This window comes from Dama dama, chromosome 9 (assembly GCF_033118175.1).
Source record: "Dama dama isolate Ldn47 chromosome 9, ASM3311817v1, whole genome shotgun sequence".
In the NCBI taxonomy this organism is placed as follows: domain Eukaryota; kingdom Metazoa; phylum Chordata; class Mammalia; order Artiodactyla; family Cervidae; genus Dama; species Dama dama.
Window position 1 is genome coordinate 24,716,238 of NC_083689.1, and position 135,010 is coordinate 24,851,247.

Sequence of the window (135,010 nt, forward strand, 5' to 3'; positions counted from 1 at the left end):
AACCTTGAATATTCATTGGAAGGTCTGGTGCTGAAACTGAAGCTCCAACACTTTGGCCACCTAGTGTGAAGAACCAACTCATTAGAGAAGACCCTGATGCTGGGAAAGATTAAGGGCAGGAGGAGAAGGGGATGACAGAGGACAAGATGGTTGGATGGTATTATCAACTCAATGGTCGTAAGTTTGAGCAAACTTCGGGAGATGGTGATGGACAGGGAAATCTGGCGTGCTGCAGCCCATGGGGGCACAAAGAGTCCTGACTTAGCCACGGAACAGCAACAAACAGCCTATTTTTTTACATTACTGAGAGGTGGTGGGTTGCTTACAAACTCAAGGTCAGCCAGTAGAGGGCAGTGCTAGTCAGACTCAGAGATGAGATGGCTCTTCCCTGACATGATCTTGATCTGAAGCCCTGAGCATGGGGATCTGGCCAGAGGTTTGGGTGTCTATGATCAGTCTCGATTCCAGCACTGAATCAGTTCCCTTATCCACAAATGTCCCATCCATTCATCCACCCATGCATCCATGCATCCATCCATCCATCCATCATCTATTCACCCATCCTTTGATCCATCTACCCACCCACTCCATCCATCCATCCACCTCCATCCATCCATCCACCCACCTACCCATCCATCCATCCATTCATCCACCTACCCACCCCACCCATCCACCATCCATTTATTCATCCACCCCCATCCATTCATCCATCTATCTGTCCACTCACCCATCTATCGCCTATCAACTGCTCTTCCATTCATCATCCATCCACCCACCCATCCATCCTCCCATCACCCACCCATTTATTCATGCATTCAATAACATTACTGAGCGCCTATTTTGGCAATGAGCAGAGATGAAAAGCAAAGTCATAACCAAGAGAAGTTTGGGGAGGAATGGTCCAGGCAGATGTCAGAACCAAGTGAAGGGTTAGAATGAACTGATGATGTTTGCATCATCGGGGAACAGAGAGGAGGTGGGTGTGGTTGGAGCACAGTGAGCAAGGAAGGCACTGACAGAAGGTGAGCTTGGCCAGGTCATCAGGGAACATATCAGGCATCACCCTGTGGGAGAATTTATTGAGTGCCTATGGCTATGTGTTCTTCTATTTTCATCCTCTTGACAATGGGTGGGGGTCATCTCCATTTGCTCGTGTCTAAATTTATTTTTTATTGAAGCATAGTTGATTTACAGCGTTGTGCCAATCTCTGCTATATGGCAAAGTGACAGTTATATGCATATATACATTCCTTTTTAAAATATTCTTTTCCATTATGGTTTATCCCAGGAGATTGGATATAGTTCCCTGTGCTATACAGTAGGGCCTTGTTGTTTATTCTAAATGTAAGAGTTTGAATCTACTAACCCCAGACTTCCAGTTTCTCCCTCTCCCTTCCTCCCCTTGGCAACCACAAGTCTGTTCTCTATGTCTGTGAGTCAGTTTCTGTTTTGTAGATAAGTTTATTTGTGCTGTATTTTAGATTCCACATAAAAGTGGTATCATACAGTATTTGTCTTTCTGACTTACTTCACTTATTAGTATCATTATCTGTAGTTGCAGCCATGTTGCTGCAAATGGCATTATTTCATTCTTTTTTATGGCTGAGTAATATTCCATTGTATATATGTACTACACATTCTTTATCCATTCATCTGTCGATGGACATTTAAGTGATTTCCATGTCTTGGTCATTGTGAATAGTGCTGCTATGAACATCGTGGTGCGTATGTCTTTTTTAATTAAAGTTTCTCTGAGTGTATGCTCAGGAGTGAGATTGTGAGATTATATGGTAACTCTATTTTTAGTTTTCTGAGGAACCCATTTGCTGTTGATAGCCAGAGGCTCAGAGAATTGAGGTCAGTTAACCAAACCCTCCCAGGTATTAACTTACCAGATTCTAACCCAGGTCTCATGTTTGCCCGTACTTCTAGCTACCTTTGGACCCAACCAGTCCTTCAACAGCCTCTCTCATCTGCATGTAGCTTCACTGCTCCAACACTCTCTCTGTCCAATATGGTGGATGCTTGGTGTAACTATCAGTCAGCAAGTGTTCTGGTAATGTCACGTAACGGGCTACACCAAAGCTCAGTGGCTTAGATCTTAACTGTCCATGGTCAGCTGGGCTTCGGTAGGTCTAACTTTGGCTCATCTCATCTGGATTTCAAAGTTTGAGTTGGTACAAGTATGTTCCATGCAAGGCATACTGGCAAATGCTTAACCACTGGCTCCTAGGTGGGGTTGGGGTGGTAGCATCCATTTGTTTCCTTCGCCAATGTCTTTTTTATTTTTTTTAAGATTTTTTTTTATATAGATCATTTTCAAAGTCTTTATTGAATGTGTTACAATATTGTTTCTGCTTTATGCTTTAGTTTTTTTGGCGGCAAGGCATGTGAGATCTTAGCTCCCCCAACCAGGGATCAAAACTGCACCCCCTGCATTGGAGGCCTTAAGCACTTAACCACCAGGGAAGTCCTCTCTTTTGGCGATTTCTGTGATGTTAATACTCTCACTGATTTAAAGCTAACATTGTGACATCACTGAGTACAGAGTTGGGGAGAGATATGGAGGGATGGGCCATTATACACTCAGTGCATTCGAGCCACTGTCACAGAATATCTCAGCGACACTTATTTCTCATAGTCCTAGAGGCCGGAAGTCCAAGATCAGGGTGTTGGCAGATTCAGTGTCTGGTGAGGGCCTGATTGGCTACCCTGGTGTCTCAACGGTAAAGAGTCTGCCTGCCAATGCAGGAGACACAGAAGAGACAGGTTTGATCCCTGGATCAGGAAGATCCTCTGGAAGAGGAAATGGCAACCCACTCTAGTATTCTTGCCTGGGAAATCCCATGAACAGAGAAGCCTGGTGATCTATAGTCCATGGGCTCGCAAAGAGTTGGACACAACTGAAGTGCCTTAGCATGCACTGAGATATGTTTAAGAAAAAGTCACTTCTCATGCTGTGTTTCTCCTTTACTCTCACACTACTGACATCAGATGTGTGGGGTTTTTTTCCCACAGCAAGCAGTTCTCCATGACATCGGCTCAGAGGTCTACCATTGCACTCAGTTCTGACACTCTGTATCTGGAGATAGCATCAGATCCCATAGGTTAAGGACTCAGTCCCACAAAACTGTCCCTACCCACATACTGACCAGGGTTCTTGGCCTCCTTAATCAATCAATGTGTTCAGTAGCTCAGTCATGTATGACTCTTTGCGACCCCATAGACTGCAGCATTCCTGGCTTCCCTGTCCTTCACCATCTCCTGGAACTTGCTCAAACTCACATCCACTGAGTCAGTGATGCCATCCAGCCATCTCTTCTCTGTCATCCCCTTCTCTTCCTGCCTTCGATCTTTCCCAGCATCAGAGTCTTTTCTAAAGAGTCGACTTTTGAAAAAAAATAGTCGACTTTTGGCATCAGGTGGCCAAAGTATTGGAGCTTCAGCTTCAGCATCAGTCCTTTCAACAGAAATAAATAGAAATGAATAGAGGTCAGACAAGAAATTCAGGCAAGACTTTATTAGTGGACTTTTCTGGTGGTCCAGTGGTTAAGAATCTGCCTGCCATCGCAGGGGACATCGGTTTGATCCCTGGTCTGGAAAGATTCTGCATGCCGCAGAGCAACTAAGCCTGTGTGCCACAACAGCTGATGCCCCGTAGCCCTAGAGCCTTTGCTGTGCAGCAAGAGAAGCCACAAGGAGAAGACCACAGACTCTAACTAGAGAGTAGCCCCTACTCCTTACAACTGGAGAAAATGCCAAGAAGTAACAAAGACCCAGTGCAACCAAGAATAAATAGATAAATGAAAACAATTTTAAAGGCTTTATTGGGGCGGCTCCCTTGCTGGCTGCAGGAATGAGTGAAAACAAGTAACAGGTTCCCTGGCTTGCTCCCCAACGGAGGTGGCAAGCTTTTTCCTTATCTGGGGTGAGGTGTATGCGAGGGTCGGGCTGGAGGCGGGGCTTAGGCGGTTTGCCCACCCCTCTATGGTGTTGAGTGCAGTACCCTGCTTTTGCGCCCAGCTCTTCAGAAATGGCAGTTGGGTTTTTTGTCTTTGTATTTTTCGGTCCAGAATTTGCCCCAAAGGTGCATTCACACAGTTATTTTTAGTCCCATATAGTTTCTTTGTATTTTGCATCTGGAGGAGAGATGGGTCCAGGTGCAAGTTTTGCAACAAAGGGTCCCAGGTCCCAGACTTGTCTCAAACTCAGATGCCAAACACGAGTCCAGGTTGTCTCCTGTGCTTCCAACCAACTGGCTGGAGAAGTAGGTCGCCAGGACCCTCTTCTCAGGTGTGATTCATTTGTTAGAGCTGCTCACAGAACTCAGGGAGATAGCTTCCTTAAATGTTACTGACTTATTATAAAACAGAGGTCCCTAACTTTTGGGTTCTAATACCTGATGATCTGAGGTGGAGCTGATGTAATAAGGATAAAGATAAAATGCACAATAAATATCATGCATTTGAATCATCTTGGAGCATCCCTTCTTCCGGGGGTCTGTGGGAAAACTGTCTTCCAGGAAATTGGTCCTTTGAGCCATAAAGGGTGGGGACTGCTTTTATCACGGTATGTGATACAGGATGCAGATGAGCCTCCAGATGAAGAGATGCGTAGGGCGAGGTATGTAGGAAGGGACACAGACCTCTCTTGCTGTCTCTCCAAGCCCCTCCACGTGTTCACCAACCAAGAATCTTCTGCACTTCCTTGGCGGTCCAGTGGTTAAGACTCTGCGCTTCCACTACAGAGGGCACAGATTCAATACGTGGTTGGGGAACTAAGATCCTCCAAAAACAAATTTAAAAATTTCTCCCTGAGCCCTGTAGTTTAGAGATTTTTATGGAGGCTTCGTCATCACATAGGCACAATCCATTATTAATTCCATGTCCACCCTTCTCCCCTTCCTGGAGGATGGTGGTGAAGCTGAAAGTTTCAAGTTTCTAATCATGGTGTGATTTTTCTGGTGATCACTTCTAGCCAGAAGCCCACCCAAAGTCATCTCACTAGAATAAAAGATTCTCCAGCCAACCAGGAAATTAAAAGGGACTTAGGAACTCTCACCAGAAACTGGGGGGCAAAGACTCTGTGTGTGTGTGTGTGTGTGTGTGTGTGTGTGTGCACACGCACACGCGTGTGCGTATGTGCACTCAGTCATGTTCGACTCTTTGTGACCCCAGGGCCTATAGCCCATCAAGCGCCTCTGTCCGTGGGATTTCCCAGGCAAGAATACTGGAGTGGGTTGCCATTTCCTTCTCCAGGGAAACTTCACCACGCAGGGATCAAACCCGCATCTCCTGAGGCTCCTGCATTGCAGGCGGATTCTTTACCGCTGAGCCACTAATATGCATTTTTTCCTATTATTTCACAAATATCATTTATATACCATGAAACTTACCGTTTTAAATGTTTAACTTTGGACTTCCTTGGTGGTCTACTGGTTAAGACTCTCTGTTTCCCTTGCAGGGTACACAGGTTCAATCCCTGGTTGGGGAACTTAGAAACTGTGTGCCACGCGGAGCAGCCAAAAATAAATAACTCAGTGAATTTTAGTACATTCACAAGTTATACAACCGTCACTCCATCCAATGGTAGAATAGCTTAATCACCAGAAAACAAAACCTGTGACCTTTATAGTCACCCCTCATTCGCCCAGCCCCCAACAACCTGGACCCACCCTCTGTGGATCTGCCTGTTCTGGACGTTTTGCATCAGTGGGATCACTTCTTGTGTGTCTTTCTGTGTCTGCTTCTCTCACTGACTTTCTCTAGTTAGGGCAAGCGGGGGCTACTCTCTAGTTGTGGTGCTTGGGCTTCTCGTTGCAGTGGCTTCTCTTGTTGCGGAGCATGGGCACTAGGGAGCACGGGCTTCAGTAGTTGCAGCTCCCAGGCTCTAGAGCACAGGCTCAGTGTTGTGGCTCATGGGTTTAGTTGCTCCTCGGCACATGGGATCTTCCTGGGCCAGGAATCAAACCCATGTCCCTTGCATTGGCAGGTGAATTCTTTACTACTGAGCCACCAGAGAAGCCCCTATTGAGTTTTTTTGTTTTTTAAACTATTGAATTGTAAGAGTTCTTTAGTCTTCTAGATAAAGCCTCCTTTCAGCTGTCTCCATGTAAACAGTTTCTCCTGCTTCGTGGGTTGTCTTTTCATGTTTTCAATGGCATTCTTGGAAGCCACAAAAGACTTTCATTCTGATGATGTGACAATTATCTAAATGATGTACATTCTTGGGAATTCCCTGGTGACCTAGTGGTTAGGACTCTGTGCTTTCACTGCCAAGGGCCAGGGTTCAGTCTCTGGTTGGGAAACAGATCCCACAAACCGCAAGGCGTAGCCAAAAAAAATTCTTGTGCCTGTGTTTTGAGGGACAAGTATCCTCATTTCTCTTGGCTATGCACGTGGAAACAGGATCAATGCATCACGGGATAAGTGATTGTTAGATTTAGTCATTGATGCTAAACAATTTTCCAAAGCATTGTAAGGATTTACAATCACATGAGCAGTGGAAGAGAGCTCTGGTACTATCTATCCTTGCCAACACTTGGTTTTGTCAGCAATGTTTGTTCAGTTAATACACACACATAAGGCTATAGTCATGGTGTCTATATGGCATGGAGATAGTTTGCCCTGATCACTCAGAAGGTCAATGGAAAAAAAAAAAAAGGTCAATGGCAGAGCACCAGCCATCTGGCTCAGAGCTAGAAACACCTCTGCTTCTGCTGTTAATGTTCACACTGCTATATTTATTTATTTATTTATTTTACTTTTATTTGCATTTATTTTCTGCGGCATTTATTCCCGGGCCATAAGTTTTTGTTTCTTCAGTTTCTTCTGGGATATCTTTTTCTTCTGTGCAACCTCCTCTTCTGGTTTAGGAACAATCTGTTCTTTTTCAGTAAGGATCATCTCAATGTGGCAGGGAGAGCTCATGTAGGGGTTGATCCGACCGTGAGCTCTGTAAGTCCTGCGCCTCATCTTGGGGGCTTTGTTCACTTGGATGTGCTCAATGACCAGAGAATCTACATCTAAGCCCTTAAGTTCAGCATTACTCTCTGCATTTTTGAGCATGTGTAGTAAAAATTCAGCACTCTTTTTGGGCCACCGACCCTGCGTCCAGCCCCACTGTTTGGCCTGTGCACACCTACCAACTCCACCATTGTAACGACGGAATGGCACACATTGCTTCTTTAAAGTGACATCCTTCAGATACTTGGTGGCTTTTCGGATATGCATACCCTTTATGGCCTGGGCAGTCTCACGAGTGTTCTTAAAGTGAACACGAAGATTTGAACCTCTTGATTTGCATGATTTTGTGGGGTTTTCTGGGTCTAGTGAATAGCGCACCATTTTTAAGGGTCAGCTCAGGCCGCTTACCGGAAAAAGCCACACTGCTATATTTAAAATGGATAACCGGGACTTCCCTGGTGGCTCAGGGGTAAAGAATCCGCCTGCCAATGCAGGAGATGCAGCTTCAATTCTTGGTCTAGGAAGATCCCACATGCCGCAGAGCAGCTAAGCCCATGCACCATAACTACTGAGCCACCCTGCCATGAGCCCACGTTCCACAATGAGAGAAGTCACCACAATGAGAAGCCCACACACTACAACAAAGACTAGCTCCCATTCTCCGAAACTACATAAAAGCCCATGCAACAGTGAAGATCCAGCACAGCCAAAAATAAATAAAATAATTTTTTTAATAATAAAATAATAAAATGGATAACCATCAAGGACCTAGTGTATACCACATGGAACTCTGTTCAATGTTATTTGGTAGCCTGGATGGGAGGGGAGTTTGGGGGAGAATGGATACATGTATATGTATGGCTCAGTCCCTTCTCTGTTCAGTTGAAACTGTCATAACATTGTTAATCAGCGACACCCCAATACAAAATAAAAAGTTTTATATATATATTTGGCTGCACCAGGTCGTAGTTGCAGCATGTGGAATCAAGTTCCCTGACCAGAGTTTGGGAGCATCTAGTTCCCTGCATTGGGAGCTCGGACTCTTAGTCACTGGACCACCAGGAAAATCTCTGCTCCTGCCTTTGAAGGCTCGAGTCCCTGAGGTTGTGTCTGGCTGGTGTCTGGTGAGTGATTAGACATCTCCAAGCCCCAGAGACACCAGTTAGGCTGCCTGGAGCCCCTGGTGGCTGCGGAGGGGATCCCAGCAAAGAGCTCATCATCTTGCATCACCCATGGTACCCATAACCACGGGCACCAGGCAGGTCTGCTGGGAGGACACGGAGAGCGGGTGACTCCTGTCATGACTGCGGTGTGAATTGGGCTGCCAGGGAGGTGATTAAGGGGCCTCGAGGGGCCTGTTCACAGCCGAGGCTCCACTGGGAGCTCAACGATGAGATCCTGAGGTTTGGTTTCACCAGTTGTAACCTGGGATTGTTGTATTCCCTGTTGGTCTCATCTCATGGGGAGAAGAAAAGGCAGCGCTGACAGGAAGAAAAAAAAGAGAAGGAAGGGCAAAGGTGTTAATTATATTGACTTTAATAATGACAATAGGACTTCCCTGGTGGAAGTGTTAAGTCCATGCTTCCACTGCAGGGGGCCCAGGTTCGATCCCTGGTTGGGGAACTAAGATCCTACATGTTGAGCTGTCAAAAAATAAAAACAAAGAGGTTAAGCTCAAGTTGAGATGAGGATACAAGGTCCTGTTTCCTTGGAAACTACTGAATGGAATGTTGTGTCTAGACATCCTTTACTTGAAGCTCTACATCTGGGCTGGAAATCCAGGCTGCTCCTCTGGTCAAAGTGACCTACGGGGGGTTCACAGCCTCCAAGAAAGAGTAAGATGTTGCATTGTCACCAGCAGGACTCAAAATAGTGACAAGAGCCTATAATTTTAGAGACCAATGTGGTCCCGCCCTGTTATTCTCATGTGATTTGTTGTTGTTCAGTGGCTAAGTCATGTCTGAGTCTTTGTGACCCCATGGACTGTAGAACACCAGGCTCTTCTGTCCATGCGATTCTCCGGGCAAGAATACTAGAGTGGGTTACCATTTCCTTCTCCAGGGAATCTTCCTGACCCAGGGACAGAACCAAGGTCTCCTGCATTGCAGGTGGATTCTTTACTGTCTGAGCCACCAGGGAAAACCAGGAAAAAGTGTGGGGAAGAGTAGATCTATGTCGGAGAAACCTGACAAACACACCTCAGCCAGGTGATCAACAACACCCACTGTGACAAGTCGTATGAATGGCACGGACACCGATACCATGTGCTGAGAAGGGCCCTTTGTCTCTATGGTGTCCTCCTTCCTAAAAACTCATCACCTTGGTATATTCATAAGGAAAACACCAGACAAGCCACCATTGAGGGATATTGCAGAAAATTTCCAACAAGCACTCTGTAAAACTGTCAAAGTCATCAAAAGCAAGAATTTCTGAGAAATTGTGTTAGCCAAGAGGTTCTTAAGAGGATGAATGGGACAACTAACTGTCATGTGGTAACCTGAGACAGAAAAAAAAAGGACACAGAATTGGAAAATCCACAGAGACAGAGAGTAGAACCTAGATTAGTGTGTACCAGGGGCTGGGAGAGTGAATGGTTCATGAGGACAGAGTTGCAGCTTGAGAAATTGAGAAAGTTCTGAAAGGAGATGGTGAAGATGTTTTCACAACACTGTGAATGTATTGAGTACAACTGAACCGCTTTAAATGGCTAAAATAGTAAATTTTATATTATGTGTATTTTACCACATTTTTTTAAAGCACATCTGGAAATGCCAGGAGTCCTATATGGTTGACAAGATGGCTTCTGGAAGGTGCCACAAGGTCAAAATAGCAGAAGAGAATTTGCTTTTTTGTGTTTTTCCTTTGTTTTTAATCAGCATGCTCAAACCAACTGGTATAATTTGAGGCCCAAATATGGACACTTTTTTTTTTTTAATTATTTTTTGGCTATACCATGCAGCATGCAGGATCTTAGTTCCCCAACCAGGGATTGAACCCATGCCCCTCACTGGGGAAGCACAGAGTCTTAACCACTTGACCACAAGGGAAGTCCCATACCTGGACACTTGGAAACTTGGTGTTAGTCTTTCAGCCGTGTCCAATTCTTTGTGACCCCACAGACTGTAACCCACCAGGCTCCGCTGTCCGTGGAATTCTCCAGGCAAGAATACTGGAGTACATAGCCGTTCCTTTCTCCAGGGGATCTTACCTACCCAGGGATCAAACCCAGGTCTCCTGCATTGCAGGAAAAGTCTTTACCGTCTGAGCCACCAAGGAAGATAATTCCTAAGAGATGTGTTAGTAAATGGGAGTGTTTCTTTTAATCACAGGCCTCCCCTATTGCATATCCGTTGGGAGTCTCTGGGTGTGAAAATATTGAGAAGTTCCAGGAACAATCCAAGCTCTTGGGCTGCCCTGGAACTCGAGGATGACCCCCAGCTTGAGACCAAGTAAGAACTTGGAAACAGGGAGACCTGGGTGTAGTTAGCAAGACATACTAGGAGTTAGAGCCTCAGAAACCCAAACCCCTGGCCAAGAGAGACAAGCTGGGGTGGGGGGTAGGAAAGGGGGGTGTTTCAGTACCATGGAGAGCGCTGAGCTGCCTAGAGGGAGCCCAGAATCCAGATTCTGCTGAAATGGGGAGAACGTAGCAGTGTAAACCAGGGGGCAGAGGAAGTGCAGCCTCAGACCCCAGGGACTTTGTGGTAGGTGTAGAGTGCCCTGAAAGGGCTCCACCTATTTTACTTAGCGAAAGATGGGGTTTCTGCTTTTCTAAACTCCGCATTTAGCCCTCCATTGCCTTCCTCCTGCCCACAGGCACTTGGAACCCGGTTCGTCACAGCCCTGGTGACTGGCCTGGAGTTAGACAGACCAGGCCAACCACTGACCAGCTCCTTGTGACTCAAGCAAGTCACTGGATCTATTACAGGGAGGGGAACCCCTTCCAGGGCTTGAGAGTGGGCTCTTGTCTAACACGTGGAAATGAATTGTCCAAGGAGACACACGTGCTGACAAAGCAAGAGATTTCATTGGGAAGGGGTGCCCAGGTGGAAAGCAGCAGGGCAAGGGAACCCAGGAGAATTGCTTTCCCACGTGGTTTGCAGTCTTGGGTTTTATGGTGACGGGATTAGTTTCTGGTTTGCCTTTGGCCAATCATTTGGACTCAGGGTCCTTCCTGGTGGCACACACATTGCTCAGCCATGATGGAAGCCAGCGAGAAGGATTCTGGGAGATGGTCAGACCTGTGCGTCTCCTTTTGACCTTTCCCAAACTCTTCTAGGTTTTGGTGGCTTATTAGTTCTGTGTTCTTTACCAGGACCTCCTATCATAAAATAACTCATGCAAATGGTTACTATGGTGCCCGGCCAGGGTGGGCAGTTTCAGTCAGTGTGTTTCCCCTAACAGAATCATCAAGCTTCCATTTTTGTTTTCTCATCTGCAAAATGAGATGTTTATAAAGTATGGTGGAGTAGGAAATGGCAACCCACTCCAGTATTCTTGCCTGGAAAATCCCATGGATAAAGGAGCCTGGCAGGCTATAGTCCATGGGGTCATAAAGAGTCAGACACAACTGAGCATGCACACATGCATAAAGTATGTGTGCAGATAAAAGGTCCTCCCCCTCAAAGATGTCCATGTCTTAGTCCCCAGAACATGTGAACAAGGTCCTACTATATATCACAGGGAACCATATTCAATATCCTGTAATAAACCATAATGAAAAAGAATATGAAAAAGCATATATATATATATATATATATATATAAAAGAAACAGACTCATGGACTTAGAGAATGAACTTATGATGAACTTATGGTAGCAGGGGAGAAAAATGGAGGAAAGAAATAATTAGAGAGTTTGGGATAGACAGACAGGTACACACTGCTATATTTAGAATGGATAACCAACAAGGTCCTACTGTACAGCTTAGGGACCTCTGCTTAATGTTATGTGGCAGCCTGGATGGGAGAGGAGTTTGTAGGGAGAATGGAAACATGTGTATGCATGGCTGAGTCCTTTTTCTGTTCTCCTGAAACTACCACAACATTGTTAATTGGCTATACGCCAATATAAAGTGAAAAGAATACATATATATGTATAACTGTGTCACTTTGTTGTACAGCAGAAATTAACACGTTGTAAATTAACTATACTTCAATAGATTTTTTAAAAAAAACAATTTAGATTATACGTATTAAGACCTCCTATTTTAAGATAACTCATGCAAGTGAGTTATTATGATGCCTGGCCAGGACGGGTGGTTTCCATCAGTGTCTCCCCTAACATACCCGGAGACTGTAAAGTAGGCCTTGAAGAGCTGGCAGTGCCATCATTTCCCTTTGGAGGGAAATTTGGTGAATTCACTGAGATTTCCCAGAGCACCTGGTGACAAGAAGTCATCCTCAGTGTGCCAGTCTTTGCCAAGAAAAAAATATTGCATTTCTGGGTCTTGTCGGACCCCATGGTAAAGACTGTCAGAGGAACTGTCTGTCCAGCTGACTTCAGTTCAAATCGCTGGCTGACAGAACAAGTAACCTATTAAGGGGTGGTTGTTCTAAGCCACTAAGTTTTTGCTTTTTAAAATATTTATTTAGTTGGCTGCACTGAGTCTTCGTTGTGGCATTCAGGATCTAGTTCCCCAACCAGGAATCGAACCCCGGGCCCCCTGCATTGGAATCACAGAGTCTTGGCCACTGGATCAACAGGGAAGTCCCTAAGCTACTAAGTTTTGAGGTGGTTTGTATGTAGCAACGGATAACTGGTGTGCACAGTCAAGACCAGGGTCAGTCAGGAAGGGGTGTATGTGTTGAGAACTCTAGTGGGAGACCCAGGAAACACTCATGGCATAGCATGAGGTATGCATAGTCCTCTTGTTGGGATAGACTCAAATATTTGGGGACAGAAATCTGCTCTTACCTTCCAGGGACAGTGTGTGGTGTGTTTCCTGTAAGTCAGAAAGAGCCCATTATACGCAAGTACATTGTATGTACATGTGTATGTGTGTGTGTGTGTGTGTGTGTGTATGTGTACAAATATGATCTTCTTCTACATACTCCTCAGCATGTGGACTTTTTCTTGCATTGTGTTGTGTCCATTCATCGCCACGAGGACATCTATCTAAAATTACATCTGCTGGATGACCTTCGACTTGGCACACAGACTTGTCATCATCCTCCCCTGCCGAGACAGAGGTGTCCGTGCTCCCAGTCTTGCCAAGAATGAGTTCGCTGACCCCAGGACCAAGCAAACGAGGCATCAGGAATGCAGCAAGAGCATGCTTGGCAGGTTCTATTAATAGATTGGCTGCAAAGCTGGTATTATGATTGTATTTGCTATCACTGCTTTTCTTCTAATTGTGATAAAATGTACATGAATATGGTGGTGGCTGGTGGCTCAGTGGTAAAGAATCTGCCTGGCATGCAGAAGACAAGGTTTCAATCCCAGGGGTTGGGAAGATCCCCTGGAGAAGGGAATGGCAAACCACTCCAGTATTCCTGCCTGGTAAATCCCCTGGAGAGAGGAGCCTGGAGGGCTACAGTCCCTGGGGTTACAAACTGGACACGACTGGTGACTAAAACAACATATACACACAGAAAGGACACAGATTACAAAGTGACCAGTTTAATAAATTTATTTCTAGACAAACCAACTGAGGAACAGAATACCTGATCAGTCTTCCTCAAAGCTTTCAAGGTATCAAAATTCAGGAAAGTCTCAGAGACTGTCACATCCCAGAGGAGACTGGGAGAGAAAAAGGACTTACAGGGAAAACTAGGGAAATTCTAGCAAAGTCTGGACTTTAGTTAATAATAATGTATCTATTTTGATTCTTTAGTTGGGACAAACATATCATACTGTGTAATGTGCTGGAAATAGGAGTCCAGGGGCACTCTGTACCTTCTGTACAGATCGTTTCAACGTTTTTGTCAATCTAAGCTATTCTAAAATCAAGTGAGTACTAAACAGAGATAAGAATATTATTTTCTCAATTTGAACATGCCTGAGTGTATTTTCATGGTCACATATTTGCTTTCTGGGTGTGTCTTGCCATCAGTAGCTAATGAGAGCTGCCAGCCCTGGGAAGGTATGGGTGGTCTGCAGGTGGCTTGCCTTGGACCTGAAGACCACGGTTGTGGTGAGAAAGTCTGCAGCCTTGGGCAGCAATGAGAACTGTGAGGGGAGGAAGGGCCCAGTCACTTAGGAACTGAATCTATCAATAAAGCTATTTTTTTCTTTTTTTTCTTTTCCATTATGGTTTGTCACAAGATATCGAATATAGTTCCCTGTGCTGTACAGTAGGACTTTGTTGTTTATCCACCTTATATATTCTAGGAAGATTCATCTATGTGTGCTCAGTCATATCCAATTCTTTTGTAACCCCATGGACTGTAGGGCCTCCCAGGTGGCGCTAGTGGTAAGAACCTGCCTGTCAATGCAGGAGATATAAGAGACAAGGGTTTGATCCCTGGATTGCGAAGATCCCCTGGTGAAGGGCATGACAACCCACTCCAGTCAGTATTCTTGCTTGGAGAATCCCATGGACAGAGGAGCCTGGCTGTCTTTGCTCCATAGTGTTGCAAAGAGTTGGACATGATTGAAGTGACTTAGCACACACGCACGTGGACTGTAGCCTGCTAGGCTCCTCTGCCCATGGAATTTCCCAGGCAAGAATATTACAGTGGATTGCCATTTCCTTCTCCAGAGTATCTTCCCGACCCAGGGATCAAACCTATGTCTCCTGCTTTGGCAGGTGGATTTTTTACCACTAGCGCCAATATAATAGTTTGCATCTGCTAATCCCAAACTCCCAATCCTTCCCTTCCCCAACCGTCTCCCCCTGGGCAACCACAAGTCCATTCTCTATGTCTGTGAGTCTGTTTCTGTTTTGTAGATAAGCTCATTTGTGTTATATTTTAGATTCCCTGTGTAAGTGGTATCATATTGTATCTGTCTTTCTCTAACTTACTTTGATTTTAGTATGACCTTATCTGGTTTCATCCATGTTGCTGCAAATGGCATTATTTCATTCTTTTTTTGTTGGCTGAGTAATATTCCATTGTATAGCTGTACCATATGTTCTTCATCCATACCTGTCAATGGACATACAGGTTGTTTCCATGTCTTGCCTATTGTGAACAGTGTTACTATGAATATTAGTATTCTCTTCCAATTAAAGTTTTGTCTTTATATATGCCCAGGAATGGGGTTGCTAGATCATATGATAGCCCTCTGTTCTCTGTACCTCTTACATCAGCAAGCTGCACTCCAGTCCTTGCTCTCAGTATCACCTCCGGGATATCCAACCTGCAAAAGAGACCTTGACAAGAGAGAAAGACTCAGGGAAAAGCTAACTGCACAAGGAAGTGATTGATGCCATCACCCCTGAGCACAGATTTGTGGTTTCATCCCCAATGCTCATCTCAGATCTCCTGCCTGCCCTACTCTAGGTCACCTCAGGACGCAGAGGTGACCTGGATAGAGTCCCTGTTTGAGCAGGAATCTGGGGGCACCAGCAGGTCAGAATAATATTAGTGCAGGGTCTCCCCCATGATACTTCCAACATTCAGGGCAGATTATCCTCTGTGGGGGGAGTCCTGGGCACTGTGAGGAGTTGAACAGCATCCCTGGCCCCCACCCATTTGATTCCAGGAGCCCCTCCCGGCCCCAGTTGTGACAACCACAGATTTTTCCCAGACATCATCAAAGAACTGGGTGGGGTGGGGACAGGATGGCCCTGGGTGAGAACAGCTGTGTTGAAACCGCCAGCCTGGCTAGGGGCAAAGCCTCCACATGTCCCATCAGTGCCTGCATTTAGAACTGCCCCTTCACTTCCCTTCCCACCTCCCCCTGCCCTTCAGTGATACTGAGACATCAGTCCCATATAAAAAACCACACCTTCTCAATTTACTGTTTGCTTCCCTCTCTAGAATTAAAACTGTCTACCTGAGATTGGGACTTGAATCCGTGTAACAGGATCTGAACCTATGTGCCAGGGCTTGAACCCAGCCAAAGCCCAACATGGAGCTCAAATTCACCCGGCTGGGACTCAAATCCAGCCAAAACCCACAGTCTTCCAACTGAGATCACACACATGGTTTGAGGACCTAATGAAGCTCGGGTTCTTTATGTCTCATCGCAGAAAGAGTTCAGTGAGAGACAAAGTGATAGGTAAGAAGTGGATTTATTCAGAGAGAAACACACTCCACAGACAGTGTGGGCTGTTCCAGAGGGCAAGTTCAGCCTCACAAGGCACTGTGGTTAGCTTTTATGGGATGGGTGATTTCTCAGGTTAATGAGTGGAAGGATTATTCCAACAATTTGAGGGAAGAGGTGAAGATTTCTAGGAATTGGGCCACAGCCCACTTTTTAGTCTTTGATGGTTGACCATCAAACTCATGGCACCTCTGGGTGTGTCCCTTAGTTTGCTGAGGTGTTACAATGTGTAATGAAGATCAAGGTCTAATCCAAGTTGACTTATCTGCTATCTTGAACCCATTTGATTCTAATCAGTTTATATTGTGTCCTTGGGAAAGGTTGCGCCCTACTGCCCTCCCCTCCTGTTTCAAAATGTGAAATTTTTTTTTAACTAATTAAAATTTTTTTTCACTTATTTATTTATTGGCTGCCCTGGATCTTTGTTGCTGCACACAGTAAGTCTCAGGTTGTGGCGAGCTGGGGCTACTCTTCTTTGTGGCATGAGGGCTTCTCATTGCAGTGGCTTCTCTTGTTGCCAAGCACTGGCTCAGTAAGTAAGTGCGGGCTTCACTGTTTGTGGGGTATGGGCTTAGTGGCTCCATGGTGTGTGGGATCTTCCCATCCAGGGATTGAACCCACATTACCTGCATTGGCAGGCAGATTCCTATCCACTGCGCCAGCAGAGAAGCCCCTAGAACATGAACTGATTGAGAATGGGGGTCCTGTTACATTCCCAGCAACAATCTGCTGTGTATTAGTGAGGTAGAAATTGCTAGGCAGTAAGTGTAGGACTCTGAGACGTAGGTCTTGTTTTCAGTAAACATCTCACTCCATTAGCCTAAAGCTATACCCTTTGTCCCAAATTCCTGAAATGTGTCCTTGGTCTGATAAACTATTAGCACTCAGATCCAGAAAAGGGCAGTAATTAATGTATGTCCCATATGCCTGAGGGAAAAACAACTGGTGATCATTAATCTTAATCCCATAAGGTGGTCCATTGTAAAATGGCCAGGGGGCATGAAAAAGGGTGGTGACTTAAGGATCAAGAGGAACCATAAAGATATTAAATTAATGTGACCTTTAACTGATTGGTTAGAAGTGATGTATTTTAAGGACAGGAGCCAATTAAAAATGTACAGATTAATACTGGTAAACATACAAAAGTGCTATAATCTTCCTCTTCTGGGGGACTCTTTACCACCTCTCAGTGTTTATTCTAAGGTCTTTGTACTTTCTTTCTCTTTAATGAATCCTATTCACTTGCTACCTTGAATGTTTCCATGTCTGTGAAACTCATTCTTCACCTCCATGAACAAGAACTTGGATTCCCATTTCATTAGATACTTGGTAAATACTTGCTGAATAAAGGGGTTGAAGACAAGGATGAATGGATGAATAAATGAAGATTACCATATAGGAAGGTAGAGGAGGGTTCCCTTTCTGGTTCTCAGGGGTTGAGAGATCAAGTAAGAGGTCTGTCCTCAATAGGCTGATTAGCCCCCTCTAGGGTTCCCTGGGACTGAGGGTCTTCCCAGAATTCCAGCACTAAAAGTTGGGTGGTCTGGGGCAAACTGGGGGCGGGGGATTGGCCACCCAACCAAACCATGATAACAATTTCAACTTCAATATTTGGAAGGATTGATGCTGAAGCTGAAGCTGTAATACTTTGGCCACCTGATGCAAAGAGTTGATTCTTTGGAAAAGTCCCTGATGCTGGGAAAAGTTGAGGGCAAGAGGAGAAGGGGGTGACACAGGATGAGATGATTGGATGGCATCACTGACTCAATGGACATGAGTTTGAGCAAACTCAGGGAGATAGTGAAGGAAAGGGAAGCCTGGCAAGCTGCAGTCCATGGGGTCACAAAGAGTCAGATATGACTTAGAGACTGAGCAGCAACAAAGGGTAGGTGAGGGCACACCCTGAACCCAGCCTAGTGTAGGAGAGTCTGAGAAGGTTCCGGAGGAAGTGACAGTAACACAGGAGGGAGGGAGGAGTCTAAGGAAGAAAGCAGCACCGCTGACAGCATGTGCCAATATCCCTGGGCCCAAGGTCATACCTGACTAGGGCTTGCTTTGACATCTATCAGATGGTGGGCGTGGGCACAGGGAGGGGCTAGGGTTTTCAGCTGGTGAGGGTTCTCAGGGCTATCATGTGGCTGGTGCCTGAATCAGGGTCTCAGAGGACCCTGGAGGTCTCTGCAGAAATGGGGTTGGTGACAGCTAAGGGGGAAGGGGAAGAAGCTGAGAGGTAAGGGAGTGGGAAGAGACAGAGATTTTCTGTAGACAACAGCTCTCTCTAGCTATGTCCTGCGGGATGCAAGCTTAAAATAGCTCCTAGTGCAGGGAGCCTGGGAGCCACGGTGACTGGCTCTCCTCTGTGGTGTGGGTAAGGTGGTGGCTCTGGGCATCGTGGGCTGGGAAGAGGGTGCCCAGAGCAGGGACCCTTCTCTGCAGGACCTTGCTGGCTACCCTTAGCTCAAGTCCTCCAGCCCTGTGAGTGGGGGGCTCATCCATTTCTGAGTCCTCCTGCTGGGTCCCCTTACAACACAGACACACAACTTTGGCGGGTGTGTTCCCAGCAACCACGGCATCCATTTTTAAAAGATTTTGGAGGATAAACATACAGACAAGGGCAGAATGGATGCTTTTTTCAAGTCAGTGATTCTGTGTAACTCCCACCCACAGTCCTGACCAAGAACACCCTTGGGGCTCCAGCCTCCATCTGGGGCTCCAGAGGGACCTTCAGAAGCTTCCCTATACCTTCCTGCAGATCCTGTCTCTCCCTCCACGTCCTTGTGAGCAGCACCCGAGAGTGCGGGACTGTGGGGCTGTACTGCTGTTAGGACAGTTGGAATTCCATGTGAGCTCCAGCCAGCCCCCCTGCCAGCGCCCTGTGTACTTCTCTGACCCCAAGACACCTCGCCTGGGGACTTGTAACACTAAAGGCACACACTGTAAGCACAAGCATCGGGCTTCCTGGCTGGCACAGAGCAAGTGCTCAACTGTCATAAGGGTCTGTGAGGGTCTGTGTCAGTGAGGGTTCTCCAGACAAACAGAATCCACTGGGTGTGTATATACACACACATACATACATATATTGTGTTAAGTTGCTCAGTTGTGTCCAACTCTTTGCGACTCTACCAACTGTAGCTTGCCAGGCTCCTCTGTCTATGGGATTCTCCAGGCAAGAATACTAGAATGGTAGCCATTCCCTCCTCCAGGGGATCTTCCCGAGCCAGGGATAGAACTCAGGTCTCCTGCATTGGAGGCAGATTCTTTACCATCTGAGCCACCAGGGAAGCCCCCACATACATATATACATGCATACAAAAATAAATAGGTGTGTACACATATGCAGTATGTATATAGACATATACATCTATAATATATACAATGTAATGCACATACACACATATAAAATAGTTTATGCAGTATATAAACACACATATATACATATAATATATACAATTTGTTGTTGCTCAGTCACTAAGTCACATATGACTCTGCAACTGTATGAACTGCAGCACGCCAGGATTCCCTGTCCTTCACTATCTCCCTGAGTTTGCTCAAACTCATGTCCATTGAGTCAGTGATGCCATCCAACCATCTCATCTTCTGTCACCCGCTTCTCTTCTCCATGTGTATGCATCCACACATACAAAGATATATAGGTGTGTGTATATATACTATATATATATGTGTGTGTGTGTATGCATGCATGTTGTTTAGTCGCTAAGTTGTGTCCAACTCTTTTGAAACCCCAAGGACTGTAGCCTGCCAGGCTCCTCCATCCATGGGATTTCCCAGGAAAGAAAACTGGGAAATTTCTTTCTTCAGGGAATCTTTCCCACCCAGGGACTGAACCCTTGTCTCCTGATGGCAGGCAGATTTTTTTTTACCACTGAGCCACCAGTATGTAGGCATGGTTGCTCAATTGTGTCCGACTCTCTGTGACCCCATGGACTGCAGCCTGCCAGGTGGAAGCCATATACATAGTATATACACATATATACATACAATACCTATACAACATATACATATACAGGTATATAACATACATACACACCTGTACATATATACTGTATATATACAGTATGACAAGGCTGTACATTGTCGCCTTGCTTATTTAACTTCTATGCAGTGTGCATGCATGCGAAGTACCTTCAGCCGTGTTCAACTCTTTGTTGCCCCATGGACTGTAGCCCGCCAGGCTCCTCCATCCATGGGGATTCTCCAGGTAAGAACACTGGAGTGGGTTGCCGTGCCCTCCTCTGGTCTATACAGAGTACATCATGTGAAATGCTGGGCTAGATGAATCACAAGATGGAATCAAGATTGCTGGGAGAAATATCAACAACCTTAGATTTGCAGATGATACCACTCAAATGGCAGAAAATGAGGAGGAACTAAAGAGCCTCTTAGTGAGGGTGAAAGAGGAGAATTAAAAAGTTGACTTGAAAAAAAAAAAAAGTTGACTTGAAACTCAACATTTGGAAAACTAAGATCACAGCATCCAGTCCCACCACTTAATGGCAAATAAATGGGGAAAAAATGGAAGCAGTGACAGACTTCATTTTCTCACTGTAGGCTTCCCAGGTGGCTCAGTGGTAAAGAATCCACCTTCCAGGGCAGGAGACACAGGAGATGCGTATTTGATCACTGAATTGAGAAGATCCCCTGGAGGAGGAAATGGAAACCCACTCCAGTATTCTTGCTGGGAAATCCCATGGAGAGAGGGGCCTGGTGGGCTCTGTCCATGGAGTCGCAAAGAGTTGGACATGACTAAGCACACACATACAAAATCACTGCAGATGGTGACTGCAACCACGAAATTAAAAGATCCTTGCTTCTTGGAAGGATACTATGACAAACCTAGACAGCATATTAAGAAACAGAGACATCACTTTGCCAACAATGGTCCATATAGTCAAAGCTGTTTTTTCCAGTAGTCACCTATGGATGTGAGATTTGGACCATCAAGAAGGCCAAGCACCAAAGAATTGATGCTTTTCAACTGTGGTGCTGAAGACTCTTGAGAGTCCCTCCAGATTGCAAAGACAAACCGGTCAATCCTAAAGGAAATCAGCCCTGAATATTCATTGGAAAGACTGATCCTGAAGCTTAAGCTCTAATACTTTCGCTACCTGACGGGAAAAGAACACTCACTGGAAAAGACCCTGATGCTGCGAAAGATTGAGGGCAAAAAGAAGGGGGTGGCAAAGGATGAGACGGTTAGATAGCATCACTGACTCAATTCACTGACATGAATTTGAGCAAATTTGGGGGGTTAGTAGAGGATACAGGAGCCTGGCGTGCTGCAATCCATGGGGTCACAAAAAGTTGGATACAACTTACCGACTGAACAACAATAGGCTAAATACATGGCATTCTTGTGACCAGAAGCCGGATCTGTGCCGGTCACCTTTAATAAGAAATTATACTTTTATTATGGGGGGGGAGGGTGTTCCTGTCAGCCAAGAGCAGGTTTCGAACCCTTTATCTCAGGCCTCCCGGGGTCTCCCCGGGTTCCCGCTTGGGGCTGGTGGGGGCAGCCGAGGGCAGCCGAGGACGTGCGTGCGTGCGTGCGTGCGTGCGTGGGAGCGGGAGAGCCCACGGGGCGGGCCGGCGGGGGGGGCCGCACGAGGCGCGGCGGGCGGGGCAGCGGGAGCGCACCGCCTCCTCGCGCCCAGGCCCCCCCGCGCGCGCGCCGCGAGTGGTTCAGCCCGGCCCCCGGCTCATTGTGCTCGTCTCACGCCGGCCCAAGATGGCGGCGGCGCTGGAGGCCCCGGGCCTGTGACCACAAAGAGGGAGCCGGGGGCTGGACGGGAGCGCGGTGGCGGCGGCTGAGGCCCAGGCCAGGCCCCCTCCCCTCAGCCTCCCGCCCGCCCTCCTCCGCCCGTCCGCCCCGCCCCCGACGGCGGGGCCCCGCCCCTCCCCCAACCGCCCGACTAGCATGGTGCGGCGGCCGTGCGCGCCGACATGGGGGAGAAGCTGGAGCTGAGGCTCAAGTCGCCCGTGGGGGCCGAGCCCGCCGTCTACCCGTGGCCGCTGCCGGTCTATGTGAGTGCCGCTCCTCTCTTCCCCTAACCCCCTCTCCCCAGACCCCCACCCCCTAGTCCCCGCTGCGCGTGGTGGGCCCACCGAGAAACCGAGCGACTCGAGCCCCCAACCTTCCCTGGGACCCCCCATTCCCGCCCCGCCGGATTCCCGGCGGCCGTTTCCAAGCCCCGCGCGCAGGGTGGGCAGCGGGGAACCCGGGCCGGCCGAGGGCGCAGACTGGGCCGCGGGGACCCTGCGCCTCCGAGGGGCGCCCGAGCCGGGCTGCCGTTGGTCCTGCGGGGCTGGGGACCCCCCGTTCCCCGAGCCTGAACGGCCGGCGGGCTTGCCTTTCCGTACTTTATGATTTGACGTGTGGTGTTTCTCTTTGCTGGTAGTTTATTCTTGGCGCTGTCACCGTGCTCAGCTTTTTTATTTTTGAGGAAACCCTTTCCTCCTCCTTCTTTCCAGTTGTTAATTTTGTAAATTAGGCATTTTATCTCTCTAATTTTGAGTGGCAGGACTGGCTAGAGCTTTGGAAAGGAAGCGTCCTGTTCCCGGATCTTGGGTGGGCTGGCCGGACCCTTGACAAGGGCGCGTCATGTTCCCTAGTTTGAGTGGGTGGGCTGGCCGGACCCTTGGTAAGGAGGCGTCCTGTTCCCTAATTTGAGTGGGTGGGCTGGCCGGACCTTTGGAAAGGAGGCGTCCTGTTCCCTGATCTTGTGTGGCCTTTGGAAAATTGACAGGCCGAACGGAAATTTACACAGGCGTCCGGGTGATTCCAGACATGCAGGGCGCGGGGTGGGCGCCCCGGCTCCTGTCCCCGGTGGCGGCGTGGGTGCGCGTGTCCGTGTCAGAGGGACCGCGCTCCGGCTAGGCAGCGCGCCTTCGGGAGGGAAAGCACAGCGGGCGCGGTGGGCGGGCGCTTTTGGGGCGCCCTTTCGCGCGCTCGGCTTGCGGGGGGACCGGCCTCCACGGGACCCGGCGGGGAAGCCCGCGCGCCCCGCCCCTCGCGCGGGCTCCGTGTGTGTCAGTTTTTGGAAACTGTCGCGGCCAGGGGCGGGGTCGGGACGCTGGGACCGCCCGGGAGCCGACGTTGGCTCCTGGCCCTGGTGCTCCGCGGTTCTCCGAGGTCGGAGGCTTTCCAGCCCGCCGAGCGCACCGGCGCTTTCTATTTTTGCGCTTCCTGCGCCCGGAGGCGCGGCTGAGCCCGGGCTCTGGCTTTTCCGGTTGGGTAGCTCTGTGTCGCCCTGGCGCGCGGCCTGAGCAGTGGGCAGGGCGGGGAGACGACCCAGGGGACGGAAACTGAAAGTGGGGAGAACCTTCAAAACTCCAGTTGATCCACCTGCCTCCCTCTCTGCCCCCGTTACTGCACTCGTCTTGTACCAGTACGTTGGCCGGCACATTTTTCAAAATGTAATTTGTTTATCCTCAGTAGACATGCAGTGTGGTTCACTTGTAGTTAACAGTTCTAGAGTATTTGACAGATCATTGCAGTCAGGCAGCAGAACAATCCCATCAAACCATCTGCTGCCCTTTGGCATCAACTCGTCTCTCGCTTCCTGGCCACCAGTCTCATCTCGATCCCTAAGGTTTTGGCTTTTCTGGAAAGTCAAGTAAATGGAGTCAACGATGTGTAGCTTTTTGACTCTGGCTGCTTTGGCTCAGCAAAATGTATGTGAGATTCATGCCCGTTGTTGAGGGTGTGAGAAGTCACTTCTTTTCCCTGCTATGCAGTTTTGAGACGATCAGGAATAGAGCTGCTAAACAGCCCAGGGCAGGTGAACTTGGATTTTCACCTCACTTGGGAGAACACTCTGGGAGTCAGACTGGGGTCTGTGCTGAATGTCTGTTTAACGACATTCCTGCATCTCGGAAATTGGTATTTTTCCAAAATTGGTATTTTGAGTATCAGGAGAATTTAGAAATCTACTGTGACCCAGCACCGAAGCACCTGAAACTAAGATGAAGGTTCATCTGGAGATGGTCCCGCTGTTGCCATCACCATCAAGGCCACAGAGGCCTGTTCAGTTCAGTTCAGTCGCTCAGTCATGTCCGACTCTTTGCGACCCCATGGATTGCAGCACGCCAGGCCTCCCTGTCCATCACCAACTCCCGGAGTTTACTCAAACTCATGTCCATTGAGTTGGTGATGCTATCCAACCACCTCATCCTCTGTCTTCCCCTTCTCTTCCTGCCTTCAATCTTTCCCAGCTTCAGAGTCTTTTCAAATGAGTCAGCTCTTCGCATCAGGTGTCCAAAGTATTGGAGTTTCAGCTTCAACATCAGTCCTTCCAGTGAATATTCAGGACTCATTTCCTTTAGGGTTGACTGGTTGGATCTCCTTGCAGTCCAAGGGACTCTCAAGAGTCTTCTCCAACTCCACAGTTCAAAAGCATCAATTCTTCAGCGCTCAGCTTTCTTTATAATAAAGTCCAACTGTCACATCCATACATGACTACTGGAAAAACCATAGCCTTGACTAGACAGACCTTTGTTGGCAAAGTAATGTCTCTGCTTTTTTTTTTTTTTTTTAATGTCTCTGCTTTTCAATATGCTGTCTAGGTTGGTCATAACTTTCCTTCCAAAGAGTAAGCGTCTTTTAATTTCATGGCTGTGGTCACCATCTGCAGTGATTTTGGAGCCCCCCAAAATAAAGTCTGCTACTGTTTCCACCGTTTCCCCATCTATTTGCCATGAAGTGATGGGACTGGATGCCGTGATCTTAGTTTTCTGAATGTTAAGCTTTAAGCCAACTTTTTCACTCTCCTCTTTCACTTTCATCAAGAGGCTCTTTAGTTCTTCTTCACTTTCTGCCATAAAGGTGGTGTCATCTGCATATCTGAGGTTATTGATATTTCTCCCAGCAATCTTGATTCCAGCTTGTGCTTCATCCAGCCCAGCGTTTCTCTTGATGTACTCTGCATATAAGTTAAATAAGCTGGGTGACAATATACAGAGGTCTGTAACCTTTGTCAGAAAGACATCGTGTGTGTCCAGGTCCCAGCGGGAGCTGGCTTTCCAGTGGTGGGCGGGTCTGAACTAGAGAGCGTCTTTCCCTTGCTGGCAGGACCTTACTTGGCAGGATTCAGGGTGTGCTGCCTGCCTGGCTGGGCACTCCATCTGAGGTCAGCAGCCATTCCTGGGGTGGCAGTCCCCAAACCAGGCAGTCGGGGGGGCTGTGCCATGGTCAGCAAGTTGCAACCTTCCTAAAGCAGTGCGGTGACATCTGCTCCCCTCCCGTGTCCCCTCTGGGGGATTTTGCTTTCTCACAGGAAGTGAGGGGGCAGAACTTTTATTATAACAGTTCATATTTTGTGATGACTCGATGATGAGTACATTAAGAAAATGGGCCACTTCCAGGAGCATAGCCTTTCCAAAGGTCAGATTACTCATGTGACCACACGTTCAAAAAGACTGAGCTTGCTTGTTCATTGATTCATTCATTCATCCTGCAAGCACCTCCTGGATATCTCCAGTGTTGGAGGGGGAGCGGAGCACAGTACTTATGAACAAGGGTCAGTTGGTGGTCTATAAACCCAGAGGGGCAATGGAGGTGTGGTGCCCTGGGGATGAGGTACTGGAGGGTGGGGCTCAGGGAGGGTGAGTGGCTTCTCGGAAGAGGGGGCACCCACAGGAGGAAGTGCAGACAGCCACATCTTCCACACTCGGAAATGTCCAGCTTCTGAAACGGGCTTTTGTGCAGTTGACAAATAAGAGGGCGTGGTGCAGGGCTAGTTTTGTTCCTTCTGTCGCAGAGTTCCCAGATGTCCACTTGCAGCTTATGGCAGTGTTGCTAAAGCAGGATGGCCTTTCTCTTGGTGGAAAACTAGGTCTCAGCTCAGGAGGGAGCAGGTGCCTGGTGGCCGGGCCAGAGGTTGCGAGGGCGGGCAGTAGTCCTTCCCCTCGGTGACTCACGGAGGCCGTGGGTGTGGAGCAGCCTCGGTGTGACTGTCCCTGCCTGCCTCCGCGAGCGCATGAGTCTCTGATGAATGCTGAGCCGTCATGCCCCAGACTCAGCTGTGAGTAGTAGCTGAGGTGGGCAGCTGGCTGAGCCATCCCTCCCTATGACTCAGAAAATATTTTCTGCTCTGACCTCTGTGTGCGTGAGTGAGTGCTGACTAATGCGAGCTCAGGTGGAAGTCAAGTTAACCCTCTGACGGCTCTCCATGGGTGAGGTGACCACTTTAGAGAGGAAGGCATCATCGGAAAAGCCTGGTACCCCGAATGTGGCTGTCAGCTTCTGTACCCTGGTCCCTGACATCCAGGTGTCCTGGAGTAGGCAGGCTGAGTACTCTGTTCCTGGTGGGAGGAGCCAGCGGCACCAGAACCTGAGGTGTTCACTAGGGAAGAGGTGGTGGAGCTGTGGGCCACCTGCCCCAGTCTTCCTCTGGGAGCCCTGTCCTTTTTTCTTAGTTAAACTTTTTGTTTTGAAATAATCACAGATTCTTGTACAGTTGTAAGAAATGAGACAGAGGCAACGCATGTTCTCTTCTCTCAGTTTCTCCTGATGGTGACATCTTTTGAAGCTGCACACAATGTAATTGTTTCATTGGCCTTGGTTCATCAGGATACAGTGTTCTGGAGTCCCTGCAGGGTGTGACCGGCCGTGTCTGCAGGTGCCTGGGTCCTGGGCTCCGTGCTCGTCTCCTGGGAGACCCCTCTTGCCCCTTTCTGTCTGCCTCTTCTCAGTCCTGGTGCTCTCCCCAGTTTGCGCACCTGTCTCTCCACCGGGGGATAACAGTCCATTCCGTTCTCTTGCTCAGGGCTGTGCCTGGGAGCCTCTTTGGCTCCTTCTCTGTCTCTTCAAGCTGTCCTGCCCTTCCCACCGCCAGGTCTCCTGCCCCCGGCGTCTGTGGCGGTCCCGAGAATGTTCAGAGAGGACATGCCTGAGTCTGTCCGTGTCCGCAGCCTCCCTCATTGCCCGCCTGCCTGACCTCCCCTCCCAACCAACATTTCTCTTTCCTTCCCTGACTCTTTCTCCACCCATGGTCACTGTCTCAGAGCCTAGCCCAGGGGTGATTAGCCCTGAGGCAGTGTTCCTTGGCACCCCTGTGTTGGACAGGGCCCTCTTCCAGCTGAGGCACGGCCCCGTGAGCTGGGTGGGGAGGTCGGAGGCTCCAGCATCATCGTGTGTGACCTTGGATGGAGACACTGTCTCTGATGGGCTTCAGTTTGAATCCCCTGAGTTAATCATGGGGTCCGTGGCTGAGGCACGGAAGGTGCATTAGCGTCATGCAGGGGGATGGGCGGCCCCTGGTAGCGGAATACTACCTCTGGAACTGCTGCTGCTTTGCTCCTCAGGGACAGCAAAGGTCAGCGGGCTTGGGATGGGGACTCCCCAGAAGGATTTCCCCGTTGCATGGCTGTGTAGGACCTGTTCACAGTGGATTATGTTTTCCCTGGTCTGTGAGTGGCTCCCTGTGGTCTGATCTGGGCTCGCCCTGGGACTGAGCCAGGCTCCCACCGAGGGGCGGGGCTGGGCCCACACCTGGTCTGGGTGTAGCCAGGTGAAGTGGCAGGACATGGGAGGAGGGGCCTTGCTGGGTCTTATGGTTTTTGTGTTTTTTAATAACAGCTTTGTCCTAAACTCTGTGCTTTTTGAAAGTCTAGGGAGAGTGAGCCTATAATTTCAAGATACCTTAAAGAGCAAAATTTGAAGTGCCCTTCTTAGTAAATTTATTTAGAACCAAGCTTAAAACTCACCACCAGCAAATCATTTTCATAGCCTGTATGGCAACTGAACTTTTTATTTAATTTTTCAGCACTGCTTTATTATAAGGCATAGGTTGCAAAAGATAACAAGCTATCTGTATTGTAAGCTGAACAGAATGAGAATCATAGAGTAGATTTGCAGCAATGTCTTCTGAGGATAGGAAGAAAAATAGACATTTCAACCATGCCATTAGATTCGAAGTCAGGTTGATGGAAACAAATAGCCCTGGGTCATTCACCTTAAAACCTAAATAAAGAAACAAAACAACTGGCCAACCAGAGGTGGAGAATTGGTATAGAATTTAAAGGCTCAAGAGACAGTTACAGGTTAACCTGGGGTATCCTCTAATGCACATTGATGAAATTTCCTTTATGTATGGTTGGGAAGATCCCCTGGAGGAGGAAATGGCAACCCACTCCAATATTTTTGCCTGGAGAATCCCATGGGCAGAAGAGTCTGACGGGCTACAGTCCATGGGGTTGCAAAAAGTTGGACACAACTGAGCAACTAATACTTTTTTATTTTGTCCAGATAACATTCACACCACACAGCTCACCTACCACAAGTGTACAATTTAGTGGGTTTTACTGTATTGTATTACTGTATTCACAGAGCTTGTGCAACCATCATGTCTAATCCCAGAACATTTCATCCCCTCAAAGGACCTGCATCCCCCCTCCCCAGCCCCTGACCACCAGGAACCCACTCCCTGTGTCTCTGGATTGGCCTGCTCTGCATGTTTCCCATCAGTGGAATCACACCCTGTGTGACCTTCTGTGTCTGCCTTCACTGACCCTTCTCAGGGTCTGCCCACGTGGAAGCGGGTGTTGGTGCTTCTTCCCTTTGCAGTGCCAAGTGATGCTCCTGTGTGTGGAGGGACAAGTTGTGGGTCTTGAGGCCCCTGGAGAGGCACTCATTTGGCCTTGGTCTTGGGGTGGCTGGTACCAGGTGCCCTGGTGGGGCATTGACAGTGATTCCTGCTGGGGGTGGGACACCGCTGGAGCGCTCAGAGCTGGAGTGCTCAAGGTGAGGCTTGCCTGGACTTTCCAGTCCTCGGGCTGGCGGCCATGCGGCCACTGGTTGCTCAGGGATCCTGGGTGAGTCCTTTTGCTAACTGGGCCCCTGGAAGGGCCTCCTGTCCTTCCTGTCCCTTGCCCTCCTTTCCCATCACAGCCTTGGCCTTGGGCTCAGGCGAGGAGAGTTCTGGTGCTGAGCTTTTGGTCATCATCTTCTTTCATCATCCCAGAGTCCCTCCCCGACAGCCCCTCCATGTGGACCCCCACTGGCACGCCTCTGATCTGAAGGCCTGTGGAGCCTGAGAAGTGGCCAGAGCCGAGAGACTGTGAGAGCTTCCGAGTCATTCAGGTGGTCAGGGCAGCCGCTGGAAGCTGGACAGACCCTGCAGCAGCGTTCCGAGGTCGGAGGAGGCATGTTGTCAACCATTCCCTCCTCTCTTTCTGGTGTTAGAGCTTGGGACAGCTTGAGTTCACCTCATCTCAGATGAGACCATGCTCCAGGCCCTGTGTCTTCCCAGGGGCCCCTGCAGGCCCTGCAGGAGGAGGGGCCCTGGACATGTCCTGGCTGCCTGAGGGCCCAGAGAGGGAGCACGGTCCACAGCCGGGCACATTCCTGCCACGTGGTGTGGGCTCTTGCACACAGGTACTCATGGGGCCTTTCATGGTACTTCTTGTTTTGTAACCTCACAGTGGTGACTGGAGTCAGACTTATGGAATCAAATGTTTCTGGTCACTACTGCATCTTCCCCTGGCTCTCAGACTTGTTCTTGCAGGCTGTGCTTCCTTATCGGTTATCTGTGGTGTGTAACGAATCAGCCTGAAATTTAGCAGCTTGAATAATATACACTGGTGACCACTCATGGTGTCTGAGGGCAGGAACTGAGAGCTGGCAGGCCAGGGAATCTGGTCAGGTGCCCACAGGAGACTGCTGCAGATGCTTCATCCAAATGCTGACGGGGCCAGAATTGTGGCTCCCCCACATGCTGCCTGAGACCCCCCAGTCCACGGGGCGAGTTCCCCTCAGAGTGAGTGTCTCAGCCTTGGTGGAGAGGCCCAGACTGTCCCCCTCATTCTGTGGCTGCCCCATGACCCTGTGCACTATCCGTATGAGCTTGTCTCTGAATGGACCCTTCAGGACAGCGTAGTGTTGTCTCTGCTGTCTGTGCTGTAGGGGCCCGGGGATGCCTGCCAGGGCTGTGGGGACTTTACTTCCTGGATGTTGTTGACCTGTGAGCATCCCAGAGACTCAGGATTTTCCTGCTGAGGTTGGGGTGCTTTTAAAAGTATATCACATCTACTCCCAGACATTTTGTTGTTATTAGTTTGTTTTTGCTACCTCACATGACTTGGGGGATCTTAGCTCCCTGACCAGGGATTGAACCCAGGCTCTCAGCAGTGAGAGCGTAGACACCACCAAGGAATTCCCTGTTAATGGCATTATTGAGGTATAATTCCCGCACCATGCAACTCATCTGCCCCGAGCATGCTGTACCCTGGTTTGTGCACTGAGTGCAGTCATCACTACTACTAATTTTAGAACCTTCCATCGCCCCAGGGAGAAACCCCATCTCCATCAACATCCCCCCATCCTCCTGCCCCAGCCCCTGACAAACAGGAACCCACTCTCTGTGTCTGTGGATCAGCCTGTTGTGGACGTTTCCCATCAGTGGAATCACACCCTGTGTGTCCTTCTGTGTCTGCTTCTCTGACTGAGAATCGTGTCCTCAGGGTGCATCCACATGGTCAGGGCTTCTCTCCTTTTCGAGGCCGAATGATGCTCCCATGCATGGAGGGACACATTTGTTTATTCATTCACCTGTCGGTGGTTGTTTGGGTGATTTCCAGTTTGGGGCTGTGGTTTTATGTGCTCACTTCTTTTGGTCAGACACCCAGAGGTGAATTGCTATGTTGAGGGGGGCCTGTTTCACCTTTTGAGGAGCTACCAGCTGCCCCCACCATTCTGACGTTTGCCATGAGGTGTTGGGGCCTGTTGCTCCCACCTGTGGTTCTTCCCCAAGGTGTTGGGTCAGCGGCGGTGATGCTGGGGCTCGGGCACCCCATGCCAGGACTGTCCAGTGTTGGACGGCATGCACTCCACCTCCCACCCCGCCTTGTCTAAGTGATAGGAGTTAGGTAAATGTTTACTGCTCCATCCTTGGTAAGTTGGAGGATATTCATGATAGAAGGTTGATTTTGTCCTTTGCCTTAAAAACTAAGACTTTGGACAAACGGTCACATATTGAAATTCTATTCACAAATGTCCAGAATAGGCAAGTCCATAGAGACAGAGAGTGGATTAGTGTTTTCAGGGGCTAGGGGGAGGCCTGTCTGCTGATGGGGTGAAGGAATGTTCTGTAACTAGACAGAGGTGCTGGTTGCACAACCCTGAGTATACTGACTCCACCACGTTGCACACTCGAAGCGGGGTCTGTTCTGTGTGAGTTATCCCTCAGTAGAGCTGCTGTTAAACACCGATGAGGCTAGGGCCATGAAAGTGGTTCTGGAGCGCTGAGTTGGGTGGGTTCCTGTCCTGCGACCTGCCCTCGTGGCTGTCCTCCATCATGAAGCCGGGAAATGGTGCCCTGGGCTGAGAAGGGCGGTTGCTGCCCCAGGCAGGGCTGGTGGCTCTGGGTCTCTTACCTCACTTCCGGTTTCAGTCCGTGCTTTTCTTGGCCCTCCTCACCGAGGTCGGAGTGAAAGTGGGGTCACGAGTTACAGATGTCCGTGCACGCACCCTCACTTGTATTTTTTTGGCCACACTGCACAACCTGTGGGATTTTGGTTCCCTGACCAGGGATTGAACCCACGCCCCTTGCATTGGAAGCACGGGGTCTTAACCACTGGAAGTCCTCCCTTGGTTTCTGCGAGGTCTCCAGTTCGCTGGGTGCTGAGACTGCAGGGAGAGGCCAGAGTGACCTGTGATGTGCCCGTTGGGAAGAGAGGCTGGGGGGTCACTGCTGTGGCCGGGCACGATGATGGCTGCTCACCCACTCCCGGCAGTGACAGGACCCTTGTTTCTCATTTTACAGACGGAAGCCGAGGCCTGCAGAGGGTCAGGGACTCAGAGCCAGGCCTGTGGCTGCCAGGCTGCAGGAGTGCCCAGGAGAGCCTTGGGAAAGGAGGGTTGGAGGTTGGACTCCAGCCCAGCCCCTTCCCTTCTCTGCTGCCTGCTGGGTACCCCCAAGGCCGGCGTGCCGCTTGTGGCAGTGCCATGGGTGGGGAAACGAAGTGGGAACGCCTGGGGGCTGGAGCGCCTGCCTCCTCTGGCTGCCACTGTCACCAAGGCTGGAGGGACGGCTCTAAACCCTGTCCCATTGTCTTTCAGGACAAACACCACGATGCTGCTCATGAAATCATCGAGACCATCAGGTGAGTGTGGCACCTGCTGGGGTGGGGCCTGGGGGTGGGGCCTCAGGTGGGCCCCCAGCACCTAGCCGTGCACTCTGGCTCTCACCCCAGGCTCCTGGCCCTTGCTTTCAGCCCCCACATGTCAGCCTCCCTGTTCCTCCAACCTGGTCCACCTCAGCGTTGTTACCGTGGCGAACCCAGGGAAACTGTGACTGGGGTCAGGGCTCAGGTGCCTGGGTGTGACCCAGCACAGGGCCTGGTGCTTTGTAAGCTTCCTGTGGGCAGGGGTGGAATCCCCAGTGACAGGTTCCCACAGGCCCCCTCCCCTTCCCCTCATCACTGCTTTCCTCTCCTGTCATGGGGGGTTGGGTTTGGGCCGCTCCTCCCCATGTGAGCCCACCCCTTGTGTGGAGGAGGGCAGGCGCCCGGCAGGCTGGCCTGGGCGGCTCCAGGAGGAAGGCCCCTGCGGTATTTTTGGTGGGTGTCCTCCTCACACTGGACCAGAGCGTTTGCGATGGCCTCTGGAGTGACCACGGCTCGGCGTTCTGTGACCACTCTCTCCTGGCTCTGGCACCTCGCTCGTGCCGTTATATCCTCTCAAATCTGCAGTGGCCAGCTGGCAGTGCTCTGTGGAGGAGGCCTCGTCCTGCCCCTGGCAGCCAAGTGGCTCAGCCTCCTGCGCGCGTCTGCTTCAGTCTCGGGGCCGAGCCGGGCCTCTGTGCAGGATTGTCTGGGAGACTGAGTGAAGTCTTGTGTGCCTCTCACAGGGTGGACCTGACTGGGGTGGTGCTGAGAATGTGGGATCTACATTTTTTAATAGTGTAATCCACAAACCAGTTGGTTGGTGGAGTAGTGCTATGACCGGCTTAGTTTAGTTTATTTTTAAAGAAGACTGCCAGTTAGGGGCTTCCCAGGGGGCTCAGTGTAAAGAATTTACCTGCCAGTGCAGGAGATGAGGGAAATGTGGGTTCAATCCCTGGGTCAGGAAGATATCCTGGAGGAGGAAATGGCACCCCACTCCAGTTTCTTGCCTGAAAAAATATCCCATGGACAGAGGAGACTGGCGGGCTCTAGTTTATGGGATCACAAGAGAGTCGGACATGACAGTGACTGAGCACCCACACTTGTCAGTCAGGAAGTGAGGCCATGTGGTTAGACGAGGGGCTCCTAGTTGGCCAGCCTGGGTTCCCCCCCCCCCCCACCTCCCTTGGGCCGAGCGAGTTCTGGGGGCAGATTGGCCTCCTTACCTGCTTCTTCCTGCAGGGAGGGGGAGTGTCCCTGTGGTGCAGGGCGGTAGGACTGAGTGCAGCTGGCCAGCCAGAACCAGGTTCTCTGGAACCTCTAGGTGGCTGGGTCCTCTCCGGGTCTGGTAGGGCCCGCTCCCCATCCTCAAGTCTACAGGCTATTTCATTCCTTCCCTCTTGTCTCCACAGCTGGCTTTTTCCCACTGGTAAAGATGGCAGCCACCTGTTTAGTTTCTTCTCTTATCTTACTTTTCTTCCTGGAGGATTTCTGACATGCCCAGAGATGGACAGTATATATGACGAGCCCACGTGCCCGTCACCCAGCCTGGCGTTTGTTTTACCTGTGCCGCCATCCACTTTCCTCTTTTTCCACGTGTTTCCTGGGACAGTCAAGGTGTGACTGAAGTACAGGAGGGAGACCACCTGTTTGGAGCGAGCATGCTGGCCAGTGTGGATGTGTGGGTTTCTCCTTGTACCTGTGTGAGAAGGAGTCACCCCTGTTTGCCTGGCCCCCTGTCAGCCCCCTCCCTCCACTCCTGTCCCCAGGCAGCCCAGCCTGTTTTCTGTTGCTGTGGATTACTTTGCATTTTCTAGAATTTTACATTTTTAAAAAGTGTGTCAAAGGCTTTTCTTTCTTATTCCTGAGGAGTGCACCATTGGCGCATCCTTTCACCAGATGACACCAGACAGACACGTTTGGGTTGTTTCTGATTTTTGGCAATTGTAAATAAAGCTGTTGTAAACACTCCATCGAGGTCTTTGTGTGGACGTGTCTACTTTCATTCTGGGTAAATACCTTGGAATGAGGCTGCTGGATTGTGCTTGAAGGAAGGCTGCCCCTTCCAAGCTGCAGGCAGCCGTTCAGGACTGCTCCTGTGGCTCCCACGTTGGCAGGGCATGTTAACAGGGTTGTTTTTGCTGGTCCAGTTTGAGTCCTGTGGTGGTATCATTGTGGTTTTAATGAGAATTTTCTTAATAATTAATGACATTCATTGTCTTTTGCCTGGTTTTAAAAAAACTGGTTGTTTTTTGATTATTGAATTTTGAACATCATTATCATGCGGTTTATCCTTTATTAGGTATGTGTTTTGTGAATATTTTCTTTCAGTCTGTGGCTTGTCTCTTCATGTTCATAAGAGTGTCTTTTAAAGAGCAGATATCTTAAATTCTGATAGAAGTCTAATTTATCAACTTTTTTATAGTTTGCAGTTTTTTGCATGCTGAGATACGTGTGCCTAACTTGAGGTCACAAAGATTTTCTGCCATGGTTTCTGGAAGTTTAATGGTTTAGGTTTTACATTTACATCTTTTTATCCACTCTGAGTGAACTTCTACATGAGGCCTGTTGCTTAGCATGTGGACGTCCCGTAGTTCCAGCAGCATTTGTTGATGAAACTGTCCTCTCTCTCTGGAATTTCCTTGTCACCTTTGTGAAAGATCAGTTGGCGGTGTATGAGGTGCTTTCTTTCTGGAATCTCTTGCAGTGCCACTGACACATGGCTCTGTCCTTTGGGCAGTACCACAGCTTTATGGTAAGCTTTGGAATCATAGGAAGTCCTCCATTTTTATTCTTCTTTTTAAGTTGCTTTGGTTATTTCACCTCCTTTGCATTTCCATGTAAATTTTCGAATCAGCCTGTTGATTTTTGCACAATTTATTAGGGAATTGTATTGAATCTGTAGGTCATTTTGGAGAGATTTGCCATCACACTTGAGTCTTCCAGTCCATGAACATGGTATGGGTCTCCGCTGGCTCAGGCCTTTCAGCTCTTCTCTTGGCAGCGCTCTGGCATTGCAGCATGGAGGTCTTGGACAACCATTTGTTAGATTTATTCCTAACTCATTCATGCTTTTGGCACTACTGTTAAGTGGGATTGTGTGTTAAATTTCATGTGCTGTTTGTCTGTTACTTGTGGGTAAAATACAATTGATATTTGTATGTTAACCATGACCTTGTGTGCAATTCATCAATTCTAGTAGCAGTTTTGTACATTTCCTGGGATTTTCTGTGGAAATAAAAATAATTGTATCACCTATTATTTCTTTTTCTGAGCATTACTGAATTGGCTGGGTCCTTTGAGACTGTTTTGTGATAAAGTGGGAGGAGGTTGCATTCTTATCTTTTCCCTCATCTCTGGGGCAGGGATGTTAGATTTAGTCTTCCACCATGGAGGTGACGTTAGCTGTAGTTCCTCACAGACGCCCAGTACAAGTTTGAGAACATGCTCTACTATTCCTGGCGGCATTTTCCCTAGGTGTGACAGTTGCATCATTGTTAGGTTAAAAAAGAAAGAAAGAAAAAGGCCATAACTTCTACAGTTTAATACTGAAATACTTATGGATGAAAATGTCATGTGTGGTCTCCTTCCAGATAGCATGGAATGGGTGCAGAAAAGTGTTGCTGGTAAGAGCTCTGAGCCCAGCAAGAGGCTTATGGCGTCTGCATGCCTTACCATGGTGAATTGCTGTCTTCCAGGTTTCTTTAATGTAAAGTTACTGTTTTCTCCATTTTTTGGAAAGTTATTTTTTGATTTTGGGCTCTGCTGGGTCTTCATTGCTGTGAGGGCTTTTTTCCTCTAGCTGTGGAGAATGGGGGCTACTCTCCAGTTGCAGTGACAAGCTCATTGCGGTGACTTCTCTTGTTGTGGAGCATGGGCTCTAGGACTCTTGGGCTTCAGTGGTTGCAGCTCCTAATCTGTAGGGCACAGGCTCAGTAGTTGTGACAGATGGGCTCAGTTGCTCAGTGACATGTGGGAGCTTCCTGGATCAGGGATCGAACCTGTGTCTCCTGCAGTGACAGGTGAATTCTTTACCACTGAGCCACCAGGGAAGCTCCTCCTTTCCCCTTTTTAATTAATAAAAATCGTGGGAGAAATCCTTGGAGACTCTGCAGAGACCTGTTTCTTCTTGGACTTTTGCAACTGATTGTAGGATCCAGAAGTGAATCTCACTGCTGAGAACTAGTTACCAGGGCATTTGAAAGGCGCTTCTGTTTTGCCTTCTTCCGCTGCCCCGTTAGTCATTGGAGCTTTTTTGGGAGGAAGGGCTGTTCCCCCTAGGCACTGGTTTCATCCTGTGGGTCCTAGCCCACTTCTGGTGTACCTGCTTTGCTCCTCAGTCATTCCCGTGCTGGCCCGGGGGGCTCTCTGGATTTGTGCCCCAGCCCTTTGACTTGACCCTGCCCGCTCCCAGCACAGCCTCACTATCTGGAACCCCAAGATGCTCCACAGCCATCTTGAGTTTGCTGTGTCCCAGCCCGAGTCGGCCGCTTCCCCAGAGAGCTCTGGTCTCCTCCCCTGGAGAGGAGTTTGTGCTGCTTTTTAGAGATTGAGTTGTTTGTCTTCTTACTTGTAGCGATTCTTAACATATTGTGGCTGTGAGTGTCCAGTGAGATAGGCATAGCTGACTGTGACTTTAATGGCATCTTGATGAAGTTTTTGACTTATCAACTCATTCTTTGATGGCTAGTTGTCTGGGGCATAGCCAGGAACCTTACCTGCAGTCAGGCAGTTAGCCTCCTGTTTTTTGGGGGAAGGTCTGGGGTTTTAGGTTTTACATCCAGGTTTTAAGATCAATTGTGAATTAATCTTTGTGTCTAATGTGGGTTTGTGTTTATGGAGGTCAGGATTCTTTTTTCCCGTTCAGTTTTCAATCCTTCCAGCCTCATTTATTGAAATATTCCTTTCCCCATCACATTGCCTTGGTGCTTTGGTCAAAAATCATTTATTAAAATTTAGTCTAAAAAAAAAAAAAAATTTAGTCCACTTCTGTATTCCATATCCTGTATGCTTGATCTGTCTGTTCACCTCTCTGCCAATACCACACTCATTCTTTTTTTCTGTTGGCTGTGCATGGGCTCTGTTGTTGCAGCATGTGGACTTAGTTGCCCTGTGACGTGTGGGATCTTAGTTCCCTGATCAGGGATCTGACTCTTGCCCCCTGCACTAGGCGAAGTCTTAACCACTGGACCACCAGGAAAATCCCACTGTCACAGTCTTTGTTACTGTAGATTTACAGTACATCTCAAATCAAGGCAGTGTGAATTTTGCAACAGTGCTTTTTAAAAAATATATATATGTATTATTTATTTGGCTGTGCTGAGTCTTACTTGTAACATAAGGGATCTTCGATCTTCATGGTGACATGCAGGATCTTTAGTTTTGGTATGTGGGATCTATTTCCCCAACCAGGGCCGGAACCTCGGCCACCCCAGCATTGGGAGCACAGTCTTAGCCGCTGGACCACCAGGGAAGTCCCAGTGCTGTTATTTTTAAAGACTATTTTGGCTCTTCTAGATTCTCTGCCCTTGTATGTCAGTTTGAGACTTGGTTTGTCTGTTTCTCCAAAAAAGCCTAACTGAACTTTTTTAGAGGAATCACTTTGCAGTTTAGTTTGAGGAGGACGTTTAACAGTATTTAGTCTTATATTTTGCGAGCATTTTTTGTTTGTTTGTGTATTTATTTATGTTGCCTTTAATTTTTGTCAGCAATGTTTTGTTGTTTTCAGTGTAGAAGTCGAGATCATCCCTAAGTATTTATGTTTGAATGTTATTTTAAGTAACATATAAAACTTCTCTTGTTCTAAATTCTTTGTTGCTGGCGTTTGTAAGTACAGTTGACCTGTATCCTGTGACCTTGCTGAACCCACACAAGTTCTGGTAGCTTCTCCATAAACTCTTCAGGTTGGCCCATGTACTGAATTGTGTGGCATCCCTCCGTGAGGAGGGATGGTTTTGCTTCTTTTTTCCCGGCCTTTGTGCTGTTGGTTGGTTTTTCCTGCCGTGTGACACTGTCCGGGTCCTGTGGTAGAAGGCTGGAGGTCCCAGTCCTTCCCTGCCGCTGGGGTGTGGATGCCCTCCCAAGGAAAGCAGATGTGCTGGAGAAGCGCTCGCCAGAGGTAGAGGTCTCTGCTCCAAAGGCCCAAGGGGGTTCAAGAGAGAGAGACTGATGACATGGGGACAGTGACTTGGGTTCCCTTGGGTCTGAGGGAACTGGCACTGCCCAGCCAGCCCCGGGGACTGTGGGTGGGTCTCGCAGAGAGGGGAGCCAGACCCCTGACATGGGAGCTCTGGTCGCCTAGTGGCTAGGGCCAGTGTGTGTGTCAGAGGGTCCCCGGGGTGGGCGGGCACACACGGTGAGAGAACTGCCCCTCCCTGCTTTCCAGCCCTTGGCCTCCTTGGGCCCTTCCTGGTAGAGCCCACAGCGAAGGGACAGCAGCTCCTCCAGCCCTCCCTGCCCCTCCATCAGGTGGAGGGTGGCTCTTTCCACTCCTGTTTCCTAAGAGTTTTTATTGTGAATAAACTGATATCATCATGTGTGTCTTCTGCATGTGTTGAGACAATTGTATGATTTTTTTTTTCTCCTTTATTCCCTCAGTGATGTGAATTACAGTGATTGGTCTTAGAGTGTTAAACAACCTTCCATTCCTGGGATAAACTCCACTGGAATAAGATGTGTTGCTGACTTCAGCCCACTCACATTTCTAGAGGAGTTTTGTGTCTGTGTTTTTGAGGGCTACCAGGTTAACAGCTGCATCTTTACAAGGCTTTGTCCCTGGTTTTGGTGGTATGGCACCGTTGGCCTCCCTAGGCTGAGAAGGGTCACTGTCACTTCTCCAGTGGTTGGCAGAGTTCGCCGGCGAAGCTTTGTGGGTTGGGAGTCTCTTTCTGGGAGAAAGTCACGTCATGTTCTGTGCCAGGTGTTGCCCTGTTGAGGTGTTTGGCTTCTTGTGTCGGTTTTGGTAATTGGCATCTTTTAAGGAATTTGTTCACTTCTCCTAAGTTGTTGAGTTTATTGACATGCCATTTTTCATAATATCCCTTATTTTCCTTTTATTTTCTGTAAGCTCTGTCATGATGACTCCTCTTTCACAATTTTTCTCAAGATTGTATCAGGATCCAGTCAGGGTTACACCTTGGGATTAGCAGGCTCCCCCTCCATCTCTTTTTTCCCATTGCAGTATCTTTTGTTTGTTTGTTTTCATTTTTTTGTGGGGGTGGTCTTAGTCCCCATCCAGGCATTGGACCCTGGCCCTCAACAGTTAAGGCGCCGAGTCCTAACCAATGGACCACCAGAGAAGTCCGGGGGTTGAAGAAACCCTCTTGTTTGTCTTGGGATTAGTTAATTTTTCAAATAATTGTTCCCTTTTGTTTCTGGTCAACGCGTTGCTTTACAGACTCTCTGATTTAAGCTGCTTGGTGTCCTAGACCCTGTAACACGTTAAATCCATTGAGCTGTCAATGGCCAGTGTTGTTTAAACGTGAAGCACCTTCAAACCTGTGTAATTCATAAGGACAGCATCCTTCTAAGGACATGTCGTAAACTTTACAGTGTTTGTTTTGAAGTCACGCCTTCCTCCACTCTCACATTTTGAGTTGAGGAGCCAGAATGTTTTGTTTTTGTATTTGCAGAGTCAACAGTGTTTTAAGAACAGCATTGAGAGTAGAAGATAGAGCACTAATACTGGTTTCCTTTCTGTTTCAGATGGGTCTGTGAAGAAATCCCGGATCTCAAGCTTGCTATGGAGAATTACGTTTTAATTGACTACGATACCAAAAGGTAAGCGGAGTTGTGCCAGGACTGCGTCTCCACCAGGGACGGGCTCCGTGTGTGTGGACACAGCCTAAATTTAGACCTTCCTCGACACTACAGGCTGATGGGAAGTTTCCTTTTAGACTTGGCTATAGCCATCACAGAGTTATTTTGGTAGGAAATGTTTATCAAATATTGGCAGAGGCTGTCGGAGTGAGGACATAATTGGAAAGTGGGATCGGCGTGTGTAAAGCTGGAGTTGCTCTCTCCATGGCAGTGACTGCTGTTGCTGGCCTGGCTTCTCAAGCCTCAGCCCCCAGCTCCAGCCAGGTCTCATATGGTTTTGGCTGCTCCCTGCAGTTTCCTCAGGCACATCCTGGATCTCCTAGAAGAGTCCTGTGGGTGGGGAAGGGTGAGGCTGAGTCTGGAATGCCTGCCTGGAATTTCTTTTTGTTTTTCTTTGAGAGACTCTCCTGCCTCTTTCAGTTCTTGGCAGGCTCGCTTATAGCTTGCAGGCTATGGGCCTAGGTGACTGCTCTTCACAGAGAAGGTGGCCCCAAGGCGCCTGCGGGTCCCCGTGCAGGCCGAGTGGTCTCACTCCTGTGTCTGGAGGACTTGCTGGACTCAGTCAGCCCTAGTCCCTTCCCCTCACTTCCCACCTCCTCCCAGTCTGATAATTGGCACAGGTGGCCGTTACGGGCTCAGGTGGCTGGGTGCAAGTGTCGGCCTGACTCCAGGGTGCAGGCGCCTGTGGACGCTAACCTTGAACATCGGTCGGTCTTGAGATCCACACGGTTCATGTTTCCTAGTGGTCAAGGGCTGAGTGCCTGGCTCGAGCAATGGAGTGTTGAGAGGCGCTTCTGCTCCAAGGTGCTTGTGGGGGGACGGGAGCGGGGGTTTCAGTGCTCTTAAGCAGACTGAAAGGACTCAGGGCTGGGAGAGGAAAGGCGCAGTCTGATGGCGACTCCCCACCCCCCGCAACCCATGTGACCTCAGAGTCCTGCCCCGAGCAGGGGTTTGTGAGGGCGGGGCCCAGGTGCCAGGCACTCGCGCTGTGCCTCCCTGTGTGCGCATTCTCCCAGGAGAAGGTGTGCCAGGGTGTAGTCAGGGGCTCTGACGGGGACGTGGAAGCTGGAACACAAGGAAGGAATCGGGGTCTAGTGCGTGTTCTGTCCCTGAGGACGGCTCCCTAAGACAGGAGTGTCAGCACTTGCCCTGGCCGCCTACTACTGGCCTGTGTTCCCAGGGTTCCTGTTGGGCTGGCACTGGACTGGACTCCTCCCCTGAGCATACAGTTAGCTCCTCCAGAATGGGTTTCCCACCTCATCATGTCAGCCCGCTCCTGGAGTATTAGAGCCACGTGTCCCCTCGCTGTCTGTCTATGTGAGGCTTCACTGGCCTCGCCCATGTCTACTCTTTCCTATTCTCAAGGTCTCTGGCTTTTCAGCTTCTGCTGCTATTCTCAGAGACTGAACATGCCATGTGGTTACGGGTCCGTTTAGATCCCTTTGCTTCTGTTAGAAAAGGAAGTGCACTTAAGCTCTTGGGGTCCATCCAGGGCCCAGGGTCGAGGGGTCTTGATGCAGGTCGGGAGAGGCTGTGGGTGGGTGCCCCCCCAAGTCTCTGCATACATCTCAGGGGTCCCCGGGCTCTTGGTGCTCACTGGGGAGCAGCTGTCTTGCTCCCCAGCATGTGGGTGGCGTTAGGAGACATGCCCCAAGTGACCGCCCCCTCTTCCGTGCAGCACAGACGCCAGGGCAGACCCTTCGTGTGGTGGGCATTGGACTGCCCACTGCCGGCACTGACAAACATGGATGCCCCAGATAACTCTGGGAGAACCTGGGTTGGGGACTCCCATTGAACACTACCCCCTGGTGTGGGGAGAAGCCAGGTCGACGACTCCCTCGCCGGATCTCTGACACGGGCGAGTGTCAGCAGTTCACATTGTTAGGTAAATGGAAGCCACACCTGCAGGAAGGCGGGTGCTAACCCCCTCTGCAGGGTCGGGTGTTGACTATCGTTCCCTCCCACCCGACTGGCAGAGCCGGGAGCCCTCCCTGCCTGCAGTGGCCCTTGGCACCCAGCTGTCCCCCAGCCCTGGGACAGCGGGACTTGCTGCATCTACAGGTGGGGGGTGAGGCCAGCCTTGGGCTGCCAACCTTGGGCTGCCTGCCTTGTTCTGTGAACAGCTGTGAAGCTCATTCCTCACCTGAGCCCTCAGGGCACAGTGAACTGAGGCTCTGCCCCATGGCCTCTGCCCCCTCCCCTGAGGCCTGGTGGCTTGTCCTGAGCCCAGCAGTGACCAGTGCCTTCCCTTGCTTGTTTTAGCTTTGAGAGTATGCAGAGGCTCTGTGACAAGTACAACCGGGCCATCGACAGCATCCACCAGCTGGTAGGTGGCCTTCACCCTCACCTCAGACCTGTCTCATCGTCTCAGCTCCCCGAGCTGTGGTTCAGGCCCCCTCCTTGCCCATCAAGTCATGGTGTGGGGTCTGCAGTGTCCCAGGGTGTGGACCCTATGGCCCGGGGCCAGAACTGTGTTGATGCAGATGGCTGGGGCTAAACTGGCCACATTGCCTGCCAGGCGATCCCGGCCCTTGTGGATGCCCTGAGAGCCATGCTGAGCCAGCCGGTGACAGGGAACCTTCTTGGGGCTTCTCCCCAATGGGTGCTCTGGGCTCCAGGACAGACCAGCTGGTGGGGCACGCCCCCACACATCTGTACACACACACACACTCCATCTACACACATGCACGTAGGTTGGCACCACTGGCATTCACACGCAGGCTCACACACGCTCCTGCACACTCGTGTCCCCACTGGGGTGGGGCAGTGGGCTGGGTGGTGTGGCCCTGCAAACTGTGTGTGTGCCCTGTCACAGTGGAAGGGCACCACACAGCCCATGAAGCTGAACACACGGCCGTCCACGGGGCTCCTGCGGCACATCCTGCAGCAGGTCTACAACCACTCAGTGACCGACCCTGAGAAGCTCAACAACTATGAGCCCTTCTCCCCAGAGGTGTATGGGGAGACCTCCTTCGACCTGGTCGCCCAGATGATCGATGAGATCAAGATGACCGAAGATGACCTGTTCGTGGACCTGGGCAGTGGTAGGTGGGGGCTCTTCCCCCCTACCCCTTCCCCCACTCCTTGTGCTTACAGGATGGCCTCCTCATGAGGAGAGGTTCTGGGGGCTGGGGCCTGGTGGGCGTCCATGGGTGTGCCATGTTGACTGAATGAAGAAGCCACGGGCCAAGTTGTCCTGGTGGGACTGTGCAGGTGACAGGCTGCCCAAGGGGCTCCCTGGCCTGTGGTTGGGCTGCTCCGTCAGGAACCCCAAGCACAGCACTCTGGGGTCTCCACTGCCCCCCATAACCTACTCACAGACCCCAAGGTCCTGTCCCATATGGCGTGGCCTCGACACTCGAGAAGGGCCCTGCAGACGGACAAAGGTGGCTTCTCTGGTGGCATTGTCATTGGCTTAAACTCTTAAGTGTACAATTCATATTCTAATAATTGTGCACATGGTCGAAGGTCATTTCTAGAAAAACCTGTAAAACTCTCCTGTGTGTCAGAAGGCTTATTTCTGAAAACTGCCAGCCTCCTCAGACCCCAGGTCCCCTAGCTTCTCCTGTCCCCCGGGAGGGACCCCATGTCCTCTCGCTGTTTACCCTATGTTTCCAAATAGAGGCTTGTTTCCATCATTGGACTCTATTCTGTTCAAAATGGGAACTCCTGGGGCTCCTGACACTTTAAGTGCACGTGGCCTGAGTTCAAGGAGGGACAGTTTCAGAAGCCTCCTTTGTCTGTGAGCTAAGTGCCCACAGCTCCTGCCGTGTCCTGCGGGCGTGTGCTGTGCGGGGTCTCCCGCCACCACTCTGGGCTGCTCCTGACTCAGGCGGATGGTGGAACATGGTTCATTGGTTGTGGGGGGGCTTCCTCCCAGGGGTCACTGTGCCTGGAAAAGCCGTGTCCGCATGTACACAGTGAATGCCCCGTGGAGCCGTGGACCATGGCAGGTCCCAGTTGGGTGGCCATAGAGCATCTTTGTAATGAAATGGAGCATAGCTGGGGTGGGGGTAGGAGTGGTGCTCAGCCCATGGCCTGGGGCATTTGAACACATTCTGTGACCCCAGAGGGCACTTGGGGACTTTGGCCGAGAGGCCGTGGCCTCTGCCTGATGATCTTGTAGTCATGGCCCCTGTGGCTGGATGTGTCCTGCTGTGCGTCTGACACCTCTCTCTCCCCCCCCACCCCAAGGGGTGGGCCAGGTCGTGCTGCAGGTTGCTGCGGCCACCAACTGCAAACATCATTATGGTGTAGAGAAAGCTGACATCCCAGCCAAGTACGCGGAGGTGAGTGGCTCTGGGCCCCGGGCGCGGCAACATCTGTGTCGCTTTTGTTTCCAGCCTTGGTGTGCAGTGACCTGCAGGATAGCGGGCAGTCTGTGCTGGGGTTAAGGGAAGGTGGGGGAGGGGGTCCCTGCTTCATGTGTCCCTGAAAGACCGTTGCGGCCGTGTCCCCTGGTTCCCCTGGCGCTGGGGGTCAGCTGGCATCACCCTTGTGCCAGCGTCTGCTGGGGGTTGGGGTAGAGGAGGCAGCAAGGTCTGAGGAGTGCGCGTCTGAGTGGTGTTGTCGCCATGGGAAACCGTTTAGAGTTTGTGGTTTGCACGCCTGCCCACTCTGGTTCCCTGCAGTCAGGCTCCTTTGCCGGGAACCCTGGAGCGGGGCGGGCACGGGGAGGACAGGGGCGCCCTCCTGGCCACCGGGTCCCTGACGGGCTGTCTGGTTTGGCTCTTTGCAGACCATGGACCGAGAGTTCAGGAAGTGGATGAAATGGTATGGAAAAAAGCATGCAGAATACACAGTGAGTGCCATCGCTCCATGCCCCCCGGCTAAGGGTGCAGCCCCGCCCTCTGCGCCGCCTCCCCTGACCCGCCGCCCCCTCCTTTCCCTGCCTGGAGCCCCCTCCCCACCACTTTCACTGCCTCCAGGCCACCTGCATCCTCCTTGCTGTGGGTCTTGTAGGCAGTCGACTCCTCCGGCCCTGCACTCTGCCCCACTTCTCTTCCTTGGGCACCCAATGAGGCCTCAGGAGCACTGGCTCTTTCAGGACCACATGTGGGGGTGGTGGGGTGTGGGCTGGCCAAGGGCATCTTTCTCCTGCTTGCCCCCTCCCCGCAGCAGTAAGGCCCCACCAACGAGCTGGCCTGGTGCCGCTGCCCCTGTGCCCCTCTCCCTGCATCCGTCAGCTCGGCCTTCAACGCCGAGGTTCTTTGGGTCTTGCTCCTGGATCCTGATGTTCTGGCTTCTCTCTGCTCCTGCCTGGGGTGTCCAACTCTATGTTCTCAGCTCCAGCACGTTCTGTGCTCAGGGCTTTGTCAGCCACTGCAGGTTTCAGTGGCCTGTGGACATAGGGCTGCCATGCAGCCTCTATCTGCAGGACTGTGGCCGGGGCATCGCAGGGGGAAGGTCCCAAACCGGCTCTTCAGCACACACTTCACTTCCCATCCCAGGTCCCCCAGGGCCCCAAGCTCCACCTGGCTGCGAAGTGGTCTTCCTGGTCCCTCCGAAGGTTCCTAACATTGCTCATGTCTTGCTCTTGAGGGTCCTGGGGGACGGGGGCTGTGGGGCCAGAGCTAGCGTTCCTTGTTGCCTCAGGGAATAGAATGGTGCGTGTGATTCCAGGGGGTGGGGGGCCAGCAGGAGAAGAGGGGGTTTTGGCCCTGGAGCCACCTGACTGGTTCTTTCAGGGATTGCACCCTCAGTATTGATGTGAAAGTCCAGTCTCAGCTCACCTGAATTTAAGATATCTTGTAGGTGGTCCTTGATTGTGCAGTTCATCTCTAGGTCTGTGGTTTCTTTTGGGATAATTCTCGAGGGGTGTGAGGTCTGGTCTAGATTCATCTCTCTCTAAGTGGACGTCCAGCCGTCCCACACCATCTGCAGCAGAGACTGCCCCTCTCTGCTGAGCCATCTCCGTTGTGTCATCAGCATCTATACTCAGTGGGTGCTCTGCTCTGCTCTGTTCCACACTGCCGCGCCCCCCCCCCCCCCCCCCCCAACAACCATGATAGCATCGTGGGAGTCAGCCCAGAGTCCTGTAGTTTCAGGCCTCCAGCCTCATTCTCCTGCCTCGGTGAGGCTCCTTGGGGAGGTGAGCGGTTGACTTTGTCTGTGGTCTGTTAACAGATGATAAGGCCTTTATCTGCAGCCTTGCTGTAGTTGCTGGTGTTACTTCTGGGTGACTGTTGTGGTTGTGGTTGTTGATTGTTTTCATTTTACTCCATAGAATAGAAGATTTAAAGGTTGAGCCAGCCTTCCAGGCCTGAGGTCAACCCCATCTGACCTTGGGAATAGCTCCTTTTTGTTGTGGGTATTTGCAGCCCAGGGGGATACTGGTTTCCTTGTCTTGTGAGTATGACTTTGCCGTCCAGGTGATGCTGACCCCATGTCGCAAGGTCAGCTATCATCCTCTGCTTCTGCCCTGTTTTCCCTGGGCCAGGACTTGCCCATCTGCAGTGTGGGCCCAACTCCCTCCCCTTTCTCTTGGTGGAATTTCTTACAGGTTTCTTCCCCTCAGTGAAAGGTGAGGGGTGTCACCTCTGGCCCCCGTGTCCTCCCACACCTGCAGTTCTCTAGTGTTTGTTGCTCAGGCTGAGGGAAGTTAGTCCAGTTCATTTCTGTTTCCCAAACTTCTTCCTGTCCTGTCCCCAGTCCCACTGGCATGCCGACAAGAGTTCCTGGATGGCTTGCCGGTTTCCTAAGACCTCACAACCTCCTAAAACACAGGGTTTTAAAATTATAAAGTGCTTCCTGCTTCTGATAAGAGGGCCAAATGGTTGAAACATGTGGTGTAAAAGCCTGGTTGACTCAGGCCCCAGAATGCCCCATGGACCCGCAGCGGCCTGCGGTGCTTGATTCACAGCGTGGTTCTAGCTGCTGGCACGATGCCCATGGCTGGAGGCCAAGGTAGGGGTGAGGCTGGTGGGCTGCCTGCCTGGTGGGCACCGCTCCTTCCTCCCTCTCTTGTCGACATCGGGAGGCCATGCAATTCTAGAGGAGGGGGATTGGCGGTTGGTGGTATGTCAGCTGGTGCACTGCGGGGCCCCCTGCGTGGAAAACTTCTTGTTCTCTGCCTCCTGAGGGCCAGGCACTCATCAGGGCCCTGCTCTTAGGCCCCGCAAGGTGGCTGCAAGCAGAACTTGGCTCTGAGGACTCTTAAGTCGTGGCTTTGGCTGCTGTGTCTGGAGCGGCAGCCAGCAGTGCCTCTGGTGTCCAGGCAGCCCTGCTCCAGGAAGGCGTGGTGACAACTCCTGCCCAACTCCTGGACTTGGCGGGAGCTCGCATGCTGGGTCTGGGGAGGTCCTCCTCGAGGTTCTGTGTGGCTTCAAGCAGGCGCCCTGGTCAGCAGGCAGAGTCCTGACTCCATCACTTGATGATAGACAAGGGACAGCAGATACCCCAGCCAACTTGTTTACCTGCGGGCACTGGAGTCTCCTCGTGGGTCCCCTCTTCCTATCAAAGCCCTGAGCCCTCCCTGTGCCCGGCTTCTGCCTGTGTCCCCAGCACCTCAGGATGCCCCCTTTGCCTGAGGATGTCTGAGTGACCATGTACCATTGGTGCCTGGTGGCGGGCCTGGCACAAGCAGGTTTCCTGTGCTAGGGTGGCAGTGAGTTCTCAGAAGTGCTGCTGAAGGAGGTGCCCCCGGCCAGGTGGCAACGTGGACCCCAGTGGGCAAGACTGCCCTCGGGCTGGTGCAGTCAGGCTGGCAGGGGCCTGCTGCTGATGACGGGCCGCCCAGAGCATGAACCCTGCTCTTCTCTGGTGGCTCTAGCACACATCAGCTGCCGAGGGACTGGCTGGCAGTCGGGTGCTGCGTCGGCGCCTGTGGCTGTTCCAGGGCAGGTGGCAGGATGACTGAGTCTGGGGCACCCGTTGCTGGCTCCCACCCTGTGGCTTTGGGTGGGATCTCCCTGGGGGCCTCCCTGGAGGGAGTGCTTTCTGCAGGGGGAGCGTGTGTGCCGTGTGGTGTGGCTTATAGGAGGTGGGGGGTGCGCCCGCCCGTCTGGTTTGTGGCCTGGAGCAGGAGCACACCGGGGGTCTCCCTGGTTGGGGGAAGGGTGGTCATGCGGGGCAGCCCTCATGCCTGTGTGGGGTGGGGCTGTGCGTGTCCCTCCTCCCCGCGCATTCCTCTGCAGCTGGAGGTCTGGGCTAGCTGGGCCAGTCACAGTCCTCAGTGGGGGCAACAGGAAGGCCGTGCTTATCTTCATGTCGCTGTTAACTTGGGCACACAGGCCCCAATGACACAGAGCTGGCCTGGCCAGTCCCTGTCCTCAACCAGTTATGGCCTGCCTGTGCCAAGAGGCCGTAGGTAGCCAGGTGGCCAGGTGGGCAGGACAATGGCTGTTTTCTTGCCCTGAGCATGAGGCCACCGCAGAGCAGTGGTGCTGTGGCTTCAGTGGTTTTTCTTGGGTGGGTGAGCCCCACAGAGAGGAGCCGCATCAGGCTGGGCTTGAGGGAACCCTGGTGAGCCCCACAGAGAGGAGCCGCATCAGGCTTGGCTTAAGGGAACCCGGGACACAGCAGTTGGCTGTCCTTACCGACTGGTGTGTTAGACAGGACAGGGCAAATAGAGGAAGGAGGCTGTGGGTGAGTCCCAGGACCAGGCATGAGCTTTTAGTAAGGTGCGCTGAACTCCCTCAGGCAAGACGTGACAGCATCAGTGACGTGCACGTCCCCGGGGGGACTCACACAGACCCCGTGCCCAGATGAGACGCAACAGCACCAGGGAGGTGTGGTCCCTGGGGGCCTCACACAGACCCCGTGCCCAGGGTTCTTTCTGGGTGCCGGTCATGCCGGTGTTCCTACCTACCCCCAGACTCCAAGAGGACGGGAGGTGTTTCCACGGACGGTGTGGGGATGCTGAGCACCCTCCCCAGGACACAGCCCTGGGCCCTCAACATGAGATTTCTCCTGCACAGCATCACAAGGATTTTGAACTTGAATCGGTGCCCAGCCCCACTGGGCTGTTTGCAGGGAGTGGTGGCAGACTTGGGAGACCCAGAGATGGATGCCCTGGACATGGACAGCCCTCCGCCAGCTCCCGGACCCTTTAGAATGGCTGCCTCTCTTCTGTCCAGCAAGGGTCAGCCCCTCACATGCTGGGGGTTTCTGTGTGCAGGGAGGATGCTGAACAAGCAGCTGCTCTGCCTGGGCGCTGCCCATTGCAAGGCTCTGCTGGGTGCTAGGCCTGCTGGGCGGTGCTGCCCCATTGCTGCCTGGAGGGCCTCCCGGTCACCTGGGGGCATTGGTGGGAATACAGACGAGGGCCTGTCAGCAGTCACCCCCACCTGCTCCCCCAAGGTGTTCTGCCTCTGAACCTGCCTGTTGTGGACGTTTCCCATCAGTGAAATCACATCCTGTGTGTCCTTCTGTGTTTGCCTCTCACTGAACATCATGTTCTCAGGGTCCATCCACATGGTAGCAAGTGTCAGGGCTTCTGAGGGATGCTCCTGGGTGTGGGGAGACATGTGTGTATCTGCTTGTCCATCAAGGGACGCGTGCACTGTCCACACCTGTGCTCCATGGACAGGGGTGTGCAGATGTTCCCATGGGTGGACACCGGGAGTGGGATGATAACATTTTTTGAAGAATCATAAAATCAGATTTCTTGGTTTCTAAAATGTTACAGTTCTGGACAATGAGGTTAACGAGACTTGTGTTGTCTCAGATTCACTTTGACCTCGAGGCAAAATGAGATTAGTCCTCTGAGGGAGACAGTGGTGGGAGCAGTACTGGAAGCATCAGGACGCCCCTGCCACAGGGAGACCGCCCGCAGCAGTGTGGGCGCTGGGCTGCACCCTGGGGCCCTGGTGCTGTCACAGCCCTTGCAGTCCAGCTCTGTCGCACACGGCCACCACCCTGGGGCGCCCCCTGCTGGCCTTGCGTGGACATGGCGTTGGGACCTCCCAGCACCTCCTCCGTGCTCTGGCAGCTGTGTCCACGCGCATGGTCAGCCTGCGGCTGTGACCCTGGCCTCTTTCCACATCCTCCAAGTCAGGGCCTCTGATCATTCCATCTCTTCTTGGGGGGCAGACGGGGGTGGGACACATAGGCAGCGAGACCCCAAGTGATGGTCTGTCCCTCTTATCTCCTTTCAGCTGGAGAGGGGGGACTTCCTCTCGGAGGAGTGGAGAGAACGGATTGCTAACACAAGGTACGGCCGGGGCCTGGGGGTGGGGCCGAGGGGCCGGGCTTGCAGGGGCGATGTGGCTTTCCCTCACCAAGGGTCACACCAGCAGACAGAGCCCCGCCCCGCCGCCCTCCCTGGGCTGGACAGCAGTGTCCAGGCTGCCACCACCACCTGTCCTGAGCTTGCTGGTGGCTCCGCCTCTATGTCTCTTGCGCTGGAGACTGAAGGGCATCCTCCTGGCTGTGTCTGGCCCTGGTCGTGGGGCCGTGTGCTCACACACCTGGTGGCTCCCCAGGCCTCAGTGACCAAGGGGCGAGTGTGTCACACACTCTTGGCTCTGACCGGGGAGGGGGTCACACTGGTTCTCTCTGACCTTGAGCACTCGCCTCTCCCTTCTTTCCACACGTGCTTGTTGCAGGGTGCCCTGAGCCCCGCCATTATCTTCTCGCTCACAGAGGTCTGACCCCATCTTTGATCACAGTGAGGATGTCTCCCCTGAAGCGGGCATGCTATCCCCCTTTTCTCAAGAGAACATGCTGGCTTGAAGTGTCCCCCTCAGTCTGAGTGTGGGGACTCTGTTGCAGCTGCTGTGGGGCCTCTCCTGTGGGGCCCTGCGGCTGTATCTGGACTCCATGGTCCATGGTCATGGCGAGGAAAAGCTGGCTGAGGGGCCTACTCCCCAGCCTTGGCTGCCCACTGTCCACCTGGCCTGGAGCACCTCGAGGCCCCAGGCTCTGCCGGGTCCCCAGATGGCGCCCTTGGCACTCTGCTGCCAGTCGAGGTGTCCCCCCGCAACCCGCTCCTCTGTGCTGAGGGGCCTCACCCCAACTTCCACGGGCCTTGGAGCTGCCTTGTCTCCTTGCGGGTGACCCCAGTCAGAGCGGCCCAGGCTCTGTCCTGGCTCACACCCTCTCCTGGCCAGTCCCCTCAAGACCCTGGCATCCAGCCTTCCCAGGCTATGTCCCTGCTCCCTGTGGAGGCCTCCCAGCCAGCCGGTCTCGTCAGGGTTCTGCCCGTCATAACCTCGCTGTCCCTGCGCTTCTTCCCAAGTAGGGGCTGGGAGAGCTTAGCCCCCAGCTAAGGGCTCCCACTGCCACCCTCACAGCGGTCAGTGTGTCCTAGCCCTGCTCAGGCCCCGTGACTGTCCTTTCGCTGAGATTCAGGAGGAACAGCATGGGGCCGGCAGGCAGCTGACTACTTTGTCACATTGAAACGAGGAGGGAAACCCATGTTGGGGGAGATCCCCCCATGTGGACAGGAGCCGGGGGACAGAGGATGGCCAAGGGGTGGGGGACTCTTGGTCGGGCAGCAGCCCCCAATTGCCTGGTGGGCATCTGCAGGCAGAGCTTCTCAGGCCCTCAGACGCCAGAGAACATTGGAAAAATGGGAAGCCTGGGCCAGGCCCTGCCTTGGAAAAACTGTGCTGGGCCCTCAGGTAGTGGGCTCCCTTCCAAGTGTAGCTCAATGGGTCTGTGCTGCCTTCCTGCCCAGGCGGCCTCACCCATGTGTGCCCAGGTGGCCCAGCTTGTACTGCCCATGCACCATCCTCGGGGACACCTGTGTCGGTGCGGGCCTTCCCCAGGAAGCCAGCAGCCTGCTTGTCATGGGACCTGGCTGCAGGGTCCGTGTTGGTGGCACCCGGGAAAGCCCTCACCCTGTGGGCCCTGAGCCCATGCCCCTCGCGGAGGAGGTGCGGACAGCGCTGCGGTGGAGGCGCTGCAGCTCTGTGCGTGTACACGCAGAACCTGGCACTCAACTGGAGCATTGTTTTGCAGTGTTGTATTTGTGAATAACTTTGCCTTTGGTCCTGAGGTGGATCACCAGCTGAAGGAGCGGTTTGCAAACATGAAGGAAGGTAATGTATCCCTCTCTTTCTGCTCTGCGTGTCTGTTCCGCATCCGTCCTATGTCTGTCCCATGTCTGTCCCGTGTCTGTCCTGCTTGGGCCGTGTAGCAGCGGCCCTGATCACGCATGGTGGGGTCCTGACTAGCATCCTCTGATCCAGCCCCAGTGGGAAGGCCTCGGGGGCGGGAGGGAGGGGTCCCAAGACATCTGTCCTTCTTGCTGTCACCTAGGTTCCAGGCAGGGTGCCTCCCAGCTCAGCATGTGCAGTGAACAGAGTGGACCCCACCACTGCTTAGGCCAGAGCTTGCAGCCGCCTGAGAAAATGGGGTGGGGACCTGGTTAGCAGGGGAGTTGCAGGCTGTCCAGGTCATCTGGGTTTCCCGTGGACAGTGTGTAACTTCTTAGTTCAAGGATGTCCTGGGCACTTAACTGTGTGTCTTATACTGGAACTTGACTAAATGGAAGTTCAGCCTGGGGGCGCTGGGGCTGCCCAGACCAGCCCTGTTGACTTTGCTCAGGCCTTTCTCGTGTCTGGACCCTCGAGGCCTGGCCGCAGCCCCCGGCCACTTCCCCCCTCTCTCTTATTCTCCGTCCCAAGGCCGGGTGAGACCAGATGTGCCCAGGAGGGGAGCTCACCTCTCCAGCTCTGATTCTCAGAATCGCTGTGGGACTGCTGGGCACAGCTTTGGAGGGAGAGGTCATGAGAGCTTGAAAGCTGAGCTTCCATTCTGATTCTGAGTCAGAGTCCATGTAGCCTTTAGGAAGGGTGTGTGCTCCCTGTGCGTGTGAAAGTGTGCAGACTTGGGGCGACATGAGTGGTTTTATGGAGGGAGTGTTGATGGGATCTGGCTGGAAGCTCATGGGGGCTCTTGACAGTCCACACGGAGGCCGAGAGGGAGGTGCCAAGGCTGAGTTCTTGCTTCTGACCCTGGTGACCTCACTGGCCTCCCCTCCCTCCTCTGCCCAACCTCTTCCTCTCCCCTCCCTACCCTTTGGAAACGCTGGGGTGTTGGGTCTTCTTGTGTCCAGAGTTCCTGCCGCAGCCTTTGGCAAACCCGAGCAGGGCTGTCCCCAAGTGGGTGGTCTCTGAGAAGCCTCCAGACTCCTGAAGGTACAGGGAGCAGGGATGCAACTGCATCATGGTCTTGCACTGCTCAGGTGCAGCAGCCCATGGGGCATACCTTCATGGTGCCTAGGGCATCCTGGTGCCTGTGGAGCGTCACACCCATGAGGACTAACGTTCATTCGTGTTCTCGTCACCACCACTGGGTCCCTGGGGAGTTGGGCTCTGGCTCAGGGTGGGAGAGCACGTCTGGCATGTTCAGGAAGTGGGGATGTAAGAGCTTCTCTAGTTGTGACCCAAGACATCAGGAGTCCCCTGTCCTGGAGGAAGGCCTTGCCTGACACGTGCGGGCACCCTGCCCTGCCTCCCCTATCCCCCACGTCCCTGTCCCTGAGGCTCCAGGGAGACCCCCATGTCCTCCTGAGGTCCATGGCTGGGAGAGAAGCAGGGTGGGTCCTCCATGTTTCATCATGAAACATGTCAAGCGGACAGAAGAGTTGAAAGGATCACCCAGCATAGAAGCAGTTTCCAGCTGCCCTCAGCACTGCCGACTGCATGTGTTTGCATGCGTGTGCAGGTGAGCACAAGCCTGAGCATGCAGCAGGGGTCACTCCTGATAGTTTATAGGAGTGAGTGCCTTCCCCCAGCCCCAGGCTCCACCCAGATAAGAGCTTGAATTGCCGTTCTCCCAGCTGGCCCAGGCGTCTGTCTGGCTGTGGGGTCCCGTTCTGTAGCCTTTGGGCCTCGGGGCACAGCCCCTCCATTTGGACGCTGCCCACTGGGCATCCTGAATCATTGTCTTATGGAATGTCCCCCGTGGTGCACTGGTTCCTCATGGTCAGCTTAATCTTGCCCTCTGCACCCCATGTCCTGAGTTCTTGGGTGTCACACATGCTTGGCTCGTGGCCCCTGGTGGGAGTGGGACTGCCTACCAGGCCCTCCTGTCACCTAGGATCTGTGGCCCTGCAGTGACATGCCCACAGAAGTCGTCTCAGCATATCCTGTTGACCCTGAAGACTTGCGTGGGCTTCCTAATTAAAGCATCCTGGAATGTGTGGGCTTTACTCCCTCCTGCTCCCCGGCCCCGCTCTTCAGACGTTCCCACGATGCCTTGGGGAGCCCCGAGACTGGCCACAGTGACTGCGTGCACAGCCAGCTGACTGCTTAAATGTGCACCCAGCTGGCCGGGAACCTGTCATCACCGCCTCCTCATGGGGTGCCAGAGGCCAGGCTGGTGCTGGGGTGCTCTTTGTGCCTGGATAATCAGGAGCATGTGAGCATGTGCAGAGGGGCTCATCCTGACCACTCCATTTTCCTTGTAACATATTTCTTTCACTTTTTTGTGGTAAGTTTATATTTATGTATTTTGGCTGTGTTGAGTGTTTCCTGCTGCGCAGACTTTTCTCTAGTTGTGGCCAGCAGGGGCTGATTTCTAGTTGTGGTTTGCAGGCTTCTCAATGCTTTGTATTCTCTTGTCGCAGAGCACTGGCTCTAGAGCACATGCTCAGTAGTAGTGATGCACGGGCTTAGTTGCTCCGTGGCATTTGGGTTCCTCGTGGACCAGGGATTGAACCCATGTGGCCTGTGTTGACAGGTGGATTCTTAAAAACTGAGCCGTCAGGGAAGCTCCTCTTTGACATTTATTCTTGGTTCTTTATTTCTTACAATGGAAAGTTTCAGTCCTTCTAGTGTTGATGCATTTAGAGACAGTGTGTCATAGGGTGGGGGGAAGCTTTTGTACTCTGAAGGTAACATCACCAGTCACAGTGACCTCTCTGCACAAGGCTTCGAGTCCTGTGGCTCTTCTTTTCTCTGCAGTGATTTGCACGCATGCCAGGACTTTACTGGAAAAACTTTCCTGAGTAGCCGTTTCTGACTTGAACCATTCCTATTATGGCTGTGTGGGGCCAACCCCTAATTCTCCCACAGGTTCTGTCTGTGTGGATCAGGACCCAGTTCTCCTCAGGTTCTGTCAGTGTGAATCAGGGCCCGGTTCTGCTCAAGATCTGTCAGTGTGGATCAGGTCCCGGTTCTCCTCAGGATCTGTCTGTGTGGATCAGGGCCCGGTTCTCCTCAGGATCTGTCTGTGTGGATCAGGGCCCGGTTCTCCTCAGGTTCTGTCTGTGTGAGTCAGGGCCCAGTTCTCCCTCAGGCTCTGTCTGTGAGTGTGGATCGGGGCTGGTTCTGGTCTGGGTCATCAGCATAGTGCAGACACTGTACAGGACCCCAGCTGGCCCACCCCGAGCCCCGGGGCTGTGGGGCCGTAAGCACCTTTACAGGAAGGCACTTGGTGCTCCAGGCCAGGGCACTCAGACGCCGCTTAGTTTGGCTCTCACTGGGAGCGGAGGACTGACTCACAGTGGGTTCTCCCTTCTGGGTTCTGGGGGCTCGTTTTCTGAACACTTTTGCACCCCTCTGCTCTGATGTCATCAGGCTCTTGTTTGCATCGCATGCTGGTTTCCTCAGGGTGGTACTGACCCCTCTCTGTTTTCCAGGTGGCAGAATCGTGTCCTCGAAGCCCTTTGCGCCTCTGAACTTCAGAATAAACAGTAGAAACTTGAGTGGTAAGAACACTTATGTTGCCAGATTCTTAACATGTCTGATTGTCAGCACCTGCAGTGGGTTAAAGCAGGATCCCCGCCAGCAGTGGTGACCTGGGGGCATCCTGGGCCCGGCTCCACTCACTCCATGCAGGATCCCCCGTGTGACAGCCCCTGATGTCCCCAGACATAGCCCCGGGCAGGGCTGTAGGGGTGAGAGTCTTGAGTCCCATGGGAGAGTGACAACGCCCCTTGGGGGCGTGTACAGGGCCTGGGCATCCTTGCAGCCGCCCTGGCTGTCTCATTGGACTCTGAGACTCTTTCAGAGCCCACACTGCAGGCTTGTCCCCACCCTCATCCTCGGCTGAGGGCCTGGGCGAGGGAGGGCCATGGGCACCTCCCGGGCTGGTGGTTGGGATGCCCAGGCGCCCCGTGACCTGTGGGCCCATTGTGCACAGACATTGGCACCATCATGCGCGTCGTGGAGCTGTCGCCGCTAAAAGGCTCCGTGTCGTGGACGGGGAAGCCAGTCTCCTACTACCTGCACACCATCGACCGCACCATAGTGAGTGGTGCCCGAGCGCCCCTGCCCTGCCTCTCAGCTAACCTGGGGGGGCAGAGGTTGTACTCCCACCCCGGGGTCCGGCGCGTTCCCTGGGCACATCACTGCCTGGCGTTGGTGGGTCTGGGATATGGCTTTCATCTTGCAGGGTTTTCCACCGCTAATGAGACTTTTTCTTTTCCATTTTTAGCTTGAAAACTATTTTTCTAGTCTAAAAAATCCAAAACTCAGGGTAAGTTTGTCTGTTTGCCCTTGACTTACAAGCCTGGTTGCTGCTGACCAGGGCCCAAGGGTCCGGTCTGAGGGTCTGGATTTGGGCCTGGGCACCAGGGGCCCCTGGCTGTGACAGCCTTGACTTGAGCAGTTACAACAATTTGGGGGAAAATAGGTTGATAATAGGTTGAAAATAGTTAACATTTTGAAACATTTTGCTGCCCCTTGGTCCCTGTCGGTTTGTCCCTGAACCTTGTGGGATGTGTGTCCCAGCATCCCAGCATCTTTCTCTTTGGAGGCTCAGATGAGCCTGTGAGCCTGGAGGAGCCCCTGCCTGGGTGCCTCCTACCACGCTAGCACCTCAGGTCACAGTGTGGGGACTACCACCCCATCCAAGACAGAACGGCTTTGTGGGCAGCACTGTACTCCCTGCTGGTGCCCCAGGGTGTCCCTCAGCCCTCTTCATGGACAGAGCACCCCCAAGTGGGGAAGCAGCTGTGGGGACCTCAGGGAGGCCAGGCCAGGCCATCCGGCACCTCCTCACTCTGCACCCAGGCTCTGCCTTCAGTAACTTTTCCTTGTGATCTGAAGGCTGCTGGGGTCCTGGCAGAGACAGGGTGTGGGTGTTGTTTTTCCCTGCACCATCATCAAGGGTGCAGATGAGCGGAACCTGGCTGACCACCCCCGGGAGCCTGAGCTCTGGGGCCCCTGGAGGCAGGGGGGTCCCCACGGTGCCTGAGCTTCAGAAGATGCCCCCTGCCTGCCCACCAGGAGGAACAAGAGGCAGCTCGGCGCCGGCAGCAACGGGAGAACAAGAGCAACACAACCACGCCCACCAAGGTGCCCGAGAGCAAGGCAGCTGTGCCCGCGGACACCCCCGTGGTGAGTCCCTACTCTGACCGGGGAGGGAGCCAGGCCGCCCTCAGAGCCCACACCTCTGGCCAGTCCTTCATGCGGGTTTCCACCAGGACTCTGGTGCTGAGGAAGAGAAAGCTGGGACGGCCGCTGTCAAGAAGCCATCTCCCTCCAAGGCCCGGAAGAAGAAGCTGAACAAGAAGGGCCGGAAGATGGCGGGTCGGAAGCGCGGGCGCCCCAAGAAGATGAGTGCCACCAACCCCGAGCGCAAGCCCAAGAAGACCCAGAGCGCACTGGACCTGCTGCACGCCCAGACTGTGTCACGAGCGGCCTCCCCATTGCCGCAGGGTGAGCCCTGCACCCCGTGCTGTGGGATCCCAGGAGTGCCATGGGGTCCTTGGGCAGAAGCTGCTTTGCCAGTGTCGTGTGCATGCTATGTGGGTACGCCCAAGCTCTGAACCTTCCTGAGGGAGGAACCACCTCGGGTCCCCTCGGGCCATTGGTGTGGTCAGCTTGGCCCGGCCATGAGGACCCAGCCATCTGCCTGGGAGCAGGTCCTGGGACCTTGGCTTCCCACGCTCCTGGTCCTGGCAGGAGGCTTGGCTCAGAGTGAGTGGCTAGGTCACGAGCATGTGCGGCTTAGCGTCTGGTGGTTGGGGCTGTGGGAATTGTGTTGAGTCCTGTTGTTGGGGCACTGGGGGCTCTGCAGTGGCCTTCCGGGACCCATTTATGGGATTGTGATCACTGCTGTGTCCCCGCAGATGCGCACAGGCCACCTCACAGCCCATTCTACCAGCTACCTCCCAGCGTGCAGCGGCCTACCCCCGAGCAGCTGCTGCTGGCACCCACCCCGCCCGCCCTGCACAGGCTGCTAGGTGAGCACCAGCCGGGCCCACAGGTCAGGGAGGGCGAGCAGCAGCTGGTCTGCACCCCAGCAGGAACCCCATGCCATGCAGCCGAGCACACCACCTCCACGGCTCGGGCTTATCCTGCCAGGGGACTCCCGGGTTCTGGGATCACCAGGGCCCGTGTGGCGGTCTGAGGCTAAGGTTCTGCCCCAGAGGACACTGGGCCACCCTGGGGGCTGCTGGCATTGAGTGAGTGGGGCCAGGGAGGCAGCTCCACCCCCCAGAGAATGGCCTCCGTGTCCAAGGTGCAGGGATCCCACGGGACCAGACCCCGTTCTGCCAACTTGAGCTTGCACTCATGGGCGAGGGCGGGCTGCGTTGAGATCACTCAGCTCTAGAAGCTGGGTGAAGGAAACCCTTTACAACCTTGGGAGCTATCAGTTTTCTGAACAGCAGTAGCATATGTTTACCAAGAAAAACTGGCAGATTAGCCAACCAAAACCCACACGTGTGGGGAAAAAGGAAACATGGGCTGGTGATGGCCAGGAGCTTCGAGGGACCCCAGGAGGGGGCGACCCCTGGTTAGGGGCAGAGCCCCGGCCCCAAGCCCTGTGGGGCTTCTGTTCATGAACCCCACCCATGCCTTGAGCCTCGGCGGGATCTTTCCTATGTTGACATCCAGTCTGTTCTCTCCTTACAGAGTCCTTCAAGATTCAGTACCTACAGTTCCTGGCATACACGAAGACCCCTCAGTACAAGGCCAACCTGCAGCAGCTGCTGGACCAGGAGAAGGTGCGGCCCCCGTGCTGCCGGCCAAGTCCCCCGGGGCGGGGCACTCATCCCCCACCTCAGGGCCCAATGGCCCCGTGGTTGCCCTGGCCCTGCTGCGATGGCTGAGGCGTCCTCATCTGGGGAAATTGTGCCCCCGTGCTGAGAGGCGTCTAGGGGGCCCTCAGCCTGGGCGTGTCCCCCGCAGCCACAGTCAGGTCCAGCGTGGGCATGGCTCTCTGGAGGGTGGGTGGCATAAGGCCCTGTGATCCTCATAAACAGGACCTCAAGCCACCACTGTGTGGCACCACGTTCTGGGGTGAAGCCCTCACGGGGGTCTGGCCGGTCTGCTTGCGGTTCCCCCATCTCGCCCCCGCCATGGTCCTTGCACTTATCAGCCCTGCCCTGCAGGAGAAGAATGCCCGGTTGCTAGGCGCAGCGCAGCAGCTGTTCGGCCACTGTCAAGCTCAGAAGGAGGAGATCAAGAGGCTCTTCCAGCAGAAACTGGACGAGGTAGACTGGTCCCTGCCCTGACTGCCGGGGGGCCTTGCAGATGACCCCCAGTGCTAAGCTGTGGGCGAGCGGGTGGGCAAGGTGAGGGGGGCGGGACCCCAGCTCAGACAGCTGATATCCAGGTGGACTGTTGCTCTTCCAGTGCTTCTGACTCTGAAAGTTTCCCTCAGGGGACTCCCTGGGGTTCAGTGGTTGACACTTTGCTGTCCAGTGCAGGGGCCACAGTTTTGATCCCTGAGCAGGGAACTAAGATCTCGAATGCCTTGCGGCCAAAAAACCAAAAACATAAAACAGAAAGAATATTGTAACAAGTTCAGTAAAATCTTTAAAAATGGTCCGCGTCAAAGAAAACGAGGGGAAGTCTGCACGTGGCCCCGTGAGTGCCCACCTGGGCCGTGGTGTGTCCTCAGCTGGGAGTGAAGGCGCTGACCTACAACGACCTGATCCAAGCACAGAAGGAGATCTCGGCTCATAACCAGCAATTGAGGGAACAGACAGAGCAGCTGGAGAAGGGCAACCGGGAGCTGAGGAGCCAGAGCCTGAGACTGGTGAGCACTCTGGGCCGGGCGGGACCCCTCTTGCCCCCGTCCACCATCAGGATGCTCGAAGGGCATCTGGCACATCTCAGACTCGGGCTCTGATCTTCACTGCCAGGGCACCCTCAGCCCTTCCCCCACCTACAGCCCAGGGACCCTGAGCCCACATCACCCTGTGTGCTGGGCCTCGCCTGCTGGGAGCGCCCTGTCTCCTCTCCTAGATGTCCCTCACTTGCTCCTGCAGGGTGTCCTTCCTGGGGACCCATCTCCTCAGCCCCGCCTCCAGAAGCAGCTCTGCTCTGTGCTTTGAGGGTGCGGGCTTGGGGTTGGGCAACTCCTGCTCCTCCGTGCCCCAGCTGTGTACACAGGAGCTCCTCCCAATCTCCCACTGCAGGCACACCTGGGTAGGAACCGTCCACCAGAGCCCCTCCCAACCTCCCCCAGCTGTGCATACCTGGGTGGGGGCTGCCCGCCAGGGCTCACAGCCCAATACCCTCCCCACAGCTCAAGGCACGGTGTGAGGAGCTAAAGCTGGACTGGTCCACGCTGTCCCTGGAGAATCTGCTGAAGGAGAAGCAGGCCCTGAAGAGCCAGATCTCAGAGAAGCAGAGGCACTGCCTGGAGCTGCAGGTGAGGCTGGGCTGGGGATTGGAACCTCCTTCATTGCCCCCATCCCCACTCCCTGGCCCACCTGCAGAGACGCCTTCCCCTCGACTGCATCTCCCAGCACCAGATCCTGGGAATTTTTTGAGGGATCTCTGACCACAGAGCACTCACGGTGAACTGGTGTCCACTGAGATCCCTTTGAGGATGCGTCCCGAGCACACACCTCCCCAGAGCAGCTTTCTGCTGAGTCATAGCCCATATGTCACAGAAACGAGGTTTATTGCCCAAGCCTGTGTGTGGTGGGGCCTGCGGGAGGGGTCTCAGGAGGGAACGCTCTGGGTTCTGACCTTCCTCTGTAATTGAAAATCAAGAAGCAGCCTGTTTATTGTGGGGAAAAGCCAAACATGCAGTTCCTTGAGCCCTGGCCCACCCAGGACAGCTGCTATCCTGATGTCTTACCCTGGCAGTCGCCATGGTGGCCACGGAGCCTGGGCTCCTTACCACTTCTGTGCACCTGCGCCCCACTCTGATGCTCTTTCACCTGTCAGCTCTCCAGCCACGTCCCCCTCTCTCTCCTGGATGGTCCTGGCTGGCGGGGTGCTGGGCTTGGGGCTGGACGGGCCTGACTCCCCCCCCACTCATCCCACAGATCAGCATTGTGGAGCTAGAGAAGAGCCAACGGCAGCAGGAGTTGCTGCAGCTCAAGTCCTGTGTGCCGCCTGATGAGGCGCTGACCCTGCACCTTCGTGGAAAGCCAGAGGCCGAGCCTGGCCGGCTGCACTTAGAGCTGGACTGTGCCCGCTTCTCCCTGCCGCCCTTCAGCAGCTTGAGCCCCGAGCTCTCCATGAATGGCCACGCGGCCGGCTATGAGCTCTGCAGCGCACTGGGTCGGCCCTCGCCCAAGCAGAACACCCCCCAGTACCTGGCCTCCCCACTAGATCAGGAAGTCGTGCCCTGCACCCCCAGCCACAGTGGCCGGCCACGACTGGAGAAGCTGTCTGGGCTGGCCCTGCCTGACTACACCAGGCTATCCCCTGCCAAGCTGGTGCTGCGGCGCCATCTGAGCCAGGACCACACGGCCAGCGGCAAGGCAGCTGCCAGTGAGCTGCACCCACGGTGAGTGCAGGCTGGCGTCAGGGGCTTGGAGGCCCCGCGGGTCTTCTGAGCTGGAGATCATCAGTTTGGAAGAGAATCAGGGGTGGGAGGGGGGTTCAGGATGCAGAACACATGTAAATCCATGGCTGATTCATGTCAATATATGGCAGAAACCACTACAATATTGTACAGTAATTAGCCTCCAACTAATAAAAATAATTGAGGAAAAAATAAAAGAAAATGGAAGAGAATTGGGGGTTTGCCAGGCCAGGGCTGTCAGCTCTGAACACAAAGCTGCAGCCGTGGGGGGCTCCCCAAAGAGTGACGGAGGACACGCCTTGTTCTAGAGCCGAGCATGCCAAGGAGAACGGGCTCCCTTACCAGAGCCCTGGCATCACCAACGGCATCAAGCTGAGCCCACAAGACCCCCGACCTTCATCTCCCACGGCTTTACAGATGGGAGAGAAGGGCCCCGAGAAGGTGAGGCTGCTCTCCGAGAGCATCTGTGGCCCTGGGTGAGGAGGGGGTTCTCGAAGGAGGTCCTGCAGGAGGGGGCAGCATGGCCACCCAACTGTACCCTTGCCCTCAGGTGAGGCTGGGAGAGAGCTCAGTCCCTGGGGATGGGAGGAGAGGGTGGTTGAGCAGCAGGGTGGGCCCGCCATGGGTGGAGGCTGCTGACCGGTGGGTCTGGCCAGTTGGGAGAATGGGTTGGGGTGGGGGATGGTTGGAATTCCCGGTGTCCCCGGGGCAGTGCCCGAGGCCACTGTCCTGGTCGGCAGGGTGTGAAGGAGCGTGCCTACGCCAGCAGTGGGGAGGCCATCACCAGCCTGCCCGTCAGCATCCCGCTGAGCACCGTGCAGCCCAGCAAGCTGCCCGTCAGCATCCCTCTGGCCAGCGTGGTGCTGCCCAGCCGCGCCGAGAAGGCGGTGAGTGCAGCCCTTGGCCCAAGCCTGCTGCCCCAGGCCTCGTGTGCATGCACAGGCAGAGCCACAGGCCTGTCCTTTCTCCGCGAGGCCCAGTCACTTTCTGTTCAGTTACTCGCAGTTACACCTTCAGCGTGCTGCAACACCTGAGAAAAAGAGAGCACCGATTCCCAGTAAGGTTTCCAACTTTACCCTTAGATCTGAGTGTGCCTGGTGACAGTGTGAGTGGAGAGAGATTCCTGGTTCTGTAGAAGCTGCCCTGTCCTCCGAGTCCACACTTGCGTTCTCCCTCACACGCATGCACTTGGGAGTTAGACTTTGTGTAGAGGAGGCTGGGCTTTGTGTTTATGGAGGTGTCATTCACACAGAACTCATCCATCTAAGGTGTTCAGCGCAGGGGTCTTCAGTGTGTTCACCAGTCTTGCAGCCAGCTCTGCTTTAGAACATTCTGTGCCCCAAGAGGAAGCCCATCCCCATCTGCATCACCCCTCTACCCCCTCCCCAGCCCCTGATAGTCAGTACCCCACTCTGTCTGTGGTTTGGCCTGTTCAGGACATTTCCCGTCCGTGGAATCACATACTGTGTGTCCTTCTGTGTCTGCCTCTCTCACTGAGCGTCGTGTCCTGAGGGTTCATCCACATGGGAGCGAGTGTCAGGGCTTCTCTCCTTTTTGTGGCTAAGGGATGGTCCAGGTGTGGAGGGACACACGTGTTTATCCTCTGTGGATGGTCATTTGGGTTGTATGCACTTTGGGGCTGTTGTAAATCACACTGCTGTGGACGTGAGTGAGTGAGTATTGTGTGGACAGTTGTTTCTATCTGGCTTCACCTAGGAGTGGAGTTGCTAGATCAGGTCATGACCACCGCCCTCACTGCTGTCCCAGCCGTTTAGAGCTGAGGTCAGACATCTGCACCTCACCTTGTGAAAGCCTTCTGGTGGCTGACTGCCAGGCTCACCTGCGTGGCCGTCGCCCTTCTGGGCTTACTGCCTCGGGCCATGGGGACGTCCTGTGGCGTGTGCCCAGCTGGGTGTGTGCCTGGCTTGGCTGACAGTGTGCGCCTTCTTTTTGCAGAGAAGCACACCCAGCCCTGGGCCACCGGCCCGAGAGTCGTCATCCACGCTGGAGAAGCAGGTGGCTGCTAACACCCATGGTACCGGGGGCAGTGCTTCCGGGAGCAAGAGCCTCGTCCTGGCTCCCACAGGTGAGGGTTCCCAGAGGCCAGGCCTGGCCCCTCCAGCTGCAGGGTCTGAGCCACATCAGGGCGATCCTCAGCTGCACGCACACTGGGGTCCCGCCCGGCTTGTGTCAGACAGCCATGCTCGGCCAGGGCCTGTGCTGGCCCTGTTGGCAGGGTCTGGTCCTCTGGGAGATCTGATGGGGCTTCTGTGTGGGGCCAACTGTGTACTTGGGGGCCTGCCGCCTAGATGGTCCCTGTCGCTGATGTGAAGCAGGCAGCTCCAGCACTCATCTCAACGCCGCTGCTCTTGTGTGGGGCGGTCATCTCTGCTGGCGGTGCCCAGGGTCCACTCAGCATGTGCATGGGCTCCAGGCCCCCGACTGTCGCAGGCCCAGAAGTGGGGAGGAGGGCACAGTGAAGGCCCAGGGGTGCCAAGCAGGCAGAGAGCTGAGCCACCACCTCACGTGTCCTCCGCAGGATATGCATACACCGGCTCGGTGGCCATCAGTGGGGCCCTAGCAGGCAGCCCGACACCCCTCGGCCCTGGAACCGAGCCCCCAGCCCTGGACGAGTCCTCCAGCTCTGGAAGCCTCTTTGCCACCGTGGGGTCCCGCAGCTCCACCCCGCAGCACCCGCCCCTGCTGACGCAGCCACGTGCCTGTGGCTCGGCCTCACCGGCCCCCCAGCTCTCCGCCAGCCCCCGGCTAGGCGCCCTGGGCCCGCTTCCTGACTCTGGCAAAGGGGACCTGCCCTGTGAGGCCAGCTTCTCAGACCCTGAGAGCGAAGCCAAGAGGAGGATCGTCTTCACCATCTCGGCAGGCGCCAGCAGCGCCAAGCAGTCACCTTCCAGCAAACACAGCCCTCTGCCTTCGGGTGCCCGCGGGGACGGTGGCCAGGGCCATGGGCCAGACAGCCGCAAGCGGGGCCGGAGGAAGCGGGCATCAGCAGGGACTCCCAGCCTGAGCTCGAGTGTGTCCCCCAAGCGCCGGGCCTTGCCATCTGTTGCTGGGCTTTTCACGCAGTCTTCAGGGTCCCCCCTGAACCTCAACTCCATGGTGAGGCGGGAGCGGCGTGCTGGGGCTGGGTGGCTGATGCAGGCGCATGCTGGGCCTGCTGGAGCTCATGCATGTGCCCGGCCCTCAGGTCAGCAACATCAACCAGCCCCTGGAGATCACAGCCATCTCGTCCCCTGAGAGCTCCCTAAAGAGCTCACCCGTCCCCTACCAGGACAACGACCAACCACCCGTGCTCAAGAAGGAGAAGCCCCTGAGCCAGACCAATGGCGCCCACTACTCCCCGCTGACCTCGGATGAGGAGCCAGGCTCTGAGGATGAGCCCGGCAGTGCCAGGCGAGTGGGCTCCGGTGAGGGGGGGCAGGTCCTGACTGCAGGTCTTCACGCTGACCTGCAGCTGTGTCCTCTCTCAGGGCACATCTGGGATGGTTTAACTGTGTGAGAAACAGCCCGCAAGGGCCCAAGGCTTTTGAGAGCACCTCGCTGCCTATGTGTGGGGCGAAGCCAAGCCCGAGCCTGCAGCCCACGTGCAGGTGTCACGTGTCGGCGGAGAGGAGAGCGGGCAGCGGGTGGGAGAGCTGGAAGCAGGTGCGCAGGCTCCGGTCCACTCACCTAATGGGGATCAAGGCTTTTTTTCCCTTCTTTTTCCCTTTGACAGTGGCTGTGTTAGGTGTAATTCACATAATATACCACCTGCTTAAAATGTGCAAGCAAGGGTTTCTGATGTATTCTTGGGGTTGTGCAAACATCACCACTCTCAATTTTAGGGCAATTTCATCACCTCAGAAAGACTCCCCAGCCCCTCCCCCAGCCCCTGGCCCCACCATCTACTTCCTGTCTCTGTGGATCTGACTCCTCTAGGACCTCCTGTGAGTGAAATCAGATAGAGTGTGTCTTTCTGTGTCTGCTTCTTACTGAGCATCATGTCCTCAAGGCTCATCCAGGTTGTAGCAGGTGTCAGAACCTCCTTTTTTAAAGCTGCATCATATTCCACGGTGTTGATGGACCACGTTGTGTTTACCCATTATGGATGCTTGGGTTGCTTTGTTTTTAGCTACTGTGAATCATGCTGGTCTGGATGTTGGTATGTGCGGTTTTATTTGAAAGCGTGTTTATTGTTTGTGGCACTAGTGGTAAAGAACCTGTCTCCCAGTGCAGGAGACATAAGAGATATGGGTTCAGTCCCTGGGCTGGGAAGATACCCTGGGGGAGGGCATAGCAACCCACTCCAGTATTCTTGCCAGGAGAATCCCATGGACAGAGGAACTTGGCGGGCTAGTCCATGGGGTCACAAAAAGTTGGACACAACAGTGATTAGCTCACACAGGCCCTAGGTGTGGAATTTGCTGGATCATGTGATGAGTCTGTGCTTAACTTTTAAGGATCCTTCCGACTTCCCACAGCGGCTGCCCCATCTCACTCCTGCCAGCTATGCACGGAGCACCAGTTTCTCCTTGTCCTTGCCCTCATGTGTCATCTTCTGGGTCTGTGTTCCATGCAGCAGCTCTGTCTCTATGGGTGTGTGGTGGTGTCCTCTTGGTTCCGACCTCTTCTCCCCAGGGGCCAGCGGCACTCCATGTCATCTCTTCCTTGGAGAGATGTCACATCACGGCCCATGCGTGATTCGGGTTATGCTGCTAAGTCCTGAGAGCTCTTTATTTGTTCTCACATGTGACCCCTCACCAGGTAGGGGCCTGCAGCTGTGTCCTCCGATCCTCGGTGTGTGGTCACTGTGGTGTTGGTGTCCACTGAGGCACAGGAGTGCTATGTTCTGAACAGGCCCCGTGCACCATGATTTGTGGTGTTTCTTTAGTCGGCTGTTCCCAGTGTTGTCTGAGTTCATTCTTCCACATACAAACATTACATTGTGAAAATACTGGATTATTTTGGGAGTTGTGTCTCTGGAGGTCATGGTCCTTTGGGACAGCCCCTAAGAATCCTTACGTGTGAAGCCACACCATTATGTCACCGGTTGCAACTTGCTGGGGGGGTCATTATGTGCTCAGCACCATGTCATCCCCCTCCGCGGACGACACAGTCTTGTGGCTCAAGAGCCCGTTCCGCTCAGGGCCAGTCCTGCCTGGGGCTCCTGCATGTGTCTGTGTGTTGGGAAGCGGCATTCCTCCTCTGCTGCCGGGGCCCATGCTCAGCCGGTTCCCCCTGCCACAGCCGGCATCGGGGGCCCTGAGGGCAGGTCAGACATCCCTGGCTCACGGCTCGCCTGGGCAATTCAGTGTACACACACAGCACTCTGGTGTGCACGCGGATGGCAAACACTCATCCTCTTTTTCTTTTTCTGGTAGAATTGAGAGAAAAATTGCAACAATCTCCTTAGAAAGCAAGTCTCCACCAAAAACCTTGGAAAATGGTGAGTTCAGTGTCCACAACATTTGAGTCGTTGGCACCCATGCTAGGCTTGCTGCCTGGCCCCTGAGGACCCCACGGGGCTTCCAGAATTGTCCTGGGCTGTGCTGAGTACACCCCTCCCCCGCCCCTTTCCCTGTGATGCGTGGGGCACTCTTGGTGCCACCTGGTTACTCAGGTACATGTAGTCCTCCCTGTCAACACGCCTTTCCTCCTGCTGAGCAGCCCTCTGCCCTCAGCTTCTCTGGCAGCCCCATCCTTGCCAGGCCCTTCTCCAAAGGGCCTTCTTTGTGTGGAGGCACTCTGAGCAGGCGGTGGTCTGAGATCCGCGGCGTCTTACCCAGCCCCACCGCCCAGGCCTCAGCCATTGCCTCTCCCAGCAGGTGGCAGCCTAACGGGAAGGAAGGCACCGCTGGCCAGCGAGCCGGTCAACAGCAGCAAGTGGAAGTCCACCTTCTCGCCCATCTCCGACCTGGGCCTGGCCAAGGCAGCCGACAGCCCGCTGCAGGCTGCCTCCGCTCTGAGCCACAACTCCCTGTTCGCTTTCCGGCCCGGCCTGGAGGAGCCCAGTGCGGCCGATGCCAAGCTGGCCACCCACTCCAGGAAGAGCTTCCCGGGCACACTGCCGGGGGCGGGCGGGCTGAGCCCCAGTAGCCTTCCTGCCAGCAGCTTCGCCCTGGGCGGGGGCCTAGCAGCTGACCTCAGTTTACACAGCTTCAGTGATGGTGCTTCTCTCTCCCACAAGGCCCCCGAGGCAGCTGGCCTGGGTGCCCCCCTGAGCTTCCCTGGCCCACGGGGCAAGGAGGGTGGCGCTGCAGAGTCTGGCCCCTTTGCGAACAAGCGGCAGCTGGACGGACTGGGCCCGAAAGGCGAGGGGGGCCTTCCCACGTGCGGACCCCCAGACAAGGCCTCAACAGCGCATAGCAAGGCCGGCAAGGGTCGCGAACGCGAGCCCGATGTCAAGAACGGCCACAACCTGTTCATGGCCGCCGCCGCCGCACCCCCTGCGGGCCTCCTCAGTGGCCCAGGTCTTGCCCCAGCGGCATCCTCGGCAGGTGGCGCAGCCCCGTCCGTGCAGACCCACCGCCCCTTCCTGGGCACCTTTGCCCCCGGGCCACAGTTCGCGCTGGGCCCTATGTCGCTACAGGCCAACCTGGGCCCGTCTGTGCTGCAGTCCCTGTTCAGCTCCGTGCCCGCCGCCGGCCTGGTTCACGTCTCGACCGCCGCCACCAGACTGACCAACTCGCACGCCATGGGCAGCTTCTCCTCCGGGGTGGCCGGCGGCGCAGTTGGAGGTAGGCAGTGCCCTCCTGGCCACTCGGTCCCACAGGACCCGCTGGGGGACGAGCTGTGGGCCGCACATTGTCTCTGCCGCCCACCCGGACTGTTGGGTTTAACCACCGCTGTTTGCAGGTTCCCTTCCAGGGCCCCCTGAGGGGGGAGAGGCTGTGCCCGCGTGTCCCTTTGGGTCCACTTTGCGCCCGCCACCTCGTTCCTTTTCACGAAACGCAGCCGTGACGGTCGTGTGGGCAGAGCACTCGGGCGTGAGTCGGCTGTGCCGGGCTCTCTGGTCTGACCGTGCCCTCTGATTCTTAGAGGGACTGGCGCCATGACCAGGCTCTCCTTCCTCCCGTGAGCTCACCCGGAAGGTCCGATGCGGCCGGCACTGGGACAGAGCGAGGGGCTGTGGTGCCCGCCGCCCACGTGCATGCAGGGTGGAGCAGAGTGCGGGGAGCCACAGGCTCCCGGCTCGCTTGGCACCAAGGTGGGGTGGGGTGGGGTAGGGTTCCAGGGCCTGGCGGTGGGCCCGCCCACACTCCCACTGCCTGCGCTTCGCTGCACTTGTGCCCGCACGCGGAGCTGCAGCTGCCGTCGCTTCCTCCTCCGCGCGCTGCTCTTGGCTCGGCTGGAGGTGCCCGCCTGTTGAAGCTGAGTTTTTCTCTCCTGTTTGCAGGTGTCTTTAACCACGCGGTGCCTCCCGCCTCCGCCCATCCGTTTGGAGCCAGTTTCGGCAGTGGGGCTGCATGTGGCAGCGCCACGCTGAGCTTAACCCCGCTGCAGGCGGTGGCCAGCCCCCCGGCCTCTTCCTTTCAGGCCCCGTCCTCTGCGGAGCCGAGGCCGCCCCCACCCCCTCCGCACCTGGGCCAGCCCCCTCCGGGGCAGCCCGCCCTCCATGCACCCCCCCATCCTAACACCACCTTGCCTTCTCCCCCTGCGCTGCTCCCAGCTAACTCTGAGCCCGTGCTTCTGCAGAACCTCGCATCCCTCCCTGCTAACCAAGCTTTCTTACCCGCCTCTTCTGCTGCCTCTCTGCCGCCTGCTAACGCCTCTCTGTCCATCAAGCTCGCCTCCCTCCCGCACAAGGTGTCCCGCCCCTCCTTGACGGTGCACCACCAGCCCCTGCCTGGGCTGGCCCTGGCCCAGGCCACGCCCGTGAACCCACAGGCCAGCTCCACGGGGCCGCCCGCCGTGTGGGTTTCCCTTGGCATGCCGCCTCCGTATGCCGCGCGCCTTGCGGGGGTTAAGCCGCAATAAAGACCTTGCTTAGCTAGCAGTTCGTATTCTGTAAGGTAAGGCTAGAGCCCGACTAGGTGGCCGTGCTTCCCTTTGCAGAGAACAGGTGGGCCGGCGGGGCTCCTGGAAGGTCACGGGGCCAAGGCTGTGCTCCCACGACCAGGAGGCTAGGAGGCGTGAAGGCAGAGAGCCAGTGCAGCAAGGGAACCAGGGCATGGCTGGTCCCACTGCCTGCGGCCCCGCACCCTAGGTCTCCCAGGGAGAGCACCAGGAGGAGCAGGACCAAGGTGGTGTCCTCCCTGTTGAGCCCAGCCTAAGCTTGCCACCACCCTGGGCTTGGGTGTGGCCGCTGGGGGCCCGGGCAGCTCCCGTGTGGGGCCATGGGGGCCATGGAGAAGCTCAGCGGTGCCTTTTGTGTGCTCGGGCCTGTCACCCAGTGCTTGAACGCGCCTCATAGGGTTTTAGGAAAACTCTATGCACTTAAGGCCCCTGGTGCACTGCAGGCCTTCAGAGCATGGTCATCTGGTGGGCTCCTTAGCTAAAGGGCCTGCCGTGGGGGCCTAGGGGCGGCAGGGTGAATGTGGCACCAGCCACAGGAAGGAAGGCCTGGTGGGTGGGCAGTGTTCTGTCGTATGACTGAGGCCCGGCCACTCCCAGTGCCGCACCCACATCCCCAGGGTGAGGTCTGGAGCAGAAATGGGGCTTCAGGGCTGGGCTCAGGATCTGCCTATGTCCTCAGCTGTGTGTCGTGTGTTTAAGTGGAAACGAATGGGCAGCTGCTGGAGTCCAACGGCCTCCTGGTCAGGGTCTGCAGACAGCCTTACTTGAGGCCTGGGGCCGGGGCTGTGCCTTGGTAGTTGGAAAAACCCAGAAGGTGAGGCTGCTCAGCGTGCAGCGGCCGCCGGCCATCAGAGGAGCTAGAGAGGGCAGCTGAGCACATGGAGGCCAGGTCAGGCCCATGGTTGACACTGCTTCCCCTGCTGCCTGGGCCAGTCTCCAGGGGCACGTAGGCTTGCCAGGCTGTTCACAGGCCTCTGGGAGCACTGCCCAACAGGGGACCTGGGGACGGGCCTAGGGTGTGGCTCAGGGTCCTACGGCCACCACGTGCGTCGTCTGTCGGTCCGTCTGTCCGTCGGCGGCTCTGGCTCCCGACTTGGGGCAGCGCCGGGCCGTGTGGGCGAGGGGCTAACGCTGTGCCGCCTTTCTTCCCACGCGTGTCCGCAGGTAACTAGGATTTCTACCTCAACCGCGAGACTATGCAAGGGCGGGCTGGGCCGGCGGCGCGGGGCCCCCCACGGGACGGCGAGGACGGATGGAGGCCAGAGAACAGGCTCTACTGTGAATCAGCGCCGCGCAGACCTGCGGAGACGGCTCGCTGGGGCCCAGCTCCAGCCTGTACTGTCCATAGTTTTAGATAAAGTATTTATCGTTTTTTAAAAAGTATAAACAACTTTGACTTATTTTATTCCACCGAAGCCGTAAAGGCAACCTATTGAGAGATGTAGATACTATATGTGAAAGGATCTATGTAAAGACGTCCATCCGCCCGAGGACTGGCCGCTGCGGGGACCGCCAGCCGCCCGGTGCTATCTCGTCGCAGGCCGGCCTCCACGCTCTTGGTGCTGACTCTCGGGGTTGACCAATGCCGACGCCAGGCCCTGTGCCCGCCCTGTTTATCTAACGCTCTTCCTATACCAAAGGCCCCAGCTCCGGGTGGAGGCCCGCCCCGCCTCGCACTGTGAACGGCCTCGCTCGGCTCCTGGGTCCACATCACGCCTTTGGCATAGGAATGGTGGCCGCGCGGCCAGGCTGCAGCGGGGTGCCTCGATGGGGGGACCCGTTTGAGTGGTGCTCGCGAGGAGGGTCTGGAACCCGCCGTGTGACAAGTGCATTTACTTTTGTACGTCTCTGCTCGTCCGGTCCCGTGCCACGGCTGCCCAGGGAGGGTCAGCGCCGCTGGTAGCTGGGGACGGGGGTGGTTAGTCGTGGGTGCCTGGTGTGTCTACAGGGGAGTCACGCTGACGGGTGACAGTATTTTATAGAGATGTGATGAAAATTTATAAATTTCATAGACTTGACTTCATTTATTTTTAGACTGTATGATGAATACACAGTAAACTAAAGAGAAAAAGGAAGAAAGAAAAGTGAGGGGAAACCTTGCTGTTTATTCAAGTGCACAGAGGTGCTGGCCCAGGGCACAGCTGGCCTGCCCACCCACCACCCCGCAGCTGGAGTGACACTCTCCCCCCGCGCTCCCGCCCCCAGCAGCCACAGTAGTGCTGCGGGAGGGATGTGGTGGGGTGGTAGGGCAGGAGGGCTGGTCCCTGAGGCTCCGAGGTGGTGGGTGGGGCTCTGTCCTCTGCACAGCGTCTGTGACTGTGCTGAGTCCTTGGTGCAGCGGTGTTGTCTGTGTGCCTCCCTGGAAGGGCCAATGTTGGCCAAAGGTGCTGGCAGGGGGCCCAGACCCCAAGGTGGGCATTCAGAGCCCTGTCCTCAGTTGCTCACCGCCCCCACCACCAGGTGGCACCCCCCAAGGAGAGCAGGATGTGGGCCTCCACATAGGGATCTAACCTGAGCCTTCCCCAGCCTGGCCACCACCACCCACCCCTGCAGTGTGGGACCCTTTGCTGTCCCCGAGGATCAGTATGGTAGCTGAGCCCCAGCCCGCCTCCTCATTCCTGGGGTGAGTCTGGAGCCAGCCTTTCTGGCAGCTGGAGGCCCCTCGAGATACAGGCCACAGGGTCAGAGCAGGACAGTGTCCCACCTCTGGCCACCTCTGCACTGCTCAGAGCAGCAGTTGAAGCTGGAGATGGAGCCCTCCTCCTGTGACCACCGGCCCTGCCCTGCCTTCTCCACCCCAGGTCGGTGCTCCTGGTGGGTGTGTGATGGTGCTGTCCTGCCCTCTGCCCCCAACCCCTCTTCAAGAGGCTCCCCACCCCCAACAGAAAGCTGCGGGGCTGCCTGAGGAGCCCCATCTGAACAAATGACACTGTACACAAACACTGCATGGCTTGCGGGCCACCATGCCTTGTCTGCCCTCCAAGCTACAGGGACAGACACGTGCACAGGGCCTGCCCCACAGCGGGGCCAGCTTGGCCTCTCCACACCCACCATCCGGCCCCAGCCCCTTGCCTGGGCCTGGGAGCCACTGCCACAGGAAGGAGGGGGCGCCAGGGTGTTGGGCATGGGGAGGAGCCCCGCTGCTGCTGTTGACCCGGGCGCTCCACTCCACTCCAGGAAGTCCGATGGCTACGGTCGCTTTGCTCAGGAAACCCTAACAATGAAGACACCCTCTGGTCAGGGGACACAGCCCTCCATTTAGCTACAAGTCAAATCGTGACCTATTTAAGATTCCCCCATTATTTATCCTGCCCGTCCACTGTAGGACTGTTTGTTCTCACTCACACATCCATCCACGCTCGCTCTGTCACACCTTGGTTTGTAATGCAGATGGGCTTTGCTTTGTTGTTTCGGTAGCCTGTGTTTCAGTTGGGGCGCTAACTCCCCTCGCTTCCCAAGGGAACCCCACTGCACTGCATATCCATCTCTAGACGCTGTAATAAAATACCTGTTTTCACTTGAACCTAGTCTGGCAGCAGTGTTTCTTCCTGGTGATGACACAGCAAGGTCCTGGAGTGCATAGGGCCCAGGGCCGTGCTCACCGTCCCCAGGCAGGGAGGATGGCCGCTCCCAGTAGAGGCCCACCTGCTCCTGAAGACAGGCACCGTGACCGACAGACAAGTTACAACTTCCCCTCACCCGGTCTCAGAGGCCCAGCCCCTGCTCGAGGGCTGACAACTATGACCAGGTCAGGACCACCCAGGGCAGCCTCCTTTTAGCCTTCCTAGACTACTTAGTGACAACTCCACCAACAAACCCTTCCTGAGGTCCTGCTGGCACTCAGACGGGGGCCTGTGAGCGCCAGAAGCCCCGTAGGCTGGGTCCCAGCCCCCCCCTTGCCCTTCGTGGCTCTGGGTTCCAGGTCTCCCCACTCTTGCTCCCAGGCACTTCAACCTTGAACCTGGGGAGGGCCCCACTTCCCTCAGGAGCGGCTGTGCAGATGCAGGATGGGCGCGCGGCAGAGGACACATGTCCCTCTCTGCAGTCACAGCACCACTGGCCCATATGGAAAAGAGGTACCTTTATTTGAACAGAATATACTGGCCACCCCAAAGCCGAGCCTTCCAGCTCTGCCCAGAGGCGTCTGGCCAGGGCCTGCCCCTTCAGCAAGAGAATTCACAGCGGCCCCAGCACGGCCCCACGCCCTTCACAGCTTCAGCTAACTTTATACATTCAGCCTGCCCACCGCAGGAGAGTTGCGCCTGCCAGGCCCTGGGTCAACGGACCCAAAGGGCGGGGCACAGCTCCTGGGAGGGGGCACTGGTGCCCTGGCAGCAGCAGGCGGCACCAAGGTACCAAACCAGTCCAGTGGTTCCCAGTGTGTCTAGAGGACACTTGCTAGGTGGTTTCTCCCAACAAGGCAGCCCCTGCCCACCCTGGGGTGTTTGAAGTCTTTAAACCAAGATACTTCCCACAGCAAATCCACGGTTGGCCAGGAAACCTGGGGCCGGGAGGGCAGAGAGGCCTATCCAGCAACAGGACAGCTGGGGAGCCCCACCCGGCCTCATGCCTTCAGGCTGCTCAGCTGGAACCTGGCCTCCTCTGATATGCCAAACTGTTCCAGGGGGTCCTGCGTGGGTGGACGACAACGTGGGGAGGGCAGTAAGCCTGAGCCCAGGAGGCCCCCACCCCCCACCTGCACCCCCTGCCCCCATGCACACCTTGCCAGTCATCTTCTGGATCTCGTTTCTGTAGAAAATGAGGCTCCTCCGCATGAATTCATAACTAGAAAGGAAAGCTGAGTGAGCCCCTAGGGCCCCGCACTGCCCTAGGCTCCGCCTGGCCCTAGGCTCTGTCAGCACCCCACCTGGCTCGACGCAGCGCAGCCATCCACTCCTGACACTGCTCCTCACTGCAGCACTCGAAGTGGTACTTCCTCTCTGGGTCCTCCAGGAAGCCTGAGAAGGGAGCAGCCCCCATGTGTCCCCGCTCCCTCCCACCCAGGCCTCAACTTCCTTTTCCAGCCCTGGCCTGGGCCCACTGCTTCCAAACAACTGACTGTAGGTTGAATCGTGTCCCCCAAAAAACATACGTTTACATCTTAAAACGTGTATTTCCCAGGACAGGGACTCTATCTGGACGTAGAGTCACTACAGGCCTAGGTAGTTAAGCGGTTAAGCTGAGCTCACACCACAGGAGGGTGAACGTCCAATCCAAAAGAACTGCTGTTAAGAAAAGCCGAACCTAGACCTGACCACACAAGGGAGAAGATCCCAGAAAATGAAGGCAGAGACAGGGAGATGTTTCTACAAGACAGTTCTGCCAACAAACCCTCCAGAAGCTGGGCAGATTCTCCTTCAGAAGGAAGCAACCGCGCTGACATTCTGATGTCAGACTTCTCCCCACCCAGAACTGGAAGGAATACATTATTCCTATTTAAGCCTCCCCGTCTGTGGCACTTTCTTGCAGACTCCCAGAGAAACTAGTAAAAGTTCTATCTTTCCTCCTGCAGACCCCACCCTCTCAAAAGCACCGAGGAGAAAACAGTCCCGGTTCCCCAGCACAAGTCCTGCTCACAGGAGAAATGGAACAGTTGCAGCGAGGCACGCCGGGAGAGAAGTGCTCCCCAACAAGACAAGGGTGGCCGTTCAGGTCACTTCTGTCTAGGTTACCGGGCCCCACGGGAGAAGCCAGCGCGTGAGGCCGCCCGGACACTGCCCTCAGCCTCTAGGGACTTAGGTGGGGCCACGCCGGGGGATGGGGGGGGGGGGGGGGACAACCAGCCTCGTCCCAGACCGCACTCACTGATGGAGAAGCCGCTGGGCTCTTCCTGGGTGACTCTGCAGTGCTCCAGCAGCAGGGCTCCAATGGGCTGCGGGCAGACAGGCGCATGGGGGAGGGACCCCGGGAACCCGCCCGCCCCCTGCCCCGCCCCCGATTCCCAAGCCCGCCCCGCTCCTACACCGGACCTCCACCCCGCCCCGCCCCCGACTCCGAACTCCGAACCTAACCCCCACTGCAGTCCTCCCCAGCACCCTACCTCCGCCTCGTCCGTCCGGAAGTAGAAAAGGAAATTGACGACCAGCTTCACCAGCCGCCGCTTCACCACTGCGAGCACAAGGCGGGATCGCGCGGGTTCAGCACCTGCCCACTCCCGCCCCTTCAGCCGCCCGCCCGTCCGCTCCGGCGTCCCAGATCGCTCACCGCTGCCTTTCTTGGGTCCCCGCATGCCCAACTCGGCTGCCATCTCGGCCGGCTGCCGGGACAACGCCTGCAGCTCCTTCTCGTTATAGCGCATGGCGCCGCCGGTACCCAGAACGCGGAACGCCGGCCGCGCCCTCCCGGCCGCCGTCCCAACGCTTGCAGATGCCGGCGCGAAAAGAGTCCCACGGCGCCGTCCCGGAGGCGCAGCCGGAGCTACTACGCCTGCGCGCTCCCGGGCGCTCAGTCTGTCAATCACCGGCGTGTGGCGGAAGCGTCTCGGGGGCCGTTAAGCCGGAGCGGGAACTTCCTGGGATGAACGGGACTATAGACAAAATGGATGGTGTCATATATGACCACGTAATAACATGAACCCGGGATGGGAACAATAAAGTATTCCCACGACCGGTGGCATCCCCTTACTCAAGCGAACAGGGGCCAGGGGTGGGAGGCGAATCGCAACTACCCTCCCCGCGAGAACTGGCTTTGCGCGAGTGGTACTGACCGAAAGAACGAAGTAATCCGGCACGCACGCGCGCTTCGACTTCCGGCTTGCCCTCCGCTCCCCGCTTTCCTTCAGCCTATAAGCGTTTCGCCCGCGCCATTGGGCGGGCCGGGCATGCGCACACAGGAGGCCCCGCCTTTCCTGTCCCCGGAAATGCTTTCTCAGCTCTCGGCGCGCGTGCGCAGGACGAGGTCATCGCGGTGGCTGCGGCGTCTGAATAGACCAAGGCAGTGTTTGAGCAGCCCGTGGATTTGACGAAATCGTGGGTGAGGATTAGGAGTGGTGCGGGACTAGGGCGGCGGCCCCGGGGGACTCCTTGGAGGGGAGTGGCTGAAGTGCTGGGTTGAGGGCGGCACCAGCTCTCTACATGCCGGGCGCTGGGCCGGCCCAACACCCCCGCCCTCCCACAGGAAGCTCCAACTGCCAAGGCCCGTTGGGTCGGCTCGGGTCGCAACGGACCCGGGGCGCCTTCTCTGAGTCCATTGGTTTGCTGAATTTGTGGTCCGGGGCTCATCTGGTTCCGGTAATGGGTGGGGGTGATGGCACCCGTGGTTCCAGGCCCGCCGAGGAGTGAGGAAGGTCCAGAGGCGGAGCTCTTGGCGCGGGCCCAAGAGCCGGTTAGCTAGGCCCGCTTAGCGAGCGAAGCCCGGAGTTTAAATGACTTCACTTGTCACTCTGGTATCCCGGCCCCTTCTCCCTTCTGCCCTTTGCAGCTGAGTACGACCGACCCGAGCTTGTAAATAGCCTGAGTCGGGTGTAGAAGTGGTCTCTCAGCTTCCTACCGTGACTGCTGAGGTCTCATTTCTGCCTCCCCCTCACCCGCTGCAGCCTCATCCTTCATACCATGGATGTGGTCATAGATCCTGAGCTTTAGTCAGATCGTCAGTCTTATTTTCTAGGACTGAAAATAGCGTTCGCTGCTCAGGCAGGTACAGTGTTGAACTGTGCTGCTTTGTGGGGTACTGTTTTGCTCGCCACCCTCCCCCCAGAGCGCTTTCCTTTTTTCATTCTTCCTATTCGTCTGATTTTCTTTGCTGGTTATTAATTTTTGTCTCAAAGCATCATAATTTCACACGCCTTGTTTTTCAGTCGCGTCTGACTGACCCCATGGGCTGCAACACGTCAGGCTTCCCTGTCCTTCACCATCTCCCAGAGTTTGCTCAAGCTTGTGTCCATTGAATCAGTGATGCCATCCAACCATCCCGTCCTCTGCCTCCCCCTTCTTTCGCGATCCGTCTTTCCAGGCATCAGGGGCTTTTCTGATGAGTCGGCTCTTTGCAAGCCTATTGGTTGTAGTTTCCCACAGGTTGAAACAATGGATGTCTTTTTTTCCTTTCCTGCCTGCAAACTTCGCTCTCAGTGCTGGCATCTTCCTGTTCCACTCAGGACTGGAGCTCCACCTGGCAGCTGAATAGCTGTCCTAGAACCTTGTGTCCAGGCTCCCATGGGCTGGTTTCTCTTTTCAGTCTCACTGTCTCCTCTTTTTTCCATCAGAGCTCTTCAGGTAGGTTTTGAAGAAGTTAACTCATTTGTTCAGTTTGAGCCCTTGCTTTGCTGAAAATGGCTTTATCCATTCTCACAGTTAGAAGTGTGGGTGTAAAGTTCTAGATTGAAAGCCCCTGATGGGAATTGGGAAAAGCCTTGTGCTGCCTTACGTGTTCTGAAGGTTCTCATCTCATCCTGGTTTCTGATCGCTTGTTTCTGATTTTTTTTTCCATCTGCTAGGAACTTTTAGTGCCATAAAACTTCATGGTCTATTTATAGGAGAGTTTTTTATTCTTTTAGGTTGTTTCTTTGATAATACTCTTCATGTTTTTTGTTTCTCTTTTCTAGTTTTTATTTTGTATTTGGACTATGGTTGAGTAACAGTGTGGTGCTTCAGGTGTACAGCGAAGTGAATCAGCTATACATGTATACATACTCATTGTTTTTCACTTTTTTTCCCGTATAGGTCGTTATAGAGCACTGAGCAGAGTTTTCTGTGCGCTGTATACAGTAGGTTCCTATAGGTTATATCTGTATTAAATATAGTAGTGTGGCCATGTTTTGTTTTCAGTTCAAAATTTCTAGCTTCTTGCTTTGTCTCTTGTTACCTTGTTACTTGGCTATTGTTTATTTTTCTATTCTTCATGATAGCTTTGATTCTTACCTTCAGGCACTCACATTCAGTGTGTTGTTAGGCTCATCGCATCTTTGCTTAAAGGGTTTGTCTGGTGTTAACTGGCCATGCTAACCTGTGGCATCCTATTTTAGTTTCGAGCTGTGAAAACATCGCCCATCGTCCAAGAGGATGTTAACATTTTCTGTTGAGCTTTTCACTTAGTTTCCTTTTTCCTCAATACACGCATTTTTTCACGTCTGTTTAGACATCAGTTCTGCATGGAGAGCAGTGCTTCTCTAATGAGCTCAGTGGGCCTGGCAAAGTGCTGGGGTTTGGGGGATGCAGAGCCCCCAAGTGATCTCCCCTGTCCCCTGGACTGGGGACTCTAGCCGGGTCTCCTGCCTGCTGGACACAGGCCAGGTTGCCGGGCGGGGAGGGGGGGGGGGGCGCTGCTGCTCAACGGGCACGCAGTGATCCACCTGGCCTCATCCCAGCCTCTCTGAGATTCCAACAGGTAGGCTGGTGAGTGATTAAGTATCTGTCTGTGTTTGGGTTTCCTGAGTTGGTCAGATTCTCCTTGCAGGCTTTCATGACACCATGGCATGTTCTTCTGGCTGGTGTTGGAGAAGACTCTTGAGAGTCACTTGTACTGCAAGGAGATCCAACCAGTCCATCCTAAAGGAGATCAGTCCTGGGTGTTCATTGGAAAGACTGATGTTGAAGCTGAAACTCTAATACTTTGGCCACCTGATGCAAAGAGCTGACTCAGTTGAAAAGACCCTGATGCAGGGAAAGATTGAGGGCAGGAGGAGAAGGGGACGACAGAGGATGAGATGGTTGGATGGCATCACCGACTCAATGGATATGGGTTTGGGTGGACTCCGGGAGTTGGTGATGGACAGGGAGGCCTGGCGTGCTGCAGTTCATGGGGTCTCAAAGAGTCAGACACGACTGAGCAACTGAACTGAACGAAGGAACTGGCTGTCCCCAAACTGACTGTAACTCTTGGCTCTGTTAGTGTTTTGCCTTTACCAGTTGACGGCTCTGGGTGGCCTTGTGTGTAGTAAAAAGAGTCAGGCCTGGTGATTCTGCAGCCAGCTAGGTCACCCTACTGGTCACCCGACATGATTTTTTCATAAACTCATCAAGTTGTAGGGCAAGTCAGTGGCACAGCTGGCTAGTGCAGCAAACCATCAGTGGCTTACATGACATGAGTTTGCACTGCATCTATAGTCAGAAACTCAACACTAGTCTCACTGGGTTTTATTCCCTCTGGAGGCTTCAGGGGAGCACCGGCTCCTGCTTCTAGAGGCGCCGCATCCCTGGCTCACAGCCAGCAGAGCAGCATCCCCTGTGTCTGCCTCTGATCTTCCCCCTCCCTCTTATAAGGACCCTATGATAACAGTGGGCCCCCCGGGGAATCCAGGGTCGTATCCATCTCAGGGACCTAACTTAATCCCACCTGCAAAGTTCCCTCTGCTGCGTGAGGTGATGTGTCCAGGCACCCCAGGGAGCAGGACAGGTACATCTTTGGGGGTTCACACTCCTGGGCCCCATCCCTGTGAGCTTACCCTAACAGAGTCAAGATACTGTGGGTTTAAACCAGGGGCCTGGGGCCAGCATTGACAGTGAAGAGAATGTAGGATGAGAGAAGGTACCTGAGGTTGGATCTGAACTGAACCTGGAGGAGTATGAGAAACAGTAGGAAAAAGCAGCTGGACAGCTTGACAGTGATGTGGAGGAGAAATCAAGGGCCTGGGAGAGTCTGCCTCAGCCGCAAACGAGCTGTGACTGTCTTGTGTGTTAGGCAGTGGGGGTCGGGGGTGGACAGGTAGCCGGATGTGTTCTTTGTTCCAGCAAATATACTGCTGTATCAGAGAAGTAGAGTTTAGGTTGCGGGAAGGAAGTGTAGACGAGCAGAAAAGGGATTCAGAGGAGGGAGTGAACAGTGTGGGCCTGGGCAGTTTGGGAAGGCTTCTTAGAGGAGATGGGACTAGTTAGTGAGAACTGAGCCTCCTCTTCTCTTGTTACTGTTTTGGGTCCCTGGGCCTTTGCACTCCTCAGTCAAAGAGATCTTCCTCTCCGGTCCACCCCTACTGTCACCTGGAGATGCCTCGTTTCTCCTGTTTTTCCTTCCTCGTTCCCATGTGCCTGGCCCAGCGTGGGCCCTCAGCCACTGGAAGACAGGTGGTGAAGCCAGGGCTGGGGGCGGTGAGAGTGGGGAGGGGTGAGGCCAGACCAGGAGGGTGAGATCTCACACATAGTCTCACCAGCCGCCCCTTGGCCTCCACAGGTTTCTCCCCTGGTCTGACAGAGTGCCCAGGGTCTCACCATGGACTTCCAGCATCGCCCCGGGGGCAAGACTGGGAGCGGGGGCGTGGCCTCCTCCTCCGAGAGCAACCGGGACCGCAGGGAGCGTCTGCGACAACTGGCTCTAGAAACCATTGACATCAATAAGGTGTGCACCCACCTGCCCACCCTGAAGCAGCAGCTCAGTGCCCTCCAGACCACAGTCTCCCCAGGCCTGGGGTTGACCCGCCTGCTTCTCTCCTCTGCCTGCATCCGGCTTGTGCTGCAGCACGAGGAGCCTTGTCCCGGCTGGGGAGATGGAGGATCAACAGTGCACCTTCAGCTCTGCCTCTTCCTAGACCCCACGCTGCCGCCAGTGTGGGGCTGGGGGCTTCCAGGGGACCCCTCTCTGGGGCTTGCTGCAGAGGCGGGCAGTCAGCCCTAGCCCCGTACAGTGGACCCTGTGGGATCCCCGGGGCAGTGGTGCTGGCTTGGGGGCTCCAGCTTGTCCTCCATTCCTGAGCGTCTCCCCACTGCCTGACACATGTGCTTCCTCTGCAGGACCCCTACTTCATGAAGAACCACCTGGGCTCCTATGAGTGCAAGTTGTGCCTGACGCTGCACAACAATGAGGTGCGTCTTTCTCAGGGAGGCATTGGCTTCAGAGCCCTGCTGTGCCCAGCCTCCTAGCGTCCTCCCTGCACGGGCACTGGGACAGCCACCGTGGGTTCTCTGCTTCCACCCATCCGTTTCCCATAGCATCAGCGGCTCCGATATCACAGATGTGCGTCTGCACATGTGGGGATGCCCAGGATGTCCACATGGGGCGCGAGGTCTGGAAGGTGTGGCTTCTGGTTTGAGACTTTAAGCAAGTGTCAGTCTGATGCTTGCTTCCACTGGGCTCCTGCCCTTCGCCATAAGCAGGTCTTCTCTGTCCTTTTCTGTGTGGAGGACACACTTTCTGACCAGTTGGTTCACAGCTCTAGACAGCTGCACTGAGCTGAATAGTCTCAGATGGGAGCATCTCCTTGTGGCTTTGGGGCTCCCCCTTCTCTGTGGGGGACCATCCTGGACACAGGGTCCCTGTGGGTCAGAAAAGCCTCCAGTTGAAAATTGCTGATACACGTGTCTTCTCCCTGGGACATCACTGAGATGGAATCAAAGGGCATGTTTATTCCAGGTGTCCCCACCACTGCCCCGCAGTATCCACTGGCCCCACCCACACCCTGGCAGCTACAAGACTGCTGTGGCCCCCCACCCAAGACTCTCATCATCTCTGGCTTTTGAGCATCTCATCCCCCTGTGTGCAGACCCACTAGAGCTCCTGTGTTCAGTAGCCATCAGGTGCCCGTCAGCGCTGAGCGCTGTGGATGAGGCGGGGACATCAGGCACCACCCCCTCACTGTGTCCTCAATTGCACATTCCTCTCATGTTCCAGGGGAGTTACCTCGCACACACCCAGGGGAAGAAACATCAGACCAACTTGTAAGTACCTGGCACCTCTTCCCGTGCCTGCTGTCATGCTACCTGACTCCTATTTCCCTCATCTCACATCTCCAAGGTCGGCCGGGGATGGGGCGGTCCTGGCGCCTGGGGCTGTGGCCTTGGTGGCCTGTGAGGAGGGGCCTCAACACTGTGTCTGTCCTGCCTGCAGGGCCCGGCGAGCGGCCAAGGAGGCCAAGGAGGCCCCCGCCCAGCCAGCACCGGAGAAGGTCAAGGTGGAAGTGAAGAAGTTTGTGAAGATCGGCCGCCCGGGCTACAAAGGTAACTTGTCGGTGGCCTTGGCGGGCAGTCGCTCACCCATCCCCAGCCTCACCCCCACCTCAGCTTCCATTAGAGGCTTCCTGTCCTGAGGGCAGGGGCCGTAGTGTCTCCTCTGCTCTTTACACTCCTAGCAAAGGTGGGTGAGTGGGTGGGAGGGGACTGCGGGCCCTGGTGTAGTCCATTCCTCTGACCTTAGAACTGGGTGCTGGCACTTTTTACCTGGGGAGAGAGGAAGGGAAAGGGGAGTCTCACCTGGGTCAGCAGCTGCAGAGGATCTGGTTGCTATGGCGGGGGCGGGGGGGGGGGGGGGGCGGGCGGGCGGAGGTGGGGAAGGCAGGCCTCCTGGCAGGTATTCTTGCTGAAGTGGACACACCTTGTGTATGGCTGGCGTCTCAGACAAGACATGGCCTGGGAAGGCCCAGGGGTGGTCCTGCTTGGTGAGCCAGGGTGAGGGTGGCACTACCCTCAGGGAGGCCACCACACACCTTTTGGTTAGTCTGGGTCATCTGGCCTCTTCCTGGGTGTGGCAGGGAGACACTGAGGGCCTGAGGGCGCGTGAAGGGCCCCGGGGCTGTGTGGACAGCAGCCCAAAGCAGCAGAGCTGGAGAGTGATGGGCACCCGGTCCCAGAGGGCCTAGTTGGGGTGTGGGCAGTGGAGGGCCCACCCTCTGCCCCCACCCGCATGCTATCAGCTGGCCTGACATCAGGCATCAGGGAGGGCACAGCCCTCCCACCCTTGGGCCAATGACTGCTAGTTGCCCAGCCAGGTGACCTCCCCCTCCCTGCCAAGCCGGCTCTCCCATTCACGGGTGACATGAGGCCAGTCCTAGGACCCCGTTACTGGACCTGATATCATCCTGTGTTGCAGTAACCAAGCAGAGGGATACAGAGATGGGCCAGCAGAGCCTCCTTTTCCAGGTGAGCAAAGGCCAGGCACCCTTTGTCCTGAGGGGAGGGGCCCTTGAGAGGCAGTGCTGTCACTGGCCATGTCCCCACAGATCGACTACCCCGAGATTGCTGAGGGCATCATGCCCCGACACCGCTTCATGTCTGCCTACGAGCAGAGGATCGAGCCCCCGGACCGGCGCTGGCAGTACCTACTCATGGCCGCTGAGCCCTATGAGACCATTGCCTTCAAGGTAGCTCGCTGGGACCCCGGAGGGTCCTGCAGGGTCTGCTCCATCCAGGCAGCTGGCTCCCGGCCCACTCCAGGTGCCCCCTCTGGGCCCTTGCCTTCTGAGGGGTTGTCAGAAGACGATGCAGAGCGAGGGCAGGGGCTGGGTGTCCACCATGAATCAGAGACCCTGGCGTGGCCCCAGCAGTGAGGTGTCCCTGTTACCAGGCTGTCCCGGGACTCTAACCTCGTCCTATCCTCATATATGTTAACGAGACAGGGTAGATTGCAACTTCCCTGGGTGGCAGGACTGCTAAGCAGCAGAGCAAGAATGTCGGCCGTCACCCCCACATCAGACCCTGTTCCCTCACAGAAGGGCCTCCTGGGCCGGGCCATCTCATGGTCTTGAGGGCCTGTCTCTGCCCCCGTACCCCGCACAGGTGCCAAGCAGGGAAATAGACAAGGCTGAAGGCAAGTTCTGGACTCACTGGAACCGGGAAACCAAGCAAGTGAGTCACTCCGTGTCCACGTAGTTCCCCATCCTTCTCCCAACCCAAGGCCCCTGGGACCCTGCTCAGTTCCTCTTGTCTGTCCAGTTTTTCCTCCAGTTCCACTTCAAGATGGAGAAGCCGCCAGCCCCACCGAGCCTTCCTGCTGGGCCTCCTGGGGTGAAACGGCCCCCACCCCCACTGATGAACGGCCTGCCCCCTCGCCCACCACTACCAGAGTCTCTGCCCCCGCCCCCACCAGGAGGCCTGCCCCTGCCACCCATGCCGCCCAGCGGGCCTGCACCCTCAGGACCCCCAGGCCCTCCTCAGCTGCCCCCACCGGCTCCTGGGGTCCACCCACCGGCACCAGTGGTCCACCCACCAACCTCTGGGGTGCATCCCCCTGCTCCTGGAGTCCATCCTCCAGCTCCTGGGGTCCACCCTCCGGCACCAGTGGTTCACCCACCAGCATCTGGGGTCCACCCCCCAGCTCCAGGGGTCCACCCCCCAGCCCCAGGAGTCCACCCTCCTGCTCCGGGAGTCCACCCTCCAGCCCCAGGGGTCCATCCTCCCCCATCAGCTGGCGTTCACCCCCAGGCACCAGTGGTGCACCCACCAGCTCCTGCAGTTCACCCCCAAGCTCCGGGGGTGCACCCGACTCCTGCAGTTCACCCCCAGGCTCCAGGAGTCCACCCACCAGCTCCCGGGGTCCACCCATCAGCCCCTGGGATCCACCCCCAGCCTCCTGGGGTCCACCCCCCTCCTCCTGGGGTCCATCCTCCGGCCCCTGGGGTCCATCCCCAGCCGCCTGGGGTTCACCCCTCAAATCCTGGGGTGCACCCCCCAACGCCCATGCCCCCAATGCTGAGGCCCCCACTGCCCTCCGAAGGCCCTGGGAACATTCCTCCCCCTCCCCCCACCAACTGAAAAGCCACCCCCATCCTAACAAGTCTGGTTTGGTTTTCCTGGGTTTTGCCCTAAGAGTAGAGTTTTTTTGTACTGGGCTGGGTATCCCCAGAGCTCATTAAAGAGTCTGCTGACCATGAACTGGACTGCTGTGTCAACCTGTGGGCAGTCAGCACCTGCTTGCTGTGGGTGAACACATGTGGCTGCTTTCCACCACCATAGGGGGTGTCAGGGTCCCATCTGAACCCCAGAGGTGGCCCCTGGTGTCTCTGTGCCCTGGAGACCCTTGGGCAAGGACAGACCCTGCGGGCCAGCGGAGTGTGGTGTGGTTCTCTGGGAAGACAGCAGAGCAAAGAAGGCTTCTCACTCCCCTTGGGGGTCTCTGTGGGCCTCAGAGGCAGGGTGAGCAGGCATGTGGGGTCACTGGGGGCCAGACCTGCCTACCCAGTGTGAAGTGTCATCCCCCTTGGGCTGGCACCCAAATCCTGGGGCAGGGGCTCCACACCTCGCCCTCCCACACCCCCAGGTTGTTGATAGTCTGGCTGTCTGGGCCACACACTCCTGCTCACATTCCTGCTCTGGGGAGGGGGAAGATTTGTCAAGGACAGTCTGACAAATGGGTCACAGGCCATACACACCGTATCACTGCCCAGGAGATAGGCAGGCAGGTTGGAACAGAGGGGGCTTTGAGAAGGCCACAGGCCTCCCAGGCTCGCGGCAGGCACCAGCCTTCAAGGTCACATCCCAGGAGGAGATAGGGACCGCCCTGCAGCACAAACAGCCCTGCTCCTCCTTATAAAGTACGGCAGCCCAGCCCCTGGAAGCTCTCAGGATGCTCAGTCCATCTCTCTCTTTGGCCCTGGTGCTGTTGGCCATGGGGGCTCTGCTGAGGCCAGGCACCCCCAGGGAAGAGGTTTCCAGCACCGCGGCCTCGCCCAGGGATCAGGCCACAGGCAGCGGGGCACTCATCTTTCAGCAAGATTGGGACTGGCCGCTCCCCAGTCTCTGGCTGCCAGGCAGCCCTCAGGACCCCCTGTGCCTGGTGACCCTGCATGGGAGGGGCAATGGGAGCAGGGCCCCCCTGCGGGTGGTGGGGGCCCTGAGCGGCTACGAGCAGGCCTTCCTGGAGGCTGTGTGGCGCACCCACTGGGGCCTGAGTGACTTGACCACCTTCGCTGTGTGCCCCACTGGTGATGGACAGCCTGTGCTGCCCCACCTGCAGCAGCTGCAGGCGTGGCTGGGGGAGCCAGGGGGGCAGTGGCTGGTGGTCCTGCACCTGGAGGAAGGTATGTGTTGTGTTGGGGCTGGGGTGGGACGCCAGGCTCTCGTGCCCTCCTCCTAAGACCAGGGGACTGCAGAGCCCCCAGCCCAGACCCATCCCCAGTCTCAGGAAGTGGAGGCTAATGGCCAGAGAGGTGGGTCACTATCTTTGCCTGTCTGGGGCCAGAAGTTCTTCAGCTCCCAGCCACCCCTCTCCCCATGCAGTGCCTGGTGGAGGGGAGTGTGGGGCTAACACCTTGTTCACCTACCTGGGAGCTACACGGTTGGGGGTGGAGGAAGGAGGCAGGTCAGTGCAGCCTAATTGTCCAGCAGAGGAGTGCCTCTCCCTCCACATTGGGTAGCAAGAGGTTCCTGTTCCAAGGGGCCACTGTCCTCAGACCCACTACCAGGAATCCCCCAGGAGCTCTCTAGGCCTAGAGCCCCCAAGGGCTCAGGAGACACAGGTGGCAGCCGCACCGCCCACCCTATCCATCACTTTTAGGCCACTCCTGTCCCAGGGAAGCCAGGAGCCAGCGTCAAACCTCTCCCACCAGGTTCCCCCAGGCTTCGGTTGGGGTGGGGTCTCCCTCCTATGGAGGGGACAGGTTTGGGGGAGGGGCTCGGGCTTCCGTGGCTCAGGTGTCTCCCTTCTTCCCTTGTCCTGGCTGCAGTGACGTGGGAGCCGACACCCTTGCTGAGGTTCCAGGAGCCTCCGCCTGGAGGAGCCAACCCCCCAGAGCTGGCGCTGCTGGTATTGTACCCAGGGCCTGGCCTGGAGGTCACTGTCACCGGCGCTGGGCTACCTAGCGCCCAGGTACCAGGGAGTGGAATGTGGCTCTCTCTGGCCCCCCAGGACCCCCGCCCCCCCCCCCCCTCCGGGCCACAGAGCAAGGGAGGGATTATGGGTTTGGGTTTGTGTTGTTTTTAACTTGGCCTCACAGAAAGGCCACAAGTGTCCAGGCTAGACCTTGAAAGGATGTTAAGGGCAGCAGGCAGAGCAGGGTTGGCATCCATGCTTCCGCCCCTCAACCTGGCTGAACCCCCGTGTCCACCCGCAGAGCCTCTGCCTAACCGCGGACTCAGACTTCCTGGCCTTGGTCGTGGACCGGCCGGAGGGGGCCTGGCGCCGGCCTGGGCTAGCCCTGACCCTGCGGCGCCGTGGAAATGGTAGGCCTTGCCTGGACAGGGACCCGACCGGGTGGCTGCCCTCGACCCGCAGACCCCACCCCACCCCCAGCCGCTGAACTGCACGGCGCACGCGCCTCCCCTCAGGTGCACCCCTGAGCACTGCCCAGCTGCAGGCGCTGTTGTTCGGTGCGGACTCCCGCTGCTTCACACGAAAGACCCCGGCCCTGTTGCTCTTGCTGCCGGCGCGGCCGTCGGCGCCGGCGCAGCCGCCGGCGCCGATGCCCGCACACGGTCGGCTGGACTTGGTGCCCTTCCCGCAGCCCAGGTGCGCGCAGGCCCAGACCTAGGGATGCGGGGAGTGTGGGCGCCGCAGCTTTGCGCCCTCACGACCCCCGACTCTGCTGTCCAGGCCTTCCCCGGAGCCAGAGAAGGCACCGCCCAGCGCCGATCCCTTCCTGGAGACGCTCACGCGCCTAGTGCGCGCGCTGCGGGGACCCCCGGCCCAAGCCTCACCACCACGACTGGCCTTGGACCCGGGCGCACTGGCCGGTTTCCCGCAGGGCCAGGTCAACCTGTCGGACCCCGCGGCCCTGGAGCGCCTGCTGGATGGTGAGGAGCCGCTGCTGTTGCTGCTGCCGCCGACGGCAGCCAACACCGGGGTCCCCGCAACGCCGCAAGGTCCCAAGTCCCCTCTGTGGGCCGCGGGACTAGCGCGCCGGGTGGCTGCCGAGCTTCAGGCGGCGGCCGCCGAGCTGCGCGGCCTCCCGGGGCTGCCTCCCTCCGCCCCCCCGCTGCTGGCGCGCCTGCTGGCACTGTGCCCGGGAAACCCAGATGGCCCCGGCGGCCCGCTGCGCGCGCTGCTGCTGCTCAAGGCGCTGCAGGGCCTGCGCGCTGAGTGGCGCGGGCGGGAGCGGAGCGGCTCCGCACGAGCGCAGCGCAGCGCCGGGGCCGCGGCTGCAGACGGGCCGTGCGCTCTGCGCGAGCTGAGCGTAGACCTGCGGGCCGAGCGCTCCGTGCTCATCCCGGAGACATATCAGGCCAACAACTGCCAGGGCGCCTGCGGCTGGCCTCAGTCAGACCGCAACCCGCGCTACGGCAACCACGTGGTGCTGCTGCTGAAGATGCAGGCCCGCGGCGCCGCCCTGGCGCGCCCGCCCTGCTGTGTGCCCACAGCCTACACCGGCAAGCTCCTCATCAGCCTGTCCGAGGAGCGCATCAGCGCACACCACGTCCCGAACATGGTGGCCACCGAGTGCGGCTGCCGGTGACCTCGCGCCGTGCTCCTTGTGCTGCCCCGGCCCGTATTTATTCTGACCCCGTCATCGCCCCAATAAAGACGGGAAGGCACGCGGTTGGGGTGTCTGTGCATGTTTGGGGACAGGCAGAGGCCTCCTTCCCGCAGTTCTCCCAGTCTTCACCCGCTGCCCCCTTGCCTCTCCGTCCTCCCTCCACCCACCACCCAAAGCTCATCTGCCTCACGCAGGCCCCGGGCAGGTTCTGGGGTCCTGGTGCGAAGGAACAGACGATGAGGGGGCCGCAGCACTTGCTTTATTTAGCTGGAACCGCGGGGCCCTAGAGCAGATATTCAGAAACTCACGCGCACGACCCCAGTCTCGTTCAGTCCCGGCCTTTGCCGGCACGGCGCTTCTGGCGGCCTGGAGGCCGGTCCTCCTTGTCAGGGCGCCGCGGGGAGACCCAGGCCTGCCTCTTCCTATCCTCGGGGGCTCCGGAGTCTCGCCCCCAAGATCGATGGCCCCCCTCGCGGGCCTCCCAGCGTCGCGGTAGGGCTCTGTGGGGCTCCCTGGCACCACGTGGCTTCTCCTCTTTTCGTGGCTTCTCCATTCTTGGCCTCTCCTCCTTGTGTGGCTTCTCCTTCCAGGGCCTCTCCTTCGGAGGCTTCTCCTTCTTCACCCTCTCCTTGGGCCCTCGGCCTGCGAGGGGCGCATGCTCCTCATCAGCAGCTTCTCCAGACTCCCATTCGTCCTTCTCTGCAGCCTCTCCACTCCTAGGAATCTGGACCCTTTCCTCTACCTTCCAGGAGGGCTCGGGCTGCCTCACTAGGGGGGCCCGGGCCTCAGGCTTTGGCTGTTATGCAGACAAGTGCAGGGTGGTGGGATCAGCCACAATTCCATGGCTCAAGCCCCTCCCCGCAGTGAGGAGCCCACTGAGGAAGAGCTTACCAGGAGTGACGCTGGCCCCTTGGGTGACGAGCTTGATGAGACCCACGACTCAGGGACAGGTGCGGGGGCTTCTGCATCCCCAGCCACAGTCTCTGGGAGGGGACAAGAGGGGATGCGAGTCAGCCTGGGGCAAGAGTCGGGAGTGAGAACCACAGCACACCATCCATCCCCTAGAGCCCCCTCTCCTGGGGACAGGCAAGGGGACCCAGCCGTCTCCACCCAGGTTCACTGAGGCTGGGCTAGCTCCCTTCCAGCCCCAGGAAGGGGTTCCAAGTCTCCACTGCTGCTTCTCTTCAAACCTCCCTCATTCAGGGTGTGCCAGGATGCTCCAGTTTCTCCGAGGGCCATGGGAGCACCGAGGCACACAGAAGCCACACTCTGTGAAACGGGGGTGCACATGGCCCTTCCTGGGCATGCGAGGCCCAGGGTGTGGGGTGGTGAGGGCCGGTTCACTGGGGAGGCAGGTGCATCAAGGTCCCTACTGGGGTGGGGGAGGAGGCAGTTCCCTGTAAGGTCTGTTGGAAAGGGGGGTTGGAGGGGTCTCAGAGCCGGTCCTGGATAGAGGGACTCCGACGGGACCATGGGGATGCACAAGGTCCGCTGCCCAGCAAGAAGTGCAGGGGGCCGCCAGGAACCCCTCACAAGATCCAGGGGGCGCGCGAACAGCCTAGGGTTCGGGCGCACAGACCCGCCCCGTGGCGTGTCCGTGCTTCCGGGAAGGAGTAGCCAAGTGTGAGGCTCACCGCGGCACAGCTGAAAGGCGGAGCCCAGCAGCGCCACGAGCGAGGCCAGCACCAGGCACTTGTTGAGCGTCAAGTCTCCCCAGGGCAGCTCCTCGCTCAGGGCCGGGGGCGGCGGCGGCGGCGGCGGCTGCTGGGGCGGTGCGGTCTGCGCCTTCTTCCGTGCGGGGCTCCGGGGGGCTGCAGGAGCAAGTGCTGGCTGGGCTCTAGGGCAGCGAGGGGCAGACCTGCGGCTAAAGTCAGCTCTGCTCTGCCCGGCCGTGCGGCCCTAGGCTGAGAAACTAAGCCCTGCCGGCTTGGCAGCTTCACTGGGATGCAGAGAATTTTCCAGAAGATAATTAGCTGAAGCTTAGTGGCAGCTAAGCTGGTGTTATCATGAATTAGAGACTCACGACCCTTTCAGTTACAGCCAGGAAACCACTCAGCCAGGAGCCCCATGTGGCTATCTTCCTGCTGCCCAGATCCAAGGACCCACCCTCCCCTCCCATGCTGGTCTATACCCATTGCCCCCCACCTCACCCCTGCCTCCTGCAAACCCACTTGCTCCTGCTTTCAGCCTCTCCTTCCCGGTTCCTGAGGTCACTTTGGACACAGGCTCCTTTTCCGTCTTCTTGGGCTTGGTGTCCACACTGCCTGTGGGGCTGCCCTCAGTCACTCCCTCCTGAGAATCCTGTGGGGACATGTGTCATCCTGGGTGTTCCCTCTAATGGAGACCAAGCCTTCCCAGGGGCTGCAGAAACCCATCCTCTTAAGCCAGCACCCCCCCCTACTCCAGGAGCACCTTGGGCTGAAACCCAGAAGGAAGACCACCCTCCCCCGCCCCCCGCTACTCACATGGGACTGGCTGCTGGAGTCAGCCAACCTGGATGTCGCTGTTGGTGAAAAAAGAGAGGAGAGTCAAAGTCGTGGGGACCCCCAGATCCCACTTTTTGTTGGGTCCTGCGGGGTGAGGGGCTGGGGACAGGAGAGCTCCCAGTTTGCAGGTTAAAACATAGACAGACTCAGAGACAGCCTTGCACAAAAGCACACAGCAGGTCACTGGCAAGCCAGGATCCAAACCCTGACCTGTGTGGCCCAGCACCTGTGTTTTCTGGGATCTTTACAACCGCTTCCCCACCCCACCCCCCGGGACACTAATGGGCACAGAGGTTGGAAACAAGGAGCATGGTTTAAGCCAGTTCAGTGTGGAAGTCCAAGTCCTGGTTTCCGAAGGTGGGCCACCTGACTCAGAAGGAGGATGGGGGCATGCGCTTCCTCCCCCAGCACCTTCTCTGGTACCTTGCGCATTGTCCTCCCGGGGCCGGCCAGGACAAGGGTCAGCCAGTGCAGAGAGGTCCTCATCCATTTGGCAGCTGCCCAGGCCTCCATCCAGCTCCTCCAAGGCCCTGGTTGCCATGGGGACGGCTGAGAGCCGCAGGCCCAGAGTCAAGCTAAGGGCAAGAGGGAAGAGGCAGCCTGAGCCCCTGCTATGGGCTTGCCTCTTGGAGAAGGGAGCTCCTTGTCTCTCCATACCACCACCCTGGCTTGTCCCTCTGCCTGGAGCCACCTTCCCTGGTAACTTCACACTTGCTCAGGGCATGGACCGACAGCCCTCCAGCGGGCACTCTCCCTGACATCCCCCCAGGTCTGTCTCGGGACCCCTCTGGATAGGCCAGCCTCTATGGGCTCCAATATCCCTCTGCACACAGCAGAGAATGCTGGAGCCCAGAGCAGGCTGGGTCCTGCCCATGGTCACACAGAGGTGAGCACAGAGCCCAAACCGGAACCCTTGGCCCCAGGGTCAGCTCATGTTCTCTGAGACCAGGACTATTTTTATCCGGTGCCCAAGGCCAGCAGGGCAGGCCGGCTAGGGGCCCAGCCCCTCCTAGGCCTTGCTCCCCTGGGGTCTCCCTCTGGGTCATCCTTACCCCTCATTCCTGGCACCTAGCCTCCTTCCGGACCCCGTGGGTGCTGGCACTCAAGCCCCGGCAGCTAGGACCAGCCTGACTCTGGCCATGACAGGCAGGGGCAGGGGGTACCAGGCCTCCCACCCCCAACCCTGGGGTCCCTGCCTCCTCTATGCTGCCTCTGATCCCATAGGGCAGATGAAGAAACAGGCTGAAGGTGGAGCTGTGGGCCAGAGATTGTGCAGAACTGGAGCCAAACCCCATCTGTTGGATCCCACAGCCCTGTTTTTTGGAATCCCTGGTGTCCCTGGCACCAGTGTCAGTGTGACCCATCCCTGGGCAGAAAGGGGACCCTTTCCTGGGACCAGAGTAGTCGGTGGGGGAGGAGACCTATGGGTGGGGAGTGCCTCTAGGGGTGCGTGGGGGCAGCCACAGGAGTCAGGGACACCCCCGTGGACCTCAGGGGTGCCCTCCCAGGTCCTGGGGACCCCCCCACCTCTTCCCAGGCCTCCTTGTGCCCCTCTTACCCACAGTCGCCACGCTGGGCCTGGTAGACAGCATGGAGCACGGGGAGGGTGGCCCCAGACAGACAGCAGCAGGTGGCTGGAGGCCGTATTGTGGGCCAATCAGCTCCTCGGCCTGCTGTGGAGGGGGAGGAGGGCCGGCCTGAGGTCCCCGCGGGGAGCACACCCTTGCCTCGGAGCAGGGCCAGGCATTGGTGGAGGGGTGCCCCCCCCCCCACCAACATAGAACCATTGCCAGGCCTGCCACAGTGACCCTGGGAGCATTGCTTTCTGTCCCTCAGCCTTGGAAAAGAGGGTCGCGGGGGCTGAGAGCACCCACAAAGCGTGGTTACCTCGCCTTTATAAGCAACTCTTGTGTGCCGGGCTCTGCAGCAGCTAAAGGATCGCAGCCCTGTGGAGTCGGGGGCCATCAGGGAGGGCTTCCTGGAGGAGGATGGCACCATCAAAGGGCATCCAGGCTCTACCCACTGGCTCAGGCCAGGCTCAGCTCAGAGGCCTCGGTTTCCTCATCTGGAAAGTGGGGTCATTTCCTCCTGGCCGGCAATGAGGTGAGAATAAGTTTAAACAACCACTCGAATGTGAGCTGCTTTTTTTTCCCCTTAATTGAAGTATAGTTGGTTTACAGTGTTGTATTAATTTCTGCTGCACACCTGTACAGCAAATTAACTCAGTTATACATAGATAAACTCTTTTCCACACTATTTTTCATTATGGTTTGTCACAGGATATTAAATATAGTTCCCTGTGCTGTACAGTGGGAGCTTGCTGTTTATCCTATATATAATAGTTTGCATCTGCTTATCCCGAACTCTCAATCCTTCCCTCCCCCACTCTCCCTCCCCCTTGGCAACCGCAAGTCTTTTCTCTATGTCTGTGAGTCTGTTTCATAGGTATGTTCATTTGTGTCATATTTTAGATTCCACATATAAGTAATATCATATGGTATCTGTCTTTCTCTTTCTGACTTTGAGTGAGTGATAGTTGCTCAGTCATGCCTGACTCTTTGCAACCACATACTTATTTTGCTTAGTGTGATAATCTCTAGGTCCATCCATGTTACTGCAAATGACATTATTTCATTCTTTATTTTGACTAATATTCCATTGTATATATACCATACTGTGTACGAATATATAATATGTATATGTATATATTGAATGTCATATATATCATATCTTTATCCATTCCTCTGTTAATGAACACTTAGATTGTTTCCATGTCTTGGTTATTGTGAACAGAGCTGCTATGAATACCAGGGTGCATGCATCTTTTTGATTTAGAGTTTTGTCTGGATATATGCCCAGAAGTGGGATTGCTGGATCATATGGGCTTCCTAGGCGTTGGTGATGGACAGCGAAGCCTGGTGTGCTGCAGTCCATGGGGTCGCAAAGAGTCAGACACGACTGAGCGACTAAACTGAACTGAACTAATGGGCTTCCTAAGGAAACCGCCTGCGATGCAGGAAGACCTGGGTTCCATCCCTGGTCGGGAAGATCTCCTGGAGAAGAAAATGGCAACCCACTTCAGTATTCTTGCCCGGAGAATTCTATGGACAGAGGAGCCTGGCAGGCTACAGTCCGTGGGGATGCAAAGAGTTGGACATGACTGTGTGACTAACGCACACACAGCAGCTCTACATCCCACCTGGTCACATTTCCACGTTTGTTTAGTCAATCACTGAACACATACCACTCAGTCCAGCCAATCAGTAAAGGAAACCAACTTTTTCATTGAAAAAATGAATTTATTTATTTATTTTTTGCTCTACTGTGTCTTCATTCCTGTGTTACTGTGTGGGCTTTTCTGTAGTTGCAGTGAGCAGGGGCTACCCTCCTGTTGCAGAGCACAAGCTCTAGGGCACACAGAACTCAGGAGCTGTGGCACATGGGCCCAGAGGTTGAAGGTCCCAGGCTCTAGAGCACCAGGCTCAATAGTTGTGGTGCATGGACTTAGTTGCTGTGCAGCATGTGGAATCTTCCCGGACCAGGGATCGAACCTATGTCCCCTGCATTGGCAGGCAGATTCCCATCCACTCTACCACCAGGGAAGCCCCCATCTTAACCATTTTTAAGTGACACTTGTACATTCACATTCTTGGGCAACCACCCCCACCATCCATCTCCAGAACTTTCTCATCTTCCCAAACTGAAATCCTGCCCTATTTAAGACTAACTCTCTAGCCCCTGGCCCCCACCAACTACTTCTTATTTCTATGGATCTGACTAGGGTTAAAACATACTATTTTGCACATTTTAGAAGACACTTACAAGCGTACATTTCTATTTGTACCTCCCATTCTCCATATACTGTTGTTTTACTTCCAATATGATGTAAATCAATCTCAGGATTTTCCCGGTGGTCCAGTATTTAGATTCCATGCTTCCACTGCAGGGGAGACGAGTTTGATCCCTAGTCAGGGAACTAAGATCCCACATGCTATGTGGCCAAAAAAAACCCAAAACAGTTAGAATAGACTTCATTCCACAATGAAGTACAAAACTTCTGAGGTCCCTACTGGATGCCTCACATATTCAATGAATTAACTGCACCTTTTTAAAAAATAATTATTTTCATTTGGCTGCACTGGGTCTTAGTTGCAGTATGTGGGATCTAGTTCCCTGGCTGGGATCAAACCTGGGCCCCCTGCATTGGGAGCACAGAGACTTAGCCACCAGACCATCAGAGAAATCCTTCTCTCCACCTTTGCCGGCAGATTCTCCAAGCAGTCCCACAATAGACGAGCTTGCAGGGATTGTCCTTTTCCCAGCCTTGTTCTTTGCCTGGCCTCCTGAAGTTTCACTACATGCACATATAGCTGGATATTCAAAGACCTGAGGGCACCCCTGTGAAAATTTAAGAGCAGTTTCTTAAAATAGTTCCCTGTTCTCCAGCACACTACCCTCCAGATTCCAGCCACCTTGACCTCTGTCACCTCCCATCTCTGTTTCCTCAGACTCTGAAAACTCTGTGTTCTGTTTGGGTTTCCCCTCTCTGACCTACAGCCAGGAAATCACCTACAGGCAGAATTCTGGGGCAACTCTAGGGCTCATCCTGTTTGTTTCCCTCCTCTCTCCACTGCCTATTGTATGCTATCTGAAAACCAGTGTTTTATACATTTTGTCCAGTTCCCTAGTTGTTTAGGGTAGAAGGACAATTCCCATAGCAATAACTTACCAATTACATTTCTTTTAAATAGCTGGTCAGGAATCCATTGTGTGGTTATGCCAGAACCTATTTATCCAGTTTTCAGTTCTCCCTTGTATACTTGTTTAACCTATGATGTTACTTAAGCTGGGGCTTTCCAGGTGGTGTAGTGGTAAAGAATCTGCCTGCTAAGGCAGGAGACATGAGTTCAATCCCTGGGTTGGGAAGATCCCCTGGAGTAGGAAATGGCAACCCATTCCAGTATTCCTGCTTGGAGAATTCCATGAACAGAGGAGCTTGGTGGACTGCAGTCCATGGGGTCCCAAAGGGTTGGACATGACTGAGCAACTGTGCCTGCACGTTAATCTTTCATCATGGATTAATTCTGGCACCCCATAGCATGCAGGATCCTCATTCTTTGAGCAGGGATCGAACATGGAGCCCCAACCATTGAACTGCCAGGGAAGTCCCTGCCATAGATTAATTTTGCATGCAACTGGACATCATATCAGTAGAACCACGCTGTGTACACTCTTTTATGTTTGGCTTATTATGTTCAACATTGTGTCTGCGTACTTCACCTATTTTGTTCTCTGTTAGTACTTTGTTCTTTTTCCTTGCTGCACAGTTATACCAGAGAGTTATGTATCCATTTTCTGTTGATAGCTATTTGGATCCTTTTGAGTTTTTGGCTAACATAAATACAGTTACTGTGAACATTCTTGTTCCAGTCTTTGGTGGATGTATTTATGCTTTCCTGTTGGGAACAGTGGTGGAATTGTTGGGTTAAAGGGCATACATATATTAGCTTTAAAATATACAGCCAACATTTTTTAAAGTTTAGGCCACACCCTGCGATGTGTGGGACCTTAGTTCTCAGACCAGGGATGGAACACATGTTCCCTGCAGTGGAAGCATGGAGTCCTAACCACTGGACTGCCAGGGAAGCCCCTGTCAGTGTGGTTTAACTTTACTTTTCCTTTATGACTGAGATAGGGCATCCTGTTGGCCATGTGTATCTCTTCTTTTGTGAAGTGCATATTCACAACTTGTGCCATATTTTAACTGGGTTGTCTTTTTCTTCACAATTTGTAGGAATTTTTGTTTGGTTCTGCTTTATTTTGTGTTTAACTAACTATATTGTGGATATAAATCTTCTGTCCAATATATGTATTACAAATATCTTACCCCAGTTTGTGGCTTGCTTTTTTACTTTCTTCATGGTGGATTCTGGTGGGCAGGAACCAAGTGTATCTCATTCACTTGCCAGGCCTGGGACACAGTAGGCACTCAATAAACGTCAGTTGAACGAGTGAATTGGGCTTCCTTGGTGGTTCAGATGGTAAAGAATCTGCCTACAATGAGGGAAACCGCCAATCAATCCTCGCGTTGGGAAGATCCCTTAGAGGAGGTTATGGCAACCCATTCCAGTATTCTTGCCTGGGAAATCTCATGGACAGACGAGCCTGGCGGGCTACAGCCCATCGGGTCGCAAAGAGTCGTACACGACTCAGCAACTAAGCACAGCACAGAACGAGTGAATGGGTTGAAGTCCTATCCCTGGATCTCAGTTTCTCCACGTGGGCACGTTAATTCCTGTTGTTGTTCACTCACTCAATCTTGTCCAACTCTTTGTGTCCCTATGGACAGCAGTATGCCAAGCTTCCCTGTCCTTCATCATCTCCCAGAGTTTGCTCAGTCACGTCCATTGAGTTGATGATGCCATCCAACCGTTTCATGCTTCATTGCCCTTCTCCTCCTGCCTTCAGTCTTCCTGCCCATATCATATACTCCCCATATCACAGAATTTTGTGACACGTGCAGGACAGACGAGACCGGTCCGCCGCAGAGCGGGATTTGTAGGTTTTCTGACAACTTCAGCTTTTATTTTATTTATTTTTTTTTTCAACTTCAGCTTTTAGAATCAGAAAGGGCGGAGTTAGGTTCTTCTCAAGGAACCTCTTCCAGAAGCTCCACGTGGGCGCCCCGCCCACAGCAGGTCCCGCCCAAACCTGTCACATAGTTGAGGGGCGGGGCAAGAAGGCGCGTATAGAGGGCGTGATAACATTCCGGAACGGGGAAGTAGGCGGAGTTCCGGAGGTCACTGACCTATGAGGGGGAAGAGCGCTGACACGCAGGGGGCGTGACTGAGCCGCCCGGAGGTCGTTGTCTGCTTTTCCATTGGGCGGCCTGGCGTCGTCAGGGAAACGCGGGGTCTAGGAGTGAAGGGGCAGGGCCTATAGGGAGGCGGGGCTTCCGGGGGCGGGCCGCCGGGCCGGGGCTCCCGCCGTCAGCTGACCGGCCGCCATCTTGTCCGCCATTTGCAAGCGGCGCGGCGCGGAGCCGGAGTGGTGGGGAGCGCGGCCTGCCGAGCGGGTCGCTGCCGCCGCCACCCCGCCAGCCGCCGCCGACCTGGCCTGGGAGTCCGCCACGCCGCGGCGGCCGGCAGCACAGCGCTCCGCGGGCGGCAAGCGCGGCCCCTGGGCTCCCTCAGGGCGGTCGGCCGTGGGCCTCCCGGGGCTCGAGCCCGGCGGCGGCCGCCGCGATGGCCCTCAAAATGGTCAAGGGCAGCATCGACCGCATGTTCGACAAGAATCTGCAGGATCTGGTGCGCGGCATCCGCAACCACAAGGAGGACGAGGTGATCCCAACGCGCCGTCCCTGGCCCTCGATCGGACTCTCGCCCTGACTCTGACCCACTCCGACCCGACCCGGTTCCCGGCTCTGCCCCTGACTCCGGCTCCCCGCCCGCCCCCGCGGCCCCGCTCCCGGCTGGAGCCCCGCCTGCTTGCGGCCTCGACCTCTGAACCTCTGCCCGTTCCTTATCCGAGCCTCAGTTTATCCTCTCGGAGTTGGGGGTCCGTCTTCCGCTCCCCGAGGGTGGCCGGAAGAGACTTCTCAGGTCCCCACCCTCGCTAGCGGCGGATCTCCGATCTTGAATGTGTTTCTGTGTCTCTTGTTCAAAATGCAGAGCCCCCTACCCCGCCCCAGGCCTTGGACTCCTTGTTGGGGGACCCTCCTCTTCTGCGGGCCGCCCCCGGAGGAAACCCCTTCTGGGATAAACGCACGTCCAGGTTGCTCCCCGGTGTCTGGTCCGGAATTGGCCTTGCCTCCTGGGCTTGAGTCCCCCGGAAGGTGGGGCCGCCCCTCTTAGCGGGTAAGGGGTGGGGCAGCCGACGTTCTAGGCCAAAATAGGGAAGCGGCTCAGGAGTCCTGGAATAGGGAAGCAGACTTCAATTAGACACCCGAAAGCCAGAGGGGAGAAGGTTTTCCAGAAGTAATGTTGTAACAGTGGGCACCATTTTCTTCCCTCCCGCCACCCCGCAACCTGTGACCTAGATTTAGGAGGAATGGGGATAGTTAGTGACCACCAGACCGCTGGCTTCCGGGGAGGGAGACCCAAACCTGCACTTACACAATGGGAGGCTGGATAAGTCCCCTTTTCCTTGCCTGAGAGTGAGGCTCCCCGATGGAGAGCAGCTGTCGGACAGGTCCCACGACCAGGTGCCACCTGGCCGGCCCTCACGATGGCGCCGGGGAAGCCCAGCAGAGCCGAGAGGAAGGTGCAGGGACGTGAAGGAATTCGCTGGCAGGCACCAAGAGCCCTGGGCGCTGTCCTTGTGCGGAGAGCCTGAGTTCCTGCCTCTATTGAACTTTTTCAGAATGGGTGTGACCTCGCTGAAATGTACTTAGGTTATTTTGGTTCATTTCTGTAGCTCCCACACCTTCCCTTCTTTGGCTACACCTAGGTTTTGCATCATGTTAGACGCTCTGGCCAGTCCCGCTGGTCACAAAAGTGGTGAACTCTTGGTCTGATCTTTAGTTTCTCTTTGAAAGAATAGCTGATCGGCCTGCATTTCAGACCCCAGGGCACGGCAAAGCAAATATGCGGAAAGAGTTTGCGCCCTCAGATTTCTTTTTCTGCCCCGGTTGACCTGATATCCCCCTCTGGGTAGTGGGTGTTATTGAGCAGTGTGTTGTGAGATTCTGATGAGGGGCCGAGGGTCCTTGTTGTGGAGAAATGCATGTTCCAGTTAGGGCGTCTGCTTTTTAGGGTGCAAGCCTGTCATCAGGGGCAGTGCCGTGGGTCGTGCTATATTCATTCACTCGGAATTGGTAGGAACTGATGGCTCGATCCTCAGGCTTGGAGCCCATCATTTGACTTTTTGATGGTTGTGGTGGCTGAGTTCCACGCAGTTGCTGTCCAGGCCTGTGGGTGATTCCCAGAGGATGCGGCTCAGGATTCGAGGGTCCCTCATCGGAACAGCCGTGATCTGGTCGGTCATTACTGGCTCCAGATGTCACTACTGTGCTCCAGAGGAGCGCAGCAGGCAGCTATGGGGTTACTCTTAGCTCCCAAACCACCCCCCATTCCGAGGAAGACTGGGAGCAGTGTAAAAAACTACTGGGAGTAGTTTTCCCTCAAGAGTTTACTTTTTATAATAGATTGTAGCTTAAAACTCCTGTTGTGGCATCATAGAAGTGAGGCTTGGCAGTGACTTTAAAAAAAGCCAGATAGAAAGGCATCATGGTTTAGCATATGATGTTTGTGAGACCCAAGTCCAGGTTCTTGGTCCTCTCTGAGTGACCTGGGGAGAGTTCCCTAGTGTAAAGTGGAATGGATGGCTACCTCCCCATCTTGTTGAGTGCCTATAACACAGGCTTCTGTGAGCTCCCCAAAGAAGAATCCAGAGAGTCCGGACCCATGGCTGAGTAACTGAAACTTTTGCTTCTACTTGTGATACTAAGCGTGTACATGCCTGTGAGTGGGGTTTACCATGGAAAACATGCTTTTTACAGTGAGTCAAAGAAATTTGAAATATGGTGGGCTGATTCCCATCGTTCTGTGGTGCTTGAGTTTCAGTCCTTAATATACAGCACCAGGTCATGTGGGCAGGTGAGGAAAGTTACTTGGGAGTGTCCTTGTTTCTGAAACTTGTGTATAACTAGGAAAAAACATAAATGACTTTCAATGTTGAATCCTTATGAGTACTTTTCATATTTTGTGGAAAACCTTTTCTTTCAGTCTTTTTAAATTATATGCATAATTTCTTGTAATAAGCTCAGTGTTTATGAAAGTGAAAAGGTAAAATACTTCTTCCCAGAAATCAGTTTGAGAGTTTTTTCTCTGTAAATAGAACTTGAGGGAGATCCTGTCTGTTAAGGTTTTGTGCTGGTCTTCTCTGTTATGGTGGCAGCCCTTCCTGACTGCTGTCCACGCCCCTGAAGTGCTCCTGAGGACCAACCTTCTGAGTGTGGTTGCACGTGCCCCCCACATCATTGAAGTGGGTTCCACTTTCTCTGCTCTGTGTCCCAGCTCACTCCATCAGGTGGCCCCTGGCAGTGTCCGTTTTTGTGTGGGGTCTGAGTTTGCGTCTAACTCACTCAACTGAAGTTTCTGAACTTGAAAAATTCAGTCCTAATTGTGTATAGTTGTGTGTATCCTTGGGTTCTGCATTCACCAACTGTGGATTGAAAGTATATTTTTTAGAGAGTTCCAAGAAGCAAGACTTGAATTTGCTGCACACAGGCAACTATTTGAATACACAGCACTTGCATTGGGTCAGGTGTTGAAAGTTATCTCGCAATGAGTTAAAGTGAACGGGAGGATGTGTGTACGTCATGTAGAAGTTCATTTTAAATGAGGGACTGGAGTGTCTGAGGATTCTGGTGTCTTCAGGGGTCTGGAACCAGTCCTCTGCAACACCAAAGGTTAACTGTGGAGTGGTATTTTGAAATTGGGCATAATCTGGGATTAAGACTGAACTGTATGAAGTGCTGTTATTCTAGAGTCTCTGACCTCAGAAATGCAATTTCCTGGGGTTCAGTCCTTGCCAGGGTGTGTGGGACTCCTCGGGCCCTGAGGTCCGTGCAGGGCTGGCGCTCCTTGTCCTAGGGACAGTTACTGACGCATGTGTTGTGTCAGGCGCGGTGCTTTTGGTTATTTCTATGAGACTTTCTATTTTAAAAACTTTGGGGAAGACTAAAGATAGGAAATTTAGTAAAGAAGTTGTTACCTGAGTCAGGGTCTCTCCCCCTTGGCACTGCTGACATCAGGCTGGGTCATCCTTTGAGGGGGGCTGTCCTGGGCAGAGCCCAGGGGTTGAGCAGCATCTCTTGCCCCATCCGTGTGATGCCAGGCCACCCCCAGTCTTGACAATCAGTGTTCCCAGATACGCCCCAGTGTCCTCTAGGCTCGGGATCCCCTGACCATAATTGATAAGGAAAATTTCTCAGGATTCCTTCATGCTGGCTCTTCATCCAGGTGCCCCTTGTCCCCTGTGCCATCCCTGTGCGGTTGGACCCCGTGCTGATGTGAGGTAAGGCGGCCTGGGCCTGCTCCTGCGGCAGTGCTCCGGGAGCCTTTGTGGTTTCCTGAGCGACAGAGGTAACTGGAAGCATCCTGGTTGGGGTGTTCAGTCTCTGCCCCCCGGTTCCTGGCCCCAAGCTGCTGAGTCCCTTGGGGTTTTCAGGGAGATGGGGTATCTTTTGTTCTGATGAGGTGACTGTTGGTGGGACTGGGGCACCAGAAAGGCCAGGCCATGGTTTGAAGCTTGGAACTTTCAGACAGCCCCCTCCAGTCCTCTAGAGAAGGAGGAGGGGCTGCAGGTGGAGTTGACGATGGATCATGTATTTGTGATGAAATCTCCATAAAAATCTCTAAAGTGTGGGGTTCAGGGAGATTCTCGGTTGGTGAAAGCACCTGTGTGTTGGGGCGGGGGGTGGGGGGGGGGACACCACCTGCTGTGAGGACAGAAATCCTTCCTCTGGGCCCCTGCGCCCTGCCCTGCCCCCCTTGCCTCTTTGTCCAGCTGTCCATCTGTTTGCTTTGTTGTGCCCTTACTATGTAATAAGCTGGAAAACATAAGCAAGTGCTTCCCTGAGGCAAGGGGGGTTCTGGGAACCCTGATTTACAGCTGGTTAGTGTGTGCAGTGGGCGCAGACCTGTGGGGTCTGTGCTGGCTCCTGGCAGAGTGTGTCAGAACCCAACTGAATTGTGGGAGCCCATTAGGGTCACGGGGTTGGGGGGGCTGGTGGCGGGAAATGGTCAGTGTATCCTAGGCAGCCCACAGGGTGTGTCTTCCAGATTTGTGCTGTTTTTCTCTAATTCTTATTAGTTGTGCAGAATGTGATGCACCTGCACTGAATTAAACATTGTACAGTTTAAGTATTGTGATAGTAATTGTGCTAAGTTCTCTGCATGTCATTTCCTTGCTTTGCTCAGAGTTTTCTCCCTTATATGTGTGTCCCTGGACAGGCTTGCTTGCTTCTGGTCATCTGCAGCAGCCACTGTCACTCTCTGCCATGGGAAAGGGCCACCATGACTTGTTCATTTCCGTCGCCAACAGGGGTGTGTTGTCTGTCTACACCAGGTTCCTTTATCCACTGGACTGTTGCTGGACATCTGGCTTGTTTCCCACCTGGGGCATTTATGTGCCACCAGGTATAGGAGGGCGGGCCACTGTGGTGGGAGTAGGAGCAGCCTCAGCTTCCCCATGGCTGTGTGCTCGCTGGCCATGTCCTCACGAGCGGTGTCCTCTTGGGCCGTGGCCACCACAGGGCTGCTATGGCTTCTGCTTCAAGCAGCAGCCCTGGGGCCTCCCTGCCTTCCCTCTCCTCTGCGTGGAACCTTTTGCTGACTCCGTGAAGCTGTCTCTTCAGGGTTTGGGCCTCTTTCTGTGCATCTGTCCCCTGACTTGGGGGAGTTTTCAAGGGCACATTCTAGGCCTAGATGCCATGGGTGGCGGCAGCTGTGAGGACCGAGTCTGGGGCGGGGGGGGTGGGTCTGTGTGGCCCCTGGGGATACCCAGTTGCGTGAGGGCTCCAGGAGGTTGAAAGGCTGCAGGTGGCTGAAGGCCAGAATCCCCTTTCAGCACTGTGGATACAAGGACTTAGTCATCTTCGGGGTGGAGGGGCATCCCTGGCCCCTTCATGTGCCAGGAGCCCCTAGTCCTGATGAATATGGATGTCCCAGGTAGGGCCTGGCATCCTCTGGGAGTGAGGTTGCCTCTCTGGGAACCTTGCTCTGGGACCTCGCTGAGAAGAGGGGGTGGGAAGTTGGGAAGTCTGAGGCTTGACTGCGGCCCCTGCAGCTGATCTATGCTGAGTCCTGGGCGTGCGATGGGCACAGGCAAGATGGGTTCGCCCCCCCTTGCTGTCTCCCTAGGTATGGCCTCCCTGGGGGAGTGTCCTTATTGTGGGCCAGCTTGTACATTATCGGAATTCTCTTGTTCTGACACTGACTTGCCCTGCCTACATTTTGGGGTTAAAGTCAATCACTTTAACTTCACACTACTGAAGTGATTGTAGTAGATGGCAGCTGGTTGTTGCTAGCAAGGTAGATGGAATGACAGAGACAGCCCTCTTTGGTCCCCTGTTGTAATGGATGTCCATCTCTGTTGACGACCTCAACCATGGCCAGCAACTCCCCTCTCCCAAGAGTCTGAGGACTGCTGCTTACGGGAACAGGGTGGAGGGGCTCTGGACCCTGAGCCGGGGACCCTGCAGGCAGTCGTGGGTGATGGCAAGACCCGCATATTTATGATGATTCAGAGAGAACCTCTTGGAAATATCAATGGACAAGGCAAGTGAGATGATGTCCTCTAGGAGGTGGACAGATCATCCTGACAATGCTGCTTTACTTGGGTTAGAAGCCATCAAGCCCCAGAGACAGGGAGGAACCTTGAACGCACATGACTAAGTGGAAGAAGCTGTCTGAAAAGTCTCCACACTGTGATTCCAGCTTTGGGACGTTCTGGAAAAGACAGAGCTCTATAGAAGGATCAGTGGTTATCGGGAGGAGGGGATGGGATGGATGGGCGGGGCCAGAGGGGTTTAGGACAGTGACTCTGCTCAGTGATACTGTGACACTGGGTGCCTATCAGTGTACATAAATCTGTCAAGACCCACAGAGTGAACCCTGACACCAGCTATGGATCCTGGGTGATGACGTGTCTGTGTGGGTTCATCGATTGTAGATGCGCACTGCTCGGGAGGCTGTGCATACGTGGGGGTGGGCCAGCTAGGAATCTCTACCTGCTGCTCAGTTCTGCTGTGGATCTAAAACTGCTCTTTAAAAAAAGAAGTCTTTTTAAAAGAGACTTCCTGGTCCAGGTATGTGGGTTTTGAGCCTGCCGACCCATCGGGGTCAAGGGCAGCTTCTTGGGCTGACCCCTCGAGGTCTGACCCCACTCCTCTGGGGATCTTGGGATGTCTTAAGTGACCCAGGGACTCTTCTTAGCAGACAGGGTTGGATGGCTGTTCTATCATAGCTGCCGGGTTCATACCAGGCGTGTGTCCTTTGCTCTGGATGAATTCTGGATTGCGCATCCATCTCAGCATTGTGTGCTCCGTGGTGAAGTGTGGCTGCTCAGAACAGGCTGAGGGGTGAGAATTTCATCATGTTCGCGTCACCAACTTCTGTTTTTGAAACAAGTGTTAAGGACATGTAGCCATGTATGCTTTTGATCTTAAAATAGCTTCTCATTTTTGTTTTGAATACAGACAGACCTTATTTTACTGCTTTCCCCTTGATCATGCTTTCCATGTACTGCGTGTTTCCAAATGGAAGGTCTCTGGTGACCCCACAGTGAGCAAGCATGTTGCCACCATTTTTCCAACAGCATTCCTTCACTTTGTGTTTCTGAGTCACGTTTTGGTAATTCTCATGAATTTTCACAGTTATTATGTGATGGTGATCTGTGGTCAGCAATCTCTGGTGTTACTTTCACAACTGAACCTTGGGGCTCCGCGAACCTCACCCACATAAGACGTGACATGATTGTTTGTGGAAGTGATAACAAAGCAGGTGGAATATTATGTACCTTAGTTGATAAGGGTTTGGGAAAATCAACTCCAACTTTGAAGGAAGTTCTCCTGTGGGTAAAATGCCATCAGACAGCATTGGACATAATGGAGAAACCATCTATGAAAGGAAGAGGCCATTGATTCTGCAGACTTCACTGTAGACTTATTTTAAGAATCTGCCATGACCACCTGGTCCACAGTGTGGAGGCAGGCCCCTCACCAGCAAAAATATGGCTTGCTGGGAATTCCCTGATGGTCCAGTGGTTAGGACTCTGTGCTTTCACTGTTGACGGTCCAGGTTCGATCCCTGGTTAGGGAACTAAGATTCTGCCCCCTCCCCCCAAAAAGATGGCTTGCTGAAGCCTCAGATGATGGTTAGCGTTTTTTGCAATGAAATTTTATTTGACTGCACCAGGTCTTATTTGTGGCACACAGGATCTAGTTCCCTGACCAGGGATTGAACCCTGGCCTTCTGCATTGGGAGCTCAGAATCTGAGCCACTGGACCACCAGTGAAGTCCCACAATAAAGTATTTTTAATTAAGGTGTATACTTGTTTATTTTAGACACAATGCTGTTGCACAGCATTGTGCAACTACAGAATACAGCAGACTACAGAATAGTGTGAATGTAGCTTTTATGTGCACCAGGAGACCACCAGTTTCTGTGACTTGCTTTATTGCGATATTCGTTGTATTGCGATGGTCTGGGACCCTCCCCGACAATACCTCCTACATCTGCTTGTATAATTTACTGGATCTAGATCCTCTGTATACCCTGGCCTTTTTTTTTTTTCCCCCTTTTTGTAAAAAGAAGAAATACTTCATTGTTAGCAATGCTGCGTGTAAATAGGATTACAAAAACTAATATACTGTTTTCTCCCACGTTCCTTACTTTAACTTCGTATATGTAACTTTGTTTTAAATAAATATTTAAACACTCCTGAGTGAAGCAAATCCTTTTAATATTTTACAATCCTTCCCTCCCTGTCCTGCCTTGTAGGAACCCCAAGCCTGTGTACCTGTGTTGTGGCTAAAAATTAGTGTTGAGGAAGGGTATTTCTTCCTTGGGTCAGTCACTTCTGTGGGTTCGGCTATTGCCCCAGGGGTGCTCTAAGGTGCAGGGTCGCTGTCTGGGGGAGGGGGGTGGTTACTCTGCCTCTGTCTCTGAGAGGTGGTCTTGGGTGGGGAGCCCTGAGCCCCGCCTCCCCCACCTCAAGGCTCCCTGCTGGCTCCTCCTCTGGCTGCTCTGAGGACTCTCTCCTTAGTCTCAGTTTTCAGTAGTTTGTCTGTGATGTGTCTGGGTGTGATTTTCCTTTGTTTCGTATTGCTGAGAACTGGCGCTGGGTTTCTTGAAGTTGTCAGTTTATGTCTTTCACCAAATTTGAGTAAACTTGAGCTGTTAGTTTTCCAGCTGTTTTCTCTGTCCTTCCTTCTCTGGGTCTCAGGTGTACGCTTGCTGCACCTTTATTGTACCCTTTTCTGACTCTGCTGTGTTCAAGGCATCCTTCTGGTCCCACTGTCATGCTGCCACCCCTCTCCTCAGCCTCAGCTCCCTCCTAAGTCCCTGCTGTTTCCCTTCCCAGGATTTCCACCTGATGGTTCTGTGTAGCTTTCCTTTCTCTGTGAGATGTCCTCTCTTTATTCATTACGAGTATGTTTTCTTTTTGGCCCTGAAAGCATGGTTACAGTTGCTGAGTTGAAATCTCTGTATGTTGATTCCATCCCCAGAGACATCTCAGGGTTGGTCTTTGCTGACCGTCTTTTGTTTTTCTTCTTGGATATAGGTTATATTTTCCTGTTTCTAATTTTTTTTTTAAGTTAAGCAGTTTTTTTTGTTTTTGTTTTTTAATTTATTTGTGTCTGTGCTGGGTCTTTGTTGCTGCGTGGACTTTTCTTTAGTTGTGGAGAGCGGGTATTGCTCTCTAGTTGTGGTGCTTGGGCTTCTCATTGCGGTGGCTTCCCTTGTGGAGCACGGGCTCTAAGGCGCATGGCCTTCTGTAGCTGTGGCACACAGACTTAGATGACTTGTGGCGTGTGGGATCTTCCCAGACCAGGGATCGAACCTGTCTCCTGCATTGGCAGGCGGAGTCTTTACCACTAAGTCACTCGGGAAGCCCTCCTGTGACCCAGTCATTGTGGATGGTGTGTTGCAGACACTCTGGATTCTGTTGTGTCCTCTGCAGTGTTGGTTACAGGAGGGGGTGTGTTTTAGGGCGGTGACCTTGTCTGGGCTGGAGCTCTGGCTCTGTGTGCCCTGCAGTGGGCTGCAGTGCCGGCTGTTGTGCGGTATTCTGGTGGGGACGGGGTCCTGGGGTCCACGGGGAGGGTTCATGTGAGGCTGTCCTCCCCCCTCCCCGTCTCCCCTCACTTCCCAGCAGCTGCGTTCGCCCAGGATCAAAGCTGGGGCAGGACCCAGTGGTCTCTCATGCTCTGCGCTGCGGGAGAGTCATGTGCAGACAGGGCTGTAGGAGGCTTGGTCTGAGGATGGCTGCGCAGATGTTACCGGGAGCGGACTCTGCCTGGCCTCCCGGCAGCAGAGGTGTCCCTGGGCCGCCTGGCAAATCATGTGCGGAGAACATGGTGTGCTGGCCTTTCACCAGCTGACCAGCATCTGTGTTGAGGTGCCAGTATGTGAGCATATGTGTGTGAGCACCTGTTTGCCCCTGGGCACTGCAGACGGTAAAGCGTCTGCCCCTGGTAGCTCAGACGGTAAAGCGGTTGCCTACAATGCTGGGGGCCCAGGTTCAATCCCTGGGTCCAGAAGATCCCCTGGAGAAGGAAATGGCAACCCACTCCAGTACTCTTGCCTGGAAAATCCCATAGATGGGGGAGCGTGATAGGCTACAGTCCATGGGGTTGCAAAGAGTCGGACACGACTGAGCAACATCAGTTTCACTGCAGAAGCAGATCTGCAGCGCTGTGTGCTCCGCCGGGTTCTCCACGTTTGGGATGGTCTCTTTGCTCTTTCCGTTTTAAATCATTAACTGCCGGTCCAGGGTGCAGAAAGGGGTCATCCATGCACAGGGGTGGGACTGAGGCTCCAGGGGATTAGTAATTGGAAGCCCGTTGGATGGATCTGGTGACTTGTGTTCCATTGTCTCACTCGGTCATGGAATATATATCAGACGCTGGCTGAGGGCACGCGCTGGGGGCGCCTTCCCCAGGAGCCTGTGCTGGAGCCCCCAGAGGTCTGGGGTGACACTGGATGCAGGGTGTGGCCACTGGGGGCAGGGCTACTGTGCTGGCCACCCTGCTATTGGTCAGATCACAGGCTACTCCCACTCTTGGGAAGGCAGGGTGGGCACCAAACTCCCCCACAGCCTGGTAACAACTGGACTCCCATGTTGGCAGGTTTGAGTTCTCTTGCGACTGCCACTGTAACATCTGTGCGTTCTCTGGATGGGAGCCTTATGTCCCATGGGGCACATTCCTTGCTCTGGGCCTCATGTGTCAGTCCAGACTTTGGATTGGTGTTCTAGTATGAGTGCTGGACTAGTGAGGAAACCCAGGAAAATTGAAAACGTGTGTCCGCATAGAGCCCTGCTCCATGGCAGCGTGTGTTGGAACAGTGGGAAGGTGGGAAGGCTCCGAGCTGTGCCCTGTTGGGAGAATGGACACGTGGTGGCCATGGAGCTGAGTGTAGATACACTGCAGCGCCACCGAGGAGGGCGGGGGCTGCACACAGACTCATGATGCGTGCAGGAGAGGCTGCTGGTGGGGCGAACTCAAATGGGGAGCCCTGGGGGAATTTGCAGTGCTGCCTGCCCAGTGGGGCTGGTCTTGGAGGACCTGGGGGTCACAAGGGCTGGAGGCGGACAGCCCCCACCCCCCAGTGGCTCTCATGTGCCCACACTGGATGGCCTGGCTCCAGAGCGAGCAGGGGGCCTGCTTGGACCCTCTCACCCGCATGGGCCACAGACACAAGTCCTTCAGGGGCTGGAAGATGCTGGGGAGCTCATCTGGGGACCGCTTCTGTTCTCCCCCAGGCAGTTCATCACACTGACAGGATTTCTCAGGATAGCAGCCATGTTGTCATACCCACATGGTGTGACTCCTTGCTCTCGTGTATGATGCAGTGGTTTTTAGTACATTCAGAGAGTTCTGTTTAATTCCGGAACATTCCATCACTCCATCCTCATTAGCAGACACATCCCCCGGCCCTGGCAACCAGGAGCTCATTCTTTGTCTCTGGATTTGCCTCTTCTGGACATTTCCCATCAATGGAAGTGCACACTGTGTGTTCTCTGTCTGTCTTAGGTTTCAGCCAGACACTTGAAAGTGAAAGTTGCTCAGTTGTGTCTGACTCTTTGTGACCCCATAGACTATACACAGTCCATGGAATTTTCTAGGCCAGAATACTGGAGTGGGTAGCCTTTCCCTTCTCCAGGGGATCTTCCCAACTCAGGGATCAAACCCAGGTCTCCCACATTGCAGCCGGATTCTTTACCAACTGAGCCACAAGTGAAGCCCAAGAATACTGGAGTGGGTAGCCTGTCCCTTCTCCAGGGGATCTTCCAGACCCAGAAATCGAACTGGGGTCTCTTGCATTGCAGGCGGATTCTTTACCAACTGAGCTATAAGGGAAACCAGACACTCACAGCTCCTCAATTTTTGTTTTTTCATTTTAGGCAAAATATATCTCTCAGTGCATTGATGAAATCAAGCAGGAGCTGAAGCAGGACAATATCGCGGTGAAAGCCAACGCGGTCTGCAAGCTGACCTATGTGAGTGCCGGCCACCTTCTCTGTCAGGCGGGGGGCTGAGACCGCGCGTCTCCTCCTCTGTCTCCTCATCCTCTGGGCCCAGTTAATTGGGGGAGGGGGACTGGGCAGGAGCCTGAGACCCCGGCTCTTATCACCATAGCTGCAGATGTTGGGCTACGATATCAGCTGGGCTGCCTTCAATATCATCGAAGTGATGAGCGCCTCCAAGTTCACGTTCAAGGTGAGGGGACAGCCACTGTGGGTCCTGAACTCTGTGGGTGGGGTCCTGGGGGAGGGAAGGCATGTGTCCTGTGATGAGGCTGGGCTGGGAGGGAACACAGTGGCAAACGCTGGAGACCCATTCCCATCATGCATCTGTCCAGCAAGGTCTTAGCACCATTTACACCATGTTTTCTTTTCCATTTTAAGTAGTGTCAGTGAAATTAAGGTTTGTAGGGGTGGTTATGTGTTTTGTGATACAAATTAAATTGGTAACCTTTCAAAAAAAAAAAAAAAAAAAACCAGGCAGGCACTGATCATCCCCCCAGAGGCCACTGCTGTTCAGTTGTCCTGGTGCTTCTGAGCGTCCTCCGCCTTCATCTCACGGAGCCTACTTGTGCCACTTTGAGACATTGCTTTCCTATTACTTGATATTGTAATAACTGAACATGTCGTCTCCCACTTTAGTAAATGTCCTGGAAAGCAGTCTTCACCACCCGCAGCCCATTTAGGGGCATCCTGTGGTTCTCCCTGGGAGCACACCCTGCAGGCAGCTGAGGCTCTGTTCTCCTCAGGGACCTCGTCATTCATGCTGCCTGCCGGTTTCTCCTTGGGAGGAAACAAGATGCTTGGTTTGCCAAGGTTGGGCCGGTGCCCTGCCCGTGTGTTGGAGTGTCACATGTTTGTGTGTGGGTGTGCCTCCAGGCCACCCCAGCCACAGAGATGGGAGCCCATGGTTATCCCATGTCTGTGAGACTCATTCCATCAGCTGAGCAGGCAGTGAGGATGTGCAGGGCAGTGACAGGCCATGCTGGCCGACTTGACAGCCACTGTGTTCCAAAGGCCATGCACCCCACGGGGTGGGGTAGCCTCTTCCTGGTGGGGGATGGGCTAGCCAGGGCTGCATGGCCCGCTCCCCTTGTACCCGACACCTCTGTTTGTTGCACTCACAGCGAATTGGCTACCTCGCGGCTTCCCAGTGCTTTCACGAAGGGACCGATGTCATCATGCTGACCACCAACCAGATCCGCAAGGTAGGGGCCTCTCACCCCGCCACGGGAGCACGGGGAGAGTGGGGGTTAGTGGGCAGTGGATGGTCTCTGCCCTCCTCGGAAACACCAGTGGTGGGCGGTATGTGTGGCCCTCCTCTTGAGTTCTCTTGGCGTTGGGGGACTGCCCGCAGTCACTCCTTTCAACCCCTGCCCCCTCTAGTGGGGGCACCTGCTGGGGGGTGGCACTTTCTGCCCACTGGGTGCAGGGCATTGGCTGGCGTGTCTCTCCGGCCCTGAGTGGTTTTCAGCTCTGTGGTGAGAGCAGTGAGTGCTCTGCTCTGCCCTGGCCCGAGGACTTAATCAGCTCTTGCTAAGAGTGGTCAGGGGGCCATCAGAGGCACCCTTCCTGGGCAGAACTGCCATGAGCCTATGGCCCTGGGCCCTCAGATGGCTGGGGGAGGCCTGGGGCCCAGGAGGTGGTGTGGTCGCCCTGCAGGGGACAGGTGAGTGGGCTCCCGGGCAGGCACTGTGGGGCAGGCAGGCTCTGGGGGCTGCCCTGAGGCCTCCACACACCGTGAGGTGGCTGCTGCCCATGTCAGGCTCTGCGAGTCACTCTGAGTGGAGGGATGTGCTGTGAGGCCCAGTCTCCACATCCGGGGTTGCAGTGAACTTTTAAGAGCCTGTGTTTTCGTACCATCACCACAGTCTAGAAGGTTAACTCTTCAGACACTTCTGGGTGCACCTTTTACCACATGTGAAGTGTGGGGAGGGTCCCCTCTCTGTGCCACGACAGGGCTTCCATGCAGGTTGGCAGGATCTCAGGCTGGGCATCAGGCAGGGCAGATACGCTTCTTTTGCTGGTTCTCCTGCTCCCTGAGACGTGGGGTTTCAGTGGAGGCTTCTCAACACTTGTGGAGGGGCCTAGAGGAGTCATCTGCGAGTGTCTCCCTGTGGGGGGCCCCTGCTGTGTGCCTTTGGGCGGTCAGGGCCCTGGGTTCTGCAGCTTTGCCATGTTACACACCTGGAGCGAGGGGCAGCCCTCGCCTCTGTCCCCCCAGAGCCATCCCAGCTCTTCTTGGCGACAGAGCGGAACTGGCTGCTCCTCATGAATCCTTGTCCCACATGTCTCCAGACCCAGGGCAGGGCTGGCGGGCACAGCTGGGGCCCAGCAAGGCATGGTCCGCGCACGCCTCTGACCCTTGCATTCCCTTTCCAGGACCTGAGCAGCCCCAGCCAGTACGACACTGGCGTTGCGCTGACTGGCCTATCCTGTTTTGTTACCCCAGATCTTGCCAGAGACCTGGCCAACGACATCATGACCCTGGTGAGTCTGGGAGTGGGCCCTCCCCTGGCCTTTGCTCCCTCATGTGCCAGGATAACCTGGTTGTAAAGTTATGCTGAGGGCACTTGGGCCGGTGGAAACAGCCTGGGTTCCTGGGGTGAGCTGGGACACCTAGTCACCATCTCCCCTTCCATCACCTGGTGAGCCTGACTTTCACCTCACCTCCTCTGGAATGGTCCTGTCGGGAAGGGCAAGGTCTGGCTGGGGGTGATGGTGGGTGTTTGACCCATCAGCTATATTCTTACTGAGGCATGAGTGGCGGTAGCAGTGGTCTCAGCAGGCAGCACGGTCAGGTGGTCTCTGTCCAAGACACTTTTTATTTTCATCTGGGTGCAATCTGTTGTCTAGTGGCTCAGTCCATCTGAAAAGCAGAATTCTCAGCCAGCTTTGATCTCTGGGGTGGGCAGGAACCTTGTTGTGAAATGTGGATATATTCTTAGAAATCGCAGCTCTCGATTCTAGTAAAAATTAATTTAAGAAAAAGAAAAATGAAGCTGGAATTGACTCTAAGAAAAACCACAAAAGAACAAAGACCTCATGGCCCTGAGAAGGTCACCAACACCTCATTCTCCATGATTGGGAGACTCCCCATCTGACCACGTCATAGCCTGTGGGAGGACAGTGCATCCCTCCCGTGAGGGCTCTGCAGACGTAGTCTGTTTGCTGTGTGGGTGCTGCAGTCTTGAAGGCTATGAGTATAGTCAGCTTCTAGGTCTGGGGCCTGTTGTAAATGATGTGTCCATGCATGCTTCCGCCCCTTTGTCCACACCGTGTCCCTGGGCTTCCCAGCGGCCAGGGCTGACTCTGTAGAGACTCTGGGTGACAAAGCCAACAGTACTGACCCTCTGGTCCACGTAAGGAGGTGTGAGGACCCGTCCAGGTGAAGGTGGTCACACGCCCACAGGAGGGGGATAGGGATTTGTCTTGGTGCTGGGTCTGGAGGGCAAGGTAGCTTTCTCAGGCCAGGTTCCCAGGGCCCCAACAGGTGAGGAGTGTGCCCACCTATAGACAAGAGGTCCTTGTAGCCAGAGCACCGTCCTGAAGGCAGGGCAGGAGCTTTGGGGTCCCATGTTGGGGTGCAGAGCAGCGTCCTGCCCTGGGGACAGGCCTCGGCGACCAGAGGAGCTCATTGCCAGGTCTGACAGTGGAAGCGGACCTTGGCCTCCAGAGGGCAGGCTGGGGCTGTGGGCTCAGGGAAGCAGGATTTGATTCTGTCTAAGACACTGTTGTGTGGTCCTGCGCTTGGTGGGGAGGGGGCAGTGGGGTAAATGTGCAGACAGGGCTCAGAGACCAGGAGCCAGTTAAGTTGGAGAGAGGGTTTTCCTTCAGGTGATAGAGGTGAGATGCGGGCAGGTGTGGGAGATGAGCACGGGAGGGTGTGGGAGGTGAGGGGAGGTGGGGGATGAGCAGGGGGTGGGGGCTGGGAGTGAGACAAGGTAGTGGGAGGTGAGCCAGGAGTAGAAGGTGAGATAAGGAGGTGAGGGGTGCAGGGCACAGGGGGGTCAGCAGGGAGACCTATGCCGTCTGCCCCACAGATGTCACACACCAAGCCGTATATCCGGAAGAAGGCGGTGCTGATTATGTACAAGGTGTTCCTGAAGTACCCTGAGTCCCTGCGCCCCGCCTTCCCCCGCCTGAAGGAGAAGCTGGAGGATCCTGACCCTGGTATGTTGATGTGAGGTAGAAAGGGCCCTGTGTGTATCTGAGGGCCTGGTGGAGGGGGGCTAGGTCTTGGGACCCTGTCCTCGATCCTCCTCCCAGGGTACCTCCTCTACTTGCCCACCAGCTTGGAGTCCAGCCTTCTCCAGACCACCATTTCTGTTTCTTTGGTGTGGGATTTAGAAACCAAGCCCTGGGCGCTATTGGTGTTCATTCCTCCTGGGCTGGCGTTGCTTCTGGGCCAGCAGACCCCACACTTGCTCCCTGGGGATGTTGTTTTGTGGGGTGGGTGTCCTATACCTGGAGTGACTGACCCTCTGGGGATACCCCTCGAGGTGGTTGGGGGGAGCCGTGCCCATCGGCCACAGTGCTTGGGGGGGCCACCTGCCTCGGAGGACACCCTGTTACTGATGGGGGCCCTCCCTTCTCAGGAGTCCAGTCAGCAGCAGTCAACGTCATCTGTGAGCTGGCCAGACGCAACCCCAAGAACTACCTTTCCCTTGCCCCGCTCTTTTTCAAGCTCATGACCTCTTCCACCAACAACTGGGTCCTCATTAAGATTATCAAACTGGTAGGTGTTCTCCTGGCTTGCCCCACCCGCTGCCAGAGGGCCCCTGGGTGTCCTTGGTGAGGGCTCCAGGCCACCATCCCATCCCTGCTATGGGTGACCGCCAGCCTCTTCATCCCCTAGTTTGGTGCTCTGACCCCCTTGGAGCCAAGGTTGGGCAAGAAGCTGATCGAGCCTCTCACCAACCTGATCCACAGGTAGGCCTGGGGCGGGTATGGGAGGGCACCCCCAGGAGGGATGGGGGGAGTGGCGAGCAGGCCTGCAGGTCTGCCGTAGCCTGGAGCTGTGTCCCTGGGCGCTCCCTTCCCCAGTCTGCAAACAGCCACAATTAGGTCGGTGGGGAAAGCTGTCCTGCTCAGCTCTGGTGTACAAGGGTTCTCACTGGTTGAGTTGAATAGCCTGAGGTGACCGTGTCCCCACCCAGTACTGGAATGTTGTAGGAAACTTGGGGTGCCTGTGGTTGAATCGTGGGGATGGAGCTTCCAAGTGCCAGGAGATCGTGCTCCTGGGATCCCCTGGGTGGCGGCCAATGGCTCAGGACACTGTTGGCTTTGCTTTTATTTGTGTGTTTATTTGACTGTGAGGGGTGTTAGTTGTGGCACTCAAAGTCTTTAGTTGCAGAATATGAACTCTTGTTCACATGGAACTGCATGTTCCAGCATGCAGGATCTAGTTCCCCAACCAGGGGTCGAACCTGGGCTCCCTATATTGGGAGCATGAAGTCTTAACCACTGGACCACCAGGGAACCCCCGGTTGTTGTTTGAAACAAATCAGCAGTCATTATGAAGTAGCCATGGTTTTCAGAGTATTAATGTGGGGCCCTCCGTCTTGAGACCTGTTTCGTGGCCCAACTCTGGTGGCCCATTCTCTTGACCTTTGGTGGTTTGAACTAGAGAGCATCACTGTGAGAATACCAGAGTGAAATGAACACACCTAGTGCCTGAGTGACCCCTGGACACCCCTGGCGGGTCGTGTGGGTGGCCACTTTGTTCCTCCTGCCAGGTCAGGCCACCTTCCTGTCAGAGTGAAACCAGCTGGTGGGGTTTGGGCTGCTAGAGAGGGGCCTTTGGGGAACTTGGCTTCTTTTCATGGGGTTCACAGAATCAGAAAATGAGTCCTTGGGCTCGGTGTTTTCCTCAAGACAGTTCCCTGGGGGTCTTGTTGGGGTGAACGGGAGGCAGGCAGCCTCCATCTTCTCCGCTCCTCTGTTTCCGTCTCCAGCACGTCCGCCATGTCCCTTCTCTACGAGTGTGTCAACACTGTCATCGCAGGTGAGTGCTGGGGTGACCTGCTCTGGATCAGGGTACTGTCGCCAGCTAGGGGGCTGGTCCCAGGGCCTCACCAAGCAGGTGCAGACACCCCTGGAGTTGAGGCTCTCACCTGAGAAGCTGCCTGGCCTGGCCCTGTGGACCTGTCAGCAACTGGACACTGCTGTGGCCAGAACCTCTGCCGTCTCAGGCTCCAGTGATAAATGCTGCACCCCCACCAGCGAGACCGTCTTCCTGAGCATTCTGGAGCAGGCCTCAGGGTGCTTCCTGTGTGGTTTTGTATAGGAGCTGCAGCCAGGAGGGTCCTTGGAGGGTACCTGCATGCCCTCCTCACACAGTCTCCTAGAGCCCATTAGCTGTGGGTCACTTGTCCTTGAAGCCCAGTTTCCTGTAGGTGGGCAGAGGGAGGTGGTGGCCCAAGGGTGCAGTGTCTCATTGGCTGTCTCTGCCCAGAGCTTGGGCTGCTCCTCAGAGATCCATGAGCAGCTGCAAGTTCAGTGAGGCTCAGGAAGCTGGCCCCGGGCCCATGCTCATGACCACCACATGGGCCATGAGTATCCCCGAGGGTCAGCGATGGTCACAGAGAGGAGGGGCGAGCATGGGACTTGTGAGCTGGGGAGGCTGGCTGGAGAGTGGCCCCTTTGTGTGGGAAGGTCCACAGGGAGGACTGAGGTGGGGTGGGATCGCAGACGGCCCTGGCCCTGGCTGTGGGCAGAGGGAGTGAGGCTGCAGATAGGAGATGGCCTGCTCCATCGCACATCACAGTCCGCAGGTCTCAGGTAGGGTGGCCAGGGACCTCGGGTCCCCGGGGGCTGTGGTCTGCTCCTTGGGCCAGTCACGGGGGCCCTCACCCAATGGTCTGTTTCAGTGCTCATCTCCTTGTCATCCGGCATGCCCAACCACAGCGCCAGCATCCAGGTATGTCCCAGGATTGGGGCTCCCGTCCTGGCCCCAGGTCACAACTGCATGTGGGCATAGATATGACCAGTATTATTCTCTTTGCAGCTCTGCGTTCAGAAATTGAGGATATTGATAGAAGACTCCGATCAGAACTGTGAGTTGCTCGTCTCTCCAGGCTCTGCAGGGCCTGGGGGCGCCACTACACATCTACACAGTGGGCTGGCATCCCAGCGTGTGGCTCAGCCCTTTGCCCATTGAAAGTGTCTTTGAACTCAGCCCTGTGCCTGCATCCATGGGGAGGCAGGACCTGACTGCAGGGAAGGGTGGGGAGGCTGTGGCAGCACAGGTGAGAGGTCAAGGGCACGCCGAGGCCTGGGAGGAGCAGGTCGGGCTTTAGGGGACCTCCCCATGGGCCTGCAGTCTCCCTGGAGGTTAACCAGACAGGCACTCCTGCTGGCGCTCCAGATCTGTTGGTTTTGAGCCGAGGTCACTGAATTCTTCCTGGGAAGGGCCAGGGAGTAACTTGGGTCAACTCTGCAGGTCATGTGGTCTCTGCCAGGGTAGCATAGAAGCTGCCTGGCGGGTGTTGGCAGGCATGTCATGTGCCAGTGATGCTGCCATGGGTACAGGCTGCAGCCGAACCTGACCTGTGGCCCAGTTGGCTGCCCCTGGTGTAGAGAGTCGTGTGTTTGGGGTGCTCGAGGTTGGCAGTGAGGGGGGCCTGGTGCCTGGGAGGCGTGGCCGAAAGTGCCCAGGTGGTTGGGGTGTAGCTGCAGCCCGGCCTCGCCCCCGAACCTCGTGCAGGTGTGACGGCTGCCCGCTGTCTCCGCAGTGAAGTACCTGGGGCTCCTGGCCATGTCCAAGATCCTGAGGACGCACCCCAAGTCTGTGCAGGCACACAAGGACCTCGTGCTGCAGTGCCTGGACGACAAGGATGAGTCCATCCGCCTGCGGGCCCTCGACCTTCTGTACGGAATGGTGCGTGCCTGCCCTGCCGCCCACACTGCCCCCATGCCGGCCTGGCCCTTCCCTCACTATCGCTGCCCCCAGGTGTCTAAGAAGAACCTGATGGAGATCGTCAAGAAGCTGATGACCCATGTCGACAAGGCCGAGGGCACGACCTACCGTGACGAGCTGCTCACCAAGATCATCGACATTTGCAGCCAGTCCAACTACCAGCACATCACCAACTTTGAGTGGTACGGCCTATGGGCTGGCGGGACTGGAGGGAGGGAGGCGGGGTGGAGTTGGAGCTCGCGGGGCCCTTCACAGACCCTGTCCCGCAGGTACATCAGCATCCTTGTGGAACTGACACGGCTGGAGGGCACCCGCCACGGCCACCTCATCGCCGCACAGATGCTGGATGTGGCCATCCGTGTGAAGGCCATCCGCAGGTTCGCCGTGGCACAGATGTCCGCGCTGCTTGACAGTGCCCACCTGGTGGCCAGCAGCCCTCAGCGCAGCGGCATCTGCGAGGTGCTCTACGCGGCTGCCTGGATTTGCGGGGAGTTCTCCGAGTGAGTGGAGGATGGCCGTGGTCTCTTCCTCCAGGTCCCCTCCCTGAGCCCCAGCGCCAGGTGGGGGATCACAGTGGGTGGCAGGAGCCTGGGACACGGAGCTGTTGGGATGGCCACTCACCAACCCTCCCACCCCCCAGACACCTGCAGGAGCCCCAGCAGACACTGGAGGCCATGCTGCGGCCCAAGGTCACCACGCTGCCGGGACACATCCAGGCTGTGTACGTGCAGAACGTGGTCAAGCTGTATGCAGCCATCTTGCAGCAAAAGGAGCAGGCAGCAGATGTGTCCGCAGCCCAGGAGGTCACCCAACTCCTGGTGGAGCGGCTGCCACAGTTCGTGCAGAGTGCGGACCTGGAGGTCCAGGAGCGGGTGAGCACAGCGGCTCCTCCACCTGAGGGCAGTTCAGGAGGGGCCCTTTTGTGGTTCTCCCACTCTTGGCCAGGGGCAGGGTGGGCCAGTTTGGAGCCCCTGTGCTGGGGAGGCCCCCGATGGTCCCACAGGAGGAGCCTGGTGAAGGGCAATGGGGGTGGGAGACGGTGAGAGAATGGGAGACCGTGGAAGGTACGTGGTCAGCCCGAGCGGGCTTCATCAAAGGTGACCACAGATCCTGGTGGGTGCCGACCGGGAGGGTGGAGGAGAGCTGATTCACGAGAGCTTGGGGTGGCATCTGGGCAATGGTAGCCTGGCAGCCTGTTTCATGAGCCCTGTGGTGATGCAGGCCCCAGTGGTCTCTGCGGTCGTGGTGAGGTGTTGGACATGAGCTTGTCTGTTGCCTGAGGGCTATGAGCCCCGGTTGGCTGTGGTCCTGTCCCTGGAGCCGAGGTCGGGGCTGCTGGTTCTTGGAGCGATTGCCTAATGGGGTAGCGTTCCTTCAGCCCCCTTACCCTTCATCTTGTTCAGAACCTGGTTTCTGTCATTGACTCTTTCTGAAGGAGATGGCAGCTGGTCGGTGTCTTTCTGGCTAGACCCCACGGCTAAGTGGTTCCTCATAGAGCCTTCCAGACATCCTCAGCCGGGCTCCATTCAGGAGCAGCTAGGTGTCTATGTGTGCTGTGTGGGCGGTGCCCTGTAGGGGCTGAGTGGCCTTCAGGGCTGGTCCTCTGGGGCTCCTTCCTGACTTCTCTGGGGCCCCTGCAGGCATCCTGCATCTTGCAGCTGGTCAAGCACGTGCAGAAGCTTCAGGCCAAGGATGTGCCAGTGGCAGAGGAAGTGAGCTCCCTCTTTGCTGGGGAGCTGAACCCGGTGGCTCCCAAGGCACAGAAGAAGGTTCCAATCCCCGAAGGGTGAGTGTGCGGCCATCAGAGGACCTGGAGCCAGGTGGCATGAGGGTCCCCCCAGGCTTCTGTCCAGCCAGGAGTGGTGGAGGGGACAGAAGGATGTTCTCTAAGGTCAGGAGACCCACTCGTCCTCACACAGACTGGGTGCGGGGTGCTTGGCTGCTTTTCTGGGGCCCTGCTTTCCCTGACCTGGTGCTGTCCCTGAGAAGGTCAGTAGGCAGTCCTCCCCTGTCAACCTTGGGGGCAGCCAGGCTCCACCGTCCCTGGTCTGTCTGCTGTGCCCACAGCCGCTGCCTGGCCTTCATGTCCTGATCTCCAAGGGGACAGCAGTGTTCAGGGCCGGGCCTGCAAACTAGAGCCACCATGTGACCCCTGTGTCCCACAGCCTGGACCTGGATGCCTGGATTAACGAGCCGCTCTCGGACAGTGAGTCTGAGGATGAGAAGCCCAAGGCCATGTTCCAGGACGAGGAGCAGCGACACACCAAACCACGGGCGCCCGAGGCAGACGAGCAGGAGCTGGCCCGGGTGAGGCAGGGCAGTCGCTCTGGCCTGTGGCCCATGCCCCTCCGGGCAGACCTTGGGTGGGCTTGTTCTCTTGGGCCAGAGCTCCCCAGAGAGCACCGTGGGTCCTGACCGCTGCCCTTCTGGGTGTGGGGCTGGGGATACGTGCGGACTTGGGCATGAGATGTGCCTCGTTCCCTGCTCTCCTCCTCCCCTGCAGGAACCATCCCCTTGCCCCAGCCATGGAGCTCCCGGGTGGTCCCACTGGCTGCCCCTCTCCACCCCTGCCCATGCTGGTTTCTCTCTCTGTTCGCCCAAGGCCAACAGTGAAAGTGGCGAGGGGTCATGTCCCCTAGGTCTGGCTCGTGCAGATGGTCTGGGAGGGTACAGGGCGAGCACGCCGCACACCCACTGATGTGCTCACTGAACCCTGTCCCGCAGCGCCGCGAGGCCCGCAGGCAAGAACAGGCCAACAACCCGTTCTACATCAAGAGTTCCCCGTCCCCCCAGAAGGTGAGGCTGGACTCCTTGTCCTGGAGGAACGGGCCACAGGGCCCCATCTGCTCTCCATCCCTGGGCCATGTGAGGCTGTCATCATGTCCAGGGGCAGGAACACAAGGGGCCCCCAGTAGCAACAAGTGGGGAGCAAGTTCTGCATGGTCGAGGTCAGGCTCCTTTGCCTTAGCAGGAAGCAAGTGAGCACAAGGGACATGGGCTCTTTGCAGGTGCCACCGCCACCATCTGTCCCCCTCCCTCCAGCCAGCAGGCCCATCAGCCGCCTTGGGCTCCCCCAGGGAGATGTGGCTCCACATGTGTCAGGCTTGCTGATGCCGCTTACCAGAGGCAGGAAGCCTTGTGTCTTCTCTGCTTCCAAATCTCTGTGCTTCCAAAGTGTGACTTTCAACTTGAAAAAAATTAAAATGAAAAAGCGGACAAGTCTTGCTCCCGTCCTGTACTCCCTGCACTGACAGCCCCACCCCTCTCCATGGGCCCTGCTCTGCGGCTTCAGCGTCATGCTAGGCCCTCTGCCCTGCATGGTGACCGGCCTCGTTGTCTCCCTACAGCGGTATCAGGACGCGCCGGGTGTGGAGCACATCCCCGTGGTGCAGATCGACCTCTCGGTGCCTTTGAAGGTGCCAGGCAAGTGTCTGTGTGGGGTGAGGGTGTTGCAGACCAGCTTCAGACCTGCCCCCGCTCTGGCTCTGTCCAGCCAGCATCCACCCCTCCCATCGGGTCCCCAGGTCCAGCCCCACACCGCCCTGGGTCCCCTGTCTACACCCCAGTGGTCAGGGCAGGGCCCCCGGGTGGGGGCAGGATGTGGCTCTCAGGCTGTGGGCTGAGCACCCGCGTCCCAGCAGGGATGCCCCTATCGGACCAGTACGTGAAGCTGGAGGAGGAGAGGCGGCACCGGCAACGGCTGGAGAAGGATAAGCGGAAGAAGAAGAAGCGGGAGCGCGAGCGCCGGGGCACGCGGCGTCACAGCTCGCTGCACACGGAGAGCGACGAGGACATCGCGCCCGCCCAGCGCGTGGACATCATCACCGAGGAGATGCCTGAGGTCAGCTGCCCACCCCACCCCGCCCCCGGGGCCCCAGTCAGCTCTGCCCTGTGAGCTATGAGCACCCACCAGCACTTTTGTTACATTAACTGTCCTGATCCCCTGCCCACGCTGAGCGCCAGGCCCCAGATCAGATGTTCTCATGGGTGTGGACCTGCTGGTTTGTCTCTGAGAAGGGAGGTGGGGGCCTGATGGGGTTGGGGGGAGGGTGGGTTGATCCAGACACAGCATTCCTGTCATCCCTCAGAATGCCCTGCCCAGTGACGAGGACGACAAAGATCCCAATGATCCTTACAGGGCCCTGGACATTGACCTGGATAAGTAAGTGCTGGGACCGAGGCCAGCCAACCCGTGGGGCTGGACATGGCCTGCGTTCCCCACATCCTGGCCCCTTTCTCTGTCCTCTCTTGATTGCTCGGCGTGGCCTGGGGTGAGGGTCCCGGCAGCAGAGTGGGCTATTTCCCTGTAGGCCTTATCCCAGGCCACTCATCCTGTGACCACCCCCAGGCCCCTAGCTGATAGCGAGAAGCTGCCCGTCCAGAAACACAGAAACGCTGAGACCTCCAAGTCCCCTGAGAAAGAGGATGTCCCCCTCGTGGAGAAGAAGAGCAAGAAACCTAAGAAGAAGGAGAAGAAGCACAAGGAAAAGGAGCGGGAGAAGAAGAAGAAGGAGGTGGAGAAGGTGAGAGGCCAGGCTCACTTGTCTTGTCAGATGGGGTGGGGCAGGGATATCCTGGGCTGTCAACCTCCCCTCCCCCATGGTGTGCACGTCCTGCACGTGAAGGGCGGGTTCAGCAGAGCCACTGCACACAGGTCATGTTACTTTGCTCCAGAGCAACACGACTCCGCCTGGATATGTGGTCCCGGTAGGTGCCTGGACCCATGGCAAGAGAGCTGAATGCACCACTGGCTCCCAGCGCACTCCGGTCCTGTGGGACATAGTGTCCTGTGCCTGTCAGGGCAGCCATGCCTTCTCAGGGCCCTTCTAGCTGCTCCAGGTAAAGGCCTGTGTTCCTGTGGTTTCAGGGTGAGGACTTGGACTTCTGGCTGTCTACTACGCCACCTGCTGCCACACCAGCCCCGGTAAGAGCCTGGCTGTGACCTGTGCTGACTGCGAGTGCTCCTCAGCTGGACACCAGTACTTTTCAGCCTTGGAGAGCTATGTTTTAGAGGCATTAGGGGACGCCCCCTCATTGGGGGCAGAGGGATGTGGGGTGATCCTCGGGCAGACGAGCCAGGTCTGGGCCAGCTCAGTCCCATGTTCAGGGTCTTGTGCAGGCAGTGGTTTCGTGGTGGTCCCTTATCTCAGAGCCCGGGCCCCCAAAGCCAGGCAGCAGCCTTGGGTAGCGGCTTTGTGTCTGGGGCCAGCCTCATGCCAGGCTGCCTCTCCTGTCTACTGGCCACCAGCACTTGATGGGGAGCCACACATCCTCGTCAGGAGGGAGGCTCATCAGTGCAGGGCATTCCAGGGCAAGGCAGGTCAGGGGGCGCAGGACTCCCCATCCTGGGCCCCAGCTGCCTTTGAAGCTCCGCCCCCCACTCTCCAACCCCGGCGTGGCCCTCTATAGGAAGAGTTGGAGGTGAACACCACAGTCACTGTCCTGAAGGAGGAGCAGGAGGAGCCTCAGGGAGAGGAACAGGACGCCAATGAGGACAGGGAGCAGGACCTGGAGAAGGTGGGGGCATGTGTGCTGGGGCTGGACTGGGGTTGGTGCTCCCGCACTACTGGGGCTCCTAACAGCAGTCTCCTGTTGCCAAGCTCCCTGGGTCCTAATTGCACAGCGCTGTTGGGCTATGGCTCGTCAGAGGAGCGCAGGGCTGACTCAAGCCTGTTGCCGCTCCAGAAACCCTCCAAGCACAAGAAGAAGAAACACAAGAAAGACAAGGAGGAGCGGCTCAAGGACAAGAGGAAGTCCAAGAAGAAGGTGCCGCCAACGGATGAGGAGGCTGCTGAGCCTGTGGAGAATGGCACACTCGATGAGGAGCCCCTGCCGGTGAGGGTCCTCCTAACCCAGCCCGTGTTGGGAGCCACTGGAGTTAAGACTTGTTTAGTCTGGGACATGGGGTCTCCTTGTCTGCTGTTCTCACGCTCCTGACTTTTCCTGAGGGGATCCCCCCTGCAGCCCTCAGCGTCACTCCCAGGTTCTCATTGCCTGGAGCTGACATGTTTCTCTTTTGTCCATAGCCCATGTCCAGTTACACCCTTTTGGCTGAAAATTCTTACATCAAGATGGTAAGCAAAGCTTGGCTTTCAGGTAGGGCCGAGAGTTCTTGGGGCTCAGGGCTTCTTTGTCTGGACATGGGGGGTGCCCACACTCTCCAGGCATGGGATCCCCAGTGGCTCCCCTGCACCACTGACTCTGGGTTCTGCTCTGCAGACGTACGACGTGCAGGGCAGCCTACAGAAGGACAGCCAGGTCACAGTTTCCGTGGTCCTGGAGAACCAGAGCGACAGCTTCCTCAAGAGCATGGAGCTCAATGTGCTAGATTCGCTCAATGCCCGGCTGGCCCGGCCCGAGGGCTCCTCAGTCCACGACGGTGTCCCTGTGCCTTTCCAGCTGCCCCCTGGTGAGTGAGCCTGGCTCACCGGCCTGGGACAGCAGTGCTGGGGACAGACCCTGGGCAGCCTTAAGTCCCTGCCGCCTGCCCAGGTGACGACATCCTGCACCACTCCTCAGGCCCATGTCTTGCCCGCACCAGGTATTTCCAATGAGGCCCAGTTTGTGTTCACCATTCAGAGCATTGTCATGGCCCAGAAGCTCAAGGGGACTCTGTCTTTCATCGCCAAGGTACGGGGGTGGGTGCCCCAAGGGTCAGTCATGCACCCGAGCTCGAAGGCCCTGCCCCGCACCCCCTCGCCCTGCGCCCCCTCACCCTGCACCCCCTCTGCCCCACAGAACGACGAAGGCTCCACCCATGAGAAGCTTGACTTTAAACTGCACTTCACCTGCACCTCGTACCTGGTCACCACGCCATGCTACAGGTGCGCTGCCCTCCCTCCTGCCCCCAGCTCCCCGCTTTCCTACCATCGGGGACTCCAAACAGTCATCTCCACGATGTTCTCTGACCTGAGGAGAGGATGTGCGCGGAGTGTCAGGTGACCAACTCAGGCGCCTCATGCTCAGCACATCACCGGCAGCCCAAACAACAAGCTTGGCATCCCTCCCTGGACTGGACACAGGACTCCAGACCTAGAATATGGGCAGGGCTGAGTCCTCCTGAGGCCCTGCTCCATGGCATGCAGGTGGCCGCCCTCCCCTGTGGGCACACATGCTTGTCCTTCTTGCACGTCTGCATCCTGACCTGTTCACACCAGGACCCCTGTTACATTGCATTGGGGTCCTGTCACCAAATCCAGTCACATGCCCACCGCCTGAGGGTCAGGGCTGAAACTTAGGGGCTTTGGGGACACTGTTCAGGTGTTGACTTCTTACAGGACCGGTGCAGACCCTGAGTCACAGGCCCTCAGAGGAGGCGCCTGCCCCTGGGCGGGGCCCCTTGTTGCCACCCTCTCTCTGTCCTTCCCACAGTGATGCCTTTGCCAAGTTACTGGAGTCTGGGGACCTGAGCATGAGCTCGATCAAGGTGGATGGCATTAGTATGTCCTTCCATAACCTCCTGGCAAAGATCTGTTTTCATCACCGTTTTTCTGGTAAGACTGAACATAACTGATAGACTGCTTGGCTTTCTTCCCGCACACGGGGCTCCCCCACTGCCTGGGGCTGGTCTGGCCTCACACCACCCTCTGTTGCAGTTGTGGAGCGAGTGGACTCCTGCGCCTCCATGTACAGCCGCTCCATCCAGGGCCACCACGTCTGCCTCCTGGTGAAGAAGGTGAGCCTTTGAGGTCTGGCGGGCCTGCCCAGCCTCACCACTGTTCTCCAGGGCAACTGCTGTGCTCTGAGCTCAGCCTGAGATGATTTTGCTGAAGGCTCTGACCCTGTGCTGGTGAGCAGTGTCGGCCTTTCCTTCGCCTGGCCTGCTCCTTCCTCACGCATCTCCTGGAAGAGGTCATGTTTAGTCAGTGTGTTTCTTCTGGCATATTATTGTAGAATTTAAGGAAATCATCTGGGTCTGGGGAGTTCTTTTCTGAAAAGTTTTTATCTATAAGTTCATTTTCTTTTTTTTTTTTCATAACTGCTTTATTCTTTTTTAAAAATTTAATTTTGGTTGCTCCAGGTCTTTGTTGCTGCAAACTTTCTCTAGTTGCAGTGAGCAGGGGCCACTCTCTAGTTTTGGTGCAAGGGCTTCTCATTTCATGGCTTCTCTTGTTGAGCGTGGACTCTAGGCACACGGGTTTAGTTGCCCCTCAGCATGTGGGATCTTCCCAGACCAGGGATGGAATCTGTGTTCTCTGCATTGGCAGATGGATTCTTATCCACTGGACCACCAGGGAAATCCTCAGTTTCTTTCTTTGATACTTTCAGGGCTCCTTGCTTTGTCTGTTTCTTACTGTGTGAGTTTCAATAATTTGTAGTCTTCAAAGAAGTTGTTGGTTTCATCTGGATTATGGAGGTGATGGTGGATTAAGTCATCTGGTTCTTTTCTTTTCCTTTTAGTGTCTGAGGGATCAGTGGTGATAAGCTTTCATTCCTGATATTGGTAATTGTCTCCTCTCCTTTTTGTTGGTTATCTTGGCTAGAAGGCTTATTTATACATTTTTTTTTTTTTCAAGGTACTAAACAAGAACTTTATTTTGTTTTAAAGATGATACATATTTATCATACAAATTGTTTAGAAAATATAAAAGTGAAGTGAAGTCGCTCAGTCGTGTCCGACTCTTTGCGACCCCATGGACTGTAGCATACCAGGCTCCTCTGTCCATGGGATTTTCCAGGCAAGGGTACTGTTATTTATACATTTTGAAGGTCAATTTAGTGACCAATTTTTTTGAAAGGTTGGAGAATTCCTTGGAGGTCCAGTGGTTAGAACTCTGCGCCTCCACTGCCAGGGACCTGGGTTTGATTCCTGATTGGGGAACTGAGATCCCACAAGCAATTGCATTGCAATACATGTGTGACCGCTGTGTTCTGCTCTTTGCAACCCCTGGAACTGCAGCCCACGAGGCTCCTCTGTCCATGGGCTTCTCCAGGCAAGAATGCTGGAGTGAGTTGCCATTTCCTTCTCCAGAGGATCTTCCTGACCCACGGATTGAACTCAGGTCTCCTGTGTCTCCTGCTTTGGCAGGTGGGTTCTTGACCACTGAGCCACTTGGGAAGTTCCCACAAACAATGAGGTGTAGCCAAAAAAAAAAGATTAATAAGTTTTACTGAATATTGCTGCAAATCTATTTCTGCCTGCTCTGGGTTTATTTTGCTCTTTTGTGAATATATAAGCTGAAAACTTAGACCTTTCCAACAGGCCTGTCTCTTCTAATAAAGTCTTTAATGTTAGGAACTTTCCTCTACATACTTCTTTAGCTGAACCCCACAGGTTTTTACGATTCATTTTCATGTGTGTACAGTTCCAAATACTTTCTAATTTCTATCACTACCTCCTCACTGACCTGTGGACTTATTTCTAAGCATTGGGAGAGTTCCCTGTTGCTTCCTGGCCCCTGTTTTCTGGTGTGACCTCTCAGGCCTCCAAAGGGGGCTGAGATTGGCGCTCTGTCCTGGGTGTGGTCCCTCTGGACAGCTGTTCTGTAGGTGTTCTTGTGAAATGTGTGTTACCCAGATCCTGGTGGTTGACTGTGTTCTTGATTCTTCTGGATCCTTGCAGATTTTCTCTCTGCCAGTCCTCCATGAGTGAGCAAGGAACATGAGGCCAGTGGTGGTCAGCTGGTCTTCTGACTGTGGACCATTAGAATCGTGGTTCTGGGCGAGTGGATCCCCTCACCAGTTGGTGTGTTCGTCTCTGTCCCATGCTGTGTCTTTGCTCTGAAGTCCACTTTGTCTGGTGTCAGTACAGCCATTCTGTGTGTGTATGTTTTTTAATAACGTTTATTTATTTACTTGGGCTTCCCTGATAGGTCAGTTGGAAAGAATCTGCCTGCAATGTATAGGAGACCCCGGTTGGATTCCTGGGTCGGGAAGATCCCCTGGAGAAGGGGATAGGCTTACCTACTCCAGTATGCTTGGGCTTCCCTTGTGGCTCAGCTGGCAAAGAATCCACCTGCAATGTGGGAGACCTAGTTTCGATCCCTGGGTTGGGAAGATCCCCTGGAAAAGGGAAAGTCTACTCACTCGAATATTCTGGCCTGGAGAATTCCACGGACTCTATAGTCCATGGGGTCACAAAGAGTCAGACACGACTAAGGGACTTTCACTTCACATTTATTTACTTACCTACAACACTGCTGGGTCTTTGTTGCTTCATGGGCCATTCTCTAGTTGTGGCACATGGGCTTGATTGCCCCACGACATGTGGGATCTTTCCAGACCAGGGATGGAATCCGTGTCCTCTGCATTGGCAGGCAGATTCTTTACCATTTGGTCTGTGCTTACGTGGCAAATCCTTTGTGGTAAACCTGCCTTTATCCTTGTATTGGAAAGGATTTCTTATAGATACCGTGTCCTTATTCATTCGGTCAGTGTCTTTCACTTGTACTGTTCAGAGCATTGTGCTTAAAGTAGTACTGATATTTTTGGGTTTGTCTTGCAGTTAGTTTGTTCCCTGTGTTTTTTCTTTCATCCTTCTGCTCTTGCCTTCATGGCGTATGTGAGCGTTACCAGTGTCCCACGTTTATATGTTGACAGTCTCCGTGTGTCTGGAGCTCTGGGGACTACATCCCCACCCTTGGTGTTCACAGTCTACTTGGAGCTCTGGTGGAACATGAAAACCTCACACTTGCTTAGCCCTTAACCCTCCCCCCACACAGGAGGTGGTCTCAGGTTTTGCCTCTGCAGACACTAAAGGCGCCTTTCTTCAGTGCGTTATAGCTTTACAGATTTCAGAGGCCTCAGGAGACAAGACAGCCTCGTCTGCTCACCCGCGTGCCTGCCATTTCTGTCACTTTCAATGCTCACATTCCCACCCTTTCTTCTGCCTCATTTCTGTCTAAAGAACTTTAGATCACGTCTGTTGGCTGTGTGAGTTCTCTCAGTCTCCTTCATCCAATCATTCTTTGTTTTACTCTTTGTCAAGGCTGTTTTTGCTGGGTATAGAATTTTTGCTTTGCTCATTTTTTTCTCACAGTGCTTCAAAACTAGGCCATTTCCTTTTGGAGTCTGAGTTTCTGACAAGGAATGTTTTCTCTTTACTGAGGAATGCATTGTTCCCCCCCTGGCTGTTTCAGGTTTTCCTTTGTTCTGATTTTAGCAGTTTGTGACATGTCTTGGTATTGACTTCCTTGATCTGGGCTGTCTGCTGACACAACCCTCAATCCACGCAGCATCAGTAAAGCTGTCAGTAACATAGGGAATTGAAACACCGGCAGGGCCTCCTTTCCAGCATCTGCTCCTGCTGATCCCTGGGGCTCTGGGCCCCACACACTGTGTCTGGACCCCTGACTCTGCCCTCTTCTCTTGTGTGCTGCTGAGATTAGAAATGAGCGGTTCAAGTGTGCTTTCACTGGACTTAAACTTTAGTGATATTTCCACTCATCCTGCACAACTTTTACCAGAGGGGTTCCCTGGAAAGGGACCCAGCTCCTGTTAATGGTGTGGACTCTGTTGAATGTGCTGACCTGTGCATTTCTGTCTTTTGCACAACTCAGAAGTTCTCAGCTATTATTTTAAGTACCTTTTCAGCACTGCTTTGTTTATCTTCCTCTGTCTCGGGTCCCTGTGATGTGAGTGTTTGCTACTTCACCCACCTCCACATCCTTTCCACTGTCTGTTCAGATTGAATCATTTCCATTAATCTCTTGTCAGGGTCATAGACTCTTCTGTTGTGTAAGTTCTGTTGTGTGCAGCTGGTGTATTCCGGTCTAGAAGTTTCCTGGGTTGATCTTTATTTCTTCTTTTTCTTTGCTGAGATGTTGTGTTCTCCTGCTTGCTTCAGGAGTGTGTGTGATTGCTGATGGGAGGTTCTTGGAGTCACTACTTTAAAGCCTCTCGGGTGATTCTGACATCCATCTCTTCTCCGTGGGTATTTGTGGGTTGTCTTTTCCACATGAGCTAAGATTTCCGTGGTCTTGGAGTGCCGAGTGATTTTGGAAGTTTTGAATTGGAGGGCGTGGGCCTTCTTCACACCTGTGGAGAAGGTTGGCACTCAGGTTCCATCTGCAGGACATCTGGTGCTGCACTCAGCTGTTCCCTGTGCCCCTGAGGGGCTGGGCCAGGCAGGGGCCGTGTGTCCTCTGCGGGGCTGGGATCCCTGCCTTTGCCAGAGATCAGTCCTGAGCCCTTGTGGTTCTGGCCTCTGTCCAGGTCCTGCAGCTCCTCCCATGGGGCGTGGGAGACATGGGGTGTGGTGCGCCTGCTCCGTCCTACCTGGAGCCCCTCTTCTTGGTTGTCAAAGCACCCCAAAATAGGAGAGGGTTATCAGAGCATCCTGAAGTAGGAGAGGATGTCCAGAGGGTGGCGTCTCTTGAGTGCCAGCTGTTTCCCTCACAGGGCGAAAAGTCAGTGTCGGTGGATGGGAAGTGCAGCGACCCCACGCTGCTGAGCAACCTGCTGGAGGAAATGAAGGAGACGCTGGCCACGTGCTGAGTACCGCCTGGGAGGGCGGCCACGTGCTGCACACACTGTGTCCAGCCAGGAGTTGACCAAGTCCACCATTGTCCACTGTGTAGACCCTGCGGTTTACGTTGCGTTGATTTACCTTGTCATCTTTTTTACTTTGCTTCTTTCTACTCTCTGGCGAGCAGCCCTTTCCAGTCCCCAAGCCAGCCGGGGCTCCTCTGGCTAGAGCGGACTGTGCCTGTGGCCTCAGGGGCTGCCCGAGGGTGAGCGTGACCGCTGTTGAGGCCAGGACCTGGCGGGGGCTGGATGGGGTCCAGACAGAGTGGCGCGTCCCGCTTCTGTCAAGTCGTCAGAATCCCACAAGTTCCCAGATTCCTGCCCGCAGGCCCTGGGGGTGGAGGCCAGGCCAGCTGCTCAGGGGAGACATTCCTCTTCACCCCACGCCTAGGGGCATGTCCTCCCCAGGACACACAATGGGGCAGCGTCCTGCAGGCTGCTGTCTGTCACATCCTGTTTGTTCCACCACTGTGTCCTGTGTATCTACTGAGGGGAGTGCCCAGCAAGGGTCCAGGGCCTTGGCGGCCTCCGTGCCCAGCTGGGTATTGCGGTGAGTGGTGGAGAGCTACTACTCTGGCTCTCCTGTCATCACTGGACGCTCTGCAGGTCTGTGTCTGCACTTGTGGAAGGACCCAGGCCTGGCCCTGTTTCCTTGCTGGGAAGCACGTGGGTCCAGGGGTGGCTGGGCCCCTGAGATGCGCCTCAGGGGCAGGGGGGGACCCCAGCCCACCCCCGTGAGACTGAAGTTTCCTCAAAGATGATGGTCCTCAATGACGTTTTAACTTCTTTTGATGAAAACTGTCACTTTAGCATGTAGAGTAACCTATTACAGAATCCTGTGCAGTGATTCTAGAATCTCTAAATTGTATGATGTGTTATATAAGAATTTATTTGCTATCGACATTCCCGTGTAAAGGAGAGACATATCATGCTGCTGTAATGATTTTGTGTCAAGATGATCCAATAAACTTGCGAAACAGGCGTTTATCCATTGGGTCTCTTGCCTTTGGCAACGTATGCCCCCGAGTAGGGGATTCTCCCCCAGTGTGGGGGGCAGCATACAGCCAGACCTCTGGACAGTCCTGCAGCACTCGGGGTCAGAGGGGGGCCACAGGGCACCCTTGTGCAGGTTGCATTGTGAAGCTAGGGCGCCCCTGCCCTTCTGCCTGCACTTCTTGTCCCCTCCGGAGGGGTGTGGTTCTCCGGGCTCCTGGGTCCCAGCGGAAACAGCAAGGAGACACCTGATACCCATCCCCTCACAGGACTCCACGGGGCCTAGCAACTGCTGTCCCTTTCCAGGGAACCCCTCTGGTAAAGGTTGTGCAGGATGAGTGGAAATATCACTAAAGTTTAAGTCCAATGAAAGCACACTCAAACCCCTCATTTCTAATCTCGGCAGCACGCAATGAGAAGAAGGCAGGGTCAGGGGTCCAGACACAGTGTGCGGGGCCCAGAGCCCCAGGGATCGGCAGGAGCAGATGCTGGAAGGGAGGCCCTGCCGGTGTTTCAATTCCCTATGTTACTGACAGCTTTACTGATGCTGCGTGGATTGAGGGTTGTGTCAGCAGACAGCCCAGATCACCTCTAACCTGAAACCCAAAACAGGGGCAGTTGGAGAGCCCTGCATGAAGCCCCCTTGGGTGGCCCCCAGGTCACTGGCCCATCCTGCTACAGTGTGTGGGCCCCAGCTCAGGTCCTGGGCATCTGAGAGTCCCCCAGTCTTCCACTCACCAGTCCCCTGACCCTTGCTCCTGGGCAAGTGGAGGCCAGCAGTCCATCAGTGAAACCTCGGCTGGAACGCGCCGAGCAGAGGCCCCTTACCTGAGTAGGGAGGTTGGCGGCCACCCAGGCCAGAAGGGCCCAGCCTAGGACCCGAAGAACTGCCAGACTTGAAATGGTATGCTTCCATCCCCTCCCATCTGCTGGACCGAAGCTGAGCTCTGGATCGAGCCAGTTTGGGCCTGTCCTTTCACAGCCCACGTGGGGCATCTGAGAAAGAAGCCAGGCCACGGTGATGACAGCTGGTGCCATGGTGCAGCTGATGGGACAGGAGCCCCAGGACGCACAGAAGCTGGCCCTGGTTTTTACCATACAGGCTCCCTTCGAGTCATCCAAAGAGCCAATCGCCCTGACGGCTGGTTGTGTGCGGCCCGCCAGGTACTTTTTTTTTCTTTCTGTGCTGGGTCTTTGTTGCCATGCACAGGCTACTCTCTAGTTGCGGTGCACGCACCCTAGGGCATGCAGGCTTCAGTAGTTGCAGCACATGGGCTTAGTTGCTGTGCGGCATGTGGGATCTAGTTCCCTGACCAGGGATAGAACGTTATCCCCTGAATTGGCAGATTTTTTTTTTTTGTTTTGGCAGGCAGATTCTTAATCACTGGACATTCCAGGTCCCTGGGAAGCCCTGCCCTGCACCCGGCACACACCTTGCTTGGGTCCCAACCCACAGCCCCAACAAGGACAGCTCCAGGATGAGAAACATCAGGGATATTTAATCATTCCATCACATGGCTGCGATCCTGCCTGCATCTATGCTGCACTATGTACAAAATCATCTATCTCCCATCCCCTCCTCCCGGCCCCGGCCTGGCCCAGCCCCGGGCTCCAAGGCGAGTGGGGCCCTCAGGCAGCAGTAGGCCTGTTCCACAGGGTCTGGCCAAGACGGTCCAGTGGGGTTCTGGCCCTGCACCACGGCGGGACGGGTCTGGCCGGCCCGGCCGCCCTCAGTGCTGCGTCAGGCACTCGGAGGCGTTTTCCAGAGTCAGGTTGGCCAGGTGTGGGGGCTCCAGACACGTGAAGCTTGGTGATATCAAGCTGCAAGGAGATGGGGCGCCCCAGTCCTTCCTCCCCTGCCCTGCCTTGTCCTCCCTAGGGGTCCTCTGCTGGGGCCTGGGCCCCTCGTCCCAGCGGGGGCATGTAGCAGGGCTCCAGACAGACCCTCGACCTGGACCTGGACACCAGTGGGGTCACACCCACCATTCCCACGACGGGGTCTGTGAAGGGAGCGGGGCGGGGCGGGGTGGGGGCACTGGGGTTTTGACCTCTGGCTTAGGCAGAGCTCGCACGGGTCCCTGTGCTTCCCCCCATTGGGTCACTCACAAGGCTGGAGTGGTTCTGTGTATCCAGGTGAGGAGGAGGGGAGCTCATGTTTATTCATGGTGTGATAGCATGGATGTGACTGCAGAGGTGACATCTTGCCTGGCTGCACCCATCCCATACTACGCCCTGTCTGCCCCCACTGACCTGGAAAAGTTCACACTGCCCACACTCCCAGGAGGATGGGCCTGGGGGGACCTTACCTCGTATTGGTGTCCATTCTGAAAGACATGACAGGGCCCCGGTGAGCGCCAAGCTTTGGGGGTAAGGCTGTGCCTGTGGCCCTCAGGCCCCTCCATGGGGGCACATGTTCACCAGGGGTGCCCTCACCAGCTCTGACCACAGCCCCGCCACCCACCTGGGCCAGGGGTGGGACCTGGGTCTGTGGGGACCCCCCAAACCAGGATGTGAGCCCTTGAGCTGAGCTCAGAAACCCTGGGAGGTAGAGGCTCGGTCCCCAACACCAGGGCCAGGTGCTGTCTCCTGTGGCTGCCTGGGCACATACTTACCGGTGAGGGCACACGCACATTGCTCTTGGGGAGAGGGGACTTACTTGTGCCACTTATTTCTACAATGACAACAGTTTCGGAGTCAGGGGCCAAGTGGCCTCAATCAGGATACCCTTGCCCTGTGCCTAGCTACCCCCACTCACATGTACTGGAGGAGGCCCTGCACTGCTGTCTCCCACTGTGCTGACGACCTGCGGGAACATGGGCGTGGACACTCAGGGGGCCAGCTGCACGGCTCCCCTCCCCCTTACCCGGGTGATGAGGGGCCCCTTCAGGGAGAGCCTGGGACCCTGTGGGCAGGGGACCCTCAGCACAGGCAGCTGCCCGCGCCTTAGCCCTACTCGCAGTTGTAGCCAAAGCAGACGACATGCGAATCCGTGCAGTTGGTGCAGGAGATAGTCTCGTACTGGAAGATGCCTGCAACACACCAGAGGTGCTGTGGGCTCCCCTCACCCTCAGCCTTGGGGGCCCCAGCTGCTGCGGCACCCCACAGC

At 55.2% G+C, this 135,010-nt stretch overlaps 8 protein-coding genes and 1 long non-coding RNA gene across 21 annotated transcripts in view; 5 read left to right on the forward strand and 4 right to left on the reverse strand.

The window, feature by feature from the left end:
• Window positions 1-6,782: 6,782 nt before the first annotated feature.
• On the reverse strand, window positions 6,783-7,381 carry LOC133062157 (large ribosomal subunit protein uL22). The gene has a single exon (XM_061150757.1). The coding sequence runs from the start codon at window positions 7,344-7,346 to the stop codon at window positions 6,792-6,794; it is 555 nt and encodes a 184-aa protein (XP_061006740.1). The 5' UTR covers window positions 7,347-7,381; the 3' UTR covers window positions 6,783-6,791.
• A 14,684-nt stretch (window positions 7,382-22,065) lies between these two features.
• DOT1L (DOT1 like histone lysine methyltransferase) lies at window positions 22,066-73,262 on the forward strand. Of its 9 annotated transcripts, none has more exons than XM_061150759.1 (29): window positions 22,066-22,219; window positions 32,253-32,296; window positions 40,001-40,075; window positions 42,377-42,440; window positions 42,930-43,158; window positions 44,309-44,403; window positions 44,853-44,915; window positions 50,212-50,267; window positions 52,019-52,098; window positions 55,647-55,715; window positions 56,150-56,256; window positions 56,444-56,485; window positions 57,238-57,348; window positions 57,435-57,669; window positions 58,083-58,196; window positions 58,870-58,961; window positions 59,349-59,450; window positions 59,861-59,998; window positions 60,491-60,616; window positions 61,242-61,708; window positions 62,035-62,167; window positions 62,467-62,613; window positions 63,683-63,812; window positions 64,266-64,843; window positions 64,932-65,137; window positions 67,105-67,169; window positions 67,546-68,460; window positions 69,120-69,735; window positions 70,904-73,262. In XM_061150759.1, the coding sequence occupies exons 1-28, from the start codon at window positions 22,139-22,141 to the stop codon at window positions 69,698-69,700; spliced, it is 5,145 nt and encodes a 1,714-aa protein (XP_061006742.1). In that variant the 5' UTR covers window positions 22,066-22,138; the 3' UTR covers window positions 69,701-69,735; window positions 70,904-73,262. The 9 variants fall into 9 exon arrangements, with proteins under 9 accessions (XP_061006742.1, XP_061006741.1, XP_061006743.1 ...); XM_061150763.1 differs by lacking the exon at window positions 70,904-73,262 and adding an exon at window positions 68,579-68,709 and having other exon boundaries at window positions 22,067-22,219; window positions 69,120-69,355; XM_061150758.1 differs by having other exon boundaries at window positions 69,120-73,262.
• Window positions 26,528-29,979, forward strand: LOC133061304 (uncharacterized). 3 transcript variants are annotated; one of them, XR_009693970.1, is made up of 4 exons: window positions 26,528-27,604; window positions 28,574-28,777; window positions 29,158-29,570; window positions 29,701-29,979. It is a non-coding gene; the product is annotated as an uncharacterized LOC133061304 (long non-coding RNA). The 3 variants fall into 3 exon arrangements; XR_009693971.1 differs by having other exon boundaries at window positions 26,528-26,814; window positions 27,500-27,604; window positions 29,158-29,979; XR_009693969.1 differs by having other exon boundaries at window positions 29,158-29,979.
• A 541-nt stretch (window positions 73,263-73,803) lies between the features above and the next one.
• PLEKHJ1 (pleckstrin homology domain containing J1) lies at window positions 73,804-76,550 on the reverse strand. Its single transcript, XM_061150769.1, has 7 exons — window positions 76,446-76,550; window positions 75,944-76,265; window positions 75,780-75,847; window positions 75,545-75,611; window positions 74,607-74,697; window positions 74,461-74,524; window positions 73,804-74,369 (listed from the first exon to the last, which is right to left on the reverse strand). The coding sequence occupies exons 2-7, from the start codon at window positions 76,035-76,037 to the stop codon at window positions 74,304-74,306; spliced, it is 450 nt and encodes a 149-aa protein (XP_061006752.1). The 5' UTR covers window positions 76,038-76,265; window positions 76,446-76,550; the 3' UTR covers window positions 73,804-74,303.
• A 23-nt stretch (window positions 76,551-76,573) lies between these two features.
• Window positions 76,574-85,248, forward strand: SF3A2 (splicing factor 3a subunit 2). Its single transcript, XM_061150768.1, has 9 exons — window positions 76,574-76,711; window positions 80,840-81,004; window positions 81,397-81,468; window positions 82,274-82,320; window positions 82,490-82,599; window positions 83,468-83,517; window positions 83,598-83,738; window positions 84,154-84,222; window positions 84,310-85,248. The coding sequence occupies exons 2-9, from the start codon at window positions 80,879-80,881 to the stop codon at window positions 85,126-85,128; spliced, it is 1,434 nt and encodes a 477-aa protein (XP_061006751.1). The 5' UTR covers window positions 76,574-76,711; window positions 80,840-80,878; the 3' UTR covers window positions 85,129-85,248.
• Window positions 85,249-85,939: 691 nt separating this feature from the next.
• AMH (anti-Mullerian hormone) lies at window positions 85,940-88,816 on the forward strand. The gene is made up of 5 exons (XM_061149320.1): window positions 85,940-86,393; window positions 87,039-87,181; window positions 87,426-87,534; window positions 87,640-87,820; window positions 87,905-88,816. Exons 1-5 carry the CDS (start codon window positions 85,940-85,942, stop codon window positions 88,761-88,763), a joined length of 1,746 nt encoding a protein of 581 aa, XP_061005303.1. The 3' UTR covers window positions 88,764-88,816.
• A 290-nt stretch (window positions 88,817-89,106) lies between these two features.
• Window positions 89,107-92,871, reverse strand: JSRP1 (junctional sarcoplasmic reticulum protein 1). The gene is made up of 7 exons (XM_061149321.1): window positions 92,829-92,871; window positions 91,694-91,845; window positions 91,250-91,287; window positions 90,956-91,085; window positions 90,419-90,595; window positions 89,676-89,767; window positions 89,107-89,580 (listed from the first exon to the last, which is right to left on the reverse strand). The coding sequence occupies exons 2-7, from the start codon at window positions 91,809-91,811 to the stop codon at window positions 89,113-89,115; spliced, it is 1,023 nt and encodes a 340-aa protein (XP_061005304.1). The 5' UTR covers window positions 91,812-91,845; window positions 92,829-92,871; the 3' UTR covers window positions 89,107-89,112.
• Window positions 92,872-98,448: 5,577 nt separating this feature from the next.
• AP3D1 (adaptor related protein complex 3 subunit delta 1) lies at window positions 98,449-131,892 on the forward strand. Of its 2 annotated transcripts, XM_061150771.1 has the most exons (32): window positions 98,451-98,610; window positions 110,406-110,501; window positions 110,641-110,721; window positions 111,653-111,733; window positions 112,908-113,015; window positions 114,569-114,698; window positions 115,124-115,263; window positions 115,384-115,457; window positions 116,483-116,532; window positions 117,398-117,447; window positions 117,535-117,583; window positions 118,262-118,407; window positions 118,480-118,628; window positions 118,716-118,946; window positions 119,087-119,318; window positions 120,087-120,232; window positions 120,612-120,753; window positions 121,171-121,242; window positions 121,794-121,869; window positions 122,088-122,287; window positions 122,535-122,608; window positions 122,795-122,969; window positions 123,314-123,370; window positions 123,856-123,963; window positions 124,132-124,281; window positions 124,473-124,520; window positions 124,666-124,855; window positions 124,988-125,076; window positions 125,185-125,270; window positions 125,818-125,939; window positions 126,042-126,121; window positions 130,786-131,892. In XM_061150771.1, exons 1-32 carry the CDS (start codon window positions 98,515-98,517, stop codon window positions 130,879-130,881), a joined length of 3,624 nt encoding a protein of 1,207 aa, XP_061006754.1. In that variant the 5' UTR covers window positions 98,451-98,514; the 3' UTR covers window positions 130,882-131,892. The 2 variants fall into 2 exon arrangements, with proteins under 2 accessions (XP_061006755.1, XP_061006754.1); XM_061150772.1 differs by lacking the exon at window positions 123,856-123,963 and having other exon boundaries at window positions 98,449-98,610.
• A 1,491-nt stretch (window positions 131,893-133,383) lies between these two features.
• IZUMO4 (IZUMO family member 4) overlaps window positions 133,384-135,010 on the reverse strand; it is a 3,109-nt gene continuing 1,482 nt past the window's right edge. The window contains exons 5-9 of one of the 2 annotated variants that reach the window (XM_061150774.1): window positions 134,858-134,933; window positions 134,660-134,707; window positions 134,561-134,575; window positions 134,211-134,228; window positions 133,384-133,725 (exon numbers count right to left, since the gene is read on the reverse strand). In XM_061150774.1, coding sequence (XP_061006757.1) covers window positions 133,635-133,725; window positions 134,211-134,228; window positions 134,561-134,575; window positions 134,660-134,707; window positions 134,858-134,933 — 248 coding nt within the window. In that variant the 3' untranslated portion in view covers window positions 133,384-133,634. Of the gene's footprint in view, window positions 134,229-134,516; window positions 134,576-134,659; window positions 134,708-134,857; window positions 134,934-135,010 lie in introns of both variants that reach the window. The other variant, XM_061150773.1, reaches the window with a different exon arrangement.

Excerpts from the sequence above, each read along its gene's own strand:
- LOC133062157 (XM_061150757.1), bottom strand. The coding sequence starts at position 7,346 with ATGGTGCGCTATTCACTAGACCCAGAAAACCCCACAAAATCATGCAAA.
- DOT1L (XM_061150758.1), top strand. The coding sequence starts at position 22,139 with ATGGGGGAGAAGCTGGAGCTGAGGCTCAAGTCGCCCGTGGGGGCCGAG. Across the intron at positions 55,716-56,149 it reads AAACAGTAGAAACTTGAGTG|ACATTGGCACCATCATGCGC; the intron begins GTAAGAACACTT and ends CATTGTGCACAG. Across the intron at positions 60,617-61,241 it reads GGCACTGCCTGGAGCTGCAG|ATCAGCATTGTGGAGCTAGA; the intron begins GTGAGGCTGGGC and ends CTCATCCCACAG.
- PLEKHJ1 (XM_061150769.1), bottom strand. The coding sequence starts at position 76,037 with ATGCGCTATAACGAGAAGGAGCTGCAGGCGTTGTCCCGGCAGCCGGCC. Across the intron at positions 75,612-75,779 it reads TCCGGACGGACGAGGCGGAG|CCCATTGGAGCCCTGCTGCT; the intron begins GTAGGGTGCTGG and ends GTCTGCCCGCAG. Across the intron at positions 74,525-74,606 it reads GCTGCGCTGCGTCGAGCCAG|TTATGAATTCATGCGGAGGA; the intron begins GTGGGGTGCTGA and ends TTTCCTTTCTAG.
- SF3A2 (XM_061150768.1), top strand. The coding sequence starts at position 80,879 with ATGGACTTCCAGCATCGCCCCGGGGGCAAGACTGGGAGCGGGGGCGTG. Across the intron at positions 82,600-83,467 it reads CGGCCGCCCGGGCTACAAAG|TAACCAAGCAGAGGGATACA; the intron begins GTAACTTGTCGG and ends CCTGTGTTGCAG. Across the intron at positions 83,518-83,597 it reads AGCAGAGCCTCCTTTTCCAG|ATCGACTACCCCGAGATTGC; the intron begins GTGAGCAAAGGC and ends ATGTCCCCACAG.
- AMH (XM_061149320.1), top strand. The coding sequence starts at position 85,940 with ATGCTCAGTCCATCTCTCTCTTTGGCCCTGGTGCTGTTGGCCATGGGG. Across the intron at positions 86,394-87,038 it reads GGTCCTGCACCTGGAGGAAG|TGACGTGGGAGCCGACACCC; the intron begins GTATGTGTTGTG and ends TCCTGGCTGCAG. Across the intron at positions 87,182-87,425 it reads CTGGGCTACCTAGCGCCCAG|AGCCTCTGCCTAACCGCGGA; the intron begins GTACCAGGGAGT and ends GTCCACCCGCAG.
- JSRP1 (XM_061149321.1), bottom strand. The coding sequence starts at position 91,811 with ATGGCAACCAGGGCCTTGGAGGAGCTGGATGGAGGCCTGGGCAGCTGC. Across the intron at positions 89,768-90,418 it reads CGCCTTTCAGCTGTGCCGCG|AGACTGTGGCTGGGGATGCA; the intron begins GTGAGCCTCACA and ends GTCCCCTCCCAG. Across the intron at positions 89,581-89,675 it reads AGGGGCCAGCGTCACTCCTG|CCAAAGCCTGAGGCCCGGGC; the intron begins GTAAGCTCTTCC and ends TCTGCATAACAG.
- AP3D1 (XM_061150771.1), top strand. The coding sequence starts at position 98,515 with ATGGCCCTCAAAATGGTCAAGGGCAGCATCGACCGCATGTTCGACAAG. Across the intron at positions 110,502-110,640 it reads CGGTCTGCAAGCTGACCTAT|CTGCAGATGTTGGGCTACGA; the intron begins GTGAGTGCCGGC and ends TTATCACCATAG. Across the intron at positions 121,870-122,087 it reads GGTGCCTTTGAAGGTGCCAG|GGATGCCCCTATCGGACCAG; the intron begins GCAAGTGTCTGT and ends GCGTCCCAGCAG.